The following is a 144179-nucleotide window of genomic DNA, read 5'->3' on the forward strand; positions in this document are numbered from 1 at the left end:
TCATTGATTTAGCTCACCTAGAATCCCCTCCTGTAGCAAGAGGGAATAGTGATAGAGAATCGGAATGTTTCACCTCTATCATTCCATAATAACATGAAGAAACATAAAAAAAAAAAAAACACCACAAAGAGAAAATGAAGAGATTTCAGAAGCCTCAATAGAGGTCATCCACAAATACGACCTCCTCTCAGATAAAGAATTCGAGAGGAAATTGTGAAGATGGTTGAGGAACTCAAAGCAACCATAGAACGGACAACCAATAAACTAAGGGAGGATATGAACACAACCATGGAATAAACAACCAATAAACTAAGGGAGGATATGAACAGCCTTGGAACAGTCCAGCAAGAAAATACAGGAAGAAATGAGAGCAGAAATTTCAAAGCTACAAACAGAAGTGACACAATTAAAGGAACCGGTCGATGAAACAAAAAGCTCAGTAGTAGCCCTCAACAGTAGAATGACTGCAGCAGAAGACAGAATCAGTGAGCTTGAAGATGAGCTGCACAAAGCTTACAGACAACAACAAATAATGGCAAAAGACTCCAAAATCCCTCGAGGGTAAATCAGAGTCCTAGGGGATGACCTCAAAAGGAACAACATAAGAATCATTGGAGTACCAGAATCACAAAGAACTAATCCCAATGAAAAAACACAGTTAAAGACATCATTGCTAAGAAATTCCCAGAGCTGGAGAAGTGGGCATCCAGATCCAAGGAGTCCGAAGGGTGTCAGCTAAAAGGGACCCCAACATAAAAGCTCCAAGGCATATTATAGTCACAACGATGGATGCCGCGGATAGAGACACAATACTGCAAGTAGCAAGGTCAAAGAAGGAAATCACATACAAAGGAGCACCCCTTAGATTTACATCAGACCTATCGAGGAAACCCTCTGAGCCCGAAGACAATGGTGTGATATAGTGAAAAAGCTCAAAGAAATGAACATCTCACCAAGATTACTCTATCCGGCTAAACTCTCACTTAAACTCGAAGGAAACATACACTATTTCACAGGAAACCAACAACTCAGGAACTTCATAGACTCAAAACCAAACTTAAAAGAAGGACTAAAGGGGCTGCTGTAAGACAAAAAAAAAAAAAAAAACCCTAACAAGAACAACAAACCCTACAGAAAGATGGCACATAATCCCATGACAATAATCTCTCTCAATGTCAATGGTCTAAATGCACCAATCAAGAGACACAGAATAGCAAAATGGATTCGGAAACTAAACCCAACTTTCTGCTGCCTACAAGAAACACACCTGAACAGTCAGAGCAAACAGAGGCTGAAAGCCAAAGGATGGAAAACAATTCTACAAGCAAACAACTCCCTCAAAAAAGCTGGGGTGGCCATACTAGTATCTAACAACATAGATTTCAGGCTGAAAAAGGTTAGAAGGGACAGTGACGGTCATTTTCTATTCATCAAGGATATGTACAACAGGAAGAAATCACACTCTTAAACGTATACACACCTAGTGAGCGAACAACTAAATATTTAAAACAATTCTTAACAGACTTTAAGGAAGACATCACTAGCACCACAATAGTAGTTGGAGACTTCAACACCACCTTATCACCTCTGAATAGATCAACAAGAACAAAACTCAGCAAGGAAACAATGGCCCTGAAGGAAGAAATAGAAGAGAGAGGGCTTATAAATCAATACAGGGCTTTACACCCCCAAAAGAAACAATATACATTTTTCTCCAGTGCACACACAGAACATTCTCCAAAATAGACCATGTGCTGGGTCACAAAACATACCTCAACAGAATCAGCAAGATAGAAATTGTATCAACCATCTTCTCGGATCTTGGTGCACTGAAAATAGAAGCTAAGCACAAACAGACATGGAGCACCAAATCGAACACCTGGAAATTAAACAACTCCCTGTTGAACAATGAGTGGGTCAAAAAGGAAATCAAGGAAGAGATCCAAAGATACCTCAAAACAAATGAGAATGAAGACACAAGCTACCAGAGCCTATGGGACACACAGCTAAAGCTGTGTTGAGGGGAAAATTTATAGCCCTGCAAGCATTTCTCAGGAGGGAGGAAAGGGCCTACATAGAGAGCTTGACTTCACAGCTCAAGATCTTAGAAAAGGACCAGAAAGAGGACCCCAAGGCAGACCAAAGGAAAGAAATAATAAAACTTAGAGCAGAAGTTAATGATATGTAAGACAAGGATGCCTACTCTCACCACTTCTGTTCAACATAGTACTGTGAGTAGGCAAGAAAAAGACATTAAGGGTATTCAGATAGGAAAGGAAGAAATCAAGCTCTCACTCTTTGCAGATGACATGATTCTATACCTAGAGAATCCTAAAACCTCCACTAAGAAACTCCTAGAAAAACAATAGACTTGTACAGCAAAGTTGCAGGCTATAAAATCAATACCCAAAAATCCATGGCCTTCCTATACATAAATAGTGAGTCAGAGAAAAGTGACATTAAAAAAATACTATTAATAATTGTGCCCCAGAAGATCAAGTACCTAGGAATCAGCCTAACTAAGGAAGTAAAGGATGTCTACCAGCAAAACTACAAAATGCTACTCAACGAAATAAAAGATGACATGAGGAAATGGAAACATATTCCCTGCTCATGGATAGGAAGACTTAACATTGTCAAAATGGTAATACTCTCCAAAGCACTATACGGATTCAATGCAATCCCTATAAGGATATGACATTCTTCAAAGAAATTGATCAAACACTCCAGAAATTCATATGAAACAATAAATGCCCATGAATAGCAAAAGCAATTCTTGGGAAAAAAACGATGGGAGGCATCACTCTCCCCAACGTCAAACTTTACTACAAAGTAGTAACAAAACAACATGGTACTGGAACAAAAGCAGAGCCACCGATCAATGGAACAGGGTGGAATATCCCTACATGCAACCCCAAATATATGATCATATGATCTTTGATAAGGGAGCAAGAAATGTGAAGTGGAGCAAGGAAAGCCTCTTCAAAAAGTGGTGCTGGCATAACTGGACAACCACATGCAAAAAATGGGCTTAGAACTCGACCCAATACCATGCACAAAAGTCAGATCAAAATGTATTAAAGACCCCGACATCAGACCACAATCTATAAGGTACATTGAAGACAAGGTCGGAAATACCCTCCATGATATTGAAACCAAAGGTATCTTCAAAGATGACATGGAACTAAGCAATCAAGTAGAAACAGAGATAAACAAATGGGACTATATTAAAGTAAGAAGCTTCTGCACTGCAAAAGATACAGTGGCCATAATACAAAGGCAATCTACAGAATGGGAAAGGATATTTACCCAATACACATTCAATAAGGGGTTGATATCAAGGGTATACAAGGCACTGGTTGACCTCTACAAAAAGAAAACATCCAACCCCATCAAAAAATGGGGCAAAGACATGGACAGAAACTTTTTCAAGGAAGAAATACAAATGGCTAAAAGACACATGAAAAAATGCTGTTCATCACTAATCATCAGGGAGATGCAGATCAAAACAACTATGAGATACCAGCTCACACCACAGAGACTGGCTCACAAGAACAAAAGCAACCACTGTGTGCGTGGATGTGGGGAGAAAGGAAACCTCCTACACTGCTGGTGGGAATGCCAACTGGTTCAGACCTCTTGGAAAACAATATGGTCACTTCTCAAAACATTAGAAGTGGAGCTCCCATTTGACCCAGCAACACCACTTTTTGGAATATATCCCAGAGAGGCAAAAAAGTATAGTCAAAATGACATCTGCACCTGTAAGTTCATCACAACACTGCTTACAATAGCCAAAATCTGGAAAAAACCTGAATGCCCAAGAACAGATGACTGGTTAAAGAAACTTTGGTACATCTGAACAATGGAATGCTATGCAGCTGTCAGAAAGGATGAAGTCATGGAATTTGCATATAAGTGGATCAACATGGAAAGTATCATGCTAAGTGAAATGAGTCAGAAAGAAAGAGACAGACACAGAAAAATCGCACTCATTTGTGGAATATAAAATAGAATAGTAGCAATAGTACCAGGAGGCCTGCTCCACGGCTTGGAAGCTGACCTCACATGCTGGGGGAGAGGGCAGCTCAGACAAAGAAGGGAACACCAACCAAAGTGCAGTGGAGGATCCACTCAGGATAGGAGAGGCGGGTTGAAAGCAGACTATAGATTGAACATGATAGCTACCCAGTATCTCCATTCAAACCATAACACCAAAAAGGAGAGAGAGAACACTAAAGATTCCCTGTCATGGGGGCGGGGGCAGTGGGGGGGTGGATAGCACTGGGCGGGGGAGGGACCTTGGGACCATTGATGGAGGAGAATGGCCACTGGTAGAGGGATGGGTACTCGAGTGTTGTATGACTGTAACACAGGCACGAAACTCTGTAACTGCACCCTCATGGTGACTCATTAATAAAAAAAATTAAAATTAAAAAAATTAAAAAATATACAATTAGCCAAAATTAGGTATTTACATATGAAGAAATGTTAAGCATACTTTAAAAAAGATAAAATTATGTTATATGTGGCAACATGGGGCAATAACAGAGCTGGTAGGGCGGGTAGGGCTTTTGCCTTGCATGCGACCGACCCGGTTCGATTTTTCCACCCTTTTGGAGAGCCCGGCAAGCTACTGAGAGTATCTCGTCCACATGGCAGAGCCTGGCAAGCTCCCCACGGTGTACAGGATATGCCAAAAACAGTAACAAGTCTCACAATATAGAAGTTACTGGTGCCCTCTCAAGCAAATTGATGAGCAACGGGATGACAGTGATACAGTGGTACAGTGGCAACATGGATAAACTTTGAAGACATTATATTAACTAAAATAAGTCAGTGGAAAAAATGACAGACACTACGAATTCCAGTTATTATCTCAATAGTCAAATTCATAGAAATAGGCTATCATTGATCAAGTGATATAAACAGCAGAGATATTTTTCTCACACATTGCTTGTTGACAATAGAAATAAGAACATTCTTCTGAGAGATATACATGATAATTTTCCAATATTTGTATTGGGGGGATGGCGGGCAGGAAATGGGACATTGGTGGTGTGAAATGTGCACTGCTGAAGGGACTGGTGTTAGAATATTATATGACTGAAACAAAACAAAACAGAAAAGAAATAAGAACATTCAAACTTTTAAAAAAATGAAAATTTGCAAAAGTTATAACTACTATGTACAGCTTGCCAGTGAACCTATATTTTATAAATGAGCACATAAACTGTTTTAAAATCATGCAAGGTATAAATAGCCATTAAATATATATGCTGTTTAAAATATAAATAAACATAAATTACTTATTAATATGGGTTCAGATGCTCTTTTGCAACCACTCTAAGAAAACGAACACTTTATGCCAAAGCAATAGTACAGCAGGTAGGGTGCTTGCCTTGCATGTGGAGACTTGGACCAACCCCTGATACCCCATAACATTCCCTGAGCCCTTCCTGGATTGATCCCTGAGTACAGAACCAAGAGTAATCCCTAGTACTGCTGAATGTAACCTCCAAAGATTTTAAAAGAAGATGTAATTTGTTGGGGCTGGAGAGTTAGAACGGTGGATAAGGCGCTTGCCTTTTACAGATTTAATTCCACCACATATGGCCCTCCTTGGGCACAGCAAGAGTGATCCTGAACATAGAATTGGAGGTAAGTCCTGAGAACAGTCAGGTGTGACCCCAAAACAAGAGAGAAAGAAAGAGAGAGACAGAGACAGAGAAAGAGAGACAGAGACAGAGCGAAACAAAGAGAGAAAGAGATAAAGAGAGAGAAAGACACCCTCTGCTCCTAAAGACTATGATCCAAGAGGTCTTCTAACCCATTTTGGCACCCAGAGCGACTTCTTAACAGAAATGCATCTAGACTGTGAGCTGTACTATGGCTATGTGCTGCCAGGGGAGGGATTTTCCCTCTCCACCCTGTTTTTCTGCGTGGAAAATGGTGGCAACGGCATCTTTCACGTGTCAAGAGCCACCCCCTAAGACTTCCACCTAGAGGTATGAACTTTGCAATATTGTTGCTCATAAGTGATCATGGGAAGGGGGTATTACCAGCACGCCCTCGGTCCAGATAAGATTTGGAGCTGCTGCTCACGAAACAGACCCTCTGCTCCTAAAGACTATGATCCAAGAGGTCTTCTAACCCATTTTGGCACCCAGAGCAGCTTCTTACAGATATGCATCTAGACTGTGAACTGAGTTAAAATATCAGAAATCCAAAACCAGCTCATAGAATCTTCATTTTCAGCAATGAAAAGAAATTATTAAATGATGCCTTTTCAGCAGGCCTGATTGTTGGGGGAAAATTCCAAACAATAATAGTGAGTTCTCTATTGAAATATTGAATGTATTCAAAGTATAGAGAGAATAAAGTGAAGATCATTAGCTACTTAGGTGGGGGCTGGGTGAGGGGGCTATATTGGGGTTCTTGGTGGTGGAACATGTGCACTGGTGAAGGGATGGGGGTTCAATCATAATATGACTGAGACTTAAACCTGAAAGCTTTCTATTTTTTTCATGGTGATTCAATATAATTAAATAAAATTAAAAGATATATATAGAGAGAGAGTCAGTTGTTGAATAAGATACAGAAAAAGGGGCCAGAGCAATTGCACGCAGCCAACCCGGGTTCTATCCCTGGCATCCCATATGGTCTCCCAAGCACCGCCAGGAGTGATTCCTGAGTTCAGAGCCAGGATTACAGGAGTGGCCCCTGGGCATCACTGGGTGTGACCCAAAAAGAAAAAAAAAGATACAGAAAGTAAAAAGCTGATTTTAATGGCCTGAGAAGACTGCTAATATATTTTAAGGTACATATATTTTAATTTTATTTAAATATTTGTACAAGAGAAATATGATCTTATTTCTCAAAATTTATCTTCTTCAACAGCATATTGCAGGAGATAGAAGGTACAAATAGTTTATTACTATAGCCATTAAACTTGCAAAAGTCTAAAGTAGTATTATTCCTGTCATTAATATTTTTATTTTAGAAATACAATATTTTTCACTAAATATGCTGTTAACCTGTATTCAATTATTAAATTTAATATCAATATATAATTTTTATAAATTCTCATTTTTTGAAATTTCTAAAATGGTAAGTAGACAAACGCTGATAAAAACGCTTTGTCTCTACAATAATTAAGAGTGTAATGACTTCCAAACTAACACATTTGGTAATCATACTTTATATTAATTGTTTAGTAATTTTTTTAGAACCTTTCACCCCATTTTCACTGTGACATGGCTGACATGAAATTTAAGATATACAATGTGTTGATTTGATGTATGTGTATGTTATGAATGATCAATCCAGTAAACTTAACACGTCTATCATCTTACATTTCTGTGTGGTAAGAACATTTAAATTAACTCTTAGTAATTTTAAATCTATTATGCATTATTATTATCTACTCACCATAATATAATACATTAGATTTCTAGCTGCATTTACTTTAAAATGTAATTTTACAATATAGCATCTTCATTAATTATTAAAATTCAAAAATATACTCTAAGTGAGTAAAGAAATTGCTAGAATTTTATGTAAACTGACCCCTAAATTGAATAAATGTCAGGAGAGGCAAGTGTTAATTCCAGCTTTGTTCAAATAAGGGTGCCAGGTTTAGCAAATAAAGAAAATATATTAGTTAATTTGAATTTTATATGTCTACTGAAGAATGTTTTAGTACCATATATATACTCTATGCAAAAATAATAAAAAATATTTTAAAAATAAGTTCATTGTTGATCAGAAATAACATTTAGCCAGCATCCTGTACTATATTGGATAAATTACAGCTTATATCTCAGCTTTTTCTGACCCAAATAAAAATATTTAACAGATACACACTGTTTATCTCTGCATACTGGTTGGCATACTGTTCCACGGATAACTAGCAATTTCTATTAATCTTCTTTTAATTTCTATAATTCCATGCCAACTGTTGGGGGAAATGAGAATCATTTAAGCAACCAAGTCTTTGAGGAGAAATATGTACTTAACACATTTGCCCTGAGGAAGGAGCTCTTGGAAAATTTCTCAACTGCAAAATTAGATCATTTTGGTTAAAAGAACTCTTCATTTCCAGGACAGTTTAAGACCAATCACCTGGAAAATAATGCTGACTTGATCAAGTCGTTGTTTCTTGAGATTTAGGGCTTGAACAATAATAAAATTTCTACTAGATTGGGTGACCAGATGTCCTGACTTGCCCTGGAAAATTGATTTCTTCCTATTGTCTTAATGTCTAAGTTGAGCATTTGTCTCGCTAACAAAAACTGAAAATGACAGAAAGTCATAATCCATCATGAATGAAAAGAGTCTTGAAAGGAAGGAAAACCCACCCCCTGAGCACCACTAGGAAAGGAACACATGGGCAATTGTGTACCCCACTCCTTCCTGAGTCAATGCCTACCACCAGGAATAGTGTATGAAGGAGGAAGCATGTTTGAACACGCCTTCCCAACTGATATTTCATTATAATATTAAAAATCACCAAATAGTTTATAACTTAATATAGCAAGATAAGCATTTCTTCTATAAAATAGAGTTTAAGTGAACGATTTTAAGACCACAATTCCAAGTAAGGTATATATTCTATAATATGCAAGATAGACTTAGGATAGAAAATATCCCCATCGTTTCATTTGTGTCATAAATTCTTCAGAGAAGTGTTCTGCCTAATTTTAAATAAGAGTGTTGAAACTGAGAACAGGGGCTGGAGCGATAGCACAGCGGGTAGGGCGTTTGCCTTGCATGCGGCCAACCCGGGTTCTAATCCCAGCATCCCATATGGTCCCCTGAGCACCGCCAGGGGTAATTCCTGAGTGAAGAGCCAGGAGTAACCCCTGCACATTGCCGGGTGTGACCCAAAAACCAAAAAAAAAAAAAAAAAAAAAGAAACTGAGACCAAAGAATTAGGTGACTTTTGATTTGTACCATGAAAGTCTGCCTTCTCCAGAATAACTTATTTCAGAAAACAATGAGTGGTTTCATTTGATTAAACAAATATTTATGGTGCATTTACTGAATGTGTGACTAAAAATGAAGATTTGACATAAACATTGCACTTTAACAGAAATTTTATGGCATTTCATCATTTTTTCTAGTATTCCCTATAAGTACTTCATACCTCATTCTCTTTTCCCAAATTCTTATGTCTTTCCCATGCTATGCTATACAGCTAGTATTCTATGGAGAAATAGATGCTGATGTCACTAAATTTCCTCATTGTGCAGTTGCCAAACCTCTAGACCTGCTTGGAAATGAAATCATTTACTCCATCCCATTAATTAGCACCAAATGCAAAAACAATCCACTCAAAAATCTTGGTGGTATAAAACAACCGTTAATATTTTTGCTGTTTTTGGTTTAAGGACCACAGCTGGAAATGCTCGGGGCTGTCTCCTGGCTCTGCATTCAGAAATCACTCCTCACAGGTTTGGGGTAACTACTTGGGGCGTCCAGGATCTAACTCTGGTTGGCCATGTGCTAGGCAAGTGCCCTGCTTGCTATACTATCTCTCTGGCCCCCATGCACTTATTTTGTAGTGAATGATTCTCTGACAAGAAAGGCTGGCCTCTCCTCGACTGGTATTCTGCTTTTGCTTCTGGGCTCCGTCAGATGACTGGAGTCAACTCATCCCAGCCACTGGTGTCTGAAGCTTGAAGCTGAAGCTTGAAGCACTTGAAGCTGCTTGCTTCAAGTGCTTAGTGAGTACTGGTATGGCTAGTGACATACTTTAAGTACGAAACATATGCCTTATTTTGAAGATTTTATATTTGACTGTCACTGTCATCCCATTGTTCATCGATTTGTTCGAGTGGGCACCAGTAACGTCTCCATTGTGAGATATGTTGTTACTGTGTTTGGCATCAGATATGCCACAGGCATGGGTAGCTTGCCAGGCTCTGCCGTGTGGGCAAGATACTCTCAGTAGTTTATTGGGCTCTCTGAAAGAGGTGGAGGAATCGAACCTAGGTCTGCTGCATGCAAGGCAAACACACTACCACTGTGCTATCGCTCCACATAAAATATTTCAATATTTAAAAACATTGATTGGGAGGCAGGAACAATAGCACAGCCAATGGAGTACTTCCTTTCATGAGGCCAACCCTGTTTTGATCACGGGTGATCTGCATGGTCTGTTGAGCACCCCCGGGCAGTAACTCCTGAGTGTCAGGTCAGGAGTACCCCTGAGTATTACTGGGTGTGGCCTCAAAACTAATATACATATATGTATATATATAATATTTTACACGTGGTATTTATTATATAATTATATAGAGACTAGAAACTAAATTATACATAGCAGGCACTGAAATGCCTTATTTTGTAATACTGCCTTAGGGAAGAATGCAACAGAAATTAATTTTACTCATTTCTTTTGTGGGGGTCCCAAGCAGTGCTTTAGTGGCCAAAAAACAAGTGCTCCCTCAATATTTGTCTGGGTCTGAGGATGCAGTTTTACTTGGACTCTGAGGTGTGGTGTTGGGGGGACTAGACCTGCACCCAGAAATACCTGGAAGAGCAAGTGATGAAAGGAATTAAACCGAGGTCCAGGACATACTAGGAATGTGACCTAACTGCTCACTCTCACCTGGACCCCAAATATTTTTAGCTTTAAAAATAGTATTGAAGTATATATAGCAAAATTTGCTATCAGTAATATAATATGTGTGTACTTCAATTGCATTACAAATATACACAATTTCAGCACAAAGAAGTAAATTCTTGCACTCAACAACAGCTCGCCACAATAGAATCTATCATTCTACATTCTGTATCCCTGAGTAATTTACATAGGCACCTGATGCAAAGGGAATTCTACAGTATTTGTCATTTTGTTACTGGCTTATTTCATTTAGCCTGATGTTCTCCAGTTTCAACCATTTGTATCATGTGTCAGGTTTTCCTTTCCATTATAACATTATATCATATGTACCATTATATCATAAGCATAGAGCATCCTCTATTGTCTACGTATCCAGTGATGAAAGCTGCTTTGCCTTCAACTTTTTTGTAGTGTAGTCACAAAGACCTTACTTAGAGGTCCAAACTGCCCAATTTTCCTTTATCTTCAAAAGACTGTATTCATTACCATGAGTCTTTTAAAACAGTGATACTAACAGTGATTCGCTCTCATTCTCAAGTGGTAGTTGTAACAGAATTGAACTCTTTGTAGCTTTGTAGATATTCCTCTTTGAAGTCTGTTTTCTAATGATTCTTCTGACAATTAAGCTGTAAGCGTAGTTAATCATCCTTCTTTTGCATATCATTTTCTCCTTTCCTTGTGACTGCTTTCATGTTTTTCCTATTAGTAGTATTGAACATTTAAATTCTATTACATGTAGATATATATTCACAGATATATTGAAATATGCTGAACACTTTGAGATAAATAACACTGTTAGGACTTATCAATGTGCATATTATAGGAGTCGCTCCATAAATATTTGTTAAATCTTTCAACAATTAATGAAACAACAATGGTGAGTAAAAACTATCACTGACATTATTATACTCTAAAGCAAAATATAGCATAAGAGAAATATTGTTTTGAAAATAAACTCCGTTTATATGATTATATAGGATTCTATATATGTACACACAATTTATTTTACAGAACTATTTTTAACCCTGATTTTATATACATTTGATAATCAGAAAAATAACATTTTTAAAATAATCACATATAATTAGGTATAGTTTATATCAGAGATCTAGTACATTTTAGATATTCAAAAAGGGACTGATAGACCAGTTTCTGGTTTTCAAGGATTATAGTCGAGAAATCCACATCTGTCAAAGTCCATTTGTTTTACCTTTTTCTTCTTCCAGATCGACATGTTTTGTTTCCTATAGATGTTTAATATTTATATAATATTATAGTTTATAATTTATAAACTTATATATAAATCTATAAAATATATTATAATTTATTATGGTATTATAATTTATATTTATAATATAAATGTAACATAACAGTTTTATTATAGTTTATATTATATCTGCATTTATTGTATTTTATATTTAATTTTATATTTTATTTATATTTATATAATATAATATATTATATCGTGTTTATATTATACTATATAGTGCCTATTAAATTTATATTTTGTGATTATATTTTATTTATATTTTATATTATATTTATATTTTATATTTATTTGTATTTATATTATAATATAAATATAATATTTGTATTATAGTTTTGTCCAGTCCAAACTATAAATAAAAAATCAGATGTGCCAAACATGTAATGCAATTTGGAGACAATCGCTAGACTAGAGCTGTTACCGATTGGATTCCACAGGATGTCAAAAGAACGCCTGACAGCCCACCTACGAGAAGGCCAGACTTTTTCGTCAAGACTCTGAATGAATGGTTTGAGACTCTTCGTGTTCCTGGAGTGAGCAGACACCATTGGGCTACACTAACATGCGACAGGGATGATAGAGACATTACTCGTGCCCACTCAAGCGAATCAAAGATCAACGGGATGACAAGTGATACAAGTGAGACTACAGTCTATACTATAGTCACAAAGGTATTGTTCCTGGAATGTTTGATTCTAATATTACTCACTTTACCCATAATTGTATGACTCCTTCTCAGTGTGAAGGGATTTTTGAAATATAATTATAACTTCCTCAGCTCTCGCCTGACGTTTGAGCTTCGGAGTAGAAAGTCTTGGTTAAGTAGTAGAATGGAATGACAGCTATGTGAACTGTGGTATGTTTGGTACTGTTGGGTGCCTCATTGCTGTGAACACAGAAATGAAGAATTTACTTTCACTGCTGTATACGCAGGACTTGTCATCTCAGGTGCATAAAAAAATAAAAATAAATAAAAGCACAAGGGCAAATTTTATTTCCATAAACTTAAATTTCATTTGAGCTCTTCATCTGTAAATATGTGATTATTTGCCAGATATAATATTCATGTCTAACAGATAATTTTTGTGGTGTCACTTTCTTCCAAACACTGTTTTGGCATCGGGATACTATAGAGACCCTGAGAAAAGTTCTTTTGTGCTCATGAAAATAATTTTATAATGAGTAGAAAGGTAACAATTAAATCAACACTTAAAAGAAATAAATATGTAATGAATGCACATATGCATCACTGTTCTAGATGCTTGTAAGTTAAGAAAAACAAATTCTATGAACTGTAAAATGAAGTCAAAAGAGAATATTGATAATGAATAGTGGAGGGCATCGACAAAATACATGTAGATCCAAGATTGGTGATGATGTGAAATTGAGATTTAAATGTGCATCAGGGGATAACCATGCAAAGTCTTGCGAAAGAAACAGTAAGAAGTTCAAATATACTGAGGAAAAAACTTGCTTAATCAAGAACTGTAGCACTGTAGCACTGTTGGATTTGCTCGAGCAGGCACCAGTAATGTCTTCATTGTCAGACTTGTTGTTACTGGTTTTGGCATATCGAATACGCCACAGGTAGCTTGCCAGGCTCTGCCGATTGGGCAGGATACTCTTGGTAGCTTGCCGGGCTCTCCGAGAGGAATGAAAGAATCGAACCCGGGTTTGCTGAGTGCAAGAATTAATATCACTTGTATCACTTGTAGTCTCGCTGATCTTTGATGTGCTTGAGAGGGTGCCAGTAACATCTCCATTTGTCCCTGTCGAGAGCTAGTGCAGCCCAATGATATCTGCTTGCTCCAGAAACAGGAAGAGCCCCAAATCGTTCATTCAGGGATTTGACAAATAAATCTGACCATCTAGTTGGTGGGCAGCCACGAGGTCTTCTGATATCCCGTGGAATCCAGTCAGTAACAGCTCTAGTCCAGCGGTCATCTCTGAATCGCATTACATGACCAGCCCATCTGACTTTTGATGCCTTGGCAAATGAGACAGCATCCCTGATTTTTGACCATCGACGGGGGTGTCAGAACTCGGGATTCCTTCTCTCACTTGAGTGAGACATGATATTCCCAGCATAGCTCTTTTGATTCCTCTTTGGGATACCCTAATAGCATTCTCATCCTGTTTGTGTAGGGCCCAGGTCTCTGAGGCATATGTTAGTGCAGGAAGAACGGTGGAATCGAAAAGATGTGCCCGGAGTCAGAGGTTCTTCATTCTCTTAACCACTTTTCGACGCTCTTGAATGCATTCCATGCTGCTCTCTTCCTCCTGCACAGTTATGGCACCAAGTCATTCCTCATGTTGTTTTCTCGACCCAGGTACACATAGCTGCTGCATTCAGAGATGTTCTTTCCATTGAGAGCAATTGGAGCTTCAGGGACCAGTTTGTTTTTCATGAACATTGTCTTGTTGAGATTCAGCTGCAATCTGACCTTTCCACACTCATGGTCGAAGTTGGCCAGCATTTGTGCCGCTTGGCTAATTTGGTGTTATGAGAAATATGTCATCAGTGAAGCGGAGGTATGGTGTAATTGCTGACCATCTATATTCACTCCCATTCCTTCCCATTCCAATCGTCGCATGATGTTCTCAAGGGCAGCACTGAAGAGTTTTGGTAAAATGGTATCACCCTGCCACACCCTTCTCTTTACATCAATGATCACTTCCTTGTAGAATGGTGAGATCCTGGTGGTGAATCCACAATACAGCTAAAGGAGGATTCTGATATACTGCGTTTGAACACCCTGTTTGGCCAGGGTTTCGATGACCGCCTCAGTCTCAATAGAATCAAAGGCCTTCTTTAAGTAGATGAACGTTAGACAGAGCAGCATCTTGAACTCTCTTGAAACTTCAATGAGTTTGGTCACTATGGATATGGTCTATCATGCTGAATCCCCTTCGGAACCCGGATTGCTCTCATGATTGTCCTTTGTCTAGTGTTCTGCCTATTCTCTTCAGGATGACATGAGTGAACAACTTGTAGACGACAGACAGCAGGCAGATTGGGCGATAGTTGCCGATGTCGTGGATGTCTCCCTTCTTGTACAACAGAATAGTCCTACTGGTTTTTCACTGACATGGAACCTTGCATTCAGACTGTGAACTTAGCAGAGTCAAATATCTTGAAGCTCCAGTGGCCAACTAAAGAGAAATTGATTTCTGAATACACAAAAGGTAACAATCATGACAAGGCTTTTTTGACTTTATTTTTTCATGTGGGTAAAATATTTCACTTCCCCTAGAGTGGGTATACATATGAAAACACTGGTTGGGTGCCTTTTCTATCTCTTTGGCCTTTGCAACATTGTTCATTTGTGATGTAGAGGTTAAGAAAGTCATTTTAAAATATTTTGATTTTTTGGGGAAGGGATGTTTTTTCCTTTTGTGACAACTAAATGAAACTTTTGTGGAGTGCGGGGAGTCTGTTCTAAGTGAGATAATTCAGAAGTAGAATGAGTAGAATGACAAATAATAGATGATCTCACTTATGAGCAAAGCTTGGTGACATAAAAGCTAACAGAAACAAATCCAACATTCAAACCATCTACAGAGTGAGTTCATCTGACAAGGGGAGGAGGCACCAATCAGCTCATTGTGTGGCTCAATAGATGTACTGGACCAAGTTTGGAACTTTGGTAATAGTTGTGATGTGGAACATATATTTTGAAGAGGCATGAAATTGTACCCCAAAAGTCTGTGTACATACATATATATGTATATATGTGTATATATGCATATATGTATGTATATATGCACACATGCATGTATACATATATCCATATGCATACATATACATAAATGTATAGATGTAGTCATATAAATTAATGTTAACCTGATTTAAAAATAGTTATCTCTGTCAAATTATAAAATGTTTAATATAAAAGTTGCTGATGATATTTGGACACCAATCTGCAAATATTGTTCTTAATATCAGTCTGTCCTTCACAATTTTAGTAACTCATATACCTAAGACAGTGCAAACATATTTTGTCACATTCTGCCCTTAGAATAAGTTTTATTTATTAAAAGAAACTTTCCTTGGGACTTTCACTCCATATGATCTTGATTTTTATGCAGGAGAAATATGTCATATTTCATAGATGTATAATACCACTAACATCTCTCAGCCTGACTCCTGTCTAAATTGAACTTATAAAATCCTCTTAAAAATTTGTTTTGGCTTTGGGCCACACTTTGCTGTGCTTAAGGCTTATTCCTGGCTCTGCGCTTCGTTCTCTCTGCTAAAGCACAAGGAACCATATATGGTGCTGGGAGCAAAACCGGATCCATTTCATGCAAGGCCTTACACGTAATAGTACATCTCCAACACCAAGTTCTTTAATTTTTTTCCTATATTCTATTTGGATGCTTCACAAAGATACCTTTTATCTGTTTTATCCCTTTCAAACTGGTATATTCTATAGTGCCCAGGTAGCTCATTTGAGACCCATATTGTGAAAAGCAAAATATTTCTGTCAGGCATTAACCAGCTCTTATCATCATTATCTTCTTCCTGAAAAAAAATATTTCCTTCTGAAAAGCTAGACATAAATGGGATTCATGCTCTAGAACTTTATTTTAGAGAACTCGCATTAAATACTGGTTCTCTGTGTTCATGGGTGCACTTCTCAAGGATTTATGAATCTGTGTCTCCTTAGCATTAGCCGACATCTATTGGGCTGTCTCTTTGCACAATACACTATTGTAAGTGTTTCGTGTCCCAACTCAGTAAATGTTCATTCCTTTGAGGTAAATACCGTTTTCATTCTCATGTGACTAATGGATGATTTATAGAAAGTATATATACATTAATGAAGTGCCTGACCATCCCCCTACATAATCTGAAACCACAAATGAAGATTAAATGCCTTGCCTAATCTCACAGAATCTTACTTTGTGGATGTCAAATGACTAATAATGGAGAATATTATGTCTTTCATTAGGAACCTCGAGATGCAGAAAACTCTGTAAAACTATACAAAAGATAAAGCTATAGTAAATGATACAATGTACACCTAACTGGTTTCTGAATGTGTTGCCATAAAAATCACCCCTTTCAGGCAATGCGTTATTTCTGGCACACTTCTGCAGCTGTACTCGCCCAAATCCACCAGGCACACAGGAGGACTCAGGAACTCAGACAGGATAATTATAGGTAGACTTCCCTTCTCATTCCCTTACTCCGAAGTGCCCAGTAGCCATTCATCCAACTTGGGTAGTTTCTGGGAATTATCCCCTGTAATTCCCACAAGGAAGCAGCCTACCCAGTCCCTTTTCTTAGCAGGCAGAAGGTTCCCCTTCATTTGCTGTCATGATTTAAGGATAGCATTGTCGAACTCCTAAATTTAATTTCAGACACATGTGCCTTGGATCAGAGATCCTGTTGGCCCCTGTCCAAAACATTTTTTTTTCACCTTTGAATTTTCTAACTTAATTATCCCAAACTCAGATAAATCCAGATCCAAATTATATGAAAAATCCTATCATTGGCCATGAGAATGGGCTAAAAATTTAAAACAATGGCAAAATGCGAGCCAGGGAAAAATAATAAGGAGCACTATTCATTTTCCAAACATCCTTTTGCTAGGTGTATATTTTAAATATATTTCCCTCTCCTTCCCATCTTTGTCAGCTCCACTCTAAACAGGTCTCTGTAGTAAAACCTGGACTGAATTTATTGAAGGGTGACTCAATAACCAGCTTCATTATCCCACATGTGATTACATGGTGACCAACTCTTCTCCCTTTCTAATGAGGCACAAAAAGGATAAGAAGGACAGACACCGGAGCTGGAGGCAATTCAAATGATGGAAGGAGGGTCTCTGGACTAGCAAGCATGGTTAAGCAGAGGAGGAGATAGCTGAGCCGTTAATTCCCTCCCTGACAATATGTCTGGAATGGTTTGGTGAGCCTTAACATAAGGCAAGAGTTCACCTAGATGACTTTGACAGAACTTTCTGTTTCCAAAATTCTGCTTTTCCTCCTCATTCTGTATTTAATTCTGTGTCCCTGGCAGTCTGTTTGATGAAACTTATGATTCACAGCTGATGCTATGGTGACATTATACCATTATACAATTAGCTAAAGGAGTTATAGAATGTAAAGTCCATAGGCGCTTTAGTACTGGAAAAATTGAAGGAATCCAGCTCAGTTCAGTGGTGTGTGTGTGTGTATGTGTGTGTGTGTGTGTGTGTGTGTGCCTGCACTCTCGCACTTGCGTGCACGTGCGTGCGTGTGAGCATGTGTGCTTGTGGAAGTGTGTGTGAGTGTGTGTGTGTGTGTGGAGGGGTGTATGTATGTATGTGTGTGTGATATCTCAGGCAAATCACTAAATACTTCTTTTCTCTTGTTTTGTGGTGTTATTATGAATATTGGATTCAATGTCAGTAAAACACAAAATACAAATCAAGTATCCTACTTTTAATTAGCAGATTTTGAGGGGCTTTGTAATTTTTTTTAATCTCTTCTTTACTTTAGATCATAGCTATTGGAACTGAAAGTAAGTAAACGTTTCATGCTATTGAAAACTGAGGCTGGGCTCTCCGACCAGACGAGACCTGGAGCGGCTGCACACAAACGGCTCCTCTGCTCCTAAAAGACTATGATCCCAGAGGCCTACTAACTCATTTCAGCACGCAGCGGCTTCTTACAGAAATGCCTCTAGACTGTGAACTGAGCCGTGAACCCATGCCGCCTCAGGAGGGGAAAGGGTTTTCCCTCTCAGCCTTTCCTTTCCGTGGTGGCAGCGGCGGCAGCAGCTGTGTCCGCATGGCGACCGCCATTTACAGACCCCACTAACCGCAGGTACAAGCTTGCAGTGATGCAACTTCTGGCAGAATTTTTTCTGGACTTAATTACTAAAATACCAGAAATTCAAAATTTTTCAATCGTATACTCTTCATTCTCAGCAATGTAAAACAAATTATCAAATGATGCCTTTTCAGCAGGTTTGATTGTTGGGGGAAAATTTCAAATAATAATAGTGAGTTTTCTGTTGAAATATTGAATATAATCAAAGTATAGAGAGAGTAAAATGAAGATCATTAGCCAAAAAGGTTGGGAGGGTGGGGTGGGATTGGAGGTATACTGGGGTTCTTGGTGGTGGAACATATGCACTGGTGAAGGGATGGGGGTTTGATCATTGTACGACTGAGACTCAAACCTGAAAGCTTTGTAACAGTTTTCATGGTGATTCAATAAAAAAAAAATAAACAATGAAATAAAATAAATAAATAAAAACTGAGGCTCAAGGAAATAAAGAATCATGTAGCTGAGAGAGATGATTTACAAACTCAGTTGGAAGGGTCTAAGCAGTAACACAGAGGGTAGGATATTTGCCTTATGTGCTGCTGACTGGGGTTCAATCCCCGCCATCCCATATAATCCTCTGAGCTCACCAGAGGTGATCCCAGAGTGCAGAGTCCAGAGTCAGAAGGAAGTTTAATGATGCGGGATGTGGCTCCAAAACAAAACAAAGCAAAACCTCACAAACTGAAATGATGTCTTGCTTTCTCAGTTCCATAGCTATTTCTTTCTATTGTTTCTTAACTGCATTTTACTAATAGAATGCACAAGTTTTCTGTGCTAAGGGAATAAATGACCACGATTAATGACCATCACAACTAACCTTTTCTAATAATGAGAAACTACTTCTTGACAGCATCTTCTTGGGCCTAACCAGTCTAATCAAGATCACAAGTTAATGTTATTTTATGATAATTTTCAGCTCTGAATTACTTAAAAATTTCCTTTTTTCTTTTAACATTTATTTTTAAATAATTTCAGTACCACTGACCAAAGGGGATGGTGTACTATAATGGCTAAGCTTATATTAATATGTCTATTTATTTATTCCAGGGGAAAAGATACAATGGGAAATTAATAATAAAATTAATAATAATAATAATAATAATAAAAACTTACTTTAGACTAAAGAAATTCATTCTTATTTGTGCCTATTTCTACCAATATTTAAATTTTAGTCAATACCTGCCACTTAAATCATCTCTTCCCACCAATTTTCACTTATTTTGGTTTTTGAGAGTAAGAATGAAAGATTTTTATAAAAAATGTGATATAATTTTTCTTGGATTATATAAGGATACAGGAGTGTTTTTTTTATATTTATGTCACAATCCAGAAAATTGTTTTAGTGACTATTATCTTAATCACTCAAGGGTGATTTTATGTGGTGCCAAACTAAATGTATGTGAAACAAGAAAATTCATTAGCAGTAATAAATGGCTCGTAGAACCTTCAAGGTAGATTCTCTTGTGGAGTGTTGTGTAGAACAGCCGACGAAAGATGGCAGCTAGTTCATCTTTCCTCACTCATCAGGTTCTTTAATGGTCTCCTTCTTGCTTGGCCCCAGCTTGGCTCTGCACTGACAAAACACAGCTGGCGTCCACAATCTCTAGTCATCACAGGCCCAGATGCTGCTGAGAAACCTGCTCGGGCTTTGTTTCATCACAAGTAGTAAAGATAAGTAGCAAATAACAATGGCAGAGTGACGTGAGTAAAATTGCTTGTGAAAGTTAATTTATTTGTCTGTTGTTTTGGAGACACACCCCACAGTGCCCAGGGCTTGCTCCTGGCTCTGTGCTCAGGGATCAATCCAGCCAGGGTCTCATGGGACCAAATGGGTCACCAGGGATTGAACCTGGGTTTTTCTATATGCCAGGCAAACCCCTATCTGCTGCACCATCTCTCTGGCCCCATGTAAGTTAAATTTCTATGACTAAAGGAGGTTTGTAATAAACCAGTTTCGGTCTATCATATCAGGACATCCTTTAGTAGTTATTCCAAAACTATAGAGAAGATAATGCCCAGCCAAATGCCATCATGACAAAAAAAATCATTGGATAATACCTTTAAGATAAATATATGACATAATGTTGAAGTATTGGGCTCCCAACAAAGACCCAGATTTGGAAGAGAATATGACTAAAACTCTGGTTGACAAAGATATCAATTTATTATGGATCAGTCAATATAACCTTATACATACATTCATATACATGTATGTATATAAACACATATACACATATATATGTAACTGAACATATCCTTCTGATTAACTTTGGGAGACAAAATGACTGAGCTGGAAACAGGTGGAATTGACATGGATATTCTTGGACTCTGATGTAAATGCAAAATGGATGTTGTGACAGAAAGCCACCATATTAACTAAGATCCCCAGTGACCACAGCTGCAGTGAACTCACCAGATTCTCCAGGCTGCTCAAATGGGAGTGTTAGTTGAGGAATCAGAAGTCAAGGAAAACATCTATGGATGTTTTAGTATATCCTTACTGATTGATTCAACACTATTTTGTATAAGGATATTTATTGATAATATCATTGGCCCTCCTGGAATGAAATGCAAATTAAAAAATATATTTATTTATTTATAAAAAAATTTTAATGTATCACAGTGAGGTACAGTTACAGACTTAAAACTTTCGTGCTTGCGTTTCAGTCATACAGTGATTGAGCACCATCCCTCCACCAGTGCCCATTCTCCACCAGCAATGTTCCCAATATCCCTCCCACCACCACCCTCAGGCCCCCACCTCTATGGCAATGCAATGCAAAATTCGATATATAGTATATTCTGTCCATCTAAAACGTGGTCAGATCTCAATAGTAGGTATGATCAACAGACTTTATTTGGAGCAGAGTCTACATCTGGAATTCATGATGAAATTCCAAGCTCTTTTATTTAGTGGTGATATAACTGTGCAATAATCACTAAATTAATAAATTAGCTTTTTTATTGGGAAATTCAAATAATGTATAGGCATACATTAGACAGATTTATATTGATGAACACAGACCATAATGGCTAATAAATAATTTTATTGCTAAATATTCGGGCTGATATTTTTCCTAACTACAATGGAAATGTATATTTATATCTGGTATCTATATCAACGTCTATATCTGGGGAGCTGGAGGTGGCTTGGTGGCAAAAACGTCCCTGTCCTGCAAGCATGAGGTTATGAGTTCTATCCCTGGTGCTACCTACATGTGTGGGATAGCGTTGTCATCTGGGAGTCTTGCGTGTGACTGTCATTGTATTGGCATGTACAAGTACTACTGGTGATGCATATGCTCTCCAGCAAGCAGCAAAAGTCAAGCTTTATGAGCAGCATGGGCAGGAGTATCACACTTCTCAGAAAAAAAAGGAAAAAAAAGATCTCTGTCTTCATTTGGGCAATTTTGGCAATATTTTCTCTTTGAGATCATCTCAGGAAGGTGGTGGTAAAGGAGGGGATACTTAGGATGTCCCACACACAAGCACTCGGTGTTTCTCTCAGTTCTCTTCCTATACCTGCTCTTTTGTTGAGTAGAAAATACAAGAGCAGGTGCCTTAGAAAGATGACCTAGGGGCTGGATTGATAGCACTGCGGGTAGGGCATTTGCCTTGCACGCTGCCGACCCGGGATAGAATCCCAGCATCCTATATGGTCCCCTGAGCACCGCCAGGGGTGATTCCTGAGTGCATGAGCCAGGAGTGACCCCTGTGCATTGCTGGGTGTGACCCAAAAAGCAAAAAAAAAAAAAAAGAAACATGACCCAAATGCTTCATTCATACTATCCAAGTGCATGCCCATGGAATGGTCAACCCTTGTTTGATCCAAACAAACACAGATGGCATTGGAATAGCAACTAGGTTCTGCCATGTGTTGATGATACTGTCATTTGGGCACTGAAGAAGAAAATAAAGGATTAAAAAAGATATTGTGAATGGGAACTTTGGAGTTAAACTGGTAATGGAATGGGAACAATGGGCAACTTGGTATTAGATTTATAGTGTGGCATTGGGTCACTCACAAATTGTGACAGAGTCATTGCCACCGGCAAGCTGCTCATTCAATTGTTAGATATGTTCTTGGTATTGACTGTCCCTCATATGCATCTCATCATTGGGATGCAAACAGTGAACATTAAATAGTAAAAAAAAAGAGGAAGGAAAATAATACAATGTTGGTCTAGTGTAAGAGACTAGCACTTTGCCGGCAGATGCCTCTCTCAATATCACCAAAACCAGATGGTGGGGAAAGGAAATGGACTGAATGTGTCCAGTTATTCTCATCAGCAGTAAGGAATGTATAATGAATGAAGAAGGTAACCCATTTTTTTCAGTTTATATTTTGAAACATATCTTAGGAGGGCTATAGCCACTGTTTATCAAGAATGTTTGTTTATAGATTAATTAGATGGTCAATGGGTGAGGGGGAGTGGCAATTTCAAGAGTGTTAGAGAAAGTTGATGTACTTTAATAATAAAAATAATACAGTGTATGGAAAACCTACTATGTACAAACATTTTCATTTAATTTGTGTAATAATCCTATCATTATTTTTGTTCCGTTTTCTTATTTACTGAGGCACACCAGTGGCATTCCTGATTATGAATTCAGAGATCTCTCATGGCAGAACTTGGGTGATCTGAAGTGCTGAATATTGAACCCAGGTTGTTCAAATTCAAGGACTTTCCACTATACTATCTCTCTGGCCCTGACACTGTTTCTATTATTTATGTGACTTAAAACTCCTACATAATGTAAGGAGTGTTAGAGACTGAATTGTATTCATTTCCAATTTGTTTGTTGAAATCTATTTCTCACTCTGAATTTGAAATTAAGTGGAAAAGCATCTCTGCAGATATATTCAGTTAAGATGAGGTCAAACATACATAGACCTTTAGTCCAATATGATTTGGGACATTGGTACATAGAAATACATATAAGGAAAACATTTTGTTGATTACCTCACATCACAAACCACAGGATGACCAGAAGCTAAGATAGAATCCTAGAATAGATCTGTCCTTATTATTAACATATATATCTTTTAGAGTGGAGGTATGGACCAAACTCAGCTGTGCTTTTAGGACTTACTTTTGACCCTATGCTCAGTAATCGTTCCTTGGCATTGTGTGGTCCCTATATTGGGTGTTTGTTAGAAATGCAAGTCCTCCAAGACTGGTTTGAAACCTTGGAATCAGGAAGTGGGTGGGATACAGACATCACCATTGAATGAGCCCTTAAAAAATTTTACTATACCTCAAATTCTGTGGGCCACTGGTTTAGGGAATGGAGTTCAGTCATGTATGAAGATTGTTGAAGATTTAAGTGTAGTCTAACTCATAGAAAGTAAAAAAAATAATATAGAAGGTATAGTAGATTAAATTTTCCTTGAATTAAAACATGAACAATATAAGTAATGCAAATATATGAGTGTCAGGTAAAATGACAGAGACAAATGACTAGAAAAATTATTCTAATCATTTAACATATTAAAATGAAAACACATATAATGTAACACAATGGAGTTGCAAAATCATCTTCTTCAAACTAAAAATTTAAGGAGATATTTTTAGGGAAAAATATCTATGCAAGACATAATTGGCTAACATGTCTAAGATAGTGAAAAACATTCAGCCAAAACAATAGTGCAGCGGCCAGGGTGCCGGCCTTGTGCGCCCAACCTGGGGCTGGGCACCAGCATCACATATGGCCCCTCAACCACTTCCAGAAGTGAACCCTGAATGCAGAGCCGGGACTAAGCTCTGAACACTTACTCTTGTGCTCGCATACTCCTGTGCTTACTCTGTCTGTGGCCCCAAAGCAAACAACAGATGAAGTAAAGAAAAGCAAAAACAACCCCCCCCAAAAAAAGAAACAAACAAATATTACATTCCTGGGGTTTATGAATCACACAATATTACAGCTATGTCATTTTTTTGGGAGGGAATAGAACCCAGCAATGCACAGGGGTTACTCCTGGCTTTGTACTCAGGAATTACCCCTGGCGGTGCTCAGGGGGCCGTATGGGATGCTGGGATTCAAACCTGCAAACACCCTACCTGCTGTGCTATGGGTCCAGCCCAATCTGTGTCATTATTTGTGTTTAAAGCCCACAGTGACATAGAGCATGTTTGCTGATAGCATACCTACCCCTTCTTACTATAAGGGGAAGAAAAAAGAAATTAGAAGCAAATGCTTAAAAACATGAAAAAAATTACTATAACATTAAGTCTCAGATGTGCAAGTAACACCATCTAGAGCCTTATCCATTTTTCCTGGCAGACATTTATCCAAGCAGGGACAATCATACGTGTATCTGAACAAAGTAATAAGAGCCAGGGACAGACACTTCATGCGGCTTAAGAGATCAATAACCAAGAAGACTTCACTCTAATCCACAGACATGCACCAAAGGGACAGAAACACTTATTTACAAGTCCACTGTGGTGGTCAGAGAGTCTGTCCTGGGGTTAAGACCCATACACTGCTGTTAACCAACCCCACCACGTGCTCCCCCAAGTATTACCATATGCATTCCTGGAGGAACCGGGGCACGGGGTGGCCCAGTTACTCTCCTATGAGGCAGGCCCTCAGCTGCATTGCATTGTTGGATCCTCACATTGAATAGTAGTCGGGCTGGCAGAGAATTTCTCAGAAGCTTTTCAAGGCCTCTTGAGCACTGCTAGGGAATTTCCCCCAAATAAAAATAAAATAAAAGATCTCTCAGTAGACCTGAGAAGATACATAGATGGGAACAAAAATCACTGTATCACTGTCACTGTTGTCCCGTTGCTCATCGATTTGCTCGAGTGGGTGCCAATAACATCTCCATTCGTCCCTGTCACGTTCAGGGTCAGGGGAACAAAGCCCATTATTGTTACTGTTTTTGGCATATAGAATACACCACAGGTAGCTTGTCAGGCTCTGCTGTGCAAGATTCTGCATCGCTCTCTTCCAGGAGATTTGTTTTATAGACTCTGGATCTTGGCCATTGATGAGATTACATGGCACCGGGGCAGTTTGTGGGTGTGGCTGCCAAGCTACTGGAAAACTGAGAATCTGATTGGAGGAGGCCCAGTCCCAATCTGAGCAGGCTTGGATATTTCAGCCACGGGTCCTGCATCCCTGGGTTCCTCTGCAGGTTCCTTCATGGGTAAGGCTCATCTGAGCGTGTGGAGAGTGGCCTTGAGTATGGCTGCAGATGGGTTCTGGAGGTTTTCAGCTGCTGGGGCTATAGTTGGGGAGGGGAGGGAAACTCAATCCGCCCCCTTCGAAGGGGCCCCTGTGAAAACAGCCTGTCTCGGGGCCGGAGATTCTGCCAGGAACAAAATAGTTCTCAGGAATTTTAACACCTCACTCTTATCATTGAACAGAGCAACCAGACAGAGCATTAAAGAATCAAGTCTTAAATGAGGAAGAAATTGAATCAATAAACATTTACAGTATCTTCACTCCCCAACAAAGCTGAATATTCATTCTTGTTCAGTGCACATGGAATTAGCTCCAGGATATGTACATCATGGGACAAGAACTTACACAAAAAAGGAATCCTATCAAATAAATAATGTGCAGCTAGAGAAGATAGTACAGCCAGTATGGCATTTGCCTCACACATAGCCAACCTAGGTTCATTCCCTGGCACCCCAATTGGTCCTCTGAACCCTACCAGGAGTAATCCCTGAACATAGATCAGGAGCAGGTCCTGAGCCTGACAGGTGTGGCCTAAAAATAAAACAAAACCAAAACAATAATATGGCATAACATTTAAGAATTTTATTAATGGTTAAAGATTTTTGAAAAAGAAAGTGATTTAGAATTGTGATAAAATGCCCTGCAATAAAACAGGTGACAGAGGAGTCTTAAATTATATGCGAGACCCGTATATAGTAAAATATACCTCTAAGCTAGATGCAAAGCCAACACTCCCCATCAGTTTAGTTTCTTTCTACACCCCCACTTATGTGTCCTCAATGGTCTCTGAACTTCCTCATTTCAGAAGAATGATTAGTTACACAGGGCATCAGAAAGCTAAGAAAAAATTCTCTCAGGTCTAACAGACTTGGTTTCCAGTCTTCTATTGCTGCTGTTCCTTATATTTTCTAGTTATGGGTAGGTTACATTGCATCAGCAATTCCACATTTGTATAGAATGGAAAGAAGAATAACCTACTTCATAAAATGAGTGACTAGAGATCTTACTGTGAGATAAAAATTCCTGGCATATATTTTTTAGCTTTTTGGGGGATCATACCAGTGAGAGTCAGAGCTTCCTCCTTGTTCTGACTCAGATCACTCCTTGGGGATCCAGGGAACACATGGTCTGCTGGGGATCAAACACAACTTGTGTAAGAAAGTACCCTGCTTGCTGTACCACTGCTCTGGTAACCTATTTGGCATATTTTGATATAAATGCAAACAAGAAAAAGTATGAGGGAATGAACATGAGAGAAAATAGCATTGCTCTCTTTCAAATGTTTATAAAAAATGAAAATCAGGTAGTAAAAATGATTGGCATATAAAGGAAACATAAAACAGAGGGGAAAGTAAAGTGACAAATTAAGACCAAATATATCTGGTATGACAATGCGTGCAACTATGTTCAAATCTCCCTTACAATACTCTATTTGAGTTTGAGATATTCAGCACAGCTGCACATTGTCTACAGGGCAACATGGGAAATGTGACCTGTATTATTTGTGTATTGTGCCCGGATACACAATTGTGTAGATGAGAAAATGACTGACGAGCAAAAGAAGCCACTTCCAAATGTCAATCACAATGGAAACGGGACTGAAAACTATGAACATTTTATTGCCAAACCAACTTGACAGTGCCAATAAGTGACTAATTGAATTAGAAATTCTACTGCTTTACTTCTTGAAGCTACTATTATGAAACAAAACCTTTCGGAACAAAGCCTCTACATAACTCCCTGCAAAGACGGTCTTAATAGGTTTGTGCCTGACAAATTTCACTTGTTTTCCCAAGTAAGGTTTTTCAAGCTCTTCTATTTGCCAGGTGAATTGTTCAGGGCCTCACACCAGAGACGCTAATGGTAAAGATGTGTGAGCGCAGAAGCTAAAGGGCTTTCATACCTTCTTGGGCTGCCAATAATGAGACCGAACAAACCATCTCAATGCTGCTGCAAAGGTTAAGGGACTTAGAAACAACTACATCAGAGCAAAAGATTTTAATTAGCAGAGACTTGGAGTTAGAGCAAATGCTCTTCAAAAGCTCCCTGGGGAAAAATGCCTTTATTAGCAAAGACCCATACCCTGGGGTACCTTTATTTCCCCCGGTTGTACTTCATTTCTTTGTTTTAATTTTTATTTTTCTCTTCTTTCACTTTTCAAATAGCAACTGATAGTAGAGACTTTCCTAGATGTGCTGGTCTCACCACTTTCTTTTCATTTATCCTCTTCAAATCGCAATGGGACCGTTTTAACGGACATTATTTGCCACCCCCTCCCTTTTCTTTCTGGTGGCTCCTTTCCAATACTCCATTTGTTCATCCATTCAAAGGAGTGATAATAAAATCCAGGTCCCTTTTATATTTTTTTCTTAGAGATTTTGCTTTTCTCTTTGTTTCAGTGACTCTTTTTTTTTCTTGTCCCATAATTTTTCCTAGCCAGGAGATATTTGTTCTTAAGTGTTCAAGTAGTGTTATATGGCACACCTTCAGTAACTATGAATTAATCAAATTTAAAATTAATTTTGATTTTCAAATGAATTTCCATTTCATGCTGTCAGTCTATAAGAGTTGATTTTTATTTCTCCTTTGGGATACTCACTTTTTGGTCAGGTTTACTGCATAAGTTAATAACCCAATTTTTGTGATGTAAACTGCTCAGTATGTACTAGAATAAAACTAAGCCCTATAACTTTAAATCTTCAATATTTTTTTCGCCATGAAATTCACAATATATAAAACTAGAGTATATGTGAAATCATATTTTCCCCCAATAAATGTTCTCCTTTTTAATATTAAGGGGGAAAGTCAACATAAAAAGTGTATTAATTCCCTTTACTTGAAATTCTTATGGTAAATAGTTTTCTGTCCAAAACTGAGAAAATGTGCAATATTAATTCTAACCCCAGACTAAATAACTCACCAGTTAAGAGTATCTGTTTCAAAATTATTTCAATAATTCCAAAACTGCAAATAAAAATATGTGTAGTATTTTTAAGAATCACAAGCACTCTGAGATTTATGAAATGGAGAAACTTTGGCCATTTTTCCATTCAGCTATTGCAACCTTGCAAGTTTCTGATGGATTAACGATATGTGTAAATGGCCACAATATAAGTAGGTGGAAAGTTTCAGAAGTCTGGAATGTGTAAGTTTTATGTCAAGTGACTTTGAAATGGAGAACTCTTATAGTTCACTCACAGCAACTTGAAATAGCTATTGACTTATGTTCCAGTTTCAGTTTCTGTAATTGTTTGACTGAAAAATAATAATACACTCAAATTCTTATTTGAACAATTTTTCTGTTGCAATATGGTTTGTTTCTATTACCATGTTTTTTGGATTAGTGTTTTAGCAGTCAGGTAATTCCCAAATGATTTGTGAGTTTTTGATTTTTTTCAGTTATTGAGTTTTAACCTTGTAAATGAAAGATAGGATGGATGACTAATTTTGTACTGGGAAAATTTACAGGAACCAATAAACCATATTTATATGCCCTTCTCTGAGACAATTTGCTACACTTGCTCATTGGGAGCCAATTGGTTATTGCAATAAGTAATTAATTAGCAAAGGATGAAATTTCTATGGGTTCTAAGAAATAGCTATTGAAATATTTCACCCATTTTCTCTTAATTATCAAGATTATGGCAGCTGGTCAATGAGGTGGGCACTGTGCTCTCATTGGGCCCTGCCTCTCAGAAAGATTTGTAGGCAACTTGGAAACCAGGAAAAAACTTGAGATTTTTGATCTATAGTTAGTTGCCACCGTAGATTATATTCCTAAAAATATAGTACTTAATATTTTTTTAATCTGTTCTTGGATAATTGATTTGTTTCTAGATTTTTGCTATTGTGACTAGTGTTATAATGAACACAAGGGCACACATATCTTTCTGAATAGAATGTGTGGGCGCTGAGGGCAGATGCCAGCAATGGAATAACTGGGTCATATGGAAGTTCAATTCTTAGGTCTTTGAGAAGTATCCATATTGTTTTTTTACAAATGTTTGAATGATTGGCATTCCCCTAACCAGAGAATGAGGACTCCCTTATCCCAACATCCACTCCAACATTGGTTGCTTTTGTTATTTTGGACGCTTGCAGGTCTCATTGGTGTGAAGTGATATTCCATTGTCATTTTTGTTTATTTTGCTCTAAACATGAGTGATGCACAGTAATTTTCATCTAACTATTGACCGTCTATATGTCTTTTTTGAGGAAATTTCTTTTATCCACATTTTTTGATCGGGTTGTTTTTTTGTTTTTTAAAAAGTGTTTCATATATATACATATATATATAGAGAGAGAGAGAGAGAGAGAAAGGGAGAGATGGACAGACAGGCAGAGACAGAGAGAGATACAGATACATATATATGTGTATATATATTTATGTAACCATACATATATATGTATCTGTGTATGATTGCATGCACACATATATATGCATATCTGCATCCGTATATATATATACATATGTATATATAAAGTTAACTGCCTGTTGATGAGTAGCAGGCATCTGTTTTCTACCAGTCTGTGAGCTGTCTTTCTATACTGTCTATTTTGCAGTACAGAAACTTCTTAGTTTGATGTAGTCCCATCTGTTTATCTTCACATCCATTTGCACAGCCATTGGCACCGAATCATTGAAGATGTCTCTAAAGTCACTGTCATAAAGGTTTCTACCTTTTTTATGGATATTATGGATTTTATGGATATAGTGGTCTTTAATCCATTTTGAAATGACTTCTGTGAATGAAATGTGATAGTGATCTGAAATCATTTATTTCACTTGGGACTGGCCAATTTTCCTCACACCATTTACTGAAGAAGTTTTCCTTGCTTCACTTCATACTCTGAGTTCTGTTTATATACCTACAAATCTCTCTCTGAATGCTTAAATCTACTTTATGTGTCTGAGATTCTATTTTTATCCCAGTACCACTCTATCTAGATTATTATAGCTTTGTAAGAAATTTTAAAGTTGGACAAACTAACTCTCCTGTCTTTCTTTCTGAGAATTGCATTAGAACAAATAACTGAACAAAGAAACTATGATATTAATCAGTTATCACAAAAGACAATTTTCAAGTAATTTTTCAAGTAATTTTCCACTATATGGGTGTGAGTAAAGGGTATCATGATGAGTAAAGTGAGTCAGAAAGAAAGCGGCAGATTCAGAATGATCTTTCTTATATGTGTGGTATAAAGAAGTATAGTAAAGGAATGACAAATGCCCCAAATCAACAGAATCTGAGAGCTGGTCTATAGAACTGAGTTGACAATGGTGGTGAGACAAGTGCCCACATTGAGGGAATGATTCCTGAGATTCCTGAGTAAAAGATGGAGGGGAAAATAGGCTCTATAGTAGGAGGTGTGATGTTGAAACATTGTATAAATGTTTATACCTTACCATTGACCATATTGTAAATTAGAGTGACATTTTTTAATTATGAATTTCTATATAATTTACAAAATGATTTTGTTGGTAGGAAATATATAGTTTATCAGTGGAAAATAAAGCTTAAATCTAGAAAGAATACATTTGTGAGGGTCTATAAAGGAAAGAAGTGAATAGGTATTATGAACAGGAAAAAGACACCATGCATTAAAAATATATGTATTGGGGCTGGAGCAATAGCACAGCGGGTAGGGTGTTTGCCTTGCATGCAGCTGATCCGGGTTTGATTCCTCTGTCCCTCTCAGAGAGCCCAGCAAGTTACCTAAAGTACCCCGCCTGCACAGCAGAGCCTGGCTGAGCTATACGTACTCAATATGTTGTTACCCAAAACAATCACAAGAAGTCTCACAATGGAGACGTTACTGGTGCCTGCTCCAGCAAATCAATATGGGATGACAGTGATACAGTGCTTTCATTAATAACTAAGTTAATATGTAGTGAATAGTAGACAATTGTATAAATGCTCACTTACTGAAACTATTCTATGACCAGGTCATTATTTTCTTTCAGTCACAGTACCATTAAGTTAACAAAAATCTGCTTTGGTAGTTTGTTAAAAGAATATATTACTTTACTGAGTCTCATTCTTGTTTGAGGTCAAAAAACTCTAGGGTGACATCTTGATGTGCATCTTCCAGTGCTCAGACTCATGTCTAATACTCTCATCTTGAGGCATGGAGACTGATGTTTATCATTAATTATACCTGCAAATTTTGTAGCCTCTGTCTTTCTGGATTTCCTCTCTTGCAAGATTTTAAAATCCAAGTGGCCATTTTGGAAAGTTTTTGAATCAAGAAACTAACAAATCTTTCTTTTCTCTTTTTTCTTTTTGGGTCACACTCAGCAATGCCCAGAGATTACTCCTGAATCATGCACCTAGGAATTATTCCTGACGGTGCCTTGGTGGGACCATATGAGATGCTGGGGAACCATATGTGATGCTGGGAATTGAACCCGGGGTCGGCTGCGTGAAAGGCAAATGTTCTACCCACTGTGCTACTGCTCCAGCCCCAGAAACTATGACAAATCTTTAAGTAGTTAATACTCAGAAAGAAACTTGAGTCTCAGTTTGATAGAAGCAAAACAATTCTTTTCAAAACTGGTGAATTTAGGAGTAAGTCTCTCTCCATCCAAATTGCACTAGACACCATAGGTCTGGCCAATGTCTTGATTGCAGTATTGCCGAGAATAAAGATAAACTGTATCAGGACTTCTAACTCATAAAAACGGACATAAAGTGTATCTGTTCCTTAAAAGAACAGGAAAGATGTTAATATTGTAGTACCATAAAAGATGAGCCATACTAAGGTCATAACATATCTGTAGACCTGGAACCTATGTGGAGACACAATATTGCATAGAATTTACTTGTTGAATGACTGTTTCACACTGAAAGCTATAAATAGTATTGTTGCCCAATTATTATTTCAATATATAAGTAATTATTAGATGTATCTATTAACTTAAAATGAGTAAGACATCTGCCTTTGCCAAAATTCTATTAATCTATTTTTATGTGAAACTTTTGATTCTCACCTCATGTACTTCTGCACCAGCATTAAATGGTGCTTAACAACAGAGAACATTATACAAAAATTACTTAAAATTCTCAAGTCTTATTAAACCTGAAAAGGCACTTAATCAAGAGAACACATGCCATAATACACAAACAAGTCCCATGAGATACTTTAAAATAAAGGGCTTCAAATTTGGAAAATTCTTTGTATCATGCATCCCTCCTGGTGGACCTTACAGAACATGTTGTTTTATTTAAGATTCCAAGAGTTTGTGTAGAAAAAAAAATCAATTTAATTTTGTTAAAATCATGTGTTCACTATTTATTTGCCAGATTTTTTCTTTTTTTCTCTCTTTCCCTTTCCTTCTTCCTTCCTTTCTTTCTTTTTCTTTCTTTCTTTCTTTCTTTCTTTCTTTCTTTCTTTCTTTCTTTCTTTCCTTCTTTCTTTCTTTCTTTCTTTCTTTCTTTGTTCCCTTTTTTGTTTGCTATTAATGTCATGCAAATTTTGTCTTTAGTGCAGAGTGGGTAAAACGTTTCTCTGTTAAATGAATAAAAATTTATTATTAAATACCATAGCTTTAAACTATGAAATCTAAGAGATTGTATTTTATGGTGTGATTTTTTTTCTGGTTTATTCTACGTAACTACCTATGGCACTAAAAGGTACAGTTCTGTTTTTCAGTTTATGTGGCACTGAAATATAATGACTGAATCACTCTTTTATCTTTTTCTCTGTTCTTTACCATTCTTTCCAATTTCCTTAGTAGAAAGTCACATTCTATACTTAAGTTCTTAATGTCTTCATCTTTATTATTACTTTTGTTGTTCTTCTTTTATTACTCTGGCTGTTATAATTCTATGCAGCTCTTATATTCATTTTTAATTCAGAAAGAAAATGATGATTTAATTTTGCAAGTTAAAAGGCTGGACTTGTATACTTTTGCAAGAAGACAGAATTATTCTTAGTAATGCTAAACATTGTTTCTCATATGAGTTTTATTTCTTTAGTGGGATATATAGCCCCAACTGTAGATATGTAGATCCCACATAAGTGGGATATATACAGCATCCCCCTGACAGAGGGGCTGGAGCTATACCACATCAGGTTGCCACCTGCCTTGTGCTTGGCCTTCAATTCCTGACATTTCACATAGCCCCAGAGCCAGAAAGGAGAAGACCTGAACATTGCTGGGTGTGGCTTGAAATCAAACAACAACAAAAACAAAACATATTTACTTAACATTCAGGTAATAAATATATACATAGTCATAGAAATAAGGACAGTTTTCAGTTTTCTTATAGATCACAGTTGCTAATGACATAAAACCAAATGGAAATTATAAACATATATGAATATTAAAGTAAATCAAAATACATCATTAAACTTGTATCACTTGTACTTCCATTGTTCTTTGATTTGCTCGAGCGGGCGCCAGTAACGTCTCCATTTGTCCCTGACAAGAGCTAGTGCAGCTCAATAATATCTGTTTGCTCCAGGAACAGGAAAAGCCTCAGATCAGGGATTTGGCAAATAAATCTGACCATCTAGTTGGTGGGCAGCCACGAGGTCTTCTGACATCCCGTGGAATCCAGTAAGTAACAGCTCTAATCCAGCAGTCGTCTCTGAATCGCATTACATAACCAGCTCATCTGATTTTGATGCCTTGGCAAACGAGACAGCATCCCTGATTTTTGACCATCGACGGAGGTCAGAACTCGGGATTCCTTCTTTCACTTGAGTGAGACATGATATTCCTAGCATAGCTCTTTCAATTCCTCTTTGGGATACCCTAGTAGCATTCTCTTCCTGTTTACGTAGGGCCCAGGTCTCTGAGGCATATGTTAGTGCAGGAAGAACGGTGGAATCAAAAAGATGTGCCCAGAGTAGGAGGTTCTCTGTTCTCTTAACCACTTCTTCGACGCTCTTGAATGCATTCCATGCTGCTCTCTTCCTCCTGCGCAGTTCTGGCACCAAGTCGTTCCTCATGTTGACTTCTCGACCCAGGTACACATAGCTGCTGCATTCGGAGATGTTCGTTCCATTGAGAGCAAATAGAGCTTCAGTTAAAGATTTATCTTAATGTTTATCTTAAATGTGCTTATCATGTTTACACATGTCATGTTAATAGATTAAATGTTATTTTAAAGTCATTTTATAAATGATATTAAAATCAAATAAATAGTCATTAAACTCAAAAACAAGAAAAGTATGCTTTTTGCACTCAGCATTTGCCTAGTATCTGCTATGCCCTGTAGAGTGGTAAAAAGCATAATGGAGAAATCAGAATAGTATAACATAAAGTTCCTACTCTTAAAAACAGTACAATCTGGTTGATAAGACAATACCAACATTTAAAAGACAAAGTTAATCTAAACATAGCAGGATCATTTTTTAGAAGTGTTTTAGAATTTAATGAAACTACTACAGGAATTGAGACCAACCCTTCATCAGTCTTTATCATGAAATGGAAACTTTTAAGAAGATGAATTAAAGTATTAAAAGGTGAGTGGAACTTGACATACAAAGGAAAAATTTAAAGCATATATAACAAAAACATTAGAAACTGGTACCAGAAGTATGCGTTGGGGCTGTAGAACAAGCCCCAAGCACTTCTGGTTGTGGCAAACCCAGCAAACAAAAGAACAAACAAAAATAGTTTGATGGAGATGACTAGAAAAATAGAGAAGATAGATAAGTAGAAGTCTGATGAAGATTAAGATAGGGTAATTTAGATGGATCGGAAATGTTGCTAGACAAAATGTGAGCGTCAAAGGAGATCTTTGATTTTTTTTTTGTTTTGTTTGTTTGCTTGTTTTTGTTCGGGGGCCACACCACATGGTGCTCAAGAGTTACTCCTGGAAGTTCTTACAGGACTATTAGAAACATTAGTATCAATCTAGGTGGGCCACACACAAGGCAAGAGCCCGACCCACTACTATCTCTTCCTTAAGGAAGATCTTTGAGCAATGAAATGGCTTGATAAAGGTGACTCTGAATACGTTTTTGTAGAGACTGGAAAGATTGGGCATTGGAGACAATTGAAAATAAATCATGGGTTGGAACTAAGTGAAGTGAAGTTTGGTAGTAGAGGAACTATTTCAAGTCAAAGATATGATTTATCTGTGTAGGAAATGTTCATTAAACTGTATCACTGTATTACTGTCATCCCCGTTCGCAGATTTACTGGATCGGATGTCAGTAATGTCTCCATTCATCCCAGCCCGGAGATTTTAGCAGCCTCTCATTACTTGTTTTTCCGAATGATTGAAGACTCTTTTTAGGGTCAGGGGAATGAGACCTGTTATTGTTACTGTTTTTGGCATATCAAATATTCCACGGGGAGCTTTCCAGGCTCTCTGAGAGGCATATGTATATTTATATTTCCCTTTATGATGATGTGTCCAGGATGTGTTTACTCATGCGTGAGGCTTGGCATGAGCATGTGGAAAGCGAGCTGGAACATGGAGGCAGTGTGGTAGTGGAGGTCGGCTACAGGGGCTGGGGCCATTGGGGTGGGGAGGTCCTCACTCACCCCCCTCTGGGGTGCCCCTGGTGCAGAGTCCAGTGGCATAGTTATGGGGGCCTTATGTTATGCTCCTTTCGGGAGAAGCAGCCAGGAGTTCTGGAGGGTGGCAGATGAGGAGATTATTTTGCACCAGCAGGAGGTGGCTTATGAGTGTGAACCCTGGGTCTCTGGAGATTGGGGTAAGCAGGCAGAGGAACTCTGCTCCCAGGTCCTGTTGAGTCCAGAGTCCAACATCACAAAACATATATGTGATCATCACTAGATCACTAGATCACTGTCATCCCATTGCTCATCGATTTGTTCGAGCGGGCACCAGTAACGTCTCTCATTGAGAGACTTATTGTTACTGTTTTTGGCATATCCAATACGCACGGGTAGATCAAAGTGTATGTACCTGTGTGTATATTTCACCACCAGTTCACCCAAGGATTCTATTCTTTTTCTAAATTAGATAAAGGAAATAATAAAAAGAAAAAGAAAAGTACCGAAATGGAAATTCCAATATAGTTTGATGGACAAGATAGCTGAATTATACAAACAGCAAATTCAAAGTGTATTCTGCCTCAAAGAAATCAACTGCACTTTCCAATCTAGACTTTTGTCTAGAAAATAAAGAAAGCTAGAAAGCAGGTCTGAGATAGAAGCAGAACTTACACACTGTGGGAATTCCTAAGTCACCAGTAATTCCCAGTGAAGCAAAGACCTGTATACTTATATGCGCAATATATGCAATGCATACATATAATCTCTTATATATTATCCCCAACCCCATTTTTCAAGTGTGTATGTGGGGGAGACATACCCAGGCTAGCTCAATTCTTACTCCTAGATCTGTGATCAGGGCCCACTCGAGCTGGTAGTGCTCAGGGGGAATTTAAGAGGGGTCAACAGCACAAAAGTAGAGTGTCTTACCCCCTGTACTTTCTCTCCAGCCCCATTCCCCATTTTTTTTCCAAAAAGATCTGCTTGTGTAGTGGCCATAAATAAACCCAACCTGGCTTTCTTAGCTTCTGTTTTTTAGATTAGTTTCTACCAGTATTCTCCCAACAAAAGTTAGTCACAAACTTATTTTTTTATCTTTATTATGCTGTTTCATGGTGTATTTGATATGTCAAAAGCAGTAACAAGAAGTCTCAAAATTGAGGCATTACTGGTGCCCACTTGAGCAAATCGATGAACAATGGGAGGTCAGTGCTACAGTGCTACTATGTTGTTGTTGTTGTCAAAACATTTGTCTGATGTTTGCTAAGTGCTTTATAACTAGTCAAGTCCTGCAGTACCTTCTCCCTGGCAGTTCCCACTTGGGAAACGGGATCAGGAAAAGAAACTTTACAGGCTGTGGTCCTTTCTCAGATCTTGTTCTTTCATTCTTAAAATTTTTAATTTGTCTATGTCAAATTAACTTAGTACAACTAATATTAATTTAAAGAAATTTAAATTCAATGAAATTTATATTTCATTTAATAGACAGAATTAAATTACAATGTGTGAAAGTAGTAAAATGAGGCTCAAATACATTGAGGGATCAGCTAAGAATGTGTCTTGTTCTCAAATTTGCTGTGTGAAGTTTCTTTTTTATAAAAAGCAGAAAACAGTCATTTGACTCAATGTTAAGTTTCTGAGGATTAGGTCTTTTTTCCCCATCTTTGTCTGCCCTTTCACTCTGGAAGTTGGGTGCAGAGACATCCATGTCAATCCCCGGTGACACATGGGGAATGTTGCTCTTTTATCAAAGAATAGGAAGTAAATGCACTATAATGACTCCTGAAAAAAATCCATAGTCTTGTATGACAGATACAATATCAAGGAAGAACAGAGGTATGGAAACATGCAGCTTGTCAACACGCTCCATTTTCATTGAAATAAAAAGCACATTTTGTTTGTGTTTTGTTTGGGGGCCACACTCAGCAGTACTCAGGCTTATTCCTGGCTCTGTGCTCAGGGATCACTCCTGACTGGTTCGGGGGACCATATAGGATGCCAAGGAATGAATCCATGTTGCTCAGTGTGGAAAATAAGATCCTCATTTTCTGTACTATCTATCTGGTCCTAAGAATAACATTTTAAAAAGCAAGAACAAATGATCAATTTCTTCTAAAAATAAATGGCAACAATTAAGCAGACGTCTTTAGGTCCTCTTACCTAGGTAAGGGTGCCATAGTACCAAAGATTGAACAATGGTAGTGGACCTCTCACTTTTATTTAGTGGTTGTGTTTTTTATGGGGCTCTTTGTCGCACATTATCTCATTTTAGGCATTAGGTAAAAGGACCTGTGTGGCCATGGAGAAGAACAACAGAAAGTGCACAAACATGCAATGGGTACACATCATTCTTAACTATAGTGCATCAACAAAAGACAACTACTTGTATGGGAATGCGAGTATTGTAAAAGGATACATGAGGCTGACCCAAGTTCAATTCCCAGCCAGCACTCACCCCATGGTCCCAGACATGAGGGAGTGCAACTCTGAAAGACCCCAGGCTCTACGCTGTAGTCATGTAGTCATGGTGGTCCCAGCACCACAGGGCTGAATATACAGCCCCCTTGGCCTCTCAAATTCTTCTCTGGCCAAATGGCCAAAAATCACCTGAGGGGCCCCAGGGCATACTGAGCACCTTATAGAAGGCATCCTCCTACTCCCCAAAAAATAAATTTGCAGAAAATAGTATACTTTATTTGAAGTCAAAGATGCAATCACTTTATGGTCATTAAAAATAATTTTATAGGATAAATGATGATTTACTGAACTGGATTTGATAATGCTTCTTTCCACAGATTATCTTTTCTTTCTAATTTCTTGCTGACATTTAATTTTTTTATTGAGATAAATGGACATACCATATTCATTTTCTGTATACAACTTAATAATTCAATATGTGCATGTACTGTAAAAAGATCACTTTATTAAGCATAGCATCAGTCAGCATACATAATGAAAATATTTTTCTTATGGTGATAATGTTGTGTGTGTGTGTGTGTGTGTGTGTGGTTACCCCTCGCTTTGTGCCTGGTAGTGATCCTGGGACCATATGTGATACAGGGGAAAAAACCAGGGTCTGCTATGTGTGAGTAAAAGCTTTAAGCACTGTGCTAGCTCTCTAACACTATGATGAGAACTTTTAAGAAACTTTTAGATATGCAATGCAGAATTCTTATCTATAACTTTCATTCTGATTTTACATCTCCATTATTTATATATTCTGTAACTAGAACTTTGCAGTTCTTGATCTCCTTTACCTTTTCTCTCATTTGTCCCCGCTGCCTTAGAACTACCAATCTTTTCTCTGTATCTACAAGTTTACATAAATGTAGATTCCACATATAAGAGAGAACATAGAATAGTTATCTTATTCTGTCTAGTTTCTTTTAATTAGAATAATGTTTTATGCATACTATTGCAAATGGCAAAATTTCATTATTTTGATGGCTCATATTCCACTATATGTACATATATAGGCACATGAATGAACAAACATGCATACGCCATATTTTCCTAATTAATTTATCTTTCAATAAACACAAGTTGCTTCTGTGTCTTGGCTGTTGTTAATAATGCTACCACATGACACGGAACTAAGCAATCTAGTAAAAACAGAGATCAACAAATGGGACTACATTAAACTAAAAAGCTTCTGCACCGCAAGAGATACAGTGACCAGAATACAAAGACTATCCACAGAATGGGAAAGGATATTTACACAATACCCATCAGATAAGGGGTTGATATCAATGGTATATAAAGCACTGGTTGAACTCTACAAGAAGAAAACATCCAACCCCATCAAAAAATGGGGCGAAGAAATGAACAGAAACTTTACCAAGGAAGAAATACGAATGGCCAAAAGGCACATGAAAAAGTGCTCTGCATCACTAATCATCAGAGAGATGCAGATCAAAACAACTTTGAGATACCACCTCACACCACAGAGACTAGCACACATCCAAAAGAACAAAAGCAACCGCTGTTGGAGAGGATGTGGGGAGAAAGGGACCCTTCTTCACTGCTGGTGGGAATGCCGACTGGTTCAGCCCTTCTGGAAAACAATTTGGACGACTCTCAAAAAATTAGATATTGAATTCCCATTTGACCCAGCAATACCACTGCTGGGAATATATCCCAGAGAGGCAAAAAAGTACAATCGAAACAACATCTGCACATGTATGTTCATCGCAGCACTGTTTACAATAGCCAGAATCTGGAAAAAACCCGAATGCCCCAGAACGGATGACTGGTTGAGGAAACTTTGGTACATCTATACAATGGAATACTATGCAGCTGTTAGAAAAAAGGAGGTCAAGAATTTTGTAGTCAAGTGGATGGGCATGAAAAGTTTCATGCTGAGTGAAATGAGTCAGAAAGAGAGAGACAGACATAGAAAGATTGCACTCATCTATGGTATATAGAATAACAGAGTGGGAGACTAACACTCAAGAACTGTAGAAATAAGTACCAGGAGGTTGACTCCATGGCTTCGAGGCTGGCCTCACGTTCCGGGGAAAGGTCAACTCAGAGAAGCGACCACCAACTACATTGTAGTCGAAGGCCATGTGGGGGAAGGGAGTTGCGGGCTGAATGAGGGCTAGAGACTGAGCACAGCGGCCACTCAACACCTTTATTGCAAACCACAACAGCTAATTAGAGAGAGAAAACAGAAGGGAATGCCTTGCCACAGTGGCAGGGTGGGGTGGGGGGGAGATGGGATTGGGGAGGGTGGGAGGGACACTGGGTTTACGGGTGGTGGAGAATGGGCACTGGTGAAGGGATGGGTTCCAAACTTTGTATGAGGGAAGTATAAGCACAAAAGTGTATAAATCTGTAACTGTACCCTCACGGTGATTCTCTAATTAAAAATAAATAAATTAAAAAAAAATTTAAAAAAAATTAAATGAAATGAAAGTTAAAAAAACCAGAATTTAAATTCTTGTAAATATAATTTTCTCAGATAATTACTCAATATTTTTGTGCATATAGAGTGGAAATATTAACATTGTATATTTAGAAAAATAGAGGTAAATACCAGAGGAAACTCTAATAGAGCTGAAACTAGTACTTCTGTGCAGAGGGAAAATGTGATGGAAGGAAGAGGAATGTGGGTTTTTTTTTAAAAAAAACCTTCATAAGCTTTATAATACTGATGGATATTTTTTTCAAAAGCCATGAATTAGTTTGAAGAGTTAAAATTAAACCTTAATAAAATTGTGCGGAATGAGGAAAAAAAATAATGCTACCACAAACCTAGGATTTCATTTTTCATCTTTTTCAGTTATAGTGTTCTTCTCTTCTTCAGATAAACACACAAACATGAAAACATTGCTAGCATGGAAGCATATGGGAGTTCTATTTTTTGAATTTTATTTAAAATTCGGAGCCATCCTTACTAGTGCTCAGAGATTATTACTGCCATGTGCTAAGGTACAGTACCAGTAATGCTTAGAAGATCATGTGGGGCGCTCAGGTTCAAACCACTGTCAGCGTACATAAAGTGAGTGACTGAATTCCTAAACTATTTCTTCTGAATTCTGGTTTTGATTTTGGAGGAAGCTCTCTACTGTTTCCCATTTGTAGCAGTGTCAGTGGATGTTCTCATCAACAGTGTGCAAAGGTTCCTTTTCTTCACATCCCCCCTCATGCATGTCACTTACTGTCTTTTTGATAATGGTCTTTCAAATAGGTATGAAGTGATATCTAATTGCAGTTTTGATTTGCATTTCCCGATGACAAGTAATGTAGAGAACATGTTCATGCAACTGTGGGTTTTCTAGTTGTCTCCTTTGCAAAAGTCAATTCCATTTCTCTGCCATTCTTTCCTCTGGGAGGGGCTTCCGTACGATTCTCAGCCAACTGGCTCAGGAGTTCAGGGCAAGGGCTGAAAGACAAGGTGCTGATAGGAATTGTGGGGTTCTGGGCGCTACCTGACACCCTGCCGGCAGTGTTCAGGATCTCCAGGGCCATTTTGAATAGTGCCTAGGGGCCTCCAATGCTGCGGCCACTAAGGTTTGGGGCATTACGTGCTGCCTGGAGTTAAACCAATTCCATGCTATTTTGGTGGCTAAAATGTTTTAATGTCATTTGAAGAATTGTGATGTCTCCAACTTGTTTTTGTTTTGTTTTGCTTTCTCTTGAGGTTCTATACATATTAGAATTATCTGTTGTTTATGAAAAGAGCCATTGGAATTTTGATGCAGATTGTCTTGAATCTGTAGATTGCATTGAGTTCTGTGGGCATTTTAAATTTTCTCTAACTTATGATGGTAAATTAGATTACACACCCGAAAGGCAGAGCCTGTCAAGCTACCCATGGCATACTCGATTGCCAAAAACGAGGGTCTTCATTCATCTGACCCTGAAAGAACCCCCAATATGCCATCAGGCTACACTAGCACTTGACTGGGACGAATGGAGATGTTACTGGCACCCGCTTGAGCAAATTGATGAACAACAGGATGACAGTGACAGTGATGATGGTAAAACATTTTAAAATTTATTTGCCTTTTTCAATTTCTTTCATCAATGTTTAAGAATATCATCAGTGTATGAGACTTTCCCCTCCTTGAGTAAATTTATTTTTAGGTGTTTCATTCTTTTCAGTGCAATTGCAAATGAGACTTCTCTTTATTTCTCTAGTGACCATATTTGTATAGAAGTGCTACCAACTTTTAAATAGTAACTTTGTACCTTACAACTTTACTGAATCTTTCTGTTAGTTCTAAGGTTTTTGGTGGCAGCCTTAAAGTTTTCTACATATAATATTATGTTATCAGCAAATAGTGACATTTTTACTTCCTTTCCTAGTTGGATGCCTCTTTTGTTTTTCTTTCTTTCATAGTTATCTACTCTGATTAGTACTTAAAGTATCACATACAATAAAAATAATAATGAGAATTCTTGTCTTGTTCCTGATCTTAGAGGGAAAAATTTAATTATTCACTATTAAGTATGATACCAGTAGTGGAGACTTGTTGCTATTTATTATGTTAAGTCATGTTTTATCTATACCCACTTTGTTGAGAGTTAAGATGATCATAATTTTTATTACTCATTTTTGTTCATTTAATGTGTTACACTGATTGATTTGTGAGTGTTTAATAGTCATTGTATCCCTGAAATAACTCACAATGATCAATAGCACTTTTAGTGTAAAGTTGAATTTTTTTTTTGCATGTATATTTATCTGACAAACTGGCCTGTAATTTTCTTTTCATGTGTCATTCTTCTCTGATTTTGGTGTCAGAGCAATGATGCCCTATGAATGCAATAAATAGCATTTTTGAAGCAACAATTTTAATGGAAACTATTTTCATTAAAATGCGTTAAAATGACATTAGTATATCTATCTTATATTTATACCTTTCATGCCTGCCAAGCCACCTGGCCCATACTTAATGCAAATAAGTTGTATGTCAAACTTTACTTATCAACTTAAAAAAATCAGACTTCATATTTAACAAATGTTTAAGAAAACAATCCTTTAAATGCTTATTTCATACTAGTGCCATGTCAAGAATTGAGAATATGATTGTAAGCCAAAGTATATTATTTATCATCATGCATTAAATAAATCGAAAAGAAATATGCATGCTACAAAGTAAAATTAATAAGAATATTTAACAGTATAATTAATCTAATTAAATAGATCAAAAAAGAGCTAAGAAATGAAAGCAAAGAAGAATTAATTATGAAATGTAGGAGAAAATAAAAATATTTCAAATTACGTAATAGCAATTCTGAAGTTACTATGGTGGCAGGGGAAATAGTGTGCCAAGTAAAGATACAGAAAGAAGGAAAAAGCATGGGCATATTTCTTCAGAGATACATTAGATACTGTGATAAGTGCTAAGGTCTTGAAAGCTCTTATCTTAAAAAAAAGATTAGTCCTCCAACGTTTATCAAGTAAAATGTACTTTGATATATGTCACAAAGTGAGAATATAGGTAAATTCTTTTCCCACAAATGTGGGAGTAGTTGCAAACACACAAGCAAAAAATAACCACAAAAGTACATAATGACACAAAATAACTTGAGCATTTTGCAGAAAAATATTGCTGAACTTAGCAGAAGAGTGGAAGAGTGGGAAGTTGTTATAATCTGGTTCAAGGCATTTTTACAAATCCATCCCCACTCCCGACAACTTGGTAGAATTCAAATTATGCCAGATCAAAACAAATCATTATGAACAGAAATGGTTGCTTCCCTTCAAGGAGGCTCCCTTGGTTTGTAGTGGTGGCTGATACTCATACAAACTGGCAGGAAAGATCAAAGTCACTCAGAGTGATTAGTAGTTTTTGGGAACCAAGTATCTAGGAACATGTTTGAGTCTATGTTTCAGCTGATGCACAAGAGACTTATGCAGCCCACACACATCCAACCAAATCAGAGCATGGATAGTCATGTAACATTATTCATTAGCTAAAGGACATGGACTGTCTATATATGAAACCATGGCAGAAAGGTAAACATTATGCAAACTTAAAGAAACTGGAAACATTAGACTTGATATTTTATCATCCAATTTTTGTAAAATGTCCAGAGAATACAAATTTATAGACAGATAATAAATCACTCATTCATCATGAGTATCAGAATTACAGTAAACAGGTAAAAGAGAGATTTAGCATTTTATCAAGTTGTTCTAAAATTTGATGATTGTTAAATAACCACAAATTTTCTGGCAATCACTGAATTATACAATCACAAAGGGTAACTACTGCATGTAAGTTATATTATAATAAAGCTGTTGAAAGATAAGTGCAGAGGAGAACTTTTTAATGGGTGATAGATAAGAAATTGGGTATAGAGAAATGGTTGGGGATAAATCGCACAAATCCAGATTAAAGATGAGGTGAAGTTCCATTCATACACAGATGCAAAATTAGAAATGGCAATAACCCTTTCTTTCTTTTCCCTCATGTTTCTTTTCCCTCACTACTGGGTTTTAAATTCTTAGTCACTAAAGGTGAGTTAGTTTTCTATTTTTAAATAGTTGTTGCAAGTACCAAAAGTAGATCCTCCATCTGTCAAAACATCCAGGATTCATTGTACGATTGATAATTTTCTCAAGAATTGTAAAAACTCAGCAGAAAATGTTAAAAACAGTTTTCTCTTTGAAACTATCACTGCTCTTTAGCAATGACACCAAGAAAAGCAAATGCTTTTGTAGGCCCTGTATTAGAAACGGGTTGTATTATATTTTGAGAAAGAAAATAAAACCAACCAGATGTACTGTTTTGAACTTTAAAAACTCTGAATGTATTTTCACCCAAAGGAAATATAACTGATAACGATTTGCCAAACAAACAAACAGAACTATTAATAATGGAAAAAATTCAGGATGTTGGCAATTTCCTTGAAATAACAGGAAAGACCTTATTTACTATGATCCTGTTTGTTTCACCTGACACAAATAGAGTGGGAGTTGCTAGGTGAGAATGACATCATGGTGATAAGTCACCTCAAACAGTAAACACATTTTGGTACTCAGTTCTAGTTACTGCCTTTAGAATGACTATTTTATCTTAGATTTGCTTTTATGACTTTATGACTTTATATCAACATGTGGTCAACAAAAGGAGTATTTCAAGACCACAATTTCCCTAGAATTAAGATCGGAGAAACTTATTTCATTTGCTATAAGTTAATGTTGAATTAATATTGAATCATGAGATTGTTTCTGGTGAAAGAAAAGTGATCCAGATTAACAGTATTGCAAATTCCAAGTGACACCCTTATTTTGTAAAGCACATTCAGGGAACTCAGTGTACATTTTATTTTCCTGTGAAGCAGATGCCATTTACATAGTTAATATACCACCAAGTAACACCTACTAGAATAAAATGACTATTTATGTTATTGTGATTTGTGAGTTATATGTTAGTGTATATACTTGGTCATGTAGACCACCAAAATATATTTCTCATTCATATTTGACCCTCAGCTTTCTTGGTTTACAGCTTCCAAAAGCAATTGGAACTTTTTAAATGAGAATGGTAATGGGGTCACTTGTTATGTTAATTAAGTGACTTTGGAAAACACCTGAGGATGGGGGTTGGTTGCTAAGGAAACCAGAAGACATAGTAAGGTTGGAACTTCCTGTCCTATCACCTAAACTGGAGGAGGACACCAGGTGATTAAGCTCAATTACCAGTGTCAAATGCATTCACCAGTCACAAATAAGGCTCCCAGGAAAACACAAAAGAGGGGCAGTCAGAGGGCTTCCAGGTTTGAGAACTAGAATATTTCCAAAAGCCTCCTTGCTAGATTTCCAGGAAGGACTAGAGAAAAGATTTTCTTTGTTCCAAAACCCCTCCTTAAGTTTCTCTCTCTGACTGTTTATTTGTACTCCTTACCATCTTTTGTAATAAATTAGTGACCCGGTGAGTAAATTTTCTGAGTTTTGTATATCTCTAGCTAATTAATCAATCCTAAGGACAGTGTCCTAGCAACATATGATTTAGAGACAGTCGGGTTCAGGTCATAAACACAGATAATAATCTCTACTTTCTATGAGCACCTGAAGTTTGAAGAGTTGGGAACCTCTGATTTATAGCCAGTGGGTCAGCAGTTAAGGGGAGAACTGCACTTGTTGGTATCTGCCGTGGAGGGTGGTCTTGAAAGACTAAGTACTTAATCTGTGAAATATAATGTTATTTCAAGGTAGACAGGGTCAGAACTGAGTTGATTTTTTGGACACCCAGCTGGTATCTCAGAATTATTCATTGTTGTGTGGGAGTTTCCTTATATCCCTGTTGAAATGCACTACTTCAGAAAGCACAGAAAGCACTTTCATGCAAGTGTTCAATATGTACAGTTATTCTTCTTCTCTAAGATTATATTTTATGATGGGGGAATTTAGAGATTATTAACACAACACCAGCTGATAAGGAACAGTGCAGATTCAAAGTTTCAATGAAAGTTCTCTGGTGATGGTAATTGGTCAAACTTCTCTAGACCACTGATTTCCACAGGATGGAAACAAAACAAAACTGAAATTGAATCCTGATACTATCTCTAAATATCTCTAGTATTTCAACTTTCTTTTACTCTAAAATGGGAGCAATTAGATTGCCTGCTCTTACCTCAAAGGAGGTATATTAGTCAGTTTAGGCTAGGGAAAGGTGTGGCAAAATAATAGTAATAAAATAAAAAATAATACTAATAACAGCTACACTAAAATCAGGCTGGCACATAATTCAAAGGTCTAGAGAGATGGTTTGCATGCAGGAACCCTGGCTTCTATCTCAAGTCCCATATGGTTCCCCAAACACTGCTGAGGAAAGTCTCTGGAATACTACTTTGGGTATGGTCCAAGTCCTAACCCCAAAATAATGATTAAACAATAACTTAAGATGAGCCTTACATTTCAGTGTGGTTAATATTTTTAACACTCTAAAAAGTTTTCTAGGTTGCTGAATGTTTTACATTTCAGAGTGATATCATCGGAAACATGTGGTATGGTGCCCAGGGTCTTGGTGGAAGAGAGGAGCGATACATGAAGATAGTTCTGTCTCCCAACTCCTCGGTCTAAAAGGGACATGCATCATCGTCTTCCCCCTTTGTGTTTCATTTGGTGGTATACCTACAGATTGCTATGGAATTAGAAAATATGAAGGATAACTAGAGAAGCACTGTTAGTGTAAACTACTGCCAATCATAAGAAATTCGTAGCTAATATTTCTTGGAACTTATCATATTCAAGATGATGTGTTAAGTGACGCATGCCCATTATTTCATGTGATCTATTCTACAGTGCTCTCTCTCAAGAAATAGCAGGTGTCCATTTCAGAGAGAAGTACACAAGTATCAAACATGTAATCTCTTTATATTTGCCTAGAATCACACAAGTAGTCAATGATGAAGCTTGTAGCCAGATTCAGAGCTATGTAATTTCAATGCTTTTCCTCTAAACCAGTGGGTCACACATTGCATTTTCACAATTTTCTTTAATTAACCCATGGCCTTCTAACATCTGTCTAATTTATAAATCCAGTTGTAGAAAACCCAGATCTAGTGAATTTTCATGGGGCTCAGGAGTAAGTGATCTCTACTATAAAATAATTGGTGATTTTACCAATGCACCCAAGTCACTAAAATAGACCTGAATACCATCAATCCTAAGTAGAACTTGACAAATTCTGCTTTATCTCTTTTGTAGTAATTGATCACAATAGATATTATTATGTGACAGTAGTGGTGATTAGAAAAGTAGGGACTAAAGTGATAAAAGCATATTAAAATTAATAGCAAGGGAGGGGGAATTGGTTTAAAGAGATAATGCTAAAACTAGGTGATCACTCTTCTCCAAACATTTTCTTTGCCATGAGGTAGTTAGTCCAGAGAGCAGGTATAGTTACCATAAGGACTGGCAAATTTGGGGCCCTGACCGGTACAGGGAGAGGGACAGAGAAGAATAAAAGTGAAGGAAATAGGAGAAGCTTATTGGGGTTCACTTCTGGACGGAACTCTATCAATCTCTGGTGAGGCTGAGGTAGAGCCCTGGGAGAGACTAAGGGGATTTTTCAGTTGTCTTGGGCAGGAAAGCGGGAGAAGGGAACCAAGACCATTGGAACTGATGTGCTTGGTCTGGTCCGTTATCTGTCGGGGATGGCAGCATGGGATGCAGCCCGGTGGCTTCCTGTCCAGGTGGGTCGTAAGTCCTGTCTTCAGCACTGAGGAGATCTTTGATTTTGGGAATGTCACTATGGCTTCCACTGGCCGCCATTCGGCCCCAAGCAAACCATACAAGTACACATTTAGGGAACCAGGTAGATGATTATACTTTGTCTAATACTGTCACATTAATCTAAACAATAATAAAAGCTGGTGACAATGTATACTTGAGAAATGTTTTCTGTTACTGAAACCACATTAGTTGATATGACTTTACATGTTTTGGGGTAAAATTTCACATCTCTTTAGAAGTATATTGCCATGTCTCAACCACCACCAAAGAATCTTTCTACAATAGTCCAAATGTCTCTTCCTGCCTGAAAATCCCTGCCTTGTGGTCTGGATTGATGGGTCTCTTTCTCTTGGTTTCTCTTTTCTTTTCCTTTGCTTCTTTACATCCTGCATGAACTAGATCAGACAATATTGGCATGATCTCCAGCTCAAATGATGCTGTTTTAAAGTTCAGGGTTTTATTTATTGTTAATAATATCCATTGGTGTATATGGATCATTTAAAAAATGGTCATTTATCTTTGGACACATGGACTTTTCCCCACATCTTGGCTATTGCAGAGCTTGAGTGATAACACAGCGGGTAGGGCGTTTGCCTTGCACGTGGCCGACCGGGTTCGAATCCCAGCATCCTATATGGTCCCCTGAGCACCACCAGGAGTAATTCCTGAGTGCAGAGCCAGGAGTAACCCCTGAGCATCACCGGATATGACCCAAAAAGAAAAAAAAAATTGCTGCTATTAGTGGAGGATTCATGAGAAATGTTTTCAGAGTCTAGAAATTTTCAGATAAAATCATTTTAATAGCTGTCTTTAAAGGGAAAAAGCTTGATTTACTTAGTTGATTCAATTATTTTTATATTATCATATATTTTAATATATTTTACTATTAATAAACAGGCTTATTGTGAGACTTATTGTTATTGTTTAATTAATAAACATGAAGCCATAATGAAGCCTTTCACTAACACAATTGAAATCCAAAGTGATTTTTTATATAGTCTTCAATATATTATTTTAATTAGTTCATTAAAACTGTATTTGGGGGCAGAGAAATGGCGCAGGGATATGGTACTTACTTTGCACACAGCCGACCCAATTCTCTAACCAGGCACCATGTATGGTCCCCGAGCATCTGCAAGAGTGATTTCTGACCACAGAACCATGAGTAAGCACTAGGCACAGCAGGGTGTGGCCCAGAAACAACTATTTCAAATTCCCAAATAAACTTTGTCTGTTCTATTCTTAGCCCATAACCGCCCACATTTGAACCTCCAAAATGTCATCTTTTAAAGATTTTGAAACAAAGATATGTTAATGAACATGCTACTACATTCAGAGCAGTACAATAGAGAAAGTGTATAGCTATGATATTAAATGGTTTACAATTCAGAGAGCTAAGCTGTAGATGAGTAGAATAGTCATCGCTATTATTTAATTAAAACATTCAATGCACAAGACCTCTTACAAAAATGGTAAGAAGAAGAGAGCAAAGTCATCTTAATTTACATAAAATCCAGTCCATTAATAACTTTGCCAATTAGGTTAAGGTCAAATATTCAATTAAGTTTCACTTGAATGACAATCTTTTCTACTGAAATCTAATTCTCACTTATTTTGAAAATCAAATCATATAATCTTGGGATGTAGGGGTGTCATGAGTAATTAGATTAGCATCTTTGCATTCTGCAATAAAACATTGGGTAAAACAATGATTTTCGAAAAAATGACACATGGCATTACTTTTGATTGAATTATAGAACCAATTCCTGAAATATTATTCCCACATTTTTAGTCCTTTCTAAAAGTTTTGCACTATGACTGTTATTTGTTTTTATGACCATATGTTTACTATTGCCGAAAGTAATTTTTTGGTTTATCTTTTATCTTTTGTCCTACTCCAGTTTTTATAAACAAGATGTATTTCTTTCCTGGGGCTCTAGCTGTAAATTAGCATTTGAATTCATGTGACAGCATGTTCCTTCTTTTTCTGTACAATTCTTGTCACAAATGTGCTGTTTTAATGGCAAATCATCTAATTAGAGACAGTGTGGTGTGGCAAATGAATAGAGTTAATTGAATTAGTATTAAAACACTTAGTAATTAATCACTTCTTGCACAGATATTCTGCAGAGCTTAAAATTATTGCCAAGGCTTATTTGTATCCATATGGTTTTCTCAAAATTATTGGCATTAAAAAACATATATCCTGGGAATGTACTAAACATGCAACATTTTGAAGGGAATCATAACTTAATTTAAGATTGTGTGAATCTACATAATTTATAATTTTATTAACGCTTCCTTAAGAACCTTATTTACAGAAAATTTTCTTATAAATATTTAGTAGACATTAAAAAGAAGATTCTGCTAGAAAAATTACAATTGCTTGTTATACATTTTTAGCTTTCATTGTAACCTCTAGATTACAAAATGAATACTTCCAGATTCATACTCTTCCCATTTCTAACTTACTTCTGAGATAATTTAGACCTTTGAATTCCAAATCTTTCAAAGGAATTACTTCTCTCCTGCTGTTGGCTTGAAAACTCAAGAATAAGCTTACATTGTGTGAGTCCTTTCTTTTACCTTTTGTGTTAACCTATATAAAGCTTCTATTTTACACTATTCACAGTCTGTTCTTTATAAAACAAAAAATATATTGAAAGAAAATAAATTATTGACAAATCAGATCACTGAGAGTAAAGGGTTGGCATCAAGACATGTTTAATTAAATTTCAATTCTGTTGTGGCAATGCTTTGAATCTGGGAGTATACTAACATATTACAAGTTTGTATGAAAATTCAGTCATGGATTTATTCACTTACTAACTCTTCCATTCAATTAACAGTTTTACACCAGTAAGAATCTACTCATAACCTTGACTAAGGATCTGAAAATTCTTTGGACAATTTAAAAATAAACACATTTGTACATTGAAGATTCTTATCAATAGGCCTGCTATTATTTAAATAATCCTCCCTGCCCCAAGGGACCCAGCCTCTGCAGCTGACATCCATTATCCAATCACTGCCATGCTCCAGGCCTCTTGAGTGTATCCCACCAGCATGGGCAGAGCCTGGCAAGCTCCCCTGGCATATTTGATATACCAAAAATAGTAACAATAGGTCTCATTCCCCTGACCCTGAAAGAGTTTCCAATCGTTGGGAAAGACGAGTAAGGAGAGGCTGATAAAATCTCAGGGTTGGGAGGAATAGAGATGTTACTGGTGCCTGCTCGAGTAAATTGAAGAACAATGGGATGACAGTGATACAGTGATACAGGTCTGCTATGAATCCAGACCACCATTATTTTGAGGCTGTAAGAAAATGCAATAGGGGCTGGAGCAATAGCACAGTCGGTAGGGCATTTGCCTTGTATGCAGCCGACCTGGGTTCAATTCGAAGCATCCCATACAGTCCCCTGAGCTCTGCCGGGAGTAATTTCTGAGTGCATGCGCCAGGAGTAACCCCTGTGCATTGCTGGGTGTGACCCAAAAATTTTTAAAAAAAGAAAGAAAAAAGAAAATTCGATAATGACTATTGCCAGAGTTCAGAACTGCTTTTTCAGATGCTCTTTTAGCATTCAGAATATAATGATCAATAAGAAATGAATCTTGTAGAAACAATTAGCCTAGAACAAGATGAACCATGAAGTAAAATGAGATGAATGATGCCCCAAGCATAACTGAGACCAAACAATTGACCACAGGAATATACCTGAGGATTAAGGAGGCTTTCCCAAGAATCACCTTTGTTTCTGCATTTCTAAGTGTAATACAAAATGTGAGTAGTTTTATTATATTACATACACAAGGATAGTGTAACTGATCAAAAGTATTAAGTGAAATAGTGTTTTTTAAATACAATTATATCATACAGATTTTGAATTAACATTTAAAAGCATTTCTTCAGCTCATTAGAATATGGCATATGCATGTCTCACTCAGATTTTATTTGCTGTTTTATTGCAGACTAAAGCAAAGAGAAACATGTAGAAAACAGTACATTTTATGTTATATTAATAATTGAATAGTATAGTATTATTACAATGGTTATTACTTTGTTTTGACTCAATTCATTTTGCTAATGTACCGTTCTTCTTTTAGTGAAAGACTGGGAAATCTTTGAAGTATTGTGAAAAGGGTTTTCACATTGCTTCCCCAAATCATGACAGCAATAATGGCTAACAGAAATAATTGTCTCACCTGCTGAACAAACTGCCTCACCTCTTTAACAATCTGTGCAAAGTCAAGTGTTCTTGCTGCCAAGGCAGGATGTTGAAGTCTACAAATCTTGGACCCTTCTTCTTAGAATAAATCCAAAACCAGATTCATGAAACTAAGCAAAATGCTGCCAAGGCAAGTGCAGTGCTGCTTTCCAACTCCTGTCTGTTTTAGAAGGCGACTAGCAGTGGGAACCAAATTCTGTCAAGAATTAATTATGGAATTAGATGTTAATGACAAAGATGATAAAGAATTGAGCCAATTTGCAGAATTAATTAAAGAATGAAAACTGCAATAATGTGGCAACAGTTGAGAGGATTTGTAGAACTCACTGCAAAGCTTTTGCCCTAGTTTCAGCATATGAGTAAACAAATAGAAGTCTAAAACTCTAATTATCAGTCCTCAGACAGAAAGGAGATAATGTACCTATGACACTCAACCTCCCAGATTAATAATTGTGCACACTTAAATAAAGTTTGCCCAATGTTTTCTGAGTCCAACTCTGAATAAACAACTTGAAAAACTCCTCCCAACAATCTTATGCAGTAAATCCAATTATTATTCTGTTTTTTGGTTTGTTTGTTTTGTTTTTTTTTTGTTTTGGCTTAATAGGTGATGGCTAAGAAACAGGTAAGAGTCAGAAATAGGATTCAAACTCAGTGCATTTGGTTACAGCCCCTATTATGTTAATCACTGTGCTAAAAGAGAATTACAAAGTACCGAGCTGTTAAGGATTTTATGTCCTGGAAGCTACTACAATTGGTTGGTCAGAGATGATTATAGACAAAACGGTTTATGTCTTATTTAACTTCCAAGAAATATTTTTCTATTGTCAATGCCTACTGTTGTCTTTTACAATATGGTTTCTCCATTGTCGTGAAGCCAATCTAATCACTATTCTTTTTCTCTCTAGACCACAGCAACTCTATTACCTATGATGCTATTGAGGGACTGCTTAGGCTGAATTTTTCCAGGTATGAATTTGTACGATAATGTTCTGAATACACTGTTACATATCTATGACTGGAAAACTGTCTCATGCCAATCAAGTTGGCATATTTAACCTCTGTTCAGCAGATACCCCAAAGAATGAAACTAACAGATACATATGCAGATAGACGGACACAGGACTGTCAAAACTTTAGGCCACCTGCAGCCCTGATAAGTTGTTCTGAGCAGTTCTTACATGTTGGCCATTTTTTAATAAAGTATCATTCCCAAACCACTCCCCTGGGCTTCCTACCAGCAAGCCATTCTTTACAGGGACATTTAGGACTTTTAGTAAAAACATCGATAATCAATAGGTACATGAAGATTAGAGGCTAGGGATTTTGCATAGCTATCACGAGATACTTAAAATATAAAGTCCTAACATTTTCCTATTCAATGTTTTCCCCATTTTGCCCCTACATCTAAAAGACCTTGAAGCAGTCATATATATATACATATATACATATATACATATATATATACTTATCTGATCCACATTTGCAGCCCACAGATATTTTTCATTTATCCTATTTTTTTCTATTTTAATTTTTCCTGTGTGCATATTTGCAGACCCTTTGTATTCTAATATCTAAAGTATTTTACCTAAGGGCATATCCTGTCCTTGATATCTTTTGTGAGGGGTATGAAATCCCACAGAAAACAGACCCCACTTTCACACTAATCTTTGACCGTGTGTTACTGGTAGGAATTCTTTTCAACTGCACCATAAATAAATTCAGAAAAAACATCTGTGTTAAGAATATCAGCTTAGAAAGCAAATAACTGAAAGAAAGAGGCATTTAATGTATTAGATTTTGACTTCTGAACAAAGTAAATAATTTAATAAGAAAAACTTAACTCTACTTGTGTTATGATGGCGGTTCTCTTTGAATAGCAGCATTTAAATTCTGTTCAGAAAGTCTGTCACAAAACCCAGTAAGAATCTTTATCCCCTTCTCAAATCTTCTCAGACAGGCTGCTTAACCTAAAGAAGTGAAAAATCTCTTCCCGTTCCTCTCTGGATGAAACAAGAGGATGAAACATGTGGGTCTATGAGCTTGGTATGATGTCTTCAACATTTCAACTTTGAAAAATCTAGGCTTCATTCCAACCACAGCCTCGATTGCCTCCTGTAGATAAGATGTGCCATTTATTGGTTCAGAGGAATATTTTACTCTCTACTAACAAGGCTGTAAAATCTTGAAAACATGACATTGTTCTGACATCTCCCATCTGCAGTCAATAATAAAATCTTCACCTGCAGGATCAGTGCAGCCAAATTCCTGAGTCTTGGTGAACTTCTGAGCAGCAGCAATTTTGGCATTTGGACCTAACTTTAGGTCCTTTTATTTGGCTGGATTTATAGTTGCAGGCTTTGTTTCTGGTTTAAGAGTTCCATTGCATTGCCCTCGTTTGATTGAATCCTATACTCTTTGTCTATATTGATCTGTTTTCTGTGGTGCTGATCATAAGAAACTGTAAATAGTCTAAGATTAATGAGTATAAGAGCCTAGAAAATGTCCATTTCTAGTTTACAGCCAAGTCTTAGTCCATAGAGTGTTTGGTCTCCAGAGGAAAGAAACTCTGCCTGTACAGAATGTGCCATATTTGATTACTAGAAGTTATCAAGTGCAAACCTTTTCTGTTCCTTTTCTGCTCTATATTTGAACTGGCCAATAAGAAAGCTAGTTTTTCTTTGTCCTGGCACCAATGGGATGATCAAAACTCATCCTTGTTCATTTATCAATTTACATCTATGTGCTATTCCATTATTTTCTTCCTCACCTATTTTGTGGAATGTTTATTTATGTTTTCCCCCCAGGCAGTGCAATATAACAGAAATGTTAATCCATATACATAATCTGATCACTAAATTTTGAATTTCTAGGTAACTCACACATTCTTTAAGTAGTTTAAGTATTGAACACCCCACCCCGATCCTTGGAACTCTTTCCTTCTACTGGAAACCTCTGATTTTCTGCTGGAAACATTTTTAGTAGAAACTCAGCAATGTTACAGTACTCCACATAAATATTTTGTCTCATTATAAAATAATTTTGTATGGTTTATCTCAAATTTATTCTCCATTGTTTTATTGCCAACTTCATTATCACTAATTTATCTCTTTCTATAATTCCAGGGAGGAAGAAAGCGCCATCTTCTTATTCTTTGATTTAGAGGAAGGAGGCAGGGGTTTGAGCCATATTAGCAGTGTCCAGGGCTTATTCCTGGCTATTGTGCAGGGTTCATGTTTGATGGTAGTAAGGGCTTTTGCAGTTCTGAGGACCAAACCAGGCCCAGCCACATGCAAGACTGTATTATCTCATATAGTATCTCTCAGGTGTCTATTTTTATCCTCCGAATCTAGCATCACACTGAACTGATTAATCTTGATTCCTTTAGGAGATTATTGGATTCCTTTTTTTTTAATCAGTGATCAAAACCTCTTATATTATCCAGCCCTGCCTTTCTATCTTTTCTGGAGTCCCCTAAGCCTTTAATAGCTGCCTAATTCTCTCATCTTGAATCACATTGGTCTCAAGCTATTACTCTTCCCCAATCATTATAATCCATGATTTTACAAGGTCATCTATAGTCTGTAGTCCCATATTCTTACTTTTTATTCACTCCAAAGAAAGCCATAAATATATACTGAAGTTGTTGCCACATACAACCAATAACTTCAAATATAGTGAACAAACTTTACCTTCCTTTCTATAAATTTTTATTATACTTGATAAGTCACTCCATTATTTTTGAAATTTTGAAATTTTTAATTCTTTGACATCATTCTTTTCATTTAATTTTCCATAGCCCTTTTGTGTTGCTTATCTTTATATCACACTTCAATAACTTAACTGTAATTTTCACTTATCTTTTATTTCAACTACCATATCCAGTTTTCCAGATCTTAAATACTTTTAACCAAATATATGTATGCAATTAATATTTCTTTTTAGTTATGTATATATTTACAAAGATGTTTATGTATGTAAATTTCTGTCTATACATAAAGATATTTACATATGTATGTATGTATATATGTGTATATGTGCGTATAAATGTATATATATGCATATATATATATATACATACATACATGGGGCTGAAGTGATAGCACAGCGGGTAGGGCGTTTGCCTTGCATGCAGCAACCCATGTTAATTCCTCCATCCCTCTCGAGAGCCCAGCAAACTACCGACAGTATCGCGCCCACATGGCAGAGACTGACAAGTTCCCTGTGGCATATTTGATATGCCAAAAGCAGTAACAAGTCTCACAATGGAGATGTTACTAGTGTCCACTTGAGCAAATTGATGAGCAACGGGACAACAGTTTTACAACAGTGCAACAGTGCTACATAAATTATGCTTACATCTAGATTCCCTAACTTCAAATATACATACAACCATAACTTTGTTGTTTTGTTTTGATTTTGGATCACACCCACTTGTGCAAACGGCTTACTCCTGGTGCTCAGGGATCACTTTCTATTAGGGTCAGGAAACTATGGTGTCAGGGATCTAAGTGGGGTTGGCTGAATGTATGCAAGGCATTTGCCTTTACCTGTGAACTATATCTCCAGCTTCAACCTATGACATTCTTACTGTAAAGTCACTTCACTCGAGTGTTTCTAAATATGACTTTGTAGAAAGTAAAAAAAAGATCTAATTTACTCACAGAGACATGTTCCTGTTATCTTTCTATCTACCTTTTATATACCAGGGCTAGTAAGATATACTTTCTCTGTATCTCATTCCTTCCTTAATGTAGTGCATTATATTTGCTGATATCTAACTCTTCCTCTAGAGTCCTTTCCTATAAATAGATCTCCTTCTAGTCCAACTCCCTTTGCCTGACTGGAAAGCTTCTCTCTCTTCTTCTCCTTTAGAGTCTGAGTAGGGGTTACTCTCTCCATTGACTGTCCCTTGTCCAATCTAAACTGGTTTATGTGTATCTCTTCTGCATTTATTTCATGCTATACCATACTATGCTATTAGATGCTATACCATGTTTTCTGCCTTTTTACCATTAGACTACAACGTCCTTTAGGGCAGAGCCTACATCTCATAAATCATTGTAACTCCAGCACCTAGCAAAGTTCCTGACACATGGCCAATAAACTTTTATTGCATAGGGAGACTTCAAGCCATAAAATGATTCACAGGAGAATTAATGGAGAAGTAATATGGTCCGAGCACTCCTTTGGGCATCTGTGCTCCGTGTGTTGCCGGCGAGGTCACTTAACCTTTCTGCACCTCCGTTCTCTCATCTGAGAAGAGACCACCTACATTTAAAGTTCTTTCTAACTCCGTGTTTCTATGAAACAGAGACTCTTCATGCTGAATTTGTACATTTTGATTGTAAAAATTTAATCACTACCTTGGGATACACTGCAGACACTACATACTTATACTGAGCAACTATATTTAAGATGCTACTGTAAACCCAAAGTGTTATTAATTAAGCCAATCTTTTGAGAAGTAAAATAGTTTTATTCAGAGAAATAAGAGAGCAAAGTGAGAAAGAGAGAGAGGCAGAGAGAGAGAGAGAAATAATACATGGGCTTTTCCAGAGAGTAACATCTCAGTTTGACATGCAGGAAAGAATCTCCAGATAAAGGGTGCCACAAAGTAAAAGAAATTTAAAAAATGGGTTTATACATCTCCGATTGATCTGTAGGCAACCTCCAAGACAGAAAATGCATAAACCAAAGCCTGGGGATTATCATTACTGATCTAAGCTTCTGGTAGAATATAAGTACTGGAAATTCACCATCAAGGTTAAGATTTTTGCTCTGTAGTTTCTATTTATATGGCCTGAGGAAAAATAGTTGAATTTCCTTAGAGTTTAGATTCCTCTCTATAAAATAAAGTTGTAGATGAAAGAAACTACACATATATTGGCTCAGGGATAAAGAATGATTCACTTCATGTAAGATAAACAAAATACATGAAAAGAAGCAAACTAGAATAGCCTATAGCCATGTATTTTCAAAAATAGAATGATTATAAAATATCTGGTGAATAGCATCATTTGATAAGTTATATAAGTGATACCAATATAGTAGCTGTGTCACACACATAAAAATGTCTAATAAACAAAAATAGTGTGCTTATATAGTGTGTTGATTATAAGAATTCAAAGTACTGACATGCACTGACACATAATTTTTTTCTAAAAATGGTATTCATTAAAAATAATGGGTCAAATTTATGCTACATGACAAATTTGTGTTAGGTGCTGAAAATAGAATTGAAAGAAAACAAATGTTCACTCTATGTCCTGTTTGGCTTATAGGGGAGAAAATGTAAACTGAATGTAAATGTATTATTTGCATTAAATAATATTTTGCATATTTGGACCTAAAGAATATTTAAGTTCAATATGCATAGTCATACAGAAAAAATAAATCCAATATAATCTCTCAGAAGATAAGTGGACATTGCTGAGGAAAAGATCTTTTGACTGGTATCCAGAAGGTAGTTGTTTGGAGTGTTGAAGATCGAGTTATATCTCATCTACAGCCAAGATTCAGAGACTATAAAATAAAGCTCCCGGAAGAGAGCATTGCAGAATCTCCTAACCCTGTGCCAGGTTGTCTTCACGGGGGCACCTTAGAGGGGGGTCGGTTTGAGTTTCCCTCGCCGCCTCAAGCAGAATCCTGGTAGTTGAACACCTCCAGAACCCTGCCACAGTCATGCTCAAGGCCCCTCTCCACACGCTCGGACAAGCCTCACCCATGAAGAGACTGGCAGAAAAACTCAGATATGTGGGACCCATGGCTGAGATCTCCAAATCTGCTCAGATTGAGACTGGGCCTCCTCCACCCAGATCCCTAGTTTTCCAGTAGCTTGGCAGTCACACCCACTAACTGTCCCCAGTACCATGTAATCTCACCAATGGCCAAATACAGATACTATAAAATAAAACTCCCTGAAGAGAGCAATTTAGTACTTTCCTGGAGCACATAGCTGCATTCACAGCCATAAGACCTCTTATATTCTAGCCCACTGATGTGCCTAAAGTAGCATGCATTTGTTTGGTTTTGACATACTTGCTTATATTCTCTTATATACAGGACAAAATGGCTCCAGAATGAAATATAACAACCTTCACACACTTCCCTCTTATTGAGGTAGAAAGTTGCTTGCTGCTGGGATGAGTGTTTGGATGTTATCTGTAATGAACTACTGTGAACTATGTCATGAAAATAAAATGCATACAAATCCAAAAAAATAAAAATGAAAAGAAGATCGAGTTATGGTAAAGGAACAGAAACACATTCATTAACATCAGCAAGTGTGTTGAGAATATTGAACACCGACTAACCCTTGACCTCAGATTATAAAATTTAAATTGCCAGAGAATGAGGGAAGACAGAGGAATGAAGAGATTAACTAGATGATATAGGTCAAGTGGATGAGGATATCAGGCAGTTTGGTGGTGAGGTTATGGAAAAGTGAGATGCAGTGACTTTGTACATCGATAGTATAAAGATTAACACTTTTGTTAACATTATGTAAACTGTAATATTTTTCTAAATAAACACAATTAGTATGAAGTAAACTAATCCAAGAGCAATGCACTTTCCATGTTACTTTAGAATATTTAGCTATAAACTCATCATTTTTCACTTAAGAGATCCTTTTACAATAGCTAGTACTTATACAACCTTTGGGGTTATAGAAATTACCTTGTCTTTTAAATATTTGTTTTGGAGTATCACCCAAACTTGTGTCAGACAGTTATCATAAATAGCCGATTCAATAAAATTAGAGTTATAATGACTTAAAATTTACATCAAATTTTAAAACATTTCCCCTTATATAATTTTATTTGTGTTTGTGTTAATTATTTTAAGGAGAAAACTGTAAAGTTATTAATTAAAAAATTTTGACCAAAAAATATGTTTCAAGAAGATTGGTGCTTTTGGGGCTGATGTGTGCTTTATTTGGCTCTGTTGTCTAAATGCTTCCTTCAGAACTGTGTTAAAATTTTATTTCAATAGAATGTGGCTTAGAACTATACACAACTCTTCTATCACCAAACTAAACTTTGCAGTACATTTTGGTAATAGATGAATGTCACAAGTTACAAATTTTTAAAGTTTTGCTATTTTGGGTGGTGGTGTGTGAGGGTGGCCCATGCCTGGCTTTGTGCTTGGGGAGCACTCCTGGTGGTGCTCAGAGGACTAAAGGCAGTCTCAGATCAAACAGAGCTGCACGGCAAACTCCTTAGCTCCTGCACTCTCTCTCCAGTCCTGAGAGTTTAAGAGGTTAACATCTCATCATGTAAAAGGATAGTCTGTTATAGTTTATTACTCTGATAAATAGCATAAACAATTTAAAGTAGGGTAAACAGCCCTTGAAATTAACACTGGATTTTATTTATTCTGGCTTGGGAGGCACACTCAGCAGTGCTCAGAGGTGACTCCTCATTTTGCACCCAGGAATCACTCCAGGTGGGCTTGGGGACCATATGGGATATACGGGATTGAATACATGCCAGCTGCATGCAAGATAAGTGCCCTACCTGTTGTTCTGTCTCTTCTGTGCTGCACACTGGATTTTTGTTTTTGTTCTTTGTGAGCTTCATCTAGAGATACTCAGGGCTTACCTTTGGCTCTGTACTCAGGAATTACTCCTGATGGTGCTCTGGGGGCCACCGTCTGGGATACCAGGCAGGGGGCCACCGTCTGGGATACCAGGCATCAAACCTTGGCCAGCCACAAACATGGCGAGTGCCCGGGTTGCTGTACTATTTCTCTTGCCCCTAACACTGGATTTTAAAGCATTAACCTATTTTAATTTTAATCTTGCATTTTCAGTTTTCAACTTGGTAGCTCTTTAAGGGGCTGGAGTGATAGCACAGAGGGTAGGGTGTTTGCCTTGCACACGGCTGACCCGGGTTTGATTTCTCCATCCCTCTTGGAGAGCCCGGCAAACTACCAAGACTAACCTGCCTGCATTCACGGCAGAGCCTGGGAAAGATGCCCGTGGAGTATTCCATATACCAAAATCAGTAACAACAAGTCTCACAATGGAGACGTTTCTGGTGCCCGCTTGAGCAAATTGATGAGCAACGAGATGACAGTGATTCAGTAATAATTTTATTTTCATTTCAGTTATTAGTAACATATATGAATTTTCTTATTTTATGGAAAAGGCATACAACATATAATTATGCCCATGCATAATCATATAGCTAGTTTTGCTACAAATTATAAGACGAATCAGATGATGATATGGAATAGAGAGATCATGTGTCAGTTTGCAGTCTGCTAACTGTAAGCCATTCATTCAAGAAATGTTTATGGATACCTAATGAGCATTAGGAATGGGTCTATGTGTTTTGTATAAAACACTGCACATAGTATATCACAATTATCTCTTCAGAGTTTGTCTTTTAGATAGGAGAGTGAGAGAACAAATAAGATTAATGGGCAAATATATTGTATGTTTGTGGTAGCAAGGGCTCAAAAGAAAAATAAAGTTGGAAGAGGTTATAAAACACACTAGTTTGTAGTTTTAGTGTGGAATGGAGGTGCGTGATTCAAGACCCATAGGAGAGGCGAGAGAGAGGGTTGCAACTGAGATCTCAAATAAGGACTTCCAAGGAAAAGTTATTTCAGTGCCCAAGGCCTGGTCAGGATGCACCCAGAGAACTTGCATGTGGAACCAAATCAGCATATCTGGAGAAGGAAGAAGAGGGAAAGTGGAAAGAAAAACTCAAGGACCAGAGTTTATGAGGCTTATAAAGGACACAGTAAAGATGTAGGTCATTAGACTGGGTGAAAGACAGAGATTCCAGCCTTCAGAGCAAAATGATAGCAGTATCCGGCTTACAATTTAAGAGGAGGATCGACTGTAGTGCCTTGGGATGAGACTCTGCTGACAAATTCAAAGATAGAAAGGTCTTTCAGGTGGCCGCTGAAGGAATAGATTACTTTAGTGTGACCAAGGAATAGGAGTTTTCAAGGCAGGGTCAAATTCTGGGTATGGTTTTAAGTTATGGCGAAGGCTTTATTTAAGCCTGGGTTTGGGGTACAACAAATTCATCCAGGAAGATGACGAGTTTAATAAGTAGTGGGTTTTATATATAACATTTTCATTTCTGCTAGCCACACAAGTATGCCCTGCTTTAAAAATGTTTTGAAATCTACATATTGGTTGTTTTTACCACATGGGTGTGTACTGCTTAAAATTTTATGAACCTACTTATTAATTGCTTTTTATGAGAAATGATAATGTGGAGTAAGAAGAGTGAGATGGGTGAAAGAAATTAGCTATAATTTGGCAGAGAAAAAAAGGAAAAGAAAAAACATTGTTGCCAAAAAATATTGTTGCAAGACTCTATGGCTTGATTTTATTTTCCTCCAAAATTAGTAATAAATAAATAAATAAAAATAAAAAATATTAATGTGGGAAGAAATTAGAGAATAATGACAGAATAGGGACTTTGTCAAGGAACTTGATTAGTTGCAACCAAAATCAAAATTATCTCTTCACAGCATCCTTTATGAGATCTTATTAGCTTGGCTATTCATATCACTCCCTTGCAAAAAAATTTTTTTCTGATAGCATTTAACCTGGAGTGAAAAATCAAGCATTATGTTTAAAGTGAGAAAGGCACAATTATCAATCTGTAATTTAGAGAAAACAGATTTTGCGAAGTGTTAGGAGTAAATAGCTTGCCGCGAATACTTGGAAAGTGTACTTAAGGAGTAGCAGGGCAGATATTAGCGCCGCTCAGTGACAAGCATGATAGAGGTGCCAGGCTTCCCGCTGAGGGGTCACTGCACATGTTATTTCACAATGGCTGCCTCAGTAGATGAGCTGACATAACAACCCACTGCCGATGCCATAAACAATTGCCAATTTCATTTTACAGGAGTCGCATGGGTGACTTGAACCAGAAAAAGTGATGATGATAGGTGAAACTGAATATGTATGACTCGCCGTGAACCGGCTTATTAGTCTGGGGGCACATAGTCGGCATTGTAAGACTCCCCGTTCAAACCCCAAGCCTGCCATTTATTAACTAAATGACCTTGAGCAGACCACTGAGCTGGTTTCCTCACTTTAAAAAGGAGGAAATTAATGTGGACTTACACTGGAGAATCATGTGAATCAAATGAGACAAGGCATGTGTAAAAATGGTTTAAAGCACTGTATAAATATTTGATATTATTATTGAACCGGCTTTGCTTTGGACATAGTCAAGGGGAGAATAGAAATGACTTCTAAGTGATTGAATGCTCTCCTTGGCTTCAGAAATTGCCAGCATGCTACTCAATTTAATCTGTAGTACTAATGTGTATCTCTATCCATCTATTTATCTATCTTTCCTGCCAGCCGGTCAGCCAACAGCTCAATTTGTCCAATGCCACTGTGTTTGCATTTGAGTTAAGATTCCAAGCTAGGTCTGGCAATATTCCCCAGTCTGCATAATTCCTACTAAACCAAGTTGTCACCTGCATGCTCTGTGTATTTTAGACTAAATCACACTGTATCTGAAATGAAATAAATAATAGACATAATCTAATGGAAGGCTTTCAAAGAGTTAGTTGCAATTTCTTATCGGGAAGGGTAATATTTTCCTAGAACTAGAGGCTACTCTTGCCAAGACAGAAGAGCCAGATTCTCCAACGTTGTTTCTCTTGCATTCCATTCTCCTCCATTTTTTTTTTTTTGGTTTGGGATTATGGATAATCTTGGGCTTGAAAACCATTAATCTAGTTCATGATTTCAAAATTGCAACAAAAACAGAATCAAAAAATATTGTCTGTTTACCTAAGAACACAGAGTAAAGTTCGGCAGAACTTTTGCACCATTTTACCTCAGATATTTTCTATATTAATCCTATAATATTGGTATTTGCACGGTCAATTATATTCTTATCACCAATCAAACTTCTGAATAGCTAAGATAGGTAGAAGTTATGGGACCAAGGTGGCAGAGTAGATAGGTATTAGCCACTCTCCTGTCATCACAGAAAAATTTGTACTGAAAAACTAAAATAAATGTAGAGTTCTCCCTGGTGCCTCACTAAATAAGGAAACTAGAGAATTCATTCATAATCTCCAGAAGGGCCGTGCTGTGGATCAAGGAATAGCATCCAAAATGAAAGGCTATAAGGATTGTCATTCTAGAGACCAACAGGAGAGCTGTCACTCAGAAACTTGCCCCAGGAAAAAGAGGGATCAAACTGACAACATGGCACCCTAATCTTACAACTCAGCTTTCAAAATACCTGATAGATAGGCAAGATATTTAGTGGCTCAAACCCACAACAGATTGCACGTTGGGGTCTCTTGAAAGCTGCCAGAAAGCTGCTACATCTGATTCCTTTTGATAAGAAATGGCCTGCATTCAAATTCTATCATCCAACCTATAGACAGAGGAGCATGGAAGTAAATGATAGTTGCTAACCACAATCTAAAATAATCTCGTTTCTGGGGCTGGAGCAATAGCACAGCGGGTAGGGCGTTTGCCTTGCACGCGGCCGACCCAGGTTCGATTCCCAGCATCCCATATGGTCCCCTGAGCACTGCCAGGGGTAATTCCTGAGTGCAGAGCCAGGAGCAACCCCTGTGCATCGCCGGGTGTGACCCAAAAAGAAAAAAAAAATATAAAATAATCTCGTTTCTCTCAACTTACATGTAAGTACCACATAAGTATTTAACTTTTGACACCATTCTGCAGGTGCTATTGAATACCTCTTTCTACGTTTTTCCATGCCTTTCCTGATTTATATAATGCAACAACTCAGTGCTGAACTTTTTTGTGAACTACTTTTTTAGGTATCTTGAATAGCTGTTGGGATGTTTTTGTTCTTATTCCTAGATGTGAAACATAAGACTTTAAAAGATAATTAGTAGCTAGTATTTATTTAAAATCTGCTATGTAAATCATTGTAATGAGGATGAAAGAAATTCAGAGATCTCCTACATAGTAGAGTATGTACACTACACTGACAAGAAAAATATGGAGGGGCCAGGCCCTCAACCCCTTGAGCACTGCTCTTTCACCTACACGAAAGAAAACCACTCTTTGGGCAGTTTTTTCCCAAGCTGAAAAGAAGAAAAAGAGTTTACAAAAGCGGGTAGGGCATTTGCCTTGCACTTGGCAGACCCAGGTTCAATTTCTCCGTCCCTCTCGAAGAGCCCGGCAAGCTACCGAGAGTATCTCGCCCGCAGAGCAGAGCCTGGCAAGCTACCCCTGGTATATTCCATTTGCCAAAAATAGTAAAAATAAGTCTCACAATGGAGATGTTACAGGTGCCCGCTTGAGCAAATTGATGAACAATGGAATGACAGTAGTCAACTTACATAAGTCTGACAGCATGCAGTCAAAAATGAATACCTAGACTTAGGTTGTGTCTACAGTTAAATCACTCAACCAACTTCCCGTTTCCTGCTATGACCAGGGTTAGCCCAAATATGAATATTTGAAAACTTGGCTGCTAGGGCCTGGTCAAACTCAGTGCCACAGACCTCACCAAACTGTTTGTATTTGACTGCAAGATACTTTGCAGGTTTAATTCAGCCTAGAAATGTAGTTGCTGCCAAGTAGTAGCAAATGTGAACACCAAGAGTTTCCCATTATGAGGAAGTTGACATATACTAACATGCAGGGAAATCAAAGTTCAAAAGAAAATAAATACTAATAAATAAATCTCTAGACACACTGGAATGGACAAAAACTAAAGAAATAGTAAAAATCCTGTTTTATCTAAAGGAATAAGGGCAGGGAGAGGAAGGGCAGAATGCTAAGTGTCACTAATATTAATCAGCAGTATATGAGAAGCCATAGTCAGAGCTAAAGGAGAAAAAGTAAAAGAATTTAAACTTAAAAAGAAGTTAAACTATCCCAAATTTTAAATGAGTTACAGACAGAGAACTCTGATGCTCCACAAAGACTTTCAGAAACAATAAATTATATAGAAATATGGGGCCAAAGTGATAGTACAGCAAGTAGGGCATTTGCCTTGCACGCACCAGACCTGGGTTCAATCCCCGGCATCCCATATGGTCCCCAAGTACCGCCAGGAGTAATTCCTGAGTGCAGAGCCAGGAGTAACCCCTGAGCATCGCTGGATGTGACCCCCCCAAAAGAAAAAAATTATATAAAAATGTGAAGGCTGAAATGCAATATACAAAAATCATTTTGATTTTTATATACATAAGAGATGTAGAAGAAAAAGAAAAAATGTTTTAAATCCCATTTGCAGTGACAAAATTGTAAATCAATTGGAATGAACAAAGGAGATGAAGGAATTATACACTGAAATCTATAAATTACTAAAAGAAATAGAAAAAGGCACAAGGAAGTGGAAAGATAGTTTATGTTAATGTATTGGAAGAGCTAATATTGTCAAAATGACGACACTACCCAATGAATTTTGCAGATTTATTCTTTATCAAAATTCCAATGGCATTCTTAAGACATATAGAAAAAATACCACTAAAATTTGTACGGAACCATAAAATAGTCATGGTTTTATGGTTATGTAGTCATGATTTAATAGCTATGATTCTTTATGGTTTAATAGTTATAGTTTCCTGAACAGTCAAAGCAATCCTATGAAAATAATGATGGGAGGTATTGCATTCTCTGACTTGAAATTAAAAAAAAAAATTATAGTGATCAAACCATGTGGTACTGGAATAATAGCAGACTCTCAGAAAATGGAAAAGAATTGAGAGACACTAGATGTGAACACTAGGAAGTAAGTATTGATAGTTAATTATGTGAGAGAACCCAACTGTATAAAGTGGAGGAAGAAATGCCTTTCCAGCTGTTGGTTCTGAGAAAACTGAGCCACAAGGAAATAAAATAAATACTTTTTAAACAATGGACCACTACCTCACACCATATATAATTAGTAATACAAAAATGAGTTGAACATCTTGATTTAGACTCAAAACGTATTAAATACATAGAATCCATAAATACATAGAAGAAAGCATAGGTAGAACTTTCAGTAGTATTGACCTTAGAGGTATCTTCAATTATTTTAATCCAGTGGCAATAGAAGTAAAATCAAAAGTAAACAATTGGGACTATATCAAAGTTAAAATTTTTCTGCACTATGAAAGGAACTACAGTTAAATAAAAACACTTTCCAGAATGGGAGAAATATTTAAATGCTGAGATCCACAATATATAAAATATTTACAAAACTAAGCAACTTAAATAGCCCCTTCAAAGACTGGGCAGAGGGCTGGAGTGATAGCACAGCGGGTAGGGCGTTTGCCTTGCACGCGGCCGACCCGGGTTCGAATCCCAGCATCCCATATGGTCCCCTGAGCACCGCCAGGGGTGATTCCTGAGTGCATGAGCCAGGAGTGACCCCTGTGCATTGCCGGGTGTGACCCAAAAAGCAAAAAAAAAAACAACAAAGACTGGGCAGAAGAGCCTAATAGACATTTCCTTAATGAAGACAGAAATCGAAGCAGGTGAAGACATTGGACAGACTGGAAACCACTGTGTTGCTCACTTGAAGTTTGGAGGAAGACATCACAAACTCAGGAATGTAGCTGGTCTCCAAAAGTTTTAAAAATCAGGACCATATTATCCCTTAGAGCCCTTACAAAGCATTGAAACTGCTGACACTTTGGCCTTATCTCAGTGAAATCTACTGAAGATCTCTTCCCTCTAAAGCTAGAAGATAAGGTTTCTGTTTTTTCAGATATCAATGTTCCTACTAATTTATTCAAGCAATAGGGAATGAATCAGCCAAATATGCTACTCTTGATTAGCATTAGAAATACCAATCGAATGTTAAAGAGATCAAACTTATTATAAGGATAACAACACTAGAATGCATTAAATATCACTGTATCACTGTCATCCCGTTGTTCATCGATTTACTCGAGCGGGTGCTAGTAACGTCTCCATTCATCCCAGCCCTGAGATTTTAGTAGCCTCTTGTTACTCCTCTCTCCTAACGCTGCTGTATTGAAGGCTCTTTCAGGGTCAAGGGAATGAGACACATTATTGTTACTGTTTTTGGCATATTGAATACACCACAGGTAGTTTGCCAGGCTCTGCCATAGGGCGGGATAATCTCAGTAGCTTGCCGATATCTCTCCGAGATATATATATATATGTATATATATATCCTATAAATAGATGCATTTGTTAGTATTTAATATATATTATATATATTTTCTTCTATGATGTGTTGCCTACTGTCTGAACCCCATCAAATGTGGTCTGGTAATTATGGAAATAATTACCATTAAGTATCTTTTTGAAAAAGAAAGAAACAAAGAAGAAAACAAGACAAGTTAATAATACTGTTCCTCTTTTAAATAATCTACCAATTTTAATTCCTGAATGTTCTAAAAAATAATTGACCATCAGGCAAAAACAAAGAGAAAATATTCATTCTTTGGCAATGATCTAGAAATATATCTTCTTTTTCCTTCTGTGGGGAGACAAACTATGAAGGGGGGAAAAGGTCTCACACCATTCTTCAACTAAACTTAATTTACCATATGAAATTGCATGTTACTTATGTATAAGAATATATAAACTTGTAACACTCATATTCAATATGAATATATTATATATGAACCTATTCTCTTTATTTATTTCAGGACCCAGATGTGAACTTTACATAAAGTGATGCTATTTATGTCATCAACGTCACCAAAGTTCTCCTTCACCCTAATGACATGAGTGAATGATTGACTTTCATAATATTTCTGAGTCTCTAGAATCTTACAAAGGTGGTTGACATAATATTCCCACCACAAAGCTATTGCTGGATCAATTAATTAACTTAATAAATAAACTAATTCATTATGGAATTGACCTATAAAACTCCATAATTTATAAACAATTCTAAATATGAGGTTTTGTAGACTAGATCCTTCTAAAAATGATTTTAGTAATTGTGGGAAAGTGTAGGATAAATTAGAAATACTAACATATGCATCTATTTATAAGATAAGCAATATTAACATATGCATCTATTTAAGTTACTGGGAAAATAAATGATAATAAGTGGAGAAAAATATCATAGTGGGCAAAGTTTTAAGAATGAGAATGATTTTTTATAAAATAACATTAAAATTGATTAGCAATCAGAATATCAGAATATAACGTGTGCTAACTATTTATTAAGTTGTTCTTATTTTCTTTATGCAATGTTTTAGAATAACTTTTTACCATTGGTTTCACCTTTTTTTCAACTGACTTATGGATATATTTAGTACATTAAAAACTACAAATAATGCAATTAGAAATTTGAATACAGTATATTTAAATATAAGTGATATTCCAGGAGTATTATTAAAGGAAATAAAAGCTGTTTAAAATCAACAGACTTTCTGGCAGTTGAATACACATGGGTTTCATCTTATATTACTATTTGGTTTGAGTGAGTTGAATTTTCCAAGTAAAATAATGACTTGGCTGATATAAAGCCCCCCAAGTTCTCATTTAGTGTTTCCAGTGTTTAAACGTTTCAGGATCTATAAGAAAAGACTCAGTAAAATATCATATAGCAGAAAGCAAGGTAATGGTTGCATGGGATACACAGAGCAATTGAACTAGAATCTATGAATAATATTATGGCTTCGAAAGTTACACAAAGTAAATGTGATTAATTATTTTAGATTAAACTAAAATGCTTCTGAATTTGTAAGCTGATACTATACTACAGATCATAAGTCTATAAACTCCCAGGTAATGAAATGAAAGTAAATCAAGTAAATATTTTGAAGGGCCCCTCATTCCTAGTGTTCGATACAGCATATAAATGAACTAATCAGAGATTTCACTCGTGGGAGGTATATGAAATTACACTGACCTTTTCTTTAAACTGAGGATGCAGTTGCCTATTGCTCATACACTCACAATTTCTCACCATTGAATCAATCCAAACGGCTTGGGTTCAAAGGACAGGGCTCCAGATGTAACCATACAGTCCACGATTTGGAAAATGTTTTTATCTAGGTATTTATGGTGCCTGAAACCTGGGAATGTAATTAGAAGTTGTGGGAACACATTAGCTGCAAAAATGTTAGTGAAAAAAGAATGCCTGTGAAATAGATATTCGTGCCATCAAATGTACTCATGCTAGCGTTCCTCAAATGATGTCAAATGCAGAACATGTTGGTGGATAATGCAATAGATAGATTCTCTCTGTCTCTGTCTCTTTCTCTCTTTCTGCTCTATCACTTCAAAATTTCAGCAGGTACTTTGAGACTTTTTGAGACTCTGAGTCTCACAAGAACACTGAAAATTAATCCTCAAAATTGAATATTGCCAGAAACTGGAAAGACTTTATAATTATAGCAGTGACCTAAGACGCACAGCTGGTTTCCAATGCATATTTGCCATGAGAAATATCATAAAATTCCTTGGCCAGGAAGAAGTAAGACAGATTTCGCCATTATTTCTTTCTCTTGTATTAGTAACTGAGGAACTGGTTATACTCTTGATTTTTGTTTGTTGTTGCTTTCTTTTGTGAAGTTTTTAGGCCACTTCTAGCAATACTCAGGACTTTCTACTAGCTCTGTGCTCAGGCATCACTGATGTTTCAGGGGACCATAAGTGTTGCCAGAGATTGAACCAAAGTCAGTCACAGCAAGGTAGACGCTTCACCTCCTGTACCACCAAACCCTACTTTTTGAGGATAGAGTACAGTATTACTTTTTAGAAGAAAAGTATTCTTTCTTTTTATTAGTGCCTATCATTTTGAGCTTTATCTGTGATGCATGTGGAAAAATTCAGAATCAGAAGGATTAAAGGGAGGAACTAACTGGCTCATTGCATCCTTGATACATGAATTTTCAGAAAAATTAGTTAAGCATAAACCAAAGGTATTCTAGAAGTGGTGCAAACTATGGACCATGCATAAAAAGTTCATATTTTGATGTGTACAGAGTAAGAAAATGGGAATATAAAATAGCCATGCATTTTTTTATTCAGTCTCCTTTACACTTTTCTTTCTCTGTCCAGCTCTACTGAACTATAATTGACATATAATACCATGTAAGATCGAGGTGTGAACGGTGATGATTTCATACACGTATAGAGTGAGACGAGTCTTCCAGAGCAAGGGGATTCAACATATCCATCACCTCTGATAAAAAGCATTTTGCTATTCTTATGGGGGATGGGAACCTGTGATCTACTACTATAGCAACTTCCAAGTGTACAACAGAATAATGTGAACTCTAATCTCTGTGTTTTATCTCAAACCTCCACAACTTCTTTCTTTTTCTAGAACTGAACGTTTTCACACTTTGACCAGCATCTCATATCTCCCACCTCATAGCCACTGGAGATGACCACTCCTCTTTTTTCATGATTCTGGTGCTCTTAAATTTGCATACATGTAAGATCACATAAAACTGTTTTTTTTCAGTTTGATTTTGCTTAGCATTACATGTTCAAGATTCATTCTTTTTTTTTTGTACATGGCAAGTTTTTCTTATTATTACAACTGAATAGTATTCCACTGTGCTTATATATCTATATATGTGTGTATATATATATGCATGCTTATGTATAGATGCATGCATATATGTGTATATATAACCTTATAATCACATGGATATATATATACACACATATGCTCTGTGCTTATAGGGATATATACACATGTATCTATGCATAGGTATACATATACATATATATATGTACACATATATATATGTGCACTGTAGCAATGTTGTTCGGTTGTTCATCAATTTGCTCAAGCAGGCACCAGTAATGTCTCCATTGTGAGACTTGTTAGTGCTTTCAGTGTACTGAATATGCCACAGGTAGTTTGGGTATTTTGCCAGGCTCTGCTGTGCATGCGGGATACTCTCAGTAGCTTGCTGGGCTCTTCCGTGTGTGTGTGTGTGTGTGTGTGTGTGAGTGTGTGTGTGTACGTATATATATATATATATATATATATACACATACATATATATATGATGAGATTACACATATATATATATATATCACGAAATCCCATTAATCACCGATTTCTTGGGCGGGCTCAATAACATCACATTTCGTCCTTTCTCTGAGATCTTAGAAGTCCATCTTGACTTGGCCCTCCTAACAATGTTGCACTGGGGGATCTTCAGGGTCAGGGGAATGAGATCCGGCTTGTTTCTGGATTTTGCATATGAAAACACCATGGCAAGCTTGCAAGCCTGTCCCATGTGGGCAGGAATCTCTCAGAAGATTGCCAGTTTCTCCCAGAGGGAGAAGAAGGCTAAAGATATCGCATGGCCACAAAGCGTCCTGCGCTTCTGAGAGCTTGCTTTTAAGTCTCTCTCTGGAAGTTGGCCATTGATGGGATTAAACACACCTGGGTTCCTCTGCCGGTACCTTCATGCATGAAGACTGTCTGAATGTGTGGAGAGGGGCCTCCAGTATGACTGTAGCTAGTTTCCGGTGGTCTTTGGCTGCTGGGAGCTCTGCTCGGGGTGGGGAGGGAAGCTCTAGCCCATCCCCTCCGAGGGGCCCTGAGGAAGACAGCCAGGCATGCGGGCAAGAGACTCTCTGTGTATATGTATATGTATATATACATATATACATATGTATATGTACATATACATATATATAATGCACACATGTCTCTACGTGTATATATCCCTATAAGTGCACACATATATTTCCTTGTAAGCACAGTGAAATAATATTCAGTTGTAGAAATAAGAAAAAAAAGTATATGTATTTACATAGTCATATTTTGCTTAATGTGTTTGAACACTATAGAGGGAAACCCTAAGAACTTAGACAGGAAATCCTGTTACATCTGGGCTCTAATATATGGCATTTTGGAAATGTCATATTTTAAACTGTGTCTAGATAGGCACTACTCAGGGCTTACCCCTGGATCTTCACTCTGGGATCACTCCTGGCAGGCTTTGTGGACCAATGGAATGCCAGGGATTCAATCTGGGTAGGATGCATGCAAGACAAAACCCTATTCACCTTATTATCACTCTGGCCATGATCTAGAGATTATCTTCTGAAGATATATAAACATAAAAATTGATAGATATACATTACCTCTTATTTGTTCATTTATCTGTTAATGGACTTGTAGGTCACTTCCAGGCATTTATTGTTATAAATTATACAATTTATATTTTTATAACAATGCATAATATTATTGTATTATAATAACATGGGGACATGGGGAATATTTGATCTTTCTAATATCCAGTTTTCCATGAATAAATGTGGAGAAGTGGAAATTATGAATTATCAGGTTGATCTTTTTAAGTTATAAAAATCCCCCCCACACTATTTTCCATAGAGACTGTGAGTTCATGTTGCTACTAGTAACAAAGTGAGTTTCTTTTCTTTACAGTATTGACAGCACTTAGTATCATTTTCTTTTCTGGAGTGTGTGATGGTATTTCAGACTGATGATGTTGACCACCTTTCTACATCCTTTTTCGGAAAATTTTAAATCCAGATAATTTTTTCTACTCCCTATGTACTAGAGTGATAGTACAGCGGGTAGGGCGTTTGCTTTGAACACAGCAGAGCAGGGTTTGATTCCTCGGTCCCTCTCAAAGAGCCCAGCAAGCTACCAAGAGTATCCTGCCTGCATGGCAGAGCCAAGCAAGCTACCTCTGGCGTATTCGATATGCCAAAACCAGTAACAAGTCTCACAATGGAGTCGTTACTGGAGCCTGCTCAAGCAAATCAATGAACAATGGGAGGACAGTGCTATATCTATCTATCTATCTATCTATCTATCTATCTATCTATCTATCTATCTATCTATCTATATGTATATACATATACAAACATAATTTTGAGGGGTAGAGCCCATTTTTAATCTTATAATTTGATTTTATTTCGTTTTTATTCATTTAGGATCTACATCTAGTTGTGATTAGGGGTTATTTTTGACTCTGCACTCAGGGATCACTGCTGGTGGTGCTGAGGGGACTAGATGGGATGCCAGGGATTTAATCCAGGTTGGTCTCATGTAAGACAATCACCATTGCACTCTCTCTCTCACCCCATACTTTGATTTTGCTTTTGCTACTGGGTTAAAAGGTTATTGGAGATACTGATATATTTTTGATATTAGTTTATTAGATAAATTATTTAAAATAGATGCTTGAAACACACAAAATGCATAATTGGAGAGGTCAGAGAGATAGTACAGAGGTAAGGTTCTTGCCATGCACACAACTGATCCAGGTTTGATCCCTAGCACCACAAAGGGGTCCTGGAGCACAGCACCAGGAGTACATTCTGGACAAAACTGATGTAGCCCAAACACTAAATAAAGTAAAATGATAAGGAGTAATTAGAATATTGTTGGTTCATGACATTCCATTGCACATAAATTTTAATGCTTTCCAATTTTTCACAATAGAAAGCAAAGTCCCTTAAACAGCCTCTGCCATGATCTGGTAATGGCTAATCTCTAAACTTTTCTCATATTAAAATCATTCTTCCTCCTTCCTCACCAATCACACTGTCTCTTTGCAATTTTGACTCACCACCATCACAGAGAAATTCTTATCTTTACCCCAAATGCATGTCTTTGTTGATCATATGGCAGCTGTACTCAATTTATGTCTTCAGATAACTTGTCTTTCTACTATGGACGGCTGTCTCTAAAATCAGAGATGGCCATATATTTCTATTTTTTTTATTGAATCACTGTGAAATAGTTACAAAGCTTTCACGTTTGAGTTCCCATCATACAGTGATCAAACACCCATCCCTCCACCAGTGCGCATTCTCTACCATCAATGTCCTAGTGTATACCCTATCCCCTTTCCAACCATCCCCCTGCCTCTATGGCTGACAATTTCCCCCAGATACTCTCTCAACTTTATAGGCACTATGGTTTGCAATATAGATACTGAGAGGCTCTCACGTTTGGTCCTTTATCAACTTTCAACACATATCTCCCATTCCGAATTATTCTTCCAACCACCATTGACTTAGTGATCCCTAATCTATTCTAGCTGCCTTCTCCCCCAGCCCATGAGACAGGCTTCCAATTATGGAGCAATAATTTCGGCCCTTGTGTCTACTGTCATTGGGTGTCAATCTCATATTATGTTATTTTTATATTCCACAAATGAGTGCAGTCATTCTATGACCCTGCAATATCACTTCTGGGAATATATCCTGAGGGTGCAAAAAAGAACAATAGAAATGACATCTGCACCTGTATGTTCATTGCAACATTGTTCACAATAACCAGAAGTGCCAGAGAACAGAGACTAGTTAAAAAAAGTTTGTTAAATTCACAAAATGGAATACTATGCAGTTGTCAGGAAAGATGAAGCTATGAAACAAAACACTCAGCATGTATTTATTTAGAGAATGAATTTTATGGGTTGATGAGCATTAAATTTTAAATCAAGACAAAGTCCATGATATGCACATATACAGTCAGTCATTTATTGATTACAAAATAAAACTCTCAATCACTAAATACTTTACCCACTTCAATTTTTCAATGATATAGTAGCAATTAGGAGAATAAATGAGATCAGATTTATTTATGTTTCTTGTTATTTGATTGTTTGTTTTTGTTTTGGAGAAGCCACATCCCTTGGTGTTCAGAGATTCCTCCTGGCTCTGTACTCAGGGATCACTACCGGCAAGCCTCAGAGGACCATGTGAGATGCTAGGAATCCGACCCAGGTGAGCCGCACAGCCAGCATCCTCTCTGCTGTATTTAGATTGTATTTACTGTCTCATCTTTTTCTGGTTAGAAATCATATTTAGGAAATAAAGTAATATTGGCTGACTCAAACAAATAGCAATTCTCAGAACTGGGTCTTTGTGATTCAGTCTACTCAGTACGTCATTGTGCCTTGTTGATACCTGTTTTAGTTTTGATATAAGAAATAAGTTAATGCATCCATGCTGATCCTATAAATTAAGGGAGTTCACTGAAGCAGCATGCATCCGTTTTAAACTGACTCGTGTAATTCCAGGCATTGCCTCCATTGTTTTTGATCAACATACCTGAGATTGCATACCCTAGTTATGACTTTACAGACTTAATATTAGTAGGGTTTCTAAATCACTGCAAACCATTTTGCTCATTTTGTATTTGTTTCGCTTTCATATGCCTATTTTTAAATGAGCATGTTGATAAAAAAAGAAATTGATTTTCTGTGTGAATAATGTCATCTGTTAGTAGAAAGGCATTTAATTTCGAGTCCCCATTTTTTTCCAGTTTATTAGAACTCCTGGATTCCTTGTTCTGATTTGATTTTGGCATTTGCTTACTGACGTGACAGATTTAATGATCATGTGTCAGTATTCCAAGAGCTTCCTGTTTAACAGAAGAGCAATGTTCCTTAGAATAGTCTAGTCACCTCTCATACACTGACCTTTCCCCTGGAAACATTCATCACCAGTGACACTGACTGATGAGCAGCAGGATCCCCTGACCTCCAATTTATTCATGGTGATGGTCTTGATACTCTCATAGTCTCCCAGGCTCCAAGCAGCTGCCTGGTTTCATCACTGGATCCACACTTTTCAGAAATACTTTGGTTTTTCACTGTATGACAGTTTTACCTCCATCAAATCTAAATTTTCACTTACTTTTTTTTCACTTATCCCTTTTCAAAACCCTCAAACTCTTCTCCACCACCCACTGATATTTCTTGTTCTCTGGTTTAGTGATCTATGGTTTGAGCAAAGGGATCTTTTCCTTAAGAAAGGGTTACTCTTCCTGGGAGAATACTCCCATCAACCAGGTGAGAAATTTGACATCTGCATTAAATGGACAAGCTAATCTAATGACACTGCATCCATTTTAAGATGACAATAAGCACATTGATATACTCAATAATGGCTACTATAACCAATTAAACATACCTTTGTCAAGAAGATTCAGAAATTCATGTTGTAAATAAATATAAAGTTACTATCAGTAATAGAACCATTATTTGTTTACTTCTTTTAAAACTGAGACATAAAAAGTGGGATAGGATATCAATGCTTATTCTAGTAATAAAAATTAAAAAAATATTTACCATGTATTATTTATGATGCTTGCTCCTGCCTATGATCTCATTTAATTATTTTATCCATCCTATGAGCTTAATTGCATTACAATCCTTATTTTGAAAGCAAGAAGATTGAGACAGTGCAGTTACCAGAGCAAATGATGTTCCCAAGGTCACAGGCTGATTATTGATATAACTAAAATTTGGTTAGACCATTAAATAATGATTTCTGATTTACCCATTTATTCTACCAAATCTGGTTCATGCAAATAAAATAGGAATAAAAATGATGATAATTATCATAAAATATTCATAACGAAAGCTTGGTAATGTGATGTATATTTTATGTTATATACCCTTACATGTTTTTGTTCATACAACAGGAGAAGACAGTTACCACTAGGTATGTCTTATAGCTCAGGTGACTGAAAAGTGGATAACTGGAAGAGTGTTCCTGAGACAACGTGTGTGATTCTGAGAAAAAAAAATGGCTAGGTGATATTTGTTTTAGTATAGCTGGGCATCCATGGCATGAGTCATGAGAGTCGGGAAAATTGTTGCAGTGGATGGATGGTATAATCAATTTCATTACATCAAGGAATTATCCTTATCCCCTCTTTCCCCTAACAGCCTCAAGACTTCTTGACAGCAAATGTCAGCTATTATCTGAGAATCTAGTTCATATTTTAAAGCAGTTGCTGAATTAAGTAGACTGAGGGCAGAGTTATCTAGTTTATAAAGTTTGACCAGTTGTCCAGGGCCAGTTATTGACTCAGCTGAGGTCCACTGTCCTGATTTGCATTTTAGTACTCTTCCAACTGTCACCAATAGATGACTACCCAGATGGAGAATTAAAATAAGAAAAGTTAAAAGTTCATGGGTGGTAGTCTTTTTCTTTTTCCAGTGAAAGTTAAGGATTATTGAATTTATGATAATAAAGGTTTATAAATATTTGAAAGATCAATTTTCTCTTTGTTTTTACAAACCTGGTAAATTGTCTACCAAGGGTTTCTATTGATTTCATTATGTTTGCATTATAAAATTGCAGGAATTTAGTTTCACATCTTTGTATGTTTGTAATACTTAATCCCTTCCACCAGCAAAGTTTTAGTGACATCCCACTCTCAAAAAGACCCTTCTTGTCATTCTTCCTTCCCTTCTTCACTAGACAGCATCATTGCTTTTACTGACTTGTGGAATTTGTTTTTTTTTCTTGCCAGTTTACTTGCTTTTATTATTTATATTCCATATATTGCTTAAAACATCCAGCAACTGCCTTTTAGTCACTTCATTTAATACAAACACCTCAAATTTAGTTCATCTGTGCCTTAAAAACACAATTCTCTCTTTTTTTTAAATGGCAAAGTAACATTTCATTGAGTATATATCCCACCATTTCTTCATCCAGAGTCACATTTTTTTTCGAATTGCCATTTAGATTGATTCTATATTTGGGATATTGTGAATGCTAAGAAAATAAGGCTACAACTATTCTTTTGAAAGTGTTTTTCCATACCATATTTTGCTTTTAAGTTCTATTCATTCACTTTTCTGCAATTTATATTCTCAAAACAATGTACCAGAATTTCTTTTTTGTCTGCCATTTTGTGTACAGTATTTTAATAATAGGTATTCTAACTGGTATGAGTTAATGTTTTTTGCTTTTGAATTGTATTTCTCTAGTAAGTGTTGATGTGCTTCCTTTTCACATGTCTGTAAGTCATATATCTGGATGTTTTCTTTGGACAGTGTTTATTCAGTTTTCTCATTTGTCAGCTTTGGTTGCTTGCAGTTTGGGATGTATCAGTTCTTATTTTGAATGTGAATCCTTTATCAAATAAACTTCATGCAAATATCTTCTCCCAGTTGCTAAGAATCCTCTTGTTTTTGTGGTAGATTTTTCTCTTGTGCATAAACTTTTACATTTAATATGATCTTGTTTGTTTACTCTTTATTCTCTTTCCATTGACGTTGGAGCTGGCTCTCCAAATACATTTCTTATATGTAGTCCTTTAGTATATAACCTGTTTTCTTTTATATATATATATTTAATTGTTTTTATCAGTTTTTTTTGAGGTCACACCCAGCAATGTTCAGAGGTTGCTCCTGGCTCTGCACTCAGAAATAATTCCTGGTGGTGCTGGGGGGTCATATGAGATGCCAGAGATTGAACCCGGATTGGCCACCTACAATGCAAATGTCTGACCATTTATTGTCTCTCTAGCCCCTATATATTTAATGGTTATCAAAAATCAAAATGTGATTTAATTTCTATTTCATATTTATTATTTTTCAATAATAACAACAAAATATGACATATATTCTAATTTTTTTTCATTTTCTATCTCTATTTTGTCTAGTCTTCCAAATTGCTTTATAATATTTCATTGGTCATAGAAAATATGAATTTGTTTTTATACATTTGGTAAACTTTGATTTATTTGCATTTCAATCTTGAAATGTTATAAATTGAATATATTGCATAATTTTGAAAGATAGCCCTCTTTACATTTTTTTGTTTTAATGGGTAAAATAAATGAGATTTTCAGAATTCTAAAATTATTATCCTTACTTTTTGATCATTATTAATATCATTGTGAAATAAGCATGATTATTTTAGTCCTCAAGGCAATTAAGTTATAGTAGTAACTTCCTCTTCTCCATATAATTTGGAATAGTAAATAATGAATATTGTAGATTATATTTATCCACCTTAAAAAATTAATGTTGTCCTAAGTGTATGTTAAAATAAGAGTATGTAAAAGTTAATGCTCCTTAAACCTTATTTTTCTTTGCTTTTCAGAGAGCTAGCTCTACTATATTTATGCTCTTATAGACTTGTTTATTATTTTGATACTTTCATTTTACATTCATCACGGTTTATAACACTAATAGTGATTGTTTTCTAATAGCTTTATATTTTCATGATTGTTTTATAAATTTTATAGCATGTTACAACTATAAGCTTTAAAACTCTTGTCATCTCACATTGCTTTTCTTCTTCAGAATTGCCTGAGGAGTGATATCAGCAAAATAGCATCATGGGGATTTAGTGCCCTTCCCTATCACATCCCAAACACATATTTGGAAAACTATCTGTGTCTGTAAATACATTCAAAGGAATGAGAGATTGCAGTAACATGGAGAGACACAGAAAAAGTGAACTTGCATTGCAGTAAGAAAAATAAATAAAATTACAAAGAAAAATAAAATCTCTGCTTCTCTCAAACACAGACAGTCCAGTGTAGATAGAGACCCCCTGGGAGGAGGAGAGTACAGTAAGACGGATTGAAGGTAGACCCCAGAGACAAACCACTCACATAGCATACAAGCTCCAGTAGTGCTAAGTTTCTGCGAACACAGGACCCAAGCTTACTCAGAACATGCTTGATCTGAAGGTCCAAAGAATTGTCCATGATAATAATCCTGGCGGACATCACACATACCAGCGTTCTACTCCTTGCTAATGTTATCTGATTCCCGTGGTCCCAGAAGATCCCTGGCACCCCGGACTTCCTAGGAACTTTCAAAGTCAGGGATTTCAGCCCAGCCCAGTGTCTGCTGACTTCTGCCTACCATGCTCCCAGAATGCATGAATCTAACTTACGCCAACAGTTGCTGATTTCCATGTTTTGAAGCTCCCATAACGCTCAACTCCTAGGGGGCTTAAAAGATCACGGGATACTCCCATGACCTCCCAATCAACCACGGGAAGTCAGAACTCAGGATTATACCAGCCAACTGTACTTGTTGTCCAGCGGGAACCAATAGCTGGAATCCGGTCACCTGGATCCTATATTTTGACCCTCCTCAGGCTGATTCCCACAGACCAAGGTTCCCTGTTCCCTTCATGACTCCAGATTCAGGCTTACCACCCCAGAGCCAGATAATAGGTATATCACAGTAGAGCCAAGTATCAAATCTGCCTGTGTTCTAACTCACGCACCAAACCTGAGCACTCAAGTATCTTGAAGCAGTTTACCCAGAAACACTATTCAGAATCTGAACTGATTGACTGATACTATGTTTTGCCCAATGAATTTAATCAGTAAAGACTGGAAAGAGATCTACAATCTCAAATTTACAAATACCATCATGATGCCACAGAACCATGAGTAGGCAAGCAAATGGGACAGCGCCAAAGAAACTAATAAAGATCCAGTGACTTACCCTAAAGAAGTGAGAATGTGTTTGCTTGTTGACAAATAGTTCAAAGTAATCTTGTTAAATGAACCTCGTGAAATGTAAGAAAATCCAAATAGACAATAGACAAAATTAGGAAATTTGCATAAGCAAAAACAGACATTCAGTAAAGAAATAGAAATCAATCATCAAAATCAAAAACAAACCAAGTGCCAGTTATGAAGAATACAATAACTAAACTGAACATTTCATCAGAGCAAAACAACAGCTGACTCAACCGTTCAGAGAAAGAATTGAACTATACACAGGTCATATGCAATCAGATGAGTAAAAGTAAAAGGAATAAAAAGTATTGACAACTACATTAACTATCAGATATCATTAATGGAAGCAAGCTATGTATTACTGGAGTCCAAGAAGATGAGATGGAGGAATGAACAGATGACTTATTTAAAGAAACAGGAGTTGCTATGGAGACTGACCTTTCTGACTTCATACCTAGAGAAGTGATTACACACCTCTTTGCCTTTGTTCTGTTATGCCATTCAACTTGCAGTAAGGAGGAAGGAACAAATAAGCTCATTGGTGAGACACACCTCTTTTCTTAACTACCTGGTTATTTTTAGAATTCAACCTGTTAGAAAAAGTTTGAAAAGAATTACATAATGACATTATGAGGTCAGGCATGCAGTTTAGTAAGAGAAAACACACTTTGCATGTATGAGGAATTGAACAATCCCTGGAGCCAGAAAGAAAGAAAGAAAGAAGATTATATGATTAAAATCAGCATTCTGGCTAGTGAAACTTCTCGTAGCCCACCTTCCCACAGGCTCGCATTTATAAATCATACAACATTTATAAGGTTTTTGTATTAATATTTTAATCTCAAAGTATATCAGTTTTATGACTATCAATATGTGATAGAAATGTTTGTGAATAAATTGTGAAGAAAGGGACATACAGCAGAAAATTGGTAATACTTGACTTTTTGCAAAAGTTTCTCTTATGTTCAGTTTTTACCTGTTACTGATGTCTTGTGACATCTTTATAATTAGGAAATGTCAATATTTCACATTACTGGCACATAAATCCCAAGAGGAAAAGCCTGTAGAGATTTAGAATATTGAGATGTTTCATTAAGGAAAGAGTTCACTTTATTAGCTATATCAAAATATTATAAATTCTACGTTGATACTTAGTTGACAAAGACAATATATTGACAAATAGAAAATGCTAAGAGAAAAATTTCCCATTGAAATATCTAATATGAAAAACCATGGTATAGAAATAACATTTTTTTAAAAAATATGATGTTGTAAAACTTGAGAAAAGAAAAAGAGAAACAGTGACCAAGACTCTTCCAAAACTCAACATTTAAATATCCAAGTTCTTGCAAATCAAGTTCTCAAAAATATAGCCTAAGAAGACATTCTTGGTGATGTTATAATAAAGATATCTAAATAAAAGACAAAAAATATTAAATCAGTTTTAAAAATTCACATATAAATGAACTTCCATAAAGCTAAAAGAATTTCTCAGCAAAATCTTTGTAGACGCAGAGATACTGAGGTGATATATTTAAATGCTGATGGGAAAATAATGCCCACTGAATTTATCTTACTTGGTACTTTTCAAGAATTCATTTCAGTAATAAAGAGAAATCCTTGTCTTGTGTATAGCCAAAATAGAGAGGGAAAGTAAGAAGAGGTAACCTGGAGGTAAAACAGAGGCAAGGATCAGGGGCCTTAGACCTCAGTGCTGGAGCGGTGAGGTATGAGAATATATCTAACCACTAAAGCCAACATAACTGTAAGCATAGGACTAGAAGTTTAAGAATTATACAAAAATATGTGCCTGTGAAGGAGGTGGGAGAGGTGGGCCAAGGGAACTTGGAGATATAAGCAGAGGGAGGTTTACACTGGTGGTGGGATTGGACTTGGGACATTGCATACCTGAAATTGTATTGTTGACATCTTTGTAAATCATGGTGCCTGAAGCACACACACACACACACACACACACACACACATGCACATGCACATGCACATGCACACAGTCAAACAATAGAGAAAGATATTCATACAAAAGAAAATAATTGCATGTTACAGCCATAGTGTTTCTGGTATCATCACTTATATCACTTGTTATCCTGTACATCAGTTTGCTCAAACGGGTGCCAGTAACATCTCCATTCGTCCCTATTGCGTGCTAGTATAGCCTGATGGCATCTGCTTGCTTCTGGAACACGAAGACCCTCAAAATGTTCATTTAAGGTCTTGACAAGGAAGTCTGACCATCTCGTAGGTAGGTGGCCATGTGGTCTTATGACATCCCATGGAATCCAGTCGGTAACAGCTCTAGTCCAGCGGTCATCTCGAAATTGCATTACATGTCTGGCCCATCTGATTTTTGATGCCTTGGCAAACGAGATAGTGTCCCTGATTCTCTATAGTGGATGGAGGTCAGAATTCTGGATCCCTTCTCTCACTTGAGTGAAACGTGATACTCCAAGCATAGCTCATTTGATTCCTCTTTGGGTGAACCGAATAGCATTGCCATCCTGTTTTTATAGGGCCCAGGTCTCTGAGGTATATGTTAGTACAGAAAGAACGGTGGAGTCAAAAAGATATGCCAGGAGCCGGAGTTTCTTTGTCCTCTTAACCACTTCTTTGACACTCTTGAAGGTGTTCCATGCTGCTCTCTTCCTCCTGCAAAGTTCAGGTGCCAGGTCATTTGTCAAGTCGAGTTCTCGACCTAGGTACATATAGCTGCTGCATTCAGAGATGTTCATTCCACTGAGGGAAAATGGAACACCAGGACCTAGTCCATTTCTCATGAACATTGTCTTGGTGAGATTGAGCTGCAGTCCGACCTTTCCACACTCACGGTCGAAGTCGGCCAGCATTCATGCTGCTCGGCTGATATTTGGTGTTATTAGAACGATGTCATCAGCGAAGCGGAGGTGGTGTGGTTGTGGACCGTCTATCTTCACTCCCATTCCTTCCCATTCAAGTCGTGGCATGACGTTTTCGAGGGTGGCACTGAAGAGTTTCGGTGAAGTGGTGTCGCCCTGCCAAACTCCTCTCTTTATGTTGATGATCACTTCTTTGTAGAATGGTGAGATCCTGGTAGTGAATCCATAATACAGCTCAAGGAGGATTCTGATATAATTCTGGTATCATACATACACTAAGTAAAGAATGATTTTTAAAAAAGAAGCCAAAATTTTTCATGTTATGATAAAGGGGTAAAAATTATCAGGAAGATTTAATAGTTTTAAATATATCAGAGTATTTAATTATACTAAACAAATACTTTAGAGGGAAACCTCAACTGAAATACAATATTGGTAAGAATTTTTACACTTCACTTCACTTTCTTTTTTTAAAAAAAATTATTGAATCACTGTGAGATAGTTACAGCTTTTATGTTTGGGTTACAATCACACAATGATCAAACATCCATCCCTCCACCAGTGCACATTCCCCACTCTTTCAACAATAGGTATATACCCAAGGGGATCACTGTATCACTGCCATCCCATTGTTCATCGATGTACTTGAGCGGGTGCCAGTAACGTCTCCATTAGTCCCAGCCCTGAGATTTTAGAAGCCTCTCCTTACTCGTTTTTCCCAATGATTGGAGGCTCTTTCAGGGCCAGGGAAATGAGACCTGTTATTGTTACTGTATTTGTCATACCGAATATACCATGAGGAGCTTGCCAGGCTCTTCCATGCAGGCAGGATACTCTCGGTAGCTTGCCAGGTTCTTCAAGAGGTTATATGTATGTAACCTCTTTATGACTGTGTGTTGCAATCAAGTCTTTAGAAGCAGATAAATCAAAGGCTGGCCAGGATAGAGAAGTAGGTAGGTTAAATGGAACACTGTTTCTAATGGCCCAACTTGGAGGCAAGATGACTAGGTTGTTGAACATATCATATATACAAAGTATCAGGGGCTGAAAAGATAGTAGTACAGGTAGTGCACTTGTCTTGCATGCGGCCAACTCAGTTCTATTCCCATAACCCCATATGATTCTGTGAGCCATAAAACACACAAAAAAAAACAAACAAAAAAGCCAAAATTTCCACCAAAACCCAAACAAAATAAAAACCCAAAACACACAAAAACAAACATGTGCATAACATAAAGAATTTGTACTTTATTTTGCTTTTGTTACACTTCTGTACTTATAAACCCTAAAATCTGTCATCTCACTTAAAAATTTTATCACTGTATCACTGTCATCCTGTTGCTCATCAATTTGCTCAAGCAGGCACCAGTAATGTCTCCATTGTGAGACTTGTTGTTACTGTTTTTGGCATATCGGATACACCTCGGGTAGCTTGCCAGGCTCTGCAGTGGGGAAAATATACTCTTGGTAGCTTGCTGGGCTCTCCGAGAGGGGTGGAGGAATCGAACCTGGGTTGGCCACGTGCAAAGCCCTGCCGCTGTGCTATTGAACCAGTTGGTATACAAATAAATATTAAGCTGAAGATGGAAGACTCATAGAATGAGGTCTAGTCTACATTGCCAGTTGAGTTAAAACCACCTAATATAAGGGTCTATAAAACTAGAAGAACATACAGGACACTATTTTAAAAACATACAATTGCTATAATCGAAGGACAATGATATCACAAGACAGGAATATTGGTTGTATGAGTGAAAAGCAATGAAACAAGCAATTCACATAGAACATTCAGCTCATAGCTCATGAGCTCTGAGCCTTCAAGCGACAGACCACTCAGCCAAACAGGAAGACTTTGAGACTGTGTCCATAGAGGAAGGTGGACAGTACCTGGCCTTGGAAAAGTGGCCCTCTAACTACCCAGCAAGACATACAAAAGTAGAGAGAAGTGAATGGCATCTAAGACAGAAGAGATGCCTTACCTTCCAGAAGAGGCTGAAGTCATACAAGAGCATACCAGCAGATAATTGGGCCAGGTCTCACACGGGGCCTCCAATAGAGTGATGCTAGGATGCTCTTCCTACTGCACGGAAAGACTGGCAGGAAAATACCACCTCCCAGAAGTAACTGTGAAATTTTTAAGCAATCATAAAACACAAGTTTTAAATTGAGTGTAAGTGAGTAGGCTAATTGAATCTAAAAGACGTTTTATAAACATTACACACAAAAGATATTCTAAGATAAACCACAAGATTGGCCACATGTCTTAGAGGATTTAGCAGCATGAAAATCATATCAAACATATTTTTATCTCAATTGTATTAAATAATAATAACAGAAGAAATTCTGGAAGATTCACAAATACATGAAACTTAAAGAACAGTATTGAAAAAGAGAGAGCAAGTGAGACAGTGAATATTCATGAACAGCCAAATGTTCAAGAAATCGAATGAAAAAAATGGTTTTGAATTTTAAAACAAAAATACAAGTATAACACTATATTATTCATCCATGAGAAAAAAATTGCAATACAAAACTATAGGCAAAAGATTCACATTGAGAGTATTATACTAAGTTAAGTCAGTCATTCAGAGAAATACTATATGTCTTCCATTAAAACTATACTCTGAGGAACATGGAATAGAATTCTAGTTCCAGTCATCAGAAAATAAGTTTGTGGTGCTGAGTGTAATGTCTTGCCTGTGGTCAACCCTTGTTTAATTCCCAGCACTGGATATAGACAACTTTGATCCCTGAGCATAGAATCAGGGGAAGGAACTGAAAACTTCCAGAGATTGCTGCCAAATTAAATAACTGAAAAAAATTAAGATAATCAGCTCAGGAGATCTAACAAACATCTTGGTGACTATAGTTAACAATATTATATACTTCAGATTGGTAAAAAAGTGAATCTTTAACATAGTCATTGGTGAAAAAATGCTAGCAATTTTAGAGGGAATGGAGATATTAATGACATTGTTATAATTTAATAATATATGTTTATCAGATAACTATGTTGTATAACATAAACATTTCAAATATTTCAAATATTTCAAAATACTGTAATGCATAAAACTGGAGAAGATAGAATTACTGAAAGAATAAACATATATACAATTAATTAATATATTCAAAATATATAAGAATATACATCAGCCTGAATACTAGATTTCATGTTCTCAATTGCTTGACTACACGTTGCTTTTCTCTCAGGGACAATTTGACTTCATATGTAGCTTTTGCCCTGTAGAATAGCATTGATTAACAATGACCATAAATCACAAGAGGAACATTTGAATTAAGTGATAGTGTGTCTCGAGAGAGAACAGCATAGAACATTAATGTGCTTTATCCATTGTCATTAGATATTTATTGGTCCTTCCAAGGTTTATGTGTCATGCTAGGTTCAGGGATATAAGAATGACTAACACTCTCATTACTGTGTATAGCCCAACTGGGAAGACAAAGAAATATACAGAAAATTACAGTACAAGGTGAAAATTGGAATGGTTGGGGTATTGGGAGACTTAGCAGTCAGCATCTTAGCCAGGCTTTGGAATCATGGAGAGTTGCTTCGATCATGAATTTCCTATACCATCTGACAAATTGTTCTTAGAAGTTAGTTAAAAGAGAGATAGAAAATTAATTTGAGTTGAGAAAAAAATGCATTTGGAAAAGGTATGCAAGAGAAAACAGAACACTTCTAGGGCATTTTCAATAGATCTGAATGACTTGAGCTGAACAGATAGATTTTAGTGTTTAGAGACATAAAAACTTTACACAAAAATATGACAGTTGAACTCATAAATATCTAAAATATTTTATCAACCTTATATTTATATGTGGCATATGAAGATAAAAGTAACATATATGTCTATATATACATATGTATAATAAATTAACAGCTGATGCTGTAGATACTTTTCCTCAGAGGGAGAAATTATCCTATATTGAAATAATACCCAATAAGTATAACATAGCTGCCAAGTTTTTGTTACTCTGCTAAAGTAAGAATTCAGCAATTATAAAAATAAATTATGCAACCTATAGTCTTATTCATTAGAAACAAAACATTCCACAATGAAGCTGAGATGTCATAGAGAGGTAAGCCTAAATATAGTGGGTACAATTAAGTAAGCTTTAAGAGGAAATTTTGAATTGGCCTATAAAAGTATGTGTTAACTTAAGAAAAGGACATTGACTTTATGTTACAAAATATTACATTACCTATATTACCAAGTGTCTGAATTAATTAAAATATTGTGATAAAATAATTTTCTTTTGATTTGCTTAAATGTATTTTATGTATTGGACTGGAGTGATAGCACAGCGGGTAGAGTGTTTTCCTTGCACTTGGCCGACCCGGATTAGATTCCTCCATCCCTCTCGGAGAGCCCGCAAGCTACCAAGAGTATCCTGTCTGCACTGCAGAGCCTGGCAAGCTCTTCAGTGGCGTATTTGATATGCCAAAAACAGTAACAACAAGACTCACAATGGAGACGTTACTGGTGACTGCTTGAGCAAATCAATGAACAAGACGACAGTGCTACTGTGATAAAAATCTTTGTGGATGTTAAAACGCAAACGCCTGAACAGACGTAAAACATTCAATATATGAAACATTAATTTTTTATTGAAATGTGCAAAATTTCTGAACAAACTAAGGGTAAATGTACATTCTTAATCTAATAGAAGGCAACCATAAATACCACGAATGAGTGCCATACACAGTGTTATATTCTGGGCACTTTGTCTTGTCTTTAAAGGAAGGTAACTGAATGCTTCCTGGAAAACTGATTTCAAGGCTATGAATTCCCTGAGCCCTTGCCTGTCCTTGAAGCTCTGCATTGCTTTTTTCTAATCTGAATGATAATCTAGCTGAATGGAGTGTTCTTGGTGAGGCGTTCATTTCAGTGTATAATATCCCTCCATTCACTTCTGACTCAGAGGGTCTTTTAAATTGGTACATTGTGGATCTTATGAACTTTATTTGTATCTAAGTTCCTTTATTAATCTTGCTGCTTTCAATAGTATCTGTCTTTGGTTTTTTGCTATTCTGAACATGATGTATCTTGGAGTTTTCTTTTTTGAGTCTAACGGGACACTTCAGGTCTCTTGTATTTGATTAGCTGTGTTTCTCTACTCTGAAAAATTATTATTTATGATTTTTCTCCATATTACTTCTTCATCAAATTCACCTTCCTATTCCTCAGGCATTCTGGTGATTCTTATATTGTTCCTCTTGAAGTCATTCCATAGTTCTCTGAGATGCTGCTCATTTCTTTTCAGACCTTTTCTATCTCCTGTTTTTTCTAGATGTTTCATCTATCTTACTTTTGTCTTTTTCTTAGCCGTTGTTATTCTCCTACTCAGACCTTCTATTGAGTTATTTACATTAGCTACTATATTATTCAGTTCTGTCATTTCTGATTATAGTTTTCTCATTTCAGTTCTCACATTTTCTTATGCTTTTCTGGCTACTTGTGTATTATTTCTTTAAGCTCGTTAAATATCCTCAACATGGTGTCATAAAAGTCATTTTCTGAAGATTGACAGAGCTGATTGATATTAGTTGAGCCTTCTGCACTCATTTTTTCCACGCATGGAAATTGGTGGGTATATACACAAGTTCCCTGTTGCTATGCAGTGTCCTTGTCATTCTGAGGGTAAATCTTTGTAGTTAATCCTCATGGAACACTCTGAAGAGTTAGGCTGAGGGTTCCTCTTTTCCTTACCTGCCTGTTTTAATACAATTTCAGAAAGTATAATTGTGAGTTGTATAAAATTTGATGAGTCGATCGAGCTGTCAGAATACATGGAGCCAGGGTTACTGATACAACCAGGTCAGGTATGAAGTCTTCTAGGGACCTAGCTAGAGAGGAGAAAATTCTGCCTCTATTCTTAACAGGACTCAGAGATATTAGCTGAGAAATATTTCTCACCTTGAAGGTGGGGAAGAAAGCAGAGGCTCAGGAGATGTGGGGACATTCTTATAAACAGTTATCATTTATTGATCTATTGATATATTTTATCTAAAAATGCTATGCAAAATTAACATATGCTCAATGTAAATTGTGGCATTATTCATAAAAAGCAAAAATATCAAAGGGCACAATTGTACCTTAAAGCATACATTTACTCGGGGCTGGAGCAATAGCACAGCGGGTAGGGCGTTTGCCTTGCACGCGGCCGACCCGGGTTCGATTCCCAGCATCCCGTATGGTCCCCTGAGCACCGCCAGGAGTGATTCCTGAGTGCAGAGCCAGGAGCAACCCCTGTGCATCGCCAGGTGTGACCCAAAAAGCAAAAAAAAAAAAAAAAAAAAGCATACATTTACAGTCTTGTAAAGTAATATTATCTCAGTAAATAATTGTCAATCTTATAAGAAAAGCCTCTGCCTAGTTACTAGAACATAAAACAGAATAGTTATAAAACAACAACATTAATATGTCAAATGGGATCTATTATCTCTAACCACTGACACCAATAAAGACAGAGAACAACTTTTAAACAAAAGAGAGGACTTAGAGAGTCAGAGATAAATATATGCATGCATGTTTATCTTGTTAATGTGTTCTAATCTGTATGTCTATGCATTCCCCTAGACAGTGATGAATATGTGCAAAATTAGTATATTTGTTTCCATCAGGGACATATAATTCCATCTTAGGTTTATCTTACCTTCTCTTTTCTAGCAAAGTGATTTCCTTTGAACATTAAGTTCAAAAGCAAATAACTCTTACTAACATTGAAAATTGCATCCTCGCATGAATTATTTAGTTATTGCTTTTACACCCATGTTTGGTCTACTGGTTATCCTTCAAGATGGAGGCTGTTGTGCATGCAGCAGAAATTACTTGTGGCCACCAGGTATTTTCTCCTCTGGTGTTCATAAGAAAACTTTACATCTCTATTTCTACTGAGTTAGGACTAGTCAAATAATTATTTTGGCCAGTGAGTTATAGGTGGAAATGACATGTGTCATTCCTGAGCCCAAAGATTCAATCACAGTTGAGACACCATAATATTTCCTTCTTCTGCTCTCATGGACCATCCTGTGGATATGTAGTTTGCAAAGTAAACAAACTATTCCTGACTAGATATAACATACTGAATTATCTAGCAACCAACACTAGACAAAGAAAAAGAACAAGATTAAAACCTGTTATTTATTTCTTGTTTCCTTTTTTTTTTGCTTTGTGTACTTTAATAAAATGCGATTGCTTATTATTTATTAGTAGTATTTAGACTATTCTGACATAAATGTTAATTTATATTAATAATTTATATTACACTTACCTGTATATATTAAACATTCAAGGCATATTTTGAATGGAACTTTATTTCTTACATTTATAATGCTTATTAATTAGTTGGGTTTCTCCATGTACTAAATTCTAGGACAGTTGTTTATTTTAGATTTCAAGAATATACCAGGATTCTTTCAAATTTCACAAAATGTAATAATTTTTTTTATATAGGCACATAGAATTCTTACACTGGGTATGAATATTGTACAGCATTTTTGTTATATTCTAAGGAGCATAGCTAAAAGTGCCATACTTCATATTTTGTGGTAATCCAGAATTATAATATTCTTTCAAGATATAGGAAAATTATTTAATTCAAATAAAAAATACTCTTAAATGTTCAAATTATTTATTATATGTTAAAATATTCCACAGTAAAAATCAGCCCAATTAATGAGACAGAACAGAAAATGTTGTCCATTTTCTTTTTTTTAAATCATGATTTTCTTTAAGAGTTAATCATACTGGGCCAAAAAAATAAAAAACCACACCCCATTCCATTCTTGAGTATATAAATGCAGGATGCATATGTATATTTTAAAGTAATTTTGATGAAGTTAGGTAATCAAATACTCTAACAAAACCTTCATATATTGTATGTGGGAGGTAAGGTGCGTCTAACTGGAGCAATATGTATAATCACCAAATTCACAGTCCCAGAGGGATAACATTTATTATCATAAAAAGTACCATAGCATTTGAAATCCGAGGTTAAACATTTACTACAAGGTTTATGAGGAGGCTATGAATCTCATGTGAATTCACTGCATGAGAAAAGTGAATTTATTATCATGGGCATGAAAGAAATCAGTCTTCGGAATGCTTAATACACTGTTAAAGCTTCATAATAAACTGTTCACCTCATTGCATGCCGTTCCAAAGTCTACAATGCACGACACGTCTAACCTCCAAATTACATTTCTTTTAAGAACCTGCCAATAAAGTAACTAATTCACATGTATTCATTACAGCAAAATCTGCCAAAGAATATTCAGCATCTTGCAACTGAATTTTCTGACTTTTTTTTTTACTTAAGAATAGATTCTAGCTAACTTGAAATATAAAGGATTACCTGCAGTAATTTTTTTCATCACACAGGTGTATCCCTCTGAAGCATTCTGCTATATAAAAATTATAAACTATCAAAGACAGCATGAGAGGTGGAGTTGATAATGTTTCCAAACCTCTTAAAGAATACATCGTATTTCTGGAAGGTTCACGAATCCTGCAGTGCTTGCTAGATGATGTGCTGGATTTTAGAATACAGCTCTGCCCAAGCATCATTCCCTGAAAGGTCAATGAATCTGAACTAGCAATATCTTGAGAATCTTTGATGAAATCTAATTAGCACCAAGTTCATACTCTAAAACGAGTTTTGTTAGACTGACAAGACAACAGAAAGGAAACAGATGATGCTTCGGAGAGGTCTTTAATCCCTTAATATACATGTATAATTTCCATTATGGATAATTAGAACTTCATGCATGAAACAGCAAAAGAATAGAGCAGAAGAGTATTTTCTTCCTAGAAACACACAGCAGCAGTGGAACAGACTGCTGAGGTCAAAAGGGTCTTGGAGCTAGACAGTGTTTGTGAAGCCAGGGAACAGGTTTTAGTGTGAAAGAAATTCCCTGTGGCCAAATGATTGGAAACATAAGGGAATTATTCTGATGAATATGAAACATGTTAAACATTATTTACTTCTCATCATAAAATAATATAATGGGCTTTTATTTTACTAGTTGTAGCTTTAGGGTCACATAGGTATCCAACAAATGGCTCGGGAAGACTGGCTAGAATGAGGCAAACCCTTGGGGTGGCATTAGGGAAAATAGCCCCTCAAGCTGTACATTGAATTGATGCAGCTACCTAGTAAATAAAAATCAAGATGAGAACAGAGCAGTCAAGGAAACTTAAGAACATACTGAGATATTACCTGAGTTAAAACAGATTGTGTCTTTTTCCTTCATTATCTCTGATATTTTCCAACAGAACAGCAAAATAGGATGGATGGATGCTGGGGATAATAAATTTCTGCAGTCTAAGGCTATACCCACCCTTTGCTGGTGGTGATACAATGGTATTAGGCTTTCACGCTGATTCTTTTTCTTTGTAACAATAATTATGGTATTCAATTGCAATAGATGTCCTATGTTTCTTTCTTGTCTACTGATCTTCAGATGAGAAACTATAGTTTATCACCGAATCTCTAGATCCTGGTATAAGAACAAATGCACATTACCTCCTCAATTCCTGTTTGCTAATGAAAAATGGATTAAATACCTTTACTCCTTTGCTTCAAGACTTCAATAGACATCAGTGAAATAAAGGAGATGCTAGTGTCTGCTATTTATATGCTTTTTAACTTTGAATGTTTTGTTTCTAAAGAATAAAAATATTCAGAATGAGTATAAACAAGACATGTTCAATCTAATTTTTAGGAACAAAGTAAAAGACACTTTACAAGAGAGGCAAGCTACCCGTGGTGTATTTGATATGCCCAAAACAGTAGCAACAAGTCTCACAAAGAAGACATTACTGGTGCCCGCTCAAGCAAATCAATGAGCAACTGAATGAAAGTGATACAGTGACAGTTGCTTGTTGAGTCTCTTGTGTTATTGTTTTTATTTGTAGAGTTTAGTTGAGTGAGAAAATCATAAAATGGAAACCTGGAAGTGCCCAATTCCTCTGGATTGGGGCCAGGAAGAAAGCATATTAAATTAAGGTATGGAGGAAGTAATGAAGGGTGCTTGACAGAATTGGATAAGTGTAGCAATGTACATTCCTATTAAAGTGCTGGCCACAAATCAGTTACTCTAATCAAAGAAAGGCACCAACAGTAGACTAAGACATTTTAACTCAATCTATATTTTGCTCTTACCTGCTTGGTTTTGCACTATACTAAGGATACAGAAGCAATCAAAATGTCCATCAATGGATCAATGAGTAACGAAAATGTAGCATACACACCAAAAGAACACCAGAAACATTTTGTTTTATTGTACATTGCTTTATTATACATCTTAGAGATACTGCTTTCAACTCAACCGTTCAGCATAATAAAAATATTACATTTTATGGAGGCTCAAAAGATGGTTAGCACTTTCCTAGCAATAAGTTATTATTAAATTAAGGTGTGTGCATTTTTGTAAGTATGCAAGTGCACATTTCCTATAGTGGCATATCATGCATAAACAACTTTTTGTGCATTAGATGAATAATTTGTGTGACTCATTTTATTATATTTGCTTTCTTTCAGCACTTTGGAGCTAAACATGCAAAAATTTTCAGGTGTTCATGTAGAAGGTGATATGCCAAAACCAGTAACATCTTCATTTGTCCCGGTCACATGCTAGTTGCCCAATGTGTGCTCTCTCCAGGAACTCAAAGAGCATGTTGTTGTTACTATTTTTGGCATATCAACTATGTCACAGATAGCTTGCCAGGTTCTGCAATGTGGGGGAAAATAATAATAAAAATAAAAAATATATTTTTTAAATAAAGTAAAGAGGTCGTTCCAGGAAAATTGCATCACTCTCTTCTGGGAGCTTTGTTTTATAGTCTCTAGATCTTGGCCATTGATGGGATTACACAGCGCCACAAGGAGTTTTTGTGTGTGACTGCCAAGCTACTGGAAAACTGGAGATCTGAGTGGGGGAGGCCCAGTCCGATCTATGCAGCTTTGAGATCTCAGCCATGGGTCTCACATTCCTGGGTTCCTCTGTCGGTTCCTTCATGGGTGAGGCTCGTCCAAGCATGTGGAGAATGGCCTTGAACATGGCTCTGGCTGGGTTCTGGAGGTTTTTGGCTGCAGGGACTCTGCTTGGGGTGGAGAGAGAAATTCAACCCGCCTCCCCCCACCCCAGGTGGCCCCAGTGAAGACAGCCTGGTGAGTGGGTAGGAGATTCTGCACTGCTCTTTTCCGGGAACTTTGTTTTACAGACTCTGGATCTTGGCCATCGATAAGGTTACATGGTGCCAGGGTGGTGTGTGTGTATAGTGGTGGTGAGGGGGGAGGTGTGTGACTGTCAAGCTCCTGGAAAACTAGGGATCTGGGTAGAGGAGGCCCAGTTCCGATCTGAGCAGCTTGGAGATCTCAGTCACGGGTCCATATTCCTGGGTTCCTCTGCCGGTTCCTTCATGGGTGAGGCTCAACCGAGCATGTGGAAATTGGCTTTAAGCATGGCCCTGACTGGATTTTGGAGGTTTTCAGCTGCTGGAGCTCTGTGTTCTGCTTGGGGTGAAAGGGGAAACTCAACCTGCCCCCCTCTGAGGGGGTCCCAGTGAAGACAGTCTGGCACAGGAGCAGGAGATTCTGCTAGATGATATCATGCTAAATTAATAATAAATAGACAATTACTCCACAACACCTCTTATCTGACAGGAGTAGAAGGTAGGGGAGGTCAAGGAAATGGAATTTAGTAGAAAAAGTTTCATCATAGTGCAAAGTTTCGTCTATGCAAGATAGTGAATCTAAGAGAGCTACCATTTATTATACCTATTTAACCAAAGTACATTTCAAAATTAACTCATGTTTAATGCTCTTCTAACAGAGAAGTTAATACAAATTGTAAGTAGATCCAGAGAAAAGTTGTGGAGATGGTCTGTATGTAGCCTAGATCATAGTGATGGTTCGTATTTGATATGACAAAAACAGTAACAACAAGTTTCACAATGGAGACGTTACTGGTGCCTGCTCGAGCAAATCAACGGGACGACAGCGATACGACAGTGCATATTATCTCCAAACTCTTCAAGTTGCATACAATAAATACAAAGTGCTTTCTATATGTCAAAATAACTGATTAAAAAATAAAAACTAAATCCAGTTTTAATCACTTAACAGAAAAACTGCAATTGCATAAGAAGAGGATAAGGCTTATTAATTGCCTAATTAGTATGAACTGAATGGTAAGGCAGTCCTGGGATTGATTCTGTTGAAACAAATAACCTGAGACATCATTATTTTCATTGATCTCCCAAATCTTGAGTCTAGAGCAGATCATGTGCAATAGACTATATTTGAGAAGAAACAGTGTTTCCAATGCTTTTCAGAATTCTTTTTAGTTTGATCATATAAAATTTTCACTCTTGAAAACATGACTTTCATGATTTATGTAAATCATCATCTAACACTTTTCTTCTTGGTGATGCTTCACATATTCAACAACACTGTTACACAGCTCTCCTGAGGTAAGACACCTTGAAACATCTGGGTTACTCACACACTGGAGAATTCATATGCAGAGAAGGAGAAATTAGCCAAGGTTCTGTCACTTATAAGATGCAAGTGAAAGGGAATCAAGCCATACTTATATTTCCACAGGAAAACAATCTTTTGGCCAGAAAGAAGACATCATGTGGGGGTTGAAATTTTGCTCTTGTATTAATTTTAAACTACCAGATATGATTAAGAAAAGTTTTAGGTAGAATTATCAGAACCTGTCTTAAATATGGATTTGGGTATTGAGGCTAGGAGAAGCATGGAAACCCACATTTTGGTTTTGTGATTTTTGATTCTCATTCTCTTTCATGATTCCCAAATTACCACAAAAATGTCATAAAGAAAAGTCACAAGTAGGCATAGCCAAAGAAAGGAGGAGAGCTGGGTACTGTTTTTAAATAGCACCCCAAATGGTTTCATTTATTCCATTCTTTCTTCCTTATTGTGTTTTCCCTTAAAACCAGATTATAGTCATGACTGTGCCAATGGGATTAGGTTTATTGCCATGGATAAGAATTAACTAGACACAACCTAGAAAAATAAAAGCCCAAGGCTCAGTTTTGAAATTCAAATAAAGTGCCCCAGGTTTAGTTCCTTAGAAGCTGGTGTGAGAAGCAGTTTAGCAAGTGAGAAAGTCATTATGGATTCACACCTGTGGAAAGGAGCAAGAGGAAGCAGGATGCTGCAAACTGGAGGAGCAATTGTCATGCAGATCCATTTTCTTCTATGTACCCACTGGAGAGCAGGGCTGGGGATTCCCCACTGGTTTGCTACAGGGCAATCCAGCGTGGACTAGGCAGAAACTGCAATGGAGCTACTGGTGATGATCAAGGAACCACAACATCTGTTTTTCCTTGTATCATTTCTTCTGAGACACCTGCCTATAGGAATTAGTGGTCTATTTTTTTATTTTAACCCAGTGAAACAATTAACAATAAAGATTTATTTATTTTAATTGATAACTAAGACCTTTTTGCATTTTATAGAGCTCTGTCTCTCTTATAACTTCTCATAGTTTGGGATTTTCTAGTACCTTTCCAGATGTCTTATTTTGGTGAAAAAATATAACATTGATAAATAATTAAAAACTCTTATAAATCAGGCAGTTAAAATATCCCTAACTGGATATACCAGTACAGTTATTGATACTTGATTTGGTTTGGTATGATATTTCCAAGATCATCAAATAAGAGCTTAGGACTTTTTCCTATGTATGCTCCTGGCTCTTAGTCATATGCAGTATACGTATCTTCCCTTCTCTACTATTCCTAAAGCCTAAAATGAGTATTTTTGCTTCTATCTCTTTACAATCTGTCTTATTCAGTGAGAATTTTGCTTATAATGAAACTGATGTTTTACTCTTTTTCTACCACTTGCATTGAATCTTATATTCAAAAGGTCATCTTAAAGTTCATTTTTATTTTTTAATTTAAGCCTATTGTAACTGTTCTGGGCCTTTTTTTCCATACAAACTTCAACCTGGGCCTACCTATCTATACACATACATATCCGTTAAATTATTAATATTTGTATTGTGTAGCATCTATGAGCCAATTTGTACCTTACATTGTGAAAGTCTAAATCTTCCAATATAATAATGTGTATACCTTTCCATTTTTAGTTGTTCTATTATGGGTAATTTTTCAAGTTTTTGGAAGAGACATCTTGTACATATATGTATTTGAATTTTTATATGTATTTAATGTCATTGCAATAAATGACATTGATTTAGCTTCAACTTTGCATTTGTTAACATATAGATGCATAATAAAAATTTTATATTGTTCTTTTATGCAATATATTTTCCTACATTCACTCATTGATTCTAAGAGTTTGTCTCTAGATTCTTTTCTATTTTTTGGGTAATCTAAATATGACATATATACTAATTATTTATAATTAATTATGCTAATTAATTATATTAATACTATGAATAAGTATCATGTTTTTCTTCCTTTTGATTATTTCTATATTTTGTTGCTCTACCATGAAGTGTGGTACAATGCTCAACAGGTTGTAATAGCAGAATTCCTTGCCAATATCAATCTCCCTTCCCCCAGAAAAGGTATATTTCTTCAGTAGGAAGCCTCATTTGATTCTTGCTCCAAACCACTAAACTAATATCTCAGATCAAATTTTCAGGACTTATTTTTAGTTACACCTTTACTTTATTCCTATATCATTCAGTCCATTGAATCCATGATAGTTGTTCTCATAAAATAGCTTTTAAAATTTTATATTCATTTTACCTTCACTACTACTCCTTTGGGTCAATCCACTAAAATTATATTCTAGGACCTGAGAGATCATATAGGAGAAGGGTTCTTGCTTTACATACACCAATCTGGGTTCAAAGCCCCATCACTGCATATGGACCCCCACGCCCCACCAGATGTGATCCTGAACACAGACAGTAAGTAAGACCTGAGTACTGTAGTGTGTGGCCCCAACAAAACAAAATCACATTCCAGAATGACTAAGTCCTATATTTCACTCTCATTCATTTTAGGATCTATCTAGATGGAAAACTGGTGAACCCTAAGGAAAGAAAATTGTATTTTGCAATGACTTAAATGTCTTCATTACACTTTCATATTAAAGACAATGAAATTCTTCCCTTTTCAGTCTTCAAGTCCCTACTGGCCTGTTCACCACTCCAGCTCTCACATAAATTTTCCCTTCTTTGATTTTTTGATACCTCTATGCTTTGTTATACCTTGAATATACCAAGATTTTTTTTCCAGTTGAAACTACATTTGAATTGTTTATTTCCTTTGACTCAGTATCCCCATGCCAGAATTACTTAGCTGAGTAGTTATTCACCATATCTTATTAAAGCAGAGTTTCTTGCCCCCATGCCTGGCTGTCTTCACCGGGGCCCCTCAGAGGGGGTGGGTTGAGTTTCCCTCCCCACCCTGAGCAGAGCCCCGACAGCCGAAGACTTCCGGAACCCAGCCACAGTCATGCTCAAGGCCCCTCTCCACACGTTCATGTCTCATGCATGAAGGTATTGGCAGAGGAACACAGGTGTGCTGGACCCGGGGCTGAGATCTCCAAGCCTGCTTGGATCGGGACTGAGCCTTTTCCACCCAGGTGCCCCATTTTCCAGTAGCTAGGCAGTCACACCCAGAAACTGCCCCCAGCGCCGTGTAATCCAATCAATGGCCAACATCCAGAGATTATAAAACCAAGCTCCCAGAAGCATCTTATAGCCTAGTTCTCCCTCTCGGAGAACCTGGCAAGCGACTGAGAGGTTACTGCCCACATGGGAGAGCCTCACAAATGCTGCATGGTGTATTCATATGCCAAAATTAGTAACAATGCTGAGTCTCATTCCCCTGACCCTGAAAGAGTCTCCAGTGTGGCACCGTTGGGAAGGATGAGTTAAGAGAGGCTTCTAAAATCTCAGGGCTAAGACGAATGGAGACGTTACTGAGACTGCTTGAGAAAATGGACAATCAACGGGATGATGATGATGATGATCTTATTAAAGCATAATAATGGGGACAGAGGAGACAGTTTGAACAAAAATTTCAACAGTGGTTTCTAAGTAATTTGAGCATCAAATACCATGGAAAAATCATTTATAAAACATATGCTCATACAGAAAAAAAGTAACAAAAGAGGGAAGAAATTCCAAATCTTTTTATAATAGAATACCAAACAAAAATAGTAGAAGAAATGGTGAAATTTATTTTTTAAAATTACCATTTTAAAATTACCATTTTTTAACTATTAACAAAGTAAGTTCCATAAATAATCATAAGTGAATATTAAAGCTATTAATAAATTGTTGACACAGAAACAGATACCAATGCAGTAACTATATATTTTTACACATTACTTACCAAGTTACAGATGGCAAAATAATAACAGAGAGAAGAAAGCCTGCAAATAAGACTTTTAGGAAGCTATCAAAGTTAAATTCATGAAGAATGCTTAAAACTTTCTCTATCATTCGCTTTTGGGGGTAGGAGCACAGCTAGCAATACTCAGGGCTTACTCCTAGCTCTACTCTCAGGGATCAATTCTGGTGGCCTTGGGGGTTCTTTTGGGGGACCATATCATTTGCTTTTTAATATAATACACCAAAGGGAAAAATTCGATGATGGTTTTACCTATAATTATTAAATATGTTTAGGTTAAAATTTATAAGGAAACATCAATATCAATGAGAAAAATATCTGGCCTATATTCTTCAAAAATATATATTTAAAATTAACAACTTAAAGACACCTGAGAAATTATTCTCAATTAAAGACAATTGCCAAATAATGGCCGCATGTCCACAGATTACTCTGAAATGGTCTAGATATTTGTAATATAGGACAAAATGTGAGTCTAAGAAATGTTTACTTTGAATTGAACTCCTCAATTTCATCCTGATTTGTGTGTATCACATTACCTGCATCCACATTATATCTTGAATTTCTTCTCATTATTTTTTTTGATAATTCAATGGACCAAGCATATGATCAAGAAGAAATTTTTTTCATTATAAAATGATTGATATTCTAGAATGGTAAATCCAAAACTATGTATATATTGAAGCCAAACATATGGCAACCACCTGAAAAATAGGTCAAGAAAGTAATCACAAGTGTGACGACTGATTTAAGAACTTCAAAACTATCAATATTACCTCCTGGTCTATAAAAATAATGAAGGTTGGCTAAATTCTGCAGCAAATATTTTGATGATTTCTCATACAACTTTATAACTTTATGCTTATAACTTCAAAGAAACTGTTTTTGGAGGCTATGATGTTTTGAATATTTTATCAATTGTAAATTAAATTCAGCATCTCTATCGAAATTGCCTCAAATATTGTAGATATCTGTATGCAGTATTTATTAACTATTTAATAATTATTTATTATTTGTTAACGAAGAAGGACTAAAATGACTGTTTGCACTTTTAACACATGCATGCTGGCATCAGAAGCATCCACCGAGTACCTGATGGTGCAAGCACGAAAATCAGGTACAATGTCATTGGATTGACTGAGAGGAGAAGGTATCAGACACATCACGCCATTTTCGACACTGGAGAAGAACTATTCCTCGGAACATGTGTCAGTGTTCTTGTCAACACAAACTTGGCCATGAGCATTGATTCGTTCACATGCCTAACAACTTGAATCGGATGCTTACGTTTGAATAGATGTGGCTCGTTGCTGGCAGTTTCTATCTTCATCGTCTACACACCAGCATCTAACTATGACGAAGAAGAAATTGAGAAATTCTACATAGAGCTGGATAAGTTCTATAAAGAAGATCACACCATCTACAAGGTCATTGTTGGTGATTTTAATGCCAAGATAGGACCTAGAAGATCACCTGAAGAACTCCACATCAGGACCCATGGCCTAGAATGGAATGAAGAGGGTGAGAGACTGTCTGAGTTCATCATGTCAACCAAGACCATCTATGGTAACTCACAGTTCCAGAAGGCCGAATCTGAATGTTGGACATGAGAGTCTCCTGGTAGACACTTCCACAATGAAATTGGCCAAGTCATATTTAATCAATGGTTTTGCTTGACCAATGTCGCCATTGTCCCAAAATTTCAAACGGGATCAGACCACTGTATCCTTCATGTGAAATTCTACTTCACAGAGTGAGGATAAAGGGCTACAAAGTTTAAGAAGAAAACTCCCATAACGACCACCAACTGGGAGCTCTTTAGCACTATTGCAGCAATATGGGAAGATACTATAATTGACAACATCGACAAGGAGTATGATCGGCTGATTCAACACCTCCATGATTGTGTGAGGAATGCAAAGAGGGAAAAAGCCACAAAAAGTCGCCTGTCTTCAGAAACTCTCAAGCTCATTTGCCAACTTGGTCTGGCGCGAGCTTCAGGCAGTCATAAGCTAATGTCTGAGCTCACAAAGCTGTGCAGAAGAGTAATAAAGGAAGACATCAAAGAAAAGAGCAGGGGGCTGGAGAAATAACACAGCAGGTAGGGCATTTGCCTTGCACACGGCCAACCCGTGTTCGATTCCCAGCATCCCACATGGTCCCCTGAGCACTGCCAGGGGTAATTCCTCAGTGCAGAGCCAGGAGTGACCCCTGTGCATCCCCGGGTGTCACCTAAAAAGCAAAAGAGAGAGAGAGTGAGAGAGAGAGAGAGAGAGAGAGAGAAAGAGCAGCAGTGTTGACAGATATGGCCAAAGCCAGAAAAAGTATTTGCAGCACCCACCTGTACTTCACCAACTAGAAGACCAAGATGACTGCCCTCTGATGTCCTGATGGATATATCACATCTCCCAGAAGGGCAATGGAGAGGTTATCCATGACTTCTAGTTGGATCTCTTTGATAGCCATTTCCACCTGCCCACATACCAAATTCTGCAGGATGGATATGTTTTTCCCAGAGTTCTCCCTTCCAAAATCTGACACGCCATTTAATTGGTAAAGAAGCATACAGCCCCTGGTCCAGACAAGATCAGACCCAAACACCTGAAGAATCTGCCGCCAATACTCATCAATACACTGGCTCAGCTCTTCACATGCTACCTGTCTGAATGCAAAGTTCCGTCCCAATGGAAAACCAGCAGGACTATCCTATTGTACAAGAAGGGAGACATCCACGACATTGGCAACTATCGCCCAATCTGCCTGTTGTCTGTCGTCTACAAGTTGTTCACTCGAGTCAGCCTAAATGTTTGTGGCAGAACACTAGATAAGGACAACCATGTGAGCAAGATGGGTTCTGAAAAGGATTCAGCACAATCGACATGGTGACCAAGCTCACTGAGGTTTCCTGAGAGTTCAAGATACTGCTCTGTCTTTCATTGATTTGAAGAAGACCTTTGATTCTGTGGAGACTGAAGCGGTCATCGAATCCCTAGACAAACAGTGCGTTCAAACTTAGTATGTAAAGAGAGGGGTTTGACAAGGTGACACCATTTCACTGAAACTCTTCAGTGCCACCCTCGAGAACATCATGTGATGACTGGAATGGGAAGGAATGGGAGTGAAGATAGATGGTCAGCAACTACACCACATTATTCTAATAACACAAACATTAGCCAAGCAGCACAAATGCTGGCTGACTTCAACCATGAGTGTGGAAAGATCAGACTTCAGCTAAATCTCACCAAGACAATGTTCATGAAAAACAAACTAGTCCCTGACATTCCATTTACTCTCAATGGAATGAACATCTCCGAATGCAGCAGCTATGTGTACCTGGGTGGAGAACTCAACATGAGGATCAACTTGGCGCCAGAACTGCACAGGAAGAAGAGAGCAGCATGGAACGCCTTCAAGAGCATCAAAGAAGTTAGGAGGATGAAGAACCTCTGGCTCTGGGCATATATTTTCTACTCCACCATTCCCCCTGCACTATCATATACCTCAGAGACCTGAACCCTCCAAAAACTGGATGAGAACGCTATTCGGGTAGCCCAAAGAGGAATCTAAAGAGCTATGCTTGGTGTATCACATTCCACCCAAATGAGAGAAGGAATCTGGAGTTCCAACCTCCTTCAACAATCAAGAATTAGGGATGCTGTCTCGTTAGCCAAAGCGTCAAAAATCAGATGGACCAGACACATAATGCAATTCAGAGATGACCGCTGCACTAGAGCTATTACTGACTGGATTCCACAGGACATCAAAAGACCGCATGCCTGCCCACCTGCAAGATGGTCAGACTTCTTAACCAAGACCCTGAATAAACAGTTTGAGACCTTTCATGTTCCTGGAGTGAGCAGATGCCATTGGGCTACACTGGCACACGACAGGTATGAATCAAGATGTTATTGGCGCCCACTTGAACAAATCGATGAATAACGGGATGACAAGTGATACAACTAATTTATTAGCTATAATAAGTAACAGTCAATGCCACAAATTTGATTTAAAAATAAAACCTGGGGCCGGAGCGATAGCAGAGAGGGTAGGGAGGTTGTCTTGCATGTGGCTGACCTGGGTTCAAACCCCTGCATTCCATATAGTCCCCTGAACACTGCCAGGAGTGATTCCTGAGTGCAGAGCAGGAGTAAGACCTGAGAATCACTGGGTGTGATGCCATCCCCCCCCCAAAAAAAAATCGAAAATGACAGTTAAGATACTGGGCCTGGGAGATAAAAAAGTTGATAAGGCACTTTGCTTCTCTAAGCCTACTCTGACTTGATCCCAGTTACTTCATTTAGACCCCAAGCCCCACTGGAAGTCAACTCTGAGCACGGAGACAGGACTAAGCCCTGATAACTGCCTTGTGTGGCCACAAAACAAATTCAAAAACAAAGTAAAATTTAAAAAAAGGACAGTTAAAGATCATGATAATTGAAAATCAGATTTTTTTTGTTCTTAAGAGGCTATAGACATTATAAAAGTTAAAAACTGTCCCTCTATCATGCTGATTTATAAAACTGGCTGGAGCGATAGCATAGAGGGTAGGGTGTTTGACTTGCACGCGGCCAACCCACGTTTGATTCTTTCACCCCTCTCAGAGAGCCCAGCAAGCTACCGAGAATATGAGAGTATCTCGCCCACATGGCAGAGCCTGACAAGCTACTGTGGGGTATTCAATATGCCAAAAACAGTAACAAGTTTCACAATGAAGACATTTCTGGTGCCCCTCGAGCAAATCGATGAGCAATGGGATGACAGTGATGACAGTGACACAGTGAAAAAAAAGATATGTTTACTTAATAGAAATATTAATTAACATCTAGTTGATAGGTTATGAGGCACACAATGGCAGTCATTGATAACACACATAACATGAAATAACTAAATACCATATATAACTCTACCATTTGGAAAAATCATTAGATGCATTATTCTTAACAAAAAATTGATTCTCCGGATTCCATTATAAAAATTAGAACTAATACAATGACTAAGGAACTTGCCTTGCACACAGCTGACCCGGGTTCCATCCCTTTATAGTCCCCTGAGCCTCACCAGTAGTGATGCCTGAGTGCAAAGACAGGAACAAGCCCTGAGCTGAGCTGCTGGGGATGCCAAACCAAAAAATGAAATAAAATTAGAATTCCAGAAAATAGACTCAGTGAAAAAATTCATATAGATGAACACTTATTTTCTTTTCTTTTGTAAAAATTCAATAGTGATGATAAAAATTAATTCACGTTTTGGTGCTGATAAAACAGTACAGTGAGCAAGGCACTTGCCTTGCACTTGACTGACTAGGGATTGATACCCAGCAGCTCATTTGGTTCACTGGCCACCACCAGGGGTGATCCCTGATCACAGACCAGGAGGAAGTCCGGAGAATCGCTGGATGTCATCCCCAAATCAAACAAAACTTACAGTTATGTTTTATCAAGCTATTTTCTTCCAAGGTTTTCAGTTTCAAAACAATATAATGTTATCTAGGCACATTGATTAATTTAAAATTTTTAAATCTAGATGTGTACTCATGGAAATGCAATCCTTGTACTCTTTAACCTCTTCTACTTATCTCATCAACAGGCTTCTCTGCATAAGAGATTTCACATTCAATGTAAATTCTGTTCTTTTTTTTTCTTCTTGAACATGGGAGGGCTGGAGCAATAGCACAGCAGTAGGGTGTCCGCCTTTCACGAGTCCGACCCATGTTCGACTCCTCCGCCCCTCTGGGAGAGCCCAGTAAGCTACCCATGTCGTATTGGATATGCCAAAAACAGTAACAATTAGTCTCACAATGAGAGATGTTACTGGTGCCTGCTCGAACATGGGAAGTTGTTTTTTGCCTTAACTAAACAAGTAAAAAAGTGACTTCAGGTTTATCTCATCAAGTAGTATAATGTTTGTGCTATTATGTATGTGTATACTACTTTTTTAAGAAAAATATTTATTTACGTAATTAGTGAATCACTGTGAAGCTACAGTTACAGATTTACACATTTTCATGCTTGTGTTTCCCTCATACAATGTTGGAGAACCCATCCCTACACCAGTGTCCATTCTCCACCACCAATGAACCCAGTATCCCTCCCACCCTCCAATCCCATCCCCCCATCCCCCACCCCGCCTCTGTGGCAGGGTATTCCATTTTGTTCTCTCTCTCCTTTTGGGTGTTGTGGTTTGCGATAGGGGTATTGAGTGGCCATTGTGTTCAGTCTCTAGTCTACTTTCAGCACACATCTCCCTTCCCGAGTGGGATCTCCAATCACATTTTACTTGGTGTTCTCTGCTCTATCTGGGTTGCCTTTCCCCCAGAATGTGAGGCCAGCTTCCAAGCCATGGAGTCAACCTCCTGGTTTTATATACTACTATTCTTGGGTGTTAGTCTCCTACTCTGTTATTTTATATTCCACAGATAAGTGCAATCTTTCTATGTCTGTTTCTCTCTTTCTGACTCATTTCACTTAGCATGATACTTTCCATGTTGATCCACTTATATGCAAAGTTCATGACTTCATCTTTTCTAACAGCTGCATAGTATTCCATTGTACAGATGTACCAAAGTTTCTTTAACCAGTCATCTGTTCTAGGGCACTCGGTTTTTTTCCAGATTCTTGCTCTTGTAAGCAGTGCTGCGATGAACATATAAGTGCAGATCATATCGACTATACTTTTTTTCCTTCTCCAGAACATATTCCCAGAAGTGGTATCGCTGGATCAAATGGAAGCTCAATTTCTAATTTTTTGAGAAGTGTCCATATTGTTTTCTAAAGGGGCTGAACCAGTCAGCATTCCCACCAGCAGTGTAGAAGGGTCCCTTTCTCCCCACATCTTCTCCAACAGTGGTTGATTTTGTTCTTTTGAATGTGTGCCATACTCTGTGGTGTGAGGTGGTATCTCATAGTTGTTTTGATCTGCATCTCCCTGATGATTAGTGACGCAGAGCATTTTTTATGTGCCTTTTGGCCAGTCATATCTCTTCCTTGGAAAATTTTCTGTTCATTTCTTTGCACCATTTTCTGATGGTGTTGGATGTATTCTTCTTGTAGAGTTCAATCAGTGCTTTATATACCCTTGATATCAACTCCTTATTCGATGGGTATTGGGTGAATATCCTTTCCCATTCTGTAGATTGTTTTTGTATTCTGGTCACTGTATCTTTTGTGGTGCAGAAGCTTCTTCGTTTAACATAGTCCTATTTGATTATCTCTGTTTCCACTTGGTTGGTCAGTTCTGTGTCCCCTGCTCATGGATAGAGAGAATCAACACTGTCAAAATGGCAATACTCCCCAAAGCATTATACAGATTCAACGCAATCCATATAAAAATATCCATGAAATTCTTCAAAGAAATGGATCAAGCAATTCTGAAATTTATATGGTATAAAAAACACCCACGGATAGCTAAAATAATTCTTGGGAAAAAGATGATGGGAGGCATCACTCTCCCCAACCTTAAACTTTACTACAAAGTGGTAACAATTAAAACAGCATGGTACTGGAAGAAAGGCAGAGCCGCAGACCAGTGAAACAGGGTAGAATATCCCAATACACAACCTCAAATGTATGATCATCTAATCTTTGATAAGGGAGTAAGAGATGTGAAGTGAAGCAAAGAAAGCCTCTTTAACAAATGGTGCTGGCATAATTGGATAACGACATGCAAAAGAATGGGCTTTGACCTTGACCTGACACCATGCACAAAAATCAGATCAAAATGGATTAAAGACCTCAATATCAGACCACAATCCATAAGGTACATCGAAAACAAGGTCGGCAAAACCCTCCACGATATTCAAGCTAAAGGTATCTTCAAAGATGTGTATACACTTTTAGCAAAACATATCTTTCTCAGTTCTAAAATAATATTTGATAAATTAAGAAGTGAATGGAAAGCCAATGAAAAAATAATATGTATATAATATACATTATGGATAATATAATCATTTTTTTAAGTAAACAGATTTTATTTAGAGGTTTTTTGAGGAAAGGAGGAAGGGATAAGAGGGAGAGAGAAGAGTAAGAGTTACGCGCTCAAGAGAGAACTCGGGCTTTTCCAAGGGTGGAGAGAGCCCCTACACATATTCGAGCTTTAGACACAAAAGCATGAAAATACACATCTCAAGAGGGGAGATGCAGGTGACACATGTGCTCAGGCACCATATGTGCTCAGCCATGTGGGCGCAAGCAGCACATGAACTCAGGCAGCATACTTGCCTATAATCATTCTTGAATGAAATGTTGTGAGAACAAGCTTACAGTGCACGTAAATAATGCATCCATACAACAGTTCTTTTTTCTCCCTTGTTTAAATTTCATTTATTGATTCCTAATATTTTATAAAGTTTTGTTTCAGGAAAAGCAGCATCTAATACTAGAAACCATTTGTGCTATTTTTCTTTCCATACATTATGTGTTTTTCAATTTTTATATTGTCTTGAGAACTGAGGACATATTTTATTTAAATGTCTTCTGTTGTTGTTTTTTTAGCTATATTTATTTGTGCTTAGGCTTATTTCTTAACGTTGTGTTCTGGGATCATTCCTGCTAGGGCTCCAGTGACATTATGAGGTACTGGGTTTTAACCCTGTTTGGCGGTGTGCAAAGCAAACTGTTTTATCACTATACTATCTCTGTAGTCAGGAGAACATTTATTTTTAAATTATACAAATAGGAAACTTGATGCATCAAATATTTTTACATCTTTCAGTTATCATACTATAATGAAGCAACTAAATTAGGGTCTATACTCATTTCACCTGTAATCCAACATCTAAGTATTTTTAAACACCTTATACTTTTTTTTTTGCTGTTGATAAGGCAACCACTATATCTTTAAAGATGTAATATCTACTTTAATTTTGTCCTGTATATCTAGTGTTTTAGTTCACATATTACAAATATCTAAAATTCACCAAATGTTAAAATGTTTTGCTTCCTTATATGACTTACACATTTAAACATTATTTTTCGTGAAGGCTGGAGAAATAGTCCAGTGGGTAAGACACTTGCTTTGCATAAGGTAAGCCTGGGTTAGATTCTCCACCCTGGGATCCTTCACCAGGAGTAATCAAGGGCCACCAGGAAGATCCCTGGGCACAGAGTCAGGAGAAGCCCCTGAGCAGTTTTGAATGTGACCCCAATCCAGCCCCCAACCCTATCACACAATACTACCCAAAGAGGTCTTTCTTGCATAGTGGACAAAAAAATAAAATTAAGTTGCATCATTATGAACTTAGTTGTCCTAAACTAGGCTATGAATTCTAAACCTCAAAGAATCCTGAAAATAAATAAAATATATTAGAAAGAAGAGTAAATAAATGGATATAGTGAAAAAGTCTGAGCTGGAGTGATAACGCAGCAGTATGGTGTTCGCCTTGCAAGCCGCCAACCCGTATTCTATTCCTCCACCCCTCGAGAGCCTGGGAAGCTATTGAAAGTATTGCGCTCTCCCGACAGAGCCTGGCAAGCTACACTTGGTGTAACTGATGTGCCAAAAACAGTAACAATAAGTCTCACAATGAGAGACTTACTGGTGCACGCTCGAGCAAATTGGTGAGCAACAGGATGACAGTGACAGTGACAGTGAAAATGTCTACTTAGTACTAAAAAAAAAAAAAGCAGTAATGGAGGAACAGAGAACAAAATATAAACAATATACAGGAAAAATAACAAATCATGGGCATCAATCCTACATTGCAAACAATTATATTAAATTTAAACTTCCTAGAAACTGCATCAACAATTCATAGAGGTAACAATTTATTAAAAATTTAAAAACAACAGAGTTTAATTGTATACTATCTGCAAATAAACATTTTAATTCAAATACAAAAAAATGGAAAATGAAAGTATTACTAAAAATACAACTAACTGGGATTGGAATACCATGTGATTTCCAGAAAATCTTACTTCAGAGAAAACTTGTTACTAACGAAGTTCAGTGAACTGGGAAAACATAATTATAAACACACAAATATAACAACAAAGCCATGGAATACTTATGCAACAACTTGCAAATTAAAGATAAATAAAATACCAAATTTCTTATACAATTTAGTCAGACCCTTTGAATGAACCACCAAATAAATTAAGTGAGAGATTTCAATTCTGTTGTTCTTTTCTACTTGGCTGCTACATTTGCAGGGATTCAAGAAATTATAATAATGAATATACAAAACCATGTTCACTATAGGTAGTCTTTAAATGGAATATTCTATGCCTTGAGAATTAAGTATTAGTTCTAGCTATATAATCTCACTTATATAGCTACATAGTATTATGAAAAGTGAATAAAATAAATTAAGACATTTAAAAAATGGGGCAGCACCAGCTAACAAATACCACATTTTGCACAGAATTATTTTTCTTAGTTGTTCTGAGAGTTTCTTTTCTATTTTGATAGTTTCTCAAATCATCTAACTACAGTATTTTCTATTTTTTAGAATAAGATACCAAATGCAGCTATGTTAGAAATATTAAAAATATTAGAAGTTTCTAAGTTAATAAAATTTAAGTTAATTATGTTAAAATGTTAAAGATATTGAAAATGATTAAAGTTAATTTAAGAGAAATATAAATGGTAGAATTCAATTGGTTTATTTAGTCCTAGATTATTCATGTTTGTTTGTTAACCTTAAGTGAGGGAATGAGCTTCCATAAAGCCTTCTTCCTTTGTATTGAAATGTCCTAGAAATATCATTCTTCCCTACTAGTAACACATGACAGGTCTCTGGAACAGGCTATTTGAGTTTCAGTAGAATTTACATCTGGAATTTCTAATTTCTAATTGAAAGTCAATGGCAGTTGTCTTTAAATGATCAAAATATTAGAAGGAACTAAAATTTTGTCCAATTTATGTTATCAGCACAATCATACTGCGGATTAATTTTAAAAACATTTCAAAAAATTTGTACCTGTTTATTAAAAAAAAATTATGTCTTTATTTTGAGGGGACTTAGGGGCTACCTTTAGTGGTGCTTAGGGCTTACTCTAGGCTCTTGCTCTGTGCTCTGGGATCATTCCAATGATACTCAGGAGACCATAGTGGTGGCTGGTATAGAAGAAGCTTGTCAAGGGTTGTCAAGGGTTGGCCCAAGCAGCCATATGTCAGGCAAATACCTTGCCGCCTGTACACCTACCTAGCTCCAACAAGATATTTTTATCTTTGGGACTCGTTTTTTCATAAAACTTAATATGTGTGAAAAGAATTATATCTTAATTGATGTAAAACAAAAAGCACAGGAAATTTATATAATAAATACCTTCATGAATAAGCTCAGTTTTTAATCAATTTACATGCATATGTAGTTTTAAAATTATGTAGTTAGCTTCTGAATGAAGGTTATCCAATAACTCCATTCATTCGAAATTCACATGCAATAAAAAGCTTCCTCAGATGTTTTTAGATCTAGTTTATAAACCTTTATATTAGTAAAATACTTAAAAGTGTTCTGATTGTGCTGAAAGTAGTTTTTAAAGCAATTATTTTCCTCTGTGTGTGTGTGTGTGTTTATTTGTTAAAACTAGCAGACATTGCCATGCTTTTACTTTTTAAACAGACTTGGACTTGGAGGGTGACATATCATGAAGTACTAGGAAATGTGAATAAAGACATTAGTACATTTGGATATGCTCACTGATCCTTTTTTCTAATTTACTCTAAATGAATGTTTCTTAATCTTCGTGGCTTAAACCATAAATTTTATTTCATTTAATTATTAGTTTTACCCAAGTGTGTCAGTGAATTTAAAGAAAAATCAATACATAAAATACATTTAAGCAAATCAAGAGAAAATTTTTGACAAAAAATTATTATCTGGAAAAGTTTAAACAGTATAAAATACACATAATTAGAGAATCAGGAGAAATAAATATAGCTCCTCAGTAAAATTTATTTGAAAAATTATACTTATGTTGTCTAAATCTATTGAAAATGTAAATTTACCTATTGAGGATTCAATTCCTACTACCCCGGACAGGTTAGGAAAAAAGAAAACCATACCTATGTATATCTTAGTCAAATTGCCCCCAAATAATCTCATTCTATTACCATTACAGTTTTCTTAGAGCAAATTGCATAGTAGAAATAAAGATCTCATGCCTTCTACCGATCTTAAGATCTGCAATTAGCATAGACAAATTTACTATTACTTGTGTTGGTGGGAGATTCCAGTGGACATTTAAAGATAACTGAGTTGTTTGTCTTTCATATTTATGGAAAATGTGCTAGGAATGCTCATTTTTCTCTTTTCTAGTTTTGATAAAAAGATGTATGAAAGATTGAGAACTGAAAAATCATGTGGGTGATGGTCACCTTAACCTTGGTACTTATTTGCACAATCAAATTAGATTCATATATAAGTGAGTTACTTTCATTTCAGAAATTCAGACATTATTACCAAGAATATATAATGAAACTATTTACATGTTATATAAACTAAAACTACTCCAAAATGGATATAATTTCCTTGGTAAAATGTAGAGAAACCATTATTAAATAAATGTGCCTTAAATAGTTTAAAAAATGATAACATATGTAAAAGTGAACAACAGCAAAAAGTCATGGCTTATCTCTTGAATAAAATATATGTCAGAAGAGAATGAAATGGCATTTTAATACTTCAGGGGAAAATACCTCAGTGTTTAATTGTAAATCCAGTGAAAATATATTTCTAAAATATGGTGGAGGAAACACTTTTCAGAAAAATAAATATTGACTAAATTCTTATCATAATTTTGACTCTTATGACAATGATTTATGAACAAATGTTTGTATGAAAAATAGATGAACATAAAAATAAGTGTGGGAGGTTAGGATATTCTTATTGTCTTAAAATCAATTAATATGAAAGTCATCATGATTTAGAAATGGTTATTTGATGCTAAAGAATGTTGGTGAAGGATTGATACGAAAGAATTTAATCACACTATCTTTTGATCTTCAAAGGTTACTATTTAAACAGTTTGAAAAACATCTATACAGCACAAACAATTGTCAGAAACCACAATTAGCTACTTTATCAAAGTATTCATGACCAGTATAGGGCTGAGTCAATTTTATGCCTCTTATACTCTGAGAAAGCAACATAATTTTCTGTGGCATTTCAACAAAAAAGTGCTGCATTTGCATAACATTCTGAGAAAATGTCAGATAAATTTTTAGTGTAAAACATCCCATCAAATAGCTGATATATAAATATATATTTAAATCAAGGTGAATTAAATATGTATTTATATATTATATAAGATATGTGTATTATATAATATATAATATGATGTATATATAATATATAAGATTTAAATATATATTTTAACATATATTTAAATCGTCTGGTGCTCTGCCTATTCTATTCAGGATGACACGAGTGAACAACTTGCAGATGACAGACAACAGGCAGATTGGGCGATAGTTGCCGATGTTGTGGATGTCTCCCTTCTTGTACAACAGAACCGTCCTACTGGTTTTCCACTGGGACAGAACCTTGCATTCAGACAGGTAGCATGTGGAGTCGGGTCAGTGTATTGATGAGTACTGGCAGCAGATTCTTCAGGTGTTAGGGTCTGACCTTGTCCGGACCAGGTGCTGTTCAAGTCTTTACCAGCGAAATGGCGTGTCGGATTTCAGAAGGGAGAACTTTGGGAATGACATATCCATCCTGCAGAATTTGGTATGTGGGCAGGTGGACATGGCTGTCAAAGAGATCCGAGTAGAAGTCGTGAATAATTTTCTCCATTACCTTTCTCCAGGATGTGATAGATCCATCGGGATGTCTGAGGGCAGTCATCTTGGTCTTGTAGTTGGCGAAGGACAGGCGAGCGCTGCGAATACTTTTCCTGGCGTCTGCTGCACTGGCCAACACTGCTGCTCTTCTCTCTTTGAGGTCTTCCTTTATCGCATCTCTGCACAGCTTTGTGAGCTCAGACATTAGCTTGTGGTTGCCTGAGGCTCGCGCCAAACCACGTTGATGAATGAGCTCGAGAGTTTCTGAAGACAGGCGTCTGTTTGTGGCTTTCTCACTCTTGGCGTTCTTCGCACAGACATGGAGGTGCTGAACCATTCGATTGTATTCCTCGTTGATGTTGTCGAGGACGGCATCTTCCCACGTTGCTGAAATAGTGCTGAAGAACTCCCAGTTGACGGTCATTCTGGGAGTTGTCTTCTTAGACTTAAATTTTGCAGACTTTTCTCCCCGCTCTGTGAAATAGAATTTCTCATGAAGGAGATGGTGGTCCGATCCCGTTTGGAATTTTGGGACAACAGCGACATCAGTCAGGCAAAACCTTTGATTGAATATGATGTGGTCAATTTCATTGTGGAACTGTCCACCGGGAGACTCCCATGTCCAGCGTTTAGATTCAGCCTTCTGGAATTGTGAGTTACCATGGATGGTCTTGGTCGACATGATGAATTCAGATAGTCTTTCACCCTAATTGTTCCATTCTAGGCCATGTGTCCCAATGTGGAGTTCTTTGGGTGACCTTCTCAGACCTACCTTGGCATTAAAATCACCAACAATGATCTTGTAGAAGGTGTGGTCTTCTTAATAGAACTTCTCCAGTTCCATGTAGAACCTCTCAATTTCTTCTTCATCACAGTTGGAAGTTGGTGCAGAGAATATGAAGATAGAAACTGCAGGCAGTGAGTCACATCTATTCAAGCATAATCGTCCAATTCGGGTTGTTAGGTCTTCAAATGAATCGATGCTCATGGCCAAGTTCGTGTTGACAAGGACATCAACGCTACCAATGCCTCTGTTGTCCCATGTTCTGAGGAACAATGCTTCTCCAGTGTCTAAAATGGTGTGATGTGATTGATGTTTCCTCGTTTCAGTCAGACCAATGATGTCATACTTGATCTTCTGCACTTGCACCATCAGGTCCTCGATGGATGCTTCTGATGCCAGTGACCATGCGTTGAAAGTACAGACAATCATCTTAGTCTTACTTCGTTTTGGCAGTCTAGTTTGTCTCCAAGATTTTTTCAGCCTCTCTTTGCTCATCTTTCTTAACGCTGCCATATTGGGGGCTCTTTCAGTGACAGGTGAATGAGGCCAATTGTTGTTACTGTTGTTGGCATATCGAATACGCGACGGGTAGCTTTCTAGGCTCTGCCGTGCGGGCTCAATACTCTCGGTAGCTTGCCGGGCTCTCCGAGAGGGACAGAGGCTTTTAGGGAGGCCTCCAAACACCCTTAGAGGTGTTACCATGGTTCACACTAAATTTGAACCCTATCAAGTATGGTATGGGAATAACAGTTATTAAGAGTTTTATGGTGATCCGGAGAGCAACATGGAGGGTGGGGGTGTCTGGGTAGTGGATGTAGTGGGGGTCCGCCAGTGAGGTATTTATCTTGGGTAGGGTGGGGCGTCTGGGTTGGACCCCTTTCTCAGATGCCAGGGATTGGAGGAGGCAGACAGAGGATCTTGTTTCCAGGTCTCGTTGAACCTAGAGCTAAGGTCACAAAAGTTCTGCTTACCTGGCTTTGCGGGGCTTCACTCATGCATGAGGTATGGCCCAAGTGTCTGAAGAGCAACCTAGAGGGTGGCGGTGTCTGGGTAGTGGATGCGAGGCAAGCCGGGTTCTGAAGAGGATTCAGCACGATCTACCATATCCACAAAGTGACCAAACTCATTGAAGTTTCAAGAGAGTTCAAGATGCTGCTCTGTCTAACATTCATCGACTAAAAGAAGGCCTTCGATTCTGTTGAGACTGAGGTGGTCATTGAAGCCTTGGTCAAACAGGGCGTTCAAACTCAGTATATCAAAATCCTTCGGGAGCTGTATTGTGGATTCACCATCAGGATCTCATCATTCTACAAGGAAGTGATCATTGATGTAAAGAGAGGGGTGCGGCAGAGTGATACCATTTCACCGAAACTCTTCAGTGCCGCCCTTGAGAACAGCATGCGACAACTGGAATGGGAAGGAATGGGAGTCAAGATAGATGGTCGGCAATTACACCACTTCTGCTTCGCTGATGACATCATTCTCATAATGCCAAACATTAGTCAAGCGGCACAAATGCTGGCTGACTTCGACCACTAGTGTGAAAAGGTCAGATTGCAGCTGAATCTCAACAAGACGATGTTCATGAAAAACAAACTGATCCCTGAAGCTCTGAATGGAATGAACATCTCTGAATGCAGCAGCTATGTGTACCTGGGTCGAGAAATCAACATGAGGAATGACTTGGTGCCAGAACTGCACAGGAGGAAGAGAGCAGCGTGGAATGCCTTCAAGAACATCGAAGAGGTGGTTAAAAGAACGAAGAACCTCTGACTCCGGGCACATCTTTTCGATTCCACCGTTCTTCCTGCACTAATATATGCCTCAGAGACCTGGGCCCTATGCAAGCAGGATGAGAATGCTATTAGGGTATCCTAAAGAGAAATCGAAAGAGCTATGCTGGGAATATCATGTCTCACTCAAGTGAGAGAAGGAATCCGGAGTTCTGACTTCCGTCAACTGTCAAAAATCAGGGATGCTGTCTTGTTTGCCAGGGCATCAAAAATCAGATGGGCCGGTCATGTAATGCGATTCAGAGACGACTGCTGGACTAGAGCTGTTACAGACTGGATTCCACGGGACGTCAGAAGAACTCATGGCCGCCCACCAACTAGATGGTCAGATTTCTTCGTCAAATCTCTGAGTGAATGATTTGAGGCTCTTTCTGTTCCTGGAACGAGCAGGTATCATTGGGCTACACTAGTTCGTGACAGGGACAAATGGAGATGTTACTGGTGCCCGCTCGAGCAAATTGAAGATCAACGGGACTACAAGTGATACAAGTGAAGTGATATATTTAAATCAAGGTGATGGAAAATAAAAGCAGAATATTATTAAATAAAAGACATATGATATATCATAACTACATGAAATGCAGATTTTCAAAGCATCTTAGAGCAGGAGAAAGATAGCAATATGCCTTCAAAGTTCGGGGCTTTTGAACATCATCTATGATTCTCCTTAAGAATTTAGTAAACTTTTAAAAAAGGAATTGTTGTGTTGTGTGTGTGTGTGTGTATTGGTTTTGACTTAATGCTAAAGTATGGCCTTTTGGAATTTCCTCTATTATCAGGCTTCTAAGTGAATTCTCTCTGCCAAGACTAGTTGGATTTTAAGACTTTCTAATCCTGTAAATATTATAGGACTATTTCAGTGAGTAGCTCCTGGATAGTGCTCGATTCATTGGTTTATTTTCCCCAATCTTAAGGAGTGTCTTTATACACGTACAGCACTGCAGTTAGACAACTGAAGAGGTCCTTGTAGTTTTTTGAAACTGTTTCTTTGAGTAGATCCTTTAACTCTTGTACATTGTCCCACAAATTCCAATCCTATTGGTTTCCCTGACTGAGCTCGTTGTCAGGTTCAGAAAATATGCTTTCCATCATCTCTTGGTTGTGGATTGTCATCCAAAAAACTATTTTCATATACTTTATACAGTTTTCTAGTGTTTTGTAGCAGGAAAGAGAAACCACATTCTGGTTACTTCAAGATAAATAGAAATAGAAGCTACAATATAGATTCATAGAAACTTTAAATTACATGTGTTTTATTAGTATACTTGGAAACATAAGCTTGAACATGATGGTCTCTTATATGCAATGACTGCAGATATTTGCAGTAAGACCACCCAGTCTTTGTTGCCTAGTGTTTGCCATTGTTTGATACTTTAAACGCAAAATATTGTTAATGCATTAGAAATAAGCTTTCTCTCTCAACACCTTCAAATTTGGTTAATGCCATATTTATTTGTGAACATAAGGTTGTTTTTAAAATAGAAGTCAATTTACATTTGTTATAAGGCAACTTATTCTTTAACTAAAAGCAATTTTTATTTTCTAATAAAAAAATGAAGCTTGGTATTCTCAAATGAGAACATATGGACTTTTAAAGATTGTCTTAATTTCTGGACTGCCATTGGGATTGCACAGATTGAATTAATTTTCTTGTTTCTCAGTTTCATATATCATGACTGACTATGGAAAATTTGGACTCATAGCAATCTAAAAAATGTTCTTCAATTTAATTTAAATTTATTTAATAAAGTGATCTTGTTGTGAGTGTGAACTGAAGAAACGAGTCAAGAAATGCTTGGTTAGAGTGCTAAATTCCCCGAATTCTCCAAAGGCAATCTCAATCTTTGGATTGTTTCTTCTGACTTGTCGTTCCACTTTGAGATGTGCTGGAATGCCAACTCTCAGTTGTAAACTGCTATCAAGACAACTACTTTTCTTTTACTGAACATAAACAATAGTATAGAAATACTAATATATATAATATAATGTGTATACATTATATTCTACTATATACAGAAACATATATGCACAAAATATTTTATATCTATTTATATAAATCTGTATATATATGCAGATATACATTCTGATATATTTAAAATATCAACAGTGTTTGAAACATTTCCCAAAATCCAAGTGACTAAATGTGGTCTCTGCTCTACCTTAATATAAACATGAGCTTGACTTTCTCCTTCTGTCTACTGATACCTACCTTAGTATCTGTCACTGTATAACTGTCATCCTGTTCTTCGTCGATTTCCTCGAGCAGGCACCAGTAACATCTCTATTCCTTTCAGCCCTGAGATTTTAGCAGTCTCTCCTTATTAGTTTTTCCCAAGGATTTGAGGCTCTTTCAGGGTCAGGGGAATGAGACCCATCATTACTATTTTTGGCATATCGAATACGCCATGCCATGGGTAGCTTGACAGGCTCTCCCATGCGGGCAATAAGCTCTTGGTAGCTTGCCAGGTTCTCTAAGAGGGAGGACTAGGCTATCAAATGTCAATTCAGCTGCACACTTCCAGGAGGTTGGTTTTATAATCTTTGGATGTTGGCCATTGATGTTATTACAGGGCCCCAAGGGCAGTTTGTGGGTGTGACCACCTAGCTACTAGAAAATGGGGAATCTGGGTGGAAGAGGCCCAGTCTCAATCTGAGCAACCTTGGAGATCTCAGCCCCGGGTCCCACACACCTGTGTTCCTCTTCTGGTTACTTCATGCGTGAGGCTCATCCAAACGTGTAGAAAGTGGCCTTGAGCATGGCTGTGGCTGGGTTCCAGAGGTCTTCAACTTCCGAGGCTCTGCTCCAGACAGGGGGGGTGAAACTCAACCCACACCCTCCTAGGGGCCCTGGTGAAGACAGTCAGATGCGGGGGCAAGAAACTCTGTGTCGCTCTCTTCCGGTGGTGTGATCATGGTTTTATAGTCTCTGGATGTTGTTATTGATGGGATTACATGGTTCTGGGGGCAGTTTCTGGCGTAACTGCCTAGCTACTGGAAAATGGGGAATCTGGGTGGAAGAGGCCCAGTCCCAATGTGAGCAGCCTTGGAGATCTTGGCCCCGGGTCCTGCACACCTGGTTTCTTTTGCCGGTTCCTTCGTGCGTGCGTGAGGCTCATCCAAACATGTGGAGAGTGGCTTATTATAAGGCAAAGTAATAAGATTAACTGGTTATCTTTCCAAATACAAGAAATTGATGACTGACTAACTTTTGAGTTGGTATTATAATGACCTAAGTAATGCTATCTTTCACTGTCACTCAATAACTCCTTTTGCCTCAGAATGTGACATTGCTTTATTTCTGAAGATAGGAAGTTTTTAGACATTTAACTAGTTTAAGGCTATGAGGATGTAGATCTTCTCTATTTAGGGTGGGGATTTTCTCTGATACCAATTGTCCTTATCAGAAGAGAGGACATAGAGAATTTCACGCAGACTCGCCTGCTGTGTGAAAACAAAGCAGAGACCAAATATACCTTCACAAACAGGAATGCTGATAGTTGCAGCTGATAGCTGCAGATTCATTCTAGTACCCGTATCTGCTGATATATTGCTTTTGGATATCTAATCCCCAGAACTATGAAACTAGTTCACATATATATACCTACTGCTTTTTGAGGGTAATTTAATCTTATACTTTGTTTAAATGCCATTGTTTAAACATTGTTTAAAACAAAGTTGTTCATACTATAGTTACAGGCTAGATCCCCAAAACAATTCCACCACCTCCGTGACCCTTCCTGCTCCAGTGTCCCTATTTTCCCAGCCTTTTCCCCAGACTGCCCTCCTAAGTAGGCACACAGTGATTTGTTTTATGTTGCTTGTTACAACCAAATGGCTAAAAAAATCATCAAAAGTAATTCAGTAAAGGAAAATTTGTGAACATTGTTATTTCTCACCCTGAAGTTTTTAAGTCTTTGTCTGAGGATTCGATAAACTATCTGGAGCTAGTTGAGTTTGCTGTGTCATTGTTTTTCTTTGTTGGGTTTAGCTGCTCTGTTACTATCTCATCTCATTTGATATGCTCCTACTGGAATTTCAAGACTGTGAAGTTTGGATGTATTGTTCATGAGGTCCAGAAACTTTAGGATATATAGGACTGGGATGAGTCTGAAGAGGTTCTTAGGGAAGCCATGGAGTCAGATCATCGGCCATCGGCCTGGTGGCAATGATAGAGTGTGGGTGAGGCTACCAGGTTATAGTAATTTTTCTGTGGAAGCCCTAGAAAATTAGTATATATATATGTACATACACATATATATATATTGGCAAGTCATACATATATATATATATTCATTTACCTCATTAAACTATATATCTATGAGCATCCCATACAGAATATCTATAAGCATCCCATACAGAATATGTTTCTGGTTACAAAACATAAATAAATATAAACAAATAACTAACAGAAGCAATAGATTATGGGAGTCACTTAAGCCACAATTATTTTTTTTTTAATTTTATTGAATCACTGTGAAAGAGTTACAAGCTTCCATGTTTGGGTTACAATCACACTATGAATCCACTAATTTTGAGGCTGAGTCATGTTACAGTGTTTGATGTATGACTGATCCTTATGCTGAGACAACTATGATAAATGTATGAAATGCTGAGACTGCTTTCTAAATGATGTCTTTTCTATTCATTTTGTATATGTGTGAGGAAGGCTGTTCTGTTATCCTCTTCCTTTCAAGAATAAAGAATGCTGCCATCGATCCAATCAATGTTAGAAATTACTATATCAGATACCAGGGCTCAGTATATTCTTATGTGATAGTAATTGAAAATGAAGCTAGGTTTTTCTCCACCTCATTATTTACAGCAAAATGACCACCATCCAGTAGGATAACATTACTGATATTATGAACTTCACAAGAAAATTATAGGTATCTTTTCCAAAAGGGGTTCTGTAAGTGAAAATTCTGTGGTGAAATAAATTTCAACAGGATTTAAAGAAACTTTTAGAATTTCTTTTAGAATTGATATGTATTATAAATATTAGTTTAGAAAAGGGTGCAATAGTTCCAAACTTATTTTGCCTTTTAGCACATTTTATTGATTATCTATAGCAATTTTTGGTAACAGAGCTGTAGATGGAATAGGTTAGAAATTGTGGTCTAAGGTCTGGTAGTTTCATGGGATTTTTATAGTAACACCATAAATTTCTTACTTTCTTAATCCTTTCATACTGTTATGTCTTACATAATACTTTCCTTGTTCCAGGCAATGTTCTAGTCATTTTACTTTCATTGTCATGTAATATTCTTGTTAATCTGTAGTATAGATATATTAACATATTCACTTGATGCATTTACATAGCACACCCAATAAAACACAGCTGTTTACCGTTAGCGCAGGCATTTGGAACCCAAGTGACCTTGCTATAGAGTTTCTGGGTTTAACTGCAAAAATAACTGGTGGGCAAATGCTAATGCTTAACAAAGGCAAGGACCAAGAAAGAAAGTAAATGAATATTTTCTCAACTCTTGATCATGGGCTCACTTGGGAAGAATTCAAAGTCAGAATCTTTCCTGTAACAATGTTTATCCATATATTCATAAACATATTTCCAGGACTTTGCCAATCTTCGTAGGTATCCAATGAGCTGTAGTTGGGAATCACGGATTTAAAAACCTTTATATTAAGAATTGTCTAACAGAGTGCCAGAAAGATAGTGCAGGACAACACATTCTCCCAAGAGTCGTCATCAGGTATGGTCCTGGGAGACTCAGTCACACCATCATGACCCAAAAGCTCTGCATTCTGGAGTTATGACTCCAAGGCAGAGTGTCCTTACAACATCCCTGTGCACATCCCGAAGAAATTGCTCAGAAAAATTATTAATTTAAAAGTTTCAGAATGAGAGATAATATCTGGAGCTGCTGCTCGCGAAACAGATCCTCTGCTCCCAAAGACTATGACCCACGAGGTCTTCTTGTTTTTTTCCTTTTTTGGGTCTCACCTGGCAATGCACAGGGGTTACTCCTGGCTTTGCACTCAGGAGTTACTCCTGGCGGTGCTCAGGGGACCATATGGGATGCTAGGGATTGAACCCAGGTCGGCCGCGTGCAAGGCAAATGCCCTACCCGCTGTGCTATCGCTCCAGCCCCCCCAAGAGGTCTTCTAACCCATTTTGGCACCCAGAGCAGCTTCTTACAGAAATGCATCTAGACTGTGAGCTGTGCTACAACTCCGTGTCGCCGGAAAGGGATTTTCCCTCTCTACTCTGTTTTTCTGCACGAAAAATGGTGGCAGCGGCGGCAACATCCACGTGGCTAGAGCCACCTCCTAAGACTCCCAACCCAGAGGTATGAGTTTTGCAGTGATGTGGCTCGTAGGCCATCATGGGAAGGGGGCGTTACCAGCACGCCCTAGGCCCAAATAAGATCTGGAGCTGCCGCAAGCTCAAAACGGACCCTCTGCTCCTAAAGACTATGACCCTAGAGGTCTTCTAACCCATTTTGGCACCCAGAGCAGCTTCTTACAGAAATGCATCTAGACTGTGAACTGAATTAAAATATCAGAAATCCAAAATGAGCTCATAGAGTCTTCATTCTCAGCAATTAAATGATGCCTTTCAGCAGGCCTGATTGTTGGGGGAAAATTCCAAACAATAATAGTGAGTTCTCTATTAAAATATTGAATGTATTCAAAGTATAGAGAGAATAAAGTGAAGATCATTAGCTACTTAGGTGGGGGATGGGTGGGAGGGGGTATATTGGGGTTCTTGGTGGTGGAACATGTGCACTGATGAAGGGATGGGGGTTCAATCATTATATGACTGAGATTTAAACCTGAAAGCTTTGTATTTTTTTCACGGTGATTCAGTAAAATAAAAATTTAAAAAAAAAATGTTTCAGAATGAACAGGAGGTTGGCTCCATGACTTGGAAGCTGGCCTCACATACTGTGGGAAAGGCAGCCCAGATAGAGAAGGGTAAAGTAAAATGTGATTGGAAAGCCCGAGTGGGAAGGGAGATGTGTGCTGAAAGTAGACTAGAGACTGAACATGATGGCCGCCCAAAACCCCTATTGCAAACCACAAAACCCAAAAGGAGAGAGAGAGAACAGAAAGGAATACCCTGCCACAGAGGCGGTGTGGGGGGGTGGGAGAGATACTGGGTTCATTGGTGATGGAGAATGGACAGTGGTGGAGGGATGGGCTCAGGAACCCTGTATGAGGGAAACACAAGTACGGAAATGTGTAAATCTGTAATTGTACCCTCTCGGTGACTCACTAATTAATTTTTTTTAAATACACACTTCTAAATTATATTCTTAAAATATCTCTTTAAACATATTTTAAAATAAAATTATTCATATTCAAAAAAGTTTCAGAATAAAAAAATATTGATGTGTATTGAATGAAGAGTGAACTTTTGGAGTTGACTCTGAAAGCAAGAGGTATTTCACACCAAAGGGCTGGAAAAATATTTTGGTTGATTTGTTCTGACATTTCCTCTTTCTGTTCTCCTATCTTCTAAATTTGCTTTAAAATTTCATTTTAACTCAGTTAATAGATTCATACCTGTAAGAAATATGTACATTAAATTTTGATGTATTTTGCAAATAGTAAAATCTCAAAATGTGATACTGTAATTATGTATTTTTTAAAAAGCATAGTTTTTAAATTTAGATTTCTACGCTAATAAAGTAGGACATGACCATGCCAAATAACATGTAATTTATTTATGATATATTCTTATGTCTTCAGAATAATTTCTAAATATCATTACTTAATAGTAAACTGCCATAGGAAAATGACATAAACATTTATATTAAATATACCTGGGTTCAAAATGATGTATTTGTTCACAAATATCCATTAGATATATAGTGGGTCGTATGAATATTCTTTCTTTGTGAAACATTGTAGACCTTATTTAAAAAGAACTTGCATAGAAATATGTGAGAGAAGAAAAAGGAAGGAAATATATGTTTAAGAGAGAAAATGAGCTTCTCCAGATTGGAAATAAGTACACAAGGAAACATAGAAACAAGTATGTGAAGTGCATGATTAAGGAAGAACATGGGCTTGAAGAGTGAGCCCTAGTATTTGCTCTTGAGGACAGAAAATATATCTTGTCTCACATTGTCCTTTAAATATTCTGCACTCTATGAGTTTGTCACTGATGTTGTCTATCATGTGACACAAGTAATTTTATTTTTATGAGTAAGAATGAAAATAATAACAGGGATAATAATAAAATTAGTCCATGTATAATAAATTTATATAACTGGTTCCTATACACATGCCTATTTAATCTAAATCACATGAAAACAATCTATCAGAGTCTAGCACAATGTCTGTAGCTCATCATGAAACTGCTAAATGCTGTCAGTAAAGAAACAGTTACTCTCTGAGTTAACAAGTAAAAAATATGTCATGGTGTTACATTCCTCGCCTTGTACATAGTAATCATTAAACATTACATATATATATCCCTCTTATAATTTTTGTATAATTTTATGATGGTCAGGAAATTATAAGCTAGCAACAATAATTCATGTACATGATTGCTGAGTAAACTTTAAGTTAATAAAGAAATATGGATAAACAGTACATTTTTTCTGACAATCTCTACAGAGTTTGCTTTGCAGTGTTCTCATATTATATGCTTATGTATAAAACAAACAGTGATTTATCAACTCCTTACTCTATAAAGTACAATGTTTTGAGTGCCGTAAGTGCTTCAGTACAGGAGAGACAAAATTTCTCTCTAAAGAATAGTATTTTAGGGAAACCAAAACAAGTTAAGTTTTCAAAAGTACTAGTAGAAGAAAAATATAAAAAAGTGTCTCTTGGTGCTAAAAGGATGCCTGGACAATTGAAATGTCTGGAACAAGATGGACTTGCTTTAAAAAGCCTAATGGAGATGGAATTGCTTTCTTCCCATTAAAGATGGTGCTCATTTATTGAACAAGTGATTCAACACAAGGTGTTTGACATATGATATCTGGTTTAATTCCTATAATAACCCAAAGCAAGTATCCTATTCTAGATAATAAAACTAAAACTTATATAGAGGTTGTCATTTTCTTCTAACCATACATCTTGGAACAATAGAGCCAAGAATTGAACCTTCTTGTGATAACCATGCCAGAGCCATTAGCTTGGGTAGATATAGCAGAAGTACAAATCGGGTGCTTTCAACTGAATCCCTCAAACAAACATTCACATGAAGGAATGTATGAGTTCTACAGATTGAAATTCTGGAAATAGGGTAGCCTGGAGGATAGGTACATAAAATAAGACTGGAAGGTAAAGATTATGGATATTTCTTCCCTTTGTTTACTGGTCTAAGGTGTTTTTCTGCTGTGATTTGTTTGTTTTGACCTTATGTTTGTGTACTGTGATGGTTGACAGCAGCACTTAGTGGTAAAGATTTTATGAGGGGCGGGGGAAATGAGAGAGAGTGTGTGTGAGAGAGGGAGAGAGGGAGAAGAGATGGAGAAAGAGAGAGAAAGAGGCAGAGGGAGACTGTAAAAGCATCTAGTGACAGCCGTAAGTTTTCTGCTGCTTGTTTCATTAGCTCGATCCTATACACACTCATATAATCCTTGTTAAATGGGGTTCTTTTGAAAGTGTGAAAGTACACTTTTAGGTCTGTGTGCATGCAAACTGTTTAGTCGCATAGTAGCACCACTATGAAACATAGAAATAATTAAAAAGATGATAGGAAAAGCAATAAATCCACTACAAATATACATGCATATGTCTAGTTACCTATTTGAATAGCTATAAAACCCCCCAAAATGAGATTTTTCTCCGCTTTAATATGTAATTACTTTCAAATATCTTACAATTTTCCTAGGACATTAAATTCCAGTGGGCACATCATGTATCTAGAGAAATAATGCTTTCTCTATATACATTGACACGTGCATCTTTAATTTAGTCACGTGCATGGGAAAGACATGAACTAAAGGAAAAGATAGGTTTTCTCTGGTCACAGGAAATAAGGAACAGGTGAACATCGTGGAACGTGGAACAATTGCACATCAAAAATGAAATTTAGAATAGGTGAAGTGGTAATTACAGTACATCCTAAAACAATATATACTACATCCTGAAACAATATTTTTCTTTTTTTTTCTTTTTGGGTCACACCCAGCAATGCTCAGGGGTCACTCCTGGTTCTGTACTCAGGAATTACCCCTGGCTGTGCTCAGGGGACCATATGGGATGCTGGGAATCGAACCCAGGTCGGCTGCATGCAAGGCAAACGCCCTACCAGCGGTGCTATCACTCCAGCCCCCAACAATATTTTTCTTAATGCTTTTGTAAGAATATTCAGAAGACATTTCCCAGAATATAGATGTTTCATGCCATAATGTACAGGATCAGGTATGTTTAACTTGGGCACTAGCAATGCTGTTTTGTAGCTGCATTATTTTGGAAAGTAATTTTTATCTTTGCTCTGTTTCTTCATTTATGAGATGCTAATAACAATAGTAGTAATAGTTGCTGCTTTCCTGTCTCATTGAAAATGAGATGAGATTATGTATATTTTGCCCAACCTATTGCTAGATATCTGTAAATTCAGTGAATACTAGTTACTAATTTGGTTAGATCAATCAAGTGTTAGTCTTTAAAAAAATATCTAAATTTATTCTGCAGAGCCACTTACCTTGTTATTTCTGGTATTCTGCCTAAATTATTCCCATTCAATGTCATCGTTTCTGTCTGTGAAAAATGTAAAGAGAAGTGATAGGAACAAGGATAGAGAAGTTGTTTGTGCGTTCTTATAAACAGACTTTCATCTATGATTTGCTGTCCTGTTTCAGGCATTTGTTTATTTTCATATGGACAAAAATAAAAGCTACCAAGGGCAGCATGCCATGCAATCAGAGGGAAACTTGGCACGGCTGTGAAACTTAATGATCAAAGCACTGGGAATGCATGTGAGGGGTGCCCAAGAATCTTGGGTTTTATGCAGGGCTAATGATGGGTTACATGTGGCATTAAGGGCTTTAATTTAGAGGCACAATATAGCATGGAGTAAGAAGAACGCCAACATAACATGCTCAAAAGTACCTGATCACTTTATTTCCCTACTGAAATTTATATAGAGTGAATTCAAAACCTGTAGTAAAGAAATGGTGAATTAAAACCTTCAAAGTGAAGGTCCATTCTGGATCACTCATACCTGAGTTATCTGTGTCAACTGACTTGTATGATCTGCTTAACATTTCTGAGAATCTGTTTCCTCTTAGGAGGGGTTGGTGTCCTGATAAATACCTCACACTTCTTTTGAGCATTAAACGTATATGAAGTGTATATGGCATATAGTAGGTTCTTATTATTGTTAAGTTCAGCACTGTAGCACTGTTGTCCCGTTGTTGTTCATCAAATTGCTTGAGAGAGCACCAGTAATGTCTCCATTGTGAGACTTGTTACTGTTTTTGACATATCAAATATGCCATAAATAGCTTGCCAGGCTCTGCTGTGTGGGCAGGATGTTCTCCATAACTTGCCGGACTCTCCGATAGGGTCACAGGAATTGAACCCGGGTCGGCCACATATCACTTAGGAAAGAAAGAAAAAAAAGAGAAGATGTGTACACAAGATGGTGATTCAGAATGATTGATGCTGAATTTCAAAATCTAAGTTTGCGGCATATATTCTAGGGTGAGTTAATTGCTAATGTATATAATTTTTAGTGCTAACGACAAAAAATAAAAATAAAGAACATCCTCTGCATTGCACCTCAGAGAGCCTGTTATGTGAAGGAGAACTAGTCAGTAAAACAAAGCATTCATGTTTAAAATTTTGCTCCTATATCCCTCCCAAGTTATCAAGTGAAAAATCGTCTTTTAAGGCTTCATAGATAGTACAGATTAAGGAGCTTGCCTTGCTTTGTGCTGCCTTGGTTTGATCCCCGACTCCATGTATGGACCCCTGACCAATATCAGGGGCGATTTCGGAGCACAGAGCCAATAGAAAATCTGGAGCACTAATAGGTTTGATCCCTCCCCATCAGCCTTTCTTAATGAGCAATACTAGTTTATCCCCTTTCCATCAGCCTTTCTTAAGGTGTTAGAGTTTACAACGGCATGTACGTTATTATATACTTGCTGTTCCTCACCTTACCCACTCCCTGAGGCATCTCCCCCAAGACAACAGAATCATTCTTTCCAAAGAGATACACATTTTTTTTACTGTTTAAGAATTTGAAAACCTCTGCCAGGGTTATAATACCCCTTATATACCTCTGAGGTGTCCCACCATTTTTACACACCTCAATTTTCTCAGACTTTAGTGTTTTTACATGTACCATTAAACTAAATCTATATTTTACTAATAGAAACTTTTGTTGTTTTAGGTTATTTTCTATAATTTAGACAGATCTCTTTTTGTCATCCTTTACCTAAGGTGTTTTTTTAGATTAGTTTTTCACCCATGCGCAAAGACATAACTGAGCTTTAGATTCTAACTGTCAGCAGAGCCTCAAGGTCTGAATAGGAAAAGACCCATGCCTGCCTACCATGATCACGGCAAAATCTATGCTAAAACTTCCAGTAATCACAGAAACATTCTTGAATTCCAATCGAACAAGTAACAGAATGAGTGCTCCATGATGGACTGAAGGTACGGGGGCTTTCTTGTTATGGAAAAACTAATAAATAAACATAACCTACCTCGGAATAAGGAGAAATCAGGGAGACATTTCTGAACTGTGGAAGTTTACCTTGAAAAGAAGTAGGAATTAATGCTGAGTATCCTTCACTCCCTTCCACCATCCTAGACTTACAGTCCTGAAGTGGGAAGCAAGAAACTTTAGAATTCAAGGAGAAATCAAAGTCACATCACACCTCATCTTGGAGACCCCTCAAACAGGATTGTGGAGGCCATATTTGATTCCCAGTTGCCATAGGAACAGTCACAGGGGCGGGGCATACCATTTTATCCACCCCTCACAACGTTGCTGGTGAATGACACATTGGAAATCGTGAATAGAGGTTGAGAACACATTTCTGATGTGTTTTGCACCAATTTCAAGCTAATGGCTGACAGCTCACAGGAGAATGAGAGGTATTTGATTCCGCCCAGCTGACAAATGGTCCCAGGCTCTCCCAGTCCACATCTGACTGCTAGCACACAGCGCCTCCACAATCACACTTTATCATAGCTAATGACTTTACTACTGTGCTCTTCTCAAATGTATCCTGTGCACAATATCTCCCCTTAAACCCTAGTCCAGAACCTCATAGATTGTCAAGAAAATCGTTGTAGTATCTTTGCAATTCGTCATGTACAGAGCTTGGTTAAAGATTTCCTGTCCCCTCTAAATCATGGTCAAATCTTGCTAAAGGAGATACAGTGGCATCTAAGAGCTGATGTTTTTCTGTCTTACCTGTTTGTCACATAGCATCCCACCTCCAAAGTCTGTAGTGTTAGAAGCCCCCAAATGCCCATTTTTACTCATTTAACCTAACTTTATTTAACTGTTTAATTTCTGTACACTGCTTTTGTTGCATTGTTCAAGGGGTGACTCTCCACCAAGTTCCTTACATGCTTGTTTTCATTTTATTTATGCATTTTCTTCCTATGCAGCATTAAAAACACTCTTGATTGCATGAGGGAATCATAGGTGTTGACATAATACCCTAAACTTATGCATGGTTTTAGAGAATTATTGGATGTTTTGCATAATTATAATTGTTTATATTTCATATATTATAATTAATTTATATATTGATTATAAGAACCGGAGCCATAACACAATGGGTAGGGCATTTGCCTTGCACACGGCCAATCGGGTTTGATTCCTCTGTCCCTCTTGGAGAGCCCGGCAAGTTACCGAGAGTATCTCACCCACAGGGCAGAGCCTGGCAAGCTCCCATGGTGTATTCGATATGCCAAAAATGGTAACAAGTCTCACAATGGAGATGTACCGGTGCCCACTTGAGAAAATCGATGAACAACAGAATGACAGTGATACAGTGATATATTGATTATATTCTATCTTTTCATCTCATAATTAAATGTTAATGTGGGATATCTTGTTTGTTTTTATTCTATCCCTCTAATTAAACCTAAAGGTTTTAAAGGGGATTAATTTCCCTAATTCCTTGTTTTGTGTAGAACAATAGAGTTCCTTTGTAGAGCTACATATTTGTTTACTAATTAGTTGTATCATGTCATTTTTATATAGAAACCATCATAGTTAGCTTATGCATATATTTATAACTCCACACACATACATGAATATTGTTAATGTGCATGCATACATATAAGTCAATATAAGCCAATACCTGTATCATGCATACACAAAATGTAGGTGTATATGATATATATGTATTCTCTCAAAAAGTATCTTTGAATTTTTTATGTGTGGGATACGAAGATTTGTAGAAGTGTTTTGTACACAACTCAATATCCAATTCTAAAATGTGAGTCCTATTTTGTAGGCTAGTGAAAACTGTATGAGTAGAGCGTGGCTTAAAATTAGGAAATGTGGAAAATACTCTGCATTTGTATCTCAACTCATTAGGATAATGTGTTTGTTGTATGCTGTAGGTGACGTGCTTTCTATTACTTTCGTCTCATTGTTATGTAATCTGTGAATACGTATGAATATGAGACTTAGAAAGGACAAGTCACTAGAAATATATATATGTATATATAATATGATTTTTGCATTGAGGGAGGTATATACATATACATAAAAATATGAGTTGCTCCTTGTATTACTAATTATTGTTACATACTTAACATATAGCAATAAAAGAAGCTTTAGAATGCAAGTTAAACAACTAATGTTGTTGAAAGTACTTTATGTTATGCAAAAAGTATCACTTTCTCTGAGACAAAATTGTTATTGAATTTGAATGCCAAGCAACTAACTCATCTGCTAATTAATAGTATACGCAGATTTCAAGTCTAGTGTTGTCTTTGATTTATTTCATTTTCAGCATTAATCTGTCTTCAGGGAAGAAAGCATCCTCATTTCATCAATCTTAATAAAGTTCAATTTATTCAAATCCCAAGCAAAAACTTGAACATCTCACATCTAAGTCGTAGTCATTATTCCTGATCCTTATTAAGCATCTATAACCGTCAGAGTGTTGACTTCCTTGTGAGTATGTTCAAGGTTGTGGGAATTACTTTCCCTTAGCTTGAAACTACCACAGTATAATAAACCTAGCTCTAGATAAGTGATGTTATACTCAGTATAAGAAGTCATGAGGGTAGCATCTTGGACAAACTGCTTATTGAACTTGATACTCAGATAATAAGATTCAATAAGTATTGGAGGAGAGTCACAAATGGACATTATTATAAATTTCTAGCTGAAGTTGGTGTCATTTTCTTTTTCCTAAACTGGATGTCGTAAATAATTGCTTCTTTATTTTTTAAAAAAAAGATAATTTTGCTACTAACATGTGACTGTTCATTAAATATTTAAATCCTTCCCTGAACTATCCCAGCTTCATGTTTCTCACAACCCTTTATAACATAATCTAATACTCATAAGAAACACATTCTACTAGGAGGTTCAGATAAAAAAAAAGGAATAAAAATACCAATTAGGGATGGCAGAGCCACTCATAACACATCTCTGGACAAGAAAGCATGTTTGTCTTTCCAAATGCCTTAATAAAAGTCTAACTGGCACCCACTCAAGCAAATTGATGAGCAACGGGATGACAAATGACAAGTGTGAAAATAAGAAATCTACAATTTCAAAAGAACACACAAGATCATCAATGAGCATATAATCCGATGATGGATCTGACTCACTGGCATTTCACTTGCCTTGCTTGTGTGAAACCTTGAGTTCAATCCCTGGCATCATGCAGAGAAAAGGAAAGGAACAGGAAGGAAAGAAAGGAAAAGAAAAGAAAGGGAAAGGAAAGAAAGAAAAGAAAAAGCCCGAAACCCAAGTTTAAGGAAATTACAGAATCTGAAATATAAAATGACAATCACTATAGTACATTTCTTTAGGTGTAAGACCCACGGATAGTACAAGGTCAAAAGATAGTACAGGAGGTAAGGCAAATGCCTTAAAACTGAAAAACCATGATTCAACCCCCGCACCAGATTTGGTTCCCTTATATATCACCAGGAGTGACTCTTAAGCACAGAGTTGGTATAATCTGTGAGCATATTGGTCCCCACTGAACGAACAACACAAGAATAATGAATATTCCAAAGAGAGTCAGCAATAATTCACTATAATAAAATATTTCAACCTCGTCCCCTTTTTCTTAAAGGAAAAATTCCGGGGCAAATGGTATCAGTCATATTTTGTGAAACTTTAGAGGAAGGAATGATACGAACTCCAAGTCTGCATAAACATCCAAAATAATTGAGAAAGGGTGAATATTTCTAATTCATACTTAGATGTTAGCATTCCATTCATGTAAAAATAAAAAGAACCCTTAAAAATGTTACACAGATAAAATTGCAGGCATAAGACATATCTATGAGCATGCATAAAATATGTTCTAACAATATTTGAGTACATTAAATCTAAGGATAAGAGTTTATCACAAATGAGTGATTTTTTTTAGTGTTGAAAGATTGTCACAAATCGACCAATATAACACGAAAAAGAAGAAAGACATCATCCTCTCCCAGATTCTAAAATTAATTTGATAAAATATGATATCTATTTCTAAGTTTTAAAACTTATAGTCAACTAGAAGTAGAGTCAAATTACTTAAACTTGACTAACGCCCAAGAATAGCAGAAATAAGTACCAGGAGTTTGTCTCCATGGCTTGGAGGCTGGTCTCTCATTCTGGGTAACTCAGGGAAGGGACCACCAAGTAAAATGTGGTCAGAGGTCATGTGGGGGAAGGGTGATGCAGGCCGAATATAGACTAGAGACTGAACACAATGGCCACTCAACACCTTTATTGCAAACCACAACACCTAATCAGAGAGAGAGAACAAAAGGGAATACCCTGCCATAGTGGCAGTGTGGGGTGGGGGGAGACGGGACTGGGGAGGGTGGGAGAGATGCTGGGTTTACTGGTGGTGGAGAATGGGCACTGGTGAAGGGATGGGTTCTCGAACTTTGTATGGGGGAAACATGAGCACAAAAATGTATAAATCTGTAACTGTACCCTCATGTTGACTCTCTAATTAAAAATAAACTAATAAAAAAATTAAACTTGAAAGACATGTATAAAAATTATGTTTCATCCTTATGTTGGGAATATAGAAACAAGTTTGTTCTCATCTATTGAATTCAAATTTTTCTAAAAATCTAGTCCGTGCCAGAGACATTTTTTCCCATAGTAAAGATAAAGACTTTATTTGCTGATGATATGATTATATACAAATAAGACTACTAGAACTAAACTAAAAAGTAAATTAACAAGATATAAAAGACACATACCAAAGAATATAAAAAGGTTCTATGTAATTGCATCAAACTATCAAAAAATTAACCTTGAAAATATTTTCAGATAAATGTCATTAGGGATTGGAAATATGGCTCAGTTGTAGAGTGCATAACATGCATGCAGCACTTTGGATTAGATCACTGGTACTGCAAAACCAAACATAGATATATATGTGTATATGTAAAAATTTCCACCATTTAATTAAATATAATTTAGTACAGTGTTAAAAATGGAGTAAAAGATGTATACACTGAAAATTATGAATCATTGATGAGGCAAATTATAGAAAGTTAAAATGCATCGTGTTCCTATATTGTACAAATAGCATTTAAAATAACATTATCCCCAAATTAGCTTATAAATTCCAAACTATTTCAAAATACCAAAGTTATGTTTCATGGAAAATAATTCTGGTTAGTCTAGAGATGCAAAAAATCTGGAAATAGTAAACTAACTCTAAACTACTTTGAATACTTACATTGGCTTATAATAAGAGCTGCCATATATCAAATTATATAAAACTACAGTAATCAGGTAGCATTGCAAAGGGTTATAGAACGCAGCTAAAGAACACAAAATAACAGATTCCATAAATGAACTGACACACATAGGGTTAACTGATACTTTGTAAATATCCCAAAGAATAACATGAGGTATTTATCAGCAAAATGTATAAATTTAGACTCTTACCTCATACTGTATTTTATAAGACTGATAAATGTCTTAGGAGAACTCAGGGTCTGCTATGTGTAAGACATGGAGTTTAGCACAGTTATATCACTTCTGTGGAATGAATTTTGAGTGGAATAGTTGGAACCCTGGGGAAAATGACTGCAGAAAATTCTGTTGTATTCCTATTTCATACTGTTCTTGCAAAGGAGAGGAAAAAGCAATACAACAAAGCAAAATTATTGAGATAAATATCTGAAACTCACATACACCTACAAATGCATAAAATTCACCAAGCAGATAGAATTAGATAGAGATTTATGCATGATATATTTGTATTTTCAGAGTGTGAAGATTGCAGAAATCAGTTTGTTCACTGGTATATTTATTATGAAAATGAATTTGGAATATATAGGGCTTGCCTAGTAGTTCATGGTCTTTAACAAGATAAGAATAATTACTGCTTAATTGCACACATAAAAGTATTTATTTACCATAAACCTCCAAACAACATTTCCCTTTCTAAAATAATGTCTGCTATTAAAACACACTGTACTGTGTAAATGCCGGTGCACGCTGTTAATGAATCAGCATGCATCTCACCATAAAACCCAACAAATACCATGTTGCATTGAGGATTTTTCCTGAAGTTCTTATTAGAAATTATACTAAGCATCTTAGGTCTTATAACGATAGCAAAGAAAGAAAGCTAAACATCTCTTTGGAGCTCCATTTTTCCTTACCTGCCATGGAGCTAACAGGCCAATGAAAAAATACTTTAATTAAAAGTTGGAATCTGTGAATAATTGAATGCTCACTTTCTTCCTTCTACACCGAAGCATGAAACATGCTTTTCTCAGTTTAAGTCAGGTGATGTTCATCTTGTCTTTTACAATATGACAGACTGAAATAAGGGCCTACTTTGCGGAATGATGATGTGCAAACAGATATGTGTGAGCAAATAAAAAATGAAAAGGATTAATTAAAATTTCTTCAAGTTAAGATTAAAATTGTGTGTGGGTAGATGACTCTCAAGAAGTGCTCACAAGTGCTCAAATGAGCGCTTTGCCCTGTGATACTTAGCCAAGGACAGGATGATTCAATGCTAGGATCTGGGGTCAGAGAGATAGTGCAGTGGGCATGGCATTTGCCTTGCACACAGCTGAACCAGGTTACATCCTGGCCGACTCATGTGATTCCCTGAACCTGTCAATAATTCAATTCCGTGCACTGCATAAAACCCTCCCAGAACCAAGCTGGTGCCTCCAAGCACCTCTGGGCCCAAACAGGATCTTTGAGTAAGATCAATGTTTTTTTGTGTGTGTGTGTTGTTCTTCTGCAATAGGAACACAGCTGGCAGTGCTCGGGGGTTACTCATGTTTCTGAACACAGGGAATTGAATTCCAGTTTCTGTGTGTGCAAGAAATGTGCCATTCCTGAACCCTGAACTTGCTCTGTGGCTTATCAAGCCCCACATTTAGCATAATTATCTCTTATAAAAGATATGGCAGAAGAAATCCTGGAAAAGAAGCATGATTCCTAAGTTTCAACAGTATAAAGATAGAAAATTTAGCAAAAGATCTTTGTAGAAAATACCAAATTCAGTAAAAGTGAGATATCTATCCAGTGCATGGCTCTCAATATTCTTTGGCATCCTTGATAGATTAAGGAAAAAGGTATTTGAGAATTATTACTTAAGACAACAGTAATATACTTTGGCTTATTATGATAAATACCTCTGTTACGACTCTACAGGTTTATTTAGGTTAGGAATAATGTTGCAGCAACCTTTCTCTACAATGAGACGTGCAAATTGGTAGGAACTAAATCATAGTTTCTCAGTCTGAGAACTGGGGTTAGGATCTATTTCATATGGAGAGTCTGTGCATTGTAGAATAGCTAACAATTCCCTGATTTCCCTTCACTATGAGTCTTTATTCCTAGTTCAATGTGGCCAGTAGTTGCACACATTGCAAATGACCCTGGAGACAGCCAGAATCCTTAGTTGAAAATTAATGAGGTAAGTCATCTCTCGCTATTTAGTTCTAATCTGATCAATTGATGTTAGGCTTAGAAATACATCTAATACTCGTTTTAAGAGTGTTTCATTTTTCTCATCAATTGTTGAATGACAATTTTATTGTCTATATTTGACTTCATGTTGTATTCATCTGTAATTGGCTAGGTAAGAATCTCTGTCTACGTCTAGACATAAAATGTTGATCCTGGCCATTGTTTTCAATCTGCCAGTTCAATGACAATGAGTAAGAGATGATTAGAGCCCTTTAGTTGCAGCAAAGTGGCCATTTTTTCCCACCATAAAAAATTTAAATTTCTCCCCTTTTCTGTCACTTCTCATTCTATCTTCCATTACTTTGTACAGGCCATTTTGATACTTTGGGTTAATGCATATAACATACACAGAAAAATATTTAGAGGGAATGGAATTTCTGTCATTTATACTGTGATCACTATGTTGAAGTTGGTTTTTGTTGTTTGAATCTGGACCACACACCTGGTTGTGCTCTGGGAGTCATGCACGAGCTTGACTTACACTATCACCTAGGCTTCTACAGTTGATTTTTTCCCGATGTTATATAATATTTCTGAGGGTATTTGAATCTCCAGTATAAAATACTTCTTGGACCATAGTATGTAAATGTTTACAAAATTTACAAGAAAGTATATGAATAAGAGATTGATATAATTTGTCTAGATGAATTTTTTACATAAGTGCTTTTATTAAATGTAATTTATCAAATATAATTTATCAAATACTTAAAAGCTCACTTTCTTCTGGGATTCTATGTAAACCTCACCTTAAATTTTTTTAAGTTAATTTCCCACGTGATTTATTGAGTCAATTTTCCAAGTTAAAAAATATGAAAAATATGTAACCGCAAAAAATGCAGATGAATCTTTCATGGTCACTGTTCACATTGCTTATTGAGTACTTGCTATGTCTCAGCTGTCTGTTAAGCCATTGAATTTATTGCCTTCTTTATTTCCAAAAGAATTTTGAACAAATGCTACTAAATCGCCATTGTACTTATACCTCAAATTACAAACAGCATACATGCTTGAGTTTAAATTTGAGCTCATTTTCTTAAATAGTAAAATAGATAGCCCCAAGCCCTATACTGCGCAATTTTGAATTCATTACACTTATAAAATAATCTTAGATTAGACTGCATTTTTTAGTATCAGTTCTCCAGCAATTGAATTTAACTGCATCATATTTCAATCATTGTTTTTGTTTCTATGCATGCTATTTCTTTATGTAAATGCAATGTAATAATTGGTAAAATTATTTATGCTTTTAATTTCCATAGTGAATAGAAAATTTTCCCCACTGCATTTTCTATCTTATAATTTAATAGATATTCATTTACACTTAAATTTTGTTTCATGTCATCTTTCTAAAAAATTTGTTGTGAAAATATTCAACTAAAATTCATTTATTTAAGTGTATTTCAGAATAATTTCTAAAGATAATGACAACCTGAATTTACTTCTCTGGTAATCATCTGATATAATGATTCCAAAAATCCATAAATCCAAAATAGATTTATGTTATACATATATTTTAGTTCACAAAACTTAAAAAATAACTTAAAACAAAAAATAAGGTTTTTATTTATCAAAACATTTCAACTTTCACTTAGAGATATAGACTACATTATTTTTAAAATTAACAAATACAAGTTATAATAAACATTTTTATAATTTGGTCATTGCCCATTTTATGAATTGTTTCATTAAAATATATAAATGGAGTTAAAATAAATCAACGCATAATAAAAACAAATTAATCTCATGCTGTTTTTATGTAATTCCTCTGTTTTGTACACAGACTTTTTCATTATTACTTTGTACTTATAGTGATAATTATTTTTTTTATAAAGGTATCCTATTCTCCTATTAACAAACATCACCACTTTTGCTTACCTGAGGAAAGCATACTCTAGTTAGAGGTAGAAGTTTTGGGAGATAAATAAAAAGCACATGTAATCATAAAATTAGATAGTGTGTTAGGAGGGTGAAGAGCTATAGAATAAAAATTGAGCAGGAGATGGGGCCAGTCACTACTGGAGAGAGAACTAAAATTTTAAGAATTAAGGGGATTTTGCCTTTCCATGACTGGTACCATTCCAGTGACTGAGGCTGTGGGATGCCTGGAAGATGCAGTAGGATATTTTATATTCCTGACCTATTCTCACTTCTAGGTTTTTCATCTGGTCATAAGGTGACCATTCCTAATCAAACTTTCTCAGGACTTTGCCATAGGTACATACTTCCTGGCATTAAAACTTCAAAAGAAACTTGAGGTACACCACAAAAATGCTTAAAAACACATAAATTCAGATCCCAGCATTTCTAAACTACCCAGTACCTGGTATGTAATTCCTATCAATAACTTGTCTTTGCGCATCATGAATTATGCCAGTCTGATCAACCTTTAGCAGTGTTGGGATTTTTAACACGATGCTGAGAGTAGAAATTGGAGCAGTGACCCCAGAGGAAGAAAGGAATGCCCACACAAAGAGAAGGAATTTCAAGACAAATATTCGAGCTGGGAGTGTGCCTTCTGTGTTTGGAAATGGTTGCAGCTTGGTGAAAGGAAATGAGAAACTCAAGAGTTCCTGAAAGCAAATATATAGACTCAAATTGTAAGTGTCTCCCACTGTAAGCACAGGGAGGAAAACCACTCTTACTAGACAATGATGAACAGAGTCACTGGCAGAAAGGGTTTTGAGCAGAATTTTGAGCAGAAACAATACCCTTACATACAAATATCTGATGGTGTGTTTTGTTCATTCATTTTGGGAAGAAAAGTCTTATACATTGATTAGTGTGCTGATAATATGACTGTGTCCCAAATTCTTTTATTCATATCATTAAGTTAAATTTCAAGCAGAAAATTTCTGAATGGAGTGACAAGAAGTCATTATATTTGCCATCTGTCATGAGGACAAGACAGTGTTTTTCAGTGTTTTTACTTTTGAAATGAGCTTCACTTCACAATTTGTCTATAAATACACAGAATGAATCTGTAGATACAGGTATAGAGAAGACATGAATATAGATATTATAAAACAAGGGTTTTTAATTATTCTTATTTTAGCACTTTGGCAAAGCCCTCACCTAGTGCTTAGGAAGCCTAAAGGTCACAAAAATTCTTGCCCAGTCAGGCTAATGATGTGAGTGTGAGGGCCTGCGGATATACTATTATTTGGTTTTGGAGTTACTCAGACAACCCAGTTTTTTGGCCTCCAGGGCCCTGAACCCCTGATAATATTGCCCTGGCATCCCCAAGTAAAGGTATTGGCTTCCTATGATTTCACATTTTTTATTTATTAAAAATATTCTTAAGCCATTAAATTAATTTCAAAACATGTTTATAACTTAAAATTATGTTAATTATTTAAAAACATGTTTAATATGTTTATTATAATTAAGAATCCAAAGCACAACTGATAGGGTATTTGCCTTGCATGTGGCCAATCGGGCTCGATTCCTCCGCCCCTCTCAGAGAGCCCGGCAAGCTACTGAGAGTATCTAGCGCGCATGGCAGAGCCTGGCTAGCTACCCGGGGCGTATTTGATATGCCAAAAACTGTAACAACAAGCCTCACAATGGAGAGGTTGCTAGTACCCGATCAAGCAAATCGATGAACAACGGGACAACAGTGCTACAGTGCTACTCATATCATAGAAGGGATTTTTTTTTACCCGTTCTGTGAGTTCTATGTATATTGATATTAACTGCAATATATGTAACAATGCAATTTTGGTTGATTTAAAACAACTGTATCTTTTTTACATACAAAATGAATCAGTGTTTTCTTATAATGTGAAATTTGATGACTATAATTTGAGGCTATGAAGAGAAAAATTCACCTTTAAAAGTATTTGGAGCCTACATTTTAACTTTGTTATTGGCAGGATTATGTCTTGTTTCATGCTTTGATGTACAGTACAAACTTGATTTTTACTTCAGAGTAAGAAATCCTATTTTATTGCAATTATCTTTTAAAAAGTTTTTCCTAATCTCTTTCTAGATTCATTGTTTGCCATTTATTTATTCATTTAATTAATTGTACTGCATAACCGTAATCTATAATACTGCCAATGCTAGTGGTTCACTTATTTTTATGAACATCTTCCACAATACTAAAGCAATTGCTAATACCCGTATAGTTATGTATTTGCTTGTGCAAGTCGCAGCATAGGGCCAAATGGATGCTTTTAGCAACAAACTGTATTTTCTAGTCTTGATCTAGGTGCTGAGAGCATTTGCTTCTGCTGATTTTTCTCTCCTTGACTTACCATGATTTTCCTCTTTCTCTAAAGTTTTCCCCTCTCTGCATGTCTATTTTCTCTTTGGAAAAGTTCCACTTACAATGGATTAGAGACTCCCTAGTTCATTTTAACTTACTAACTTCTTTACAAATCATATTAACTGAAGTAGTCACGTTTTGAAGTAATGAGGGGATAGGAATTTATCAGATAAAACCAGTTTCAAATTGGGGTCTTCAGCATTCTAGATGCAGGTTTCTATTTGCTAAGAAAGATAGTTCAGTGTCGGAGAGGGGAATATTCTAAAGAATGGAATTCAATGCCTTAGGATATGAATGCAGTTTTGTGAACTTCATCCAGCTGATTAATATCATCAAAATCATTCCATTCTTATTTTTAAGATAAGGTTAAATTATTTTGAAATAAGTTGGTCAGTCAATCTCTAGTGGTGTTCTGTAAATTGAATGGGATAATGCAAATGGAAGGCTTAAGTTCATATGACACTAGAGATAGTTCCCTTTAATCCTTCCTTCACTGGTCAGCTTCATAATCTTATATATAAAATTTTTTTGAAAAAATTGATTTCTTTGCCGTGCCAACTGTATCTAGACCTTATTCCTGCCTCTGAGCTCAGGTATCATTCCTGGTGGCATTTGAGGGAACTTATGCGGTGCCAGGGATCAAACTTGGGTATATGCCAAGTGCAAGTCAAATACTTTACTTGCTACATTATCTCCTGGCCCCTAAGTGCTGATTTTTAAGTGAATAATTCTTCCTGAAGATAACTGTTGAACTTGTGGTTCAAATTTGTAAATATGGTAGAATGTACCTTCCTACTCTTATACACTTAATTTCTTTTAGATTTAAAACTTTGAATAGCACATTGTATAGTCTATTTTTTTTTTTTTTTTTTTTTTTTTTTTTTGCTTTTTGGGTCACACCTGGCGGTGCACAGCGGTTACTCCTGGCTCTGCACTCAGGAATTACCCCTGGCGGTACTCAGGGGACCATATGGGATGCTGGGATTTGAACCCGGGTCGGCCGCGTGCAAGGCAAACGCCCTACCCGCTGTGCTATCTCTCCAGCCCCAAGTATAGTCTATTTTTTAACAACTAATTACAACAATGCACAAAATGATGTTTCCTAAAAGTAACATGTATATTTTTAACACCAACTCAGTGCTTAATTTTCTTTGTATGATGTGGCAGAAAAATTTCTTAATTTAATATTAATTTTTAATGGGGGGGGTAAAAGTTCAGCGAAAGAAAAATGTTTTTAAACTGTTACCGTTGAATTTATTATTGGATTAAATTATTCAAATTATCAGTTTACTAGTTTGGGGTTCTTTCAACTTACTTCATAGAGATTAAAAAAGCTAATTTTATTTTTGTATGGTATCCATACTGATTTTTGACTATTTGAGTAATTTTAATTATCTTAGGTGACATAGAACTTTGAAACAAACATTCTGTTATTGCTAGGCATAGTTATTAAGACGAATATGCCAAGTTAATTTCTATCATTTATTTCTGTGTACATGATTGAGTTGGATATTGAGGCAGAGAGCTAAATAGAGATGTAAGGCTAAAGAGGCTTGCGCCAAGGATGACAGAATAAAAGATGTACCTGAGAGAAGGGCCACCAATTAAAGGATTCTTGGAGGGCTCAGTCGGGATGGAAGATGTGTGCTGAAAGTAGACTATAGACCAAACATGATGGCCACTTCATACTGCATTGCAGACCACAATACCCAAAAGGAGAGAGAGAGCCAAAGGGAACTTGCCTGCCACAGAGACCAATGGGGGAGGGGCAGCGGTGCGA

At 36.9% G+C, this 144179-nt stretch overlaps 1 pseudogene; it reads right to left on the reverse strand.

Annotated features, from left to right (window-relative positions):
* Positions 1-13602: 13602 nt before the first annotated feature.
* Positions 13603-116679, reverse strand: LOC129404923 (uncharacterized; annotated as a pseudogene).
* Positions 116680-144179: the final 27500 nt, after the last annotated feature.

Source organism: Sorex araneus, chromosome 5, assembly GCF_027595985.1.
Source record: "Sorex araneus isolate mSorAra2 chromosome 5, mSorAra2.pri, whole genome shotgun sequence".
Taxonomy (NCBI): domain Eukaryota; kingdom Metazoa; phylum Chordata; class Mammalia; order Eulipotyphla; family Soricidae; genus Sorex; species Sorex araneus.